Genomic DNA, 144,179 nt, shown 5'->3' with positions numbered 1-144,179 from the left:
CTCTCTTTCAGAGTTGCTTCACAAATCATTTGGGTAGGTTTAAAGTACAGCAGGACAAAGTTTGGAAAAGCTTTGTTGCAAGGGAATGAAAAGTTGAGGGGTTTTTCTCCACTTAATAGGAGATATAAATCTCCCAAAAGGAGAATAAACCTGGACAAACCGTGTAGATATTCCAGAGGTTATGTCCAACTGGTTTTGATGCCACAAATAGAAATCCAGGAAACATTTCAAACTCTTGCCAGACAAACAAAAATATTCTGAAACTAAGCTTTGAGTTTCATTGATATTCCTTGGAACTGCATTGACCAAGTCCATGGCATAGCAGCTGCCACTGCTTTGTAAATCAGTAAGAACTTTATTTACCCATTGATTTCAAGCATATAAGAAATTTCCTTTCTGGATCAGTGGAAAACATGTTCATGGGCTTATGTCTGTCCTCCTATAAATCTATCTCTAATATGCCAGCACTACCCTATGCTTTGCAGACATGCTTAGTTTTTTTCACATATCACCTTCTCTGCTGTCTCCCTTTGCTGTGTTAGACTTTAATTCCAAGTCTGAGGATTTACTAAGCAGTTTTATTTTATGCTTGGTGTTAACACAACTTTTCTACCCCTGCTGATGATGAATCTGCAACTGAGCTCAGAGTTGCTGGCACTTTACACAAGTGTATCAAAGGACCATTTCCTCACAAAAATAGATTTACCACCAGAATTTCTGGGGAACTGAATGCTAAACTGCCACCACAATAAATGCTTTAAGAGAAAGGAAAATAATAGGAGACTTTTAGTTCATCTTTCCATCTGGTTGTGCTTGTGGCCCTTTGAGTATGAAATAACACGTAGCGCTGTCATGATAATTTTCCATGACAAAACCTACTGGCAAAGCCTTGGTTTCTGCTTTTGGAAATTATTACCTATTTCTAACAAATAGGCCATTTCAGACAGATAAATTATTCCCATCATTGAAATATTTACTGCACTAAGAAATCATCTCTGGAGATGAAATGTAGGAGTTCAGTTTTGAGAAGTCTGTTCTATGGAGATCAGTAATTAATAGGACTTAGGTCTGTGTCAGGGCCAAATAATAAAATGAAGGCTTATGAATCATATCAACAAGTATTTTCTGAACAATGAATAATATTTTTTGAACTGATATATGCATTGTTGATTTCTCTGTCCGGCTAATTCACTGGAAATTATGGAGAGAAGATGAAGTTCTGTTATATGAAAAGGTAGAAATGCCCTGACTGTAGAAAGCTATCAAAATGTATATGTGCCTGTGTTGCACATTGGATTTGAGAGCCCTTACAGAAAGACAAAATACCTTACAGATTCCCTCAAAGCACATTTATGGTAACTGCTATTATAATAGGCAGAACTTCCTAATATCTGATGGCCACAGAAATGTAATCCAATTCTCAGAAATCTTTCCTTTTATATTTGTAAATCAAACCCATTTTTACCAACAATAGCTTCTAAGGAGTACCTCTGAAATATCTCTCCACCCTTAACTCATTTATCCTACATCAGAGGAACCACATAGATCTCCTAATACCCAGCTGACCAATTTTTAGTCTGAAGTCTCTTTCAAACTCTTTACAGGATTTGAATAAAGGACCTCAAATATGTATCTAATAAAAAATTCTATCATGGCCAAAGGAAATATCTTTTATCTGTGTTCAAATATTCTGTTCTGACCCACTTTCCTAGGCATCCATTAATTGCAGTATTTTTACAGGTGTTAAAGGGTATGACTTTATTTCAGTTTTTTGCAATCTCCAAACTGAAAACAAAGAAATCATCAACAGCCTGGTAATGAATGTGGAAATAGAAGTGGAACAGAACACTTAGGAATGTTTAATATGGTCAAAAATAATCAGGAGCTGAACTAGTCTGGCCTTCTCTTGAAATAGTCAATTTTCTGTTGTCCTTTGTAGCCCTTCTGAGAGCACATCAATGCCGGGTAGCTTTGTGCTTCCTTACAATTTATAACTACCCTTCAAGCTGGTGCTAAAGATGCTTGGATTAATGGAATTGTATTGTTCCCTCATAACATACATAACTCCTTAACAGTAGAGGATACTACATCTATGTAACAAGAAAAATACCATCTGTGGTAGATCACAGAGTAGAACACACATGGTTCAAATAAGGAAAAAAATCCATTGTTTACAAGAATTTTATAATCTGCAACAAATACCACATGAAACTTGGGTATTTTTTTTCAGGCTGCTGTGTCAAATGTCAGGGAGAAAAGCAGGAAGAATGCATGAATTGTGGCAGAAAATCTAGTGTTACATGTGTTGCCTCTTGAGATATGCCAGAAATGTGTTTGTTTTCAGAAAGGGCAGCTGTAAAGTGGGAAGGAAGGACAGAAATACTTCCTCTGACTGTCTAGGAAGGCAAGCTTAGGACAGCCCTAGGTATTCTGTGCATGTCACTATGTTCATATAGATGCAATAAAGCTTTCCAGGCATGGATACACTCCAGACTTTGATCCTGACCATGCAGTTTGGTACTCAGGGCACCTCCTGCACAGCAGATGAGTTTCCATTGCTATCAGCAATGTGGTGATATTACATGGCCACCATCACCCCAACCTATTTCATGGAACGTAACAAGAAAATAATTTCATGCTATTACATTTCCCAAACAACTTCAAGCAGCTGTGGGGAATTTTTAAAAATTTGATTATAAGTAGGAAAACCCCTTTTATTGTAAACATAAAGATGCTGTTAAAAAAAAAGATATTTTACATTGCCAGACATGCTGTGCGTTTGACTTTAGGGTGAGAAGCTTGCAAGGGCCGCAGATTTGGTTTTGTCTGGTAATTCTGTAGATTTACATGCACTTGTAACAAAGTACCCTTCAGCAGGTGTGCATTAGAGAAGGCATGGTCTGTCGAGAGAAGGTTTTGGAGGCACATATCTTCATTTTTAGGATTTGTTTTGGGTAAGTAGCCAAAAATTGCTGCTCTTACATGGTGGCTAAGTAAGGAATCAGCAGAGATCTAGGAAACAACGTTGAGAATCTAACTTCTAAGTAGTGGTGAGCCAGGTGGGTGATACAGGTAGGTAGAAGTGCAAGATAGGCAGCTTCTAAAGGCAGTGTGTGTGGTTGGAGTTTGGCTGTTCTTTATAATCCTCATGGTATCATGGGATGTTCCAGGCTCCCACACTTGGCTGAGGTTCCTGAGTGCCCAGAGCACAAACTGCAGGCAGAGTCATAACCTGGCTTGAGGCTTCTGTAAATGCATACAAGGTTGGTAAATGCATACAAGCAGACTCCAATCACTCCTTGGGGTCTGGGAGCTGCCTTTCTGTATGTACAGCTGGAGCTGTCTTGCTGTAAAACCCATCCAGAATGCTGAGAAATTACCATGTGTGTGTTTTCACACACATTAGTGTATGGAACAGTTGATACCAAGTGCTACATCTCAGCTGACTTAAAATCATATCCCAGTGAAAGCAATGGAAGACTAACAATTGCATTGTTTATATTGATACCATGCTTAACTGAAATTGGTAAAACTGCTTAAAAAATGAGCACAGTAGACTGAAGTTAGTCTCAGTAAGTCTATTATTTTTCCAAGAAACTTTTTAAGATACTACCCATGTATCTGGTTTAATAACCTCTTATTCAGAAGTCAGCTGTCTCACTGTAGAGACTGCAGAGGGAGCAGCAATCTCTTTCTTGCTTTCACAGTGCCTGTGAAAGGGTTCTGGTTGACAGAAGTGGAAACTCAAACTTTCCTTGGCCTTCATGCCAGTGACTGCTGGGAAGGGCAAACTTTTCTCTCTGGCATTGTTCCTTTGCCCGGGAACAAACCCCTCCTGAGGCCATGCCATGGCTGCCACCTTTCCTGGAGCTGCTGCTGAGGTGTTTGCGGCACCCGGGAGAGCCGCCAATGCAGGGCCATCACAGACTGCCAGCTTGGAGCTCCAAGCTGGGTGGGAAAGGTCACACAAAAGCAAACATTTTGTGTAAAATGCTGTTAGTAAGAGAACAGGCTCTTGTTTTGTAGCAGGCTAAGGAGATACAAGATGAGTGAACAAGTGTTTATTTTGGGGGTTGAATGTGTGTTACAGTTACTGTGATGAGAAGGGCTGGGAGCAGAAATAAGCTTGGACAGCTTCTTTTAATGGAAATTCTTCAAAGATAGGCACTTGCTGACATTGTACACAGGAATCAATTTAGAATTCATTAAATTCTTAGCTCTTGTTGTAGAAACCATTCTTTTTCTAGTTGGATTATTTGAAATCTGAAAACCATGTAGTATTGGGCTCTAATGGGCCCCAAAACTGAGGATGTTTTGGAAGTGCCTGTGGGACAATGCCAACCCCTCCCTAGTCCTTACAGTTGTTTTCCAGAGACCTGGGTTTATAAGAGCATGCCAGGAAATCCCTTGTCTTAACTATGGAAAGGGTGGGAAAAGGAGAAAGAGAAGGAGAATGACTGAGAGCTTAAAGAAGTCAGAAATAACTATGTTGAAGTTTTATAGTTAGACAGGGAACTATTTATTACAGAGAGGCTGTGCAAATCGAAAATTGCATAATGATGGGTCCTGTGTGTGTGAATTTTCACACACACTGGTAGAAGAAAAATATAAATGTTGTGTTGCAAGAATATGAAAACAAATGTGAATTTGTAGTTCATTGCATTATTATTGTCATGGAATAATGTCGAGTTGTGAAATTGTAGGGAGTCTTGGTTTCACTATGGCTGTAGGTTGTATCACAGGGAACCTGGTTTCTTCTTGGCCATACTTGGTAGGAGATGTAAAGATATAGATTAGCAGCTAGTAAAGGCATAATTCAAAAAGATGATCTTTCTTTTGACATTGAGTGTGCAACTGCAATATTCTGTAGTAATCCAACCTGTAAAGCAGCCACCCCAAACTGCTGTTGCTATTGGAGGCCAGTAAATAGGAAAAAAAAATCCATTCTGATTCAGTAAACTGTTAGTCTAATGATGAAAATCTGGAAGTGAGATAGAAAATAAACCAAAAAGGACAGTCTTTACTGCAATGTTAAATGATTTTAAATTATTAACTGCTGTGGGGACTTAGTTGCCATTGTTTCTTGCCCAGCTCTTTGCTACTGTGCTTTAATTCCCTTCCCCCAGTGAATTCCTTCTGTCTTATCTATTATCTAGAGAAGGAGAGTTTCACCTTGCTTTCCACATTCTTTGCTTTAAAGTTATTTTTCAAAAGTAATACACACTCCTAATGTAGGGCTTAGAGACTATCCATAATTTAAGTGCAATTCTTGTAGCAGCAAAAGCAGTCAGTAAAATAAGGTGCTATTAACTGTGTGCCTTTTATATTTGCTCATATTTCCTTAGAGCAGAAGCTGCTGCTTGTTAGGGGTTACAAGGCTGAAATATCCTGACTTCTCCTGCAAGCAGGAAATTCACAAATCTTGGCCATGCATCTGCTGAAGTAGCTGTGGTACTTAAATAAAGGTCTTGAATCCTTAATTAAGATGAAATGAAAACCAATCAGCAACACTTGGCACTGATCAGGCAAACCGTACTTTTTTTTATTTGTCATGCCATTGCACCTCCTTCCCTGCACAGGAACTCAAAACCCTGAATAGTGTTTTTCCCTATGAAATATGGTCCTCTATATGGCTCTGGGATTTCAGTATTTTTGACTGTCTCAATTATAAAATAAAAAAAAAAAAAGGAAAAAATAAAACAGAAGAAAAAACACAAGCATTACTCTGTGTTCCAAAACCTCAAGACTTCACAAAATGAGTGCTTTTCCATTCATGGAACTTGCAGAGTTTATTACTGTTTCCATGTTTTTTAAAGACATGGGGCTACAAAAGTTGTTCAAAGTTCCCTCTTTGGTTGGAGGCTTGGTGTGTTTCTCTCAATCAGGCTTTACTTGGGTAATCACAGATTTTTGAGGCAGTCTTAAATTGGAATTCTTAAGGTAACAGAAACCTCTTTGTCTCAAACCTTCAATTCTAGAAATAGCAAAGTGCAGTTTAGAGAAAAGAAATAAGAAACATCTGGTAAGTCAGGATGCTGTCTGCACTGGCACAAAGATGCAATAATAAAAAGCCATTTTTTTCCAAGTCTGTGCTTGCAAATAACATTATTACAAGAGTTTGTTGGCTGCAGTGTGCCTTATGGGAACAAGGACATGTTGCAAAGTATTTTGCTGTATGGAACAGCTACATTTTGGAAATAGTTCTCTGTTGGCTGCTTGCATGAGAGAATAGTGAGGCTGGCTTATATTTGGGGCAGCTTTGTGCATCTCACACAGATGTATTTGAGCTAGCAGCTGGTAGCAGAACTAAAGGCAGTGTAAAATCTTAGTTTCTTACTAGGTAAGAGAGTCATACTCCATAGTCATTGGTTCTTCATAGTCTTGAAAAGTCCTTTAAATACCATTGGGATCATCCTCTCTCTGTGTCAGCCTATCTTTGATATTTGTGGCAGTGAAAGGCTGAGGCCTACAGGGAAATGGACGTTATGTGTGCATGTAAAGATTGCACCCCAAACCCTACCTGTGCCAGACTCATTGATACAGATTGGGCTCAATGCTCCATTGCCAAAGACAGCTTGTTCTGGGCAAGTAGCCAAAGAGTGCTGGCACAGAGGAATTCTCCTGCCCACAAAATAGGGCATGTAGTGGTTGTAGCTGTTCAAGCAAGGTAAACTCATGGCAACCTTAATTTAAGCCCTTGCTTTCTGAATGAAACAACACTTGTGCTTTTCCTAGTGTGCAAGCTCTGCTCATCCTGACACAGATTATTTTAATAGTGTTCTCACAAAAATGGGGATCTCTGTTTTAGCAGCAGCTAAAATGATCTTGTGCTATGACAGCCAATAGCACTATTTTGGAAAAAGTGCATTACAGAAAAAATATTATTAATGTTCTCTCACGTTCTTCTCTTGGCTTTAGGTATGTCCCTGGCATTTTTTACTGTTTCCTTTCTTTTCCCAGTAGTCAGACTCTGCTGTGGTTTGGTGCTGAATGGGAGATGCTGATTTATTTTAGCATCAAACGAGCAACCGTTTAGTGAGGTGTCAAGTGAGACCTTTGTCCCCGTGTAAGATGGCTCTGCTGGCACCAGATGTCAGTGTTGGGCTGTGCTAACCGGGCACGTCTGTGTGTCCCCCTCTGCCCCAGGGGCTGCGAGTGCCCCAAGAGCCTGGGGGCTGAGAGCCTACCTATGAGGAGCCATCGCCTGCAACTGAATTAGCGAGGAGAGCTGCTTTCGGATTAGGGGTTCTTTAAAAAATAAAATCATTGCTGAAAAAAGTGATTTGATAAATTGTATCAACAGAACAACAGCCATTTTACTCAGTTAATATGAACTGTTGCTATATAGCCAGTTCTAGCTGTGTTTTACCTCCAGCTGCTGTAACTACACTGAAAGCACAGCCTGTGGAAATCTTCACAGATTTTGCATTTATGTTGTGCTAGTTGTTCACAAGCAAATTATTTTTACTAGACACTGGTTACAAAGAGCAGACTAACATAAAGGTATTAGCTTTACCAAGATGCCTCATAACTTAAAGAAATAAATGATTGTTATTGTAAGTGAATAATAGTCCATGATGTAATAAATGACATAAATTATGCTCATTAAACCCATTGAAGTGTGTCTATGTGGGAAAAGGAGTTTGGGTAAACTAGCAAGGCAGATGTTTTGAGGCCAGTGACAGAATCAGATTTCTGGGTCAGTTCTGTGTTTCACCTTTGGGAGGACTGTAGAGAATTCTTGGCTTGTTGTGATCAATGGACTAAAAGAGCTTTTGACATAACTTTGCCAGGGAAAAGTTACTCTGTGTAATGGAAGCAGGCTGACTTTGCTTTTAATGGCCACAGTGATGTGAAACCTTGTGCCAGTGTGTTTGGCCAGCACTGCTGGTAAAGGATGCCATTCCTACATAGTAGAGAGTCAGAGTTCAGGTTTAGGGATGCCATTTCTTGATTTACACCCTCCCTTTGACGGGAGTAAACAAATCTGTTTTGAAGTCATTTTAGTGAACCAAAGGAAATCCTATCTGGGAATTGGATTGCCTCTAGAGGTTCCTGTTCATCTCTGACCACTGAGGGGAATACAGCAACCAGTACCTTGGGTTAGATAGATCATCTAAGTGCTTAAGATTTAATGTGATTGATATCTTGTTGCTTAAGACATCTTGATAATTTTTCTATTTCTACTATTGTTACTATAAAATTGATATTTTCTACTATCAACTTATACAATTGCATTTTGCATTAGGTCCTCAGAGGAGGGAGGTGAAAAAAAGCAAACCAGTAACTTCAGCTTAATAGTACTGAAAAAAGAAATCTCTTTGCTAAGTGAGAATACTGACTGTGAGAGAATTGGAACATTTCTCTAATTGAAAGGAATGCTGAACTAATGTTTGTATTAGAATAAATTACTGGAAAAAAGCAAGAGCAAGTATGAAAACATATCTAGACCACAGAGTCAAAATAGATTAAACTTTAAGAGTACATAGGAATGAACTGGAAATTTCCTGTTATTCTCCTGAGTTAGATTTGTAATAGAAATAAGAAAGTGGTCTTAGCTAGAAATGTATTTCATTCTTGTCTCTCTTTTTTCATATTACCTTGAAAAAACAGGATAATGAGTATCAAAAATAAGAGCTCCATATGCCCTAGCATACATGCTTTGCTGATTTATATTTTTGTTGGAAAAATTGTAATTCGTATTTGTGATGTAAATTAGGGTATAAATGATATGGAAAAAAACCCCAACTTTTTCCCTAATTGAGAATAGAGGGTACTCCCTACCCTGCCATATCCCAGGATCTGAACACAGAGCAAAGGACATGAAGGAATGGGAACCCTTGAACTTTAGAAAATATTGAAGTATTATCAGGTGCTGTTTGATGCTGATATCCTCTAAAAGGAGATAGTGGCTAACTATATAATAGACTTTAACCTTTGATGTGAATTTATGCGAATATTTATACCAGGTCTTTTATTATTACTTTTTAGCAGTGAAAATTCCTACAAACTTGAGCTTTTTGGCAAACGCCAAGATTTCAGTATTTTTTGGGGGGAGGAGAGGGGAAGTCCTAGGGGAGACCAAGCTCAACAAACAAACAAACAGACAAGGCAGAATAAGTCTATATCAATTTATGGACATCATTGCATACCTTTTGCAAACTCCCCTCAATGACAGCTCAATTTGTCTTGCACCCAAAAGCCTGTTTTTCTTCAAGGAAAGTATGAAGTGTTTATCAGTTATAGAGGCTGCTTCTTGCATGCTTGCCTCCAAATTTATCCTACTCCATTTCACAGTACTAATTTATTTCCCTTCTAATCAGTTAAGGTGTTTTCTCTGACATTCCCTTTCCCAAATGAGTTTCTAGGTTGCAATACGCAGCTATGAGTGAGAAAGGATCTGGATACGTGTATTGTCCATTTAAAAGTTGTATTTCATATACTGTTTCATAAACTGCCCTGACAAGGAGAAACCCCTTATCCCTGCCCCAAAGCCCACCCCCTACCTGGGGCCATCTTTGTCATTCCTGTCAACCTGTAGGTACCTCAAATACCCAACAGTATTTAGCCAGGAGATTATTCCTAATTTTACATTGCTTAGTCATCCTATCTGCTTATTACTTTTTAGTTCTGCCTGTGATTTGCAGTCCCATCCCTTACACTCCTTTATCTCCTACTCTTTCCTGTTCTCACCATAATGCTGTTACAACATAAACTTTGCCTGGTTACTTCTAAGACCTTCCACAAAATAAAATTAAGTCATCAGTTGTTTGAGTATATTCTGACAGGAGTAATTTAAAATATGTTAAAGCTGCAATAACTTGGTTAATAAATGGAAATACTGGTCTGTTTTAGAAATATGTAGAAGCCAAAAAGTAGCCACAGCATATATTATAGCTTATAATTCTTGAAGAATTACAACCTGTCAGTGTATTTCTAGCTGCGTAGTAAGACTGTAATTTAAATACTCTATTTACTGAAATATTCCTGCTTGGTGGTAGTATGACCAACTGAAGTTATGGAAATGGTATGTTAATAATGTTTTGAGAGAAAAAGTAGTATTTTGAGTACCAAAAAGGATTGTCTTTCTTTAAGGATTTTTGTCTTGATCTACTGAAAAACTGAAGAGCTTTCATTTGTGTGGATTTTATGTGTTTTATCCAGGGGAAAAAAGTTGTCATCTTCTAGTTCAGTGACACAGATCCAAATCCTATTGAAGTTTAAGAACTTTCTATCTGTTTCTGTAGTTTTTTGCATCGAGTTAGAAAAGAATATCCTTTTGACTTTCATGCAAAGTGATCCACTTGTGTCTCAGATCATAAATCTAACGGGCAGTGGAAGTCAGACAGAAGAATGCCTCTTTGTAGGCACTGAGCCATTGTCTAGGATTTTTACACACACTCTTTCTCTTCTTGTGTGCAAGCAATGACTGAGCAGGACTCTGCTTTCCAGGGGGAAGGCTGACCAGTCTCTTCTTCCCCATTGTTTTCCTCAGGAAGCAGGCAGATCTCCTCCTTCCCCAAGCTTGCCCAGCATGGTGTCCTCCTAAGAAAGCAAGAATAAGAAGAATGTTTAGCACAATTCTTTCTCACATTTCTTCCTTTAATAAGTTCTATGCTTTATTTTGCTTGTACTGGATTTACTCCAAATTTTTCATCATGAGCTCAGTTTTACTTAAATCGTACATCTGTTAAATGAATCTATTTGTGTGTGGCAGACTGCTATAATGATTAATATTTCCCATCTTGGTGTAGACAGTTGATGCAAAGCACAGGATAATATATTTAAAACTGCACATTTCTAACTAGAATCCTATTAGTCATCTTTTCTAGACAAAAATGAAGGGTCATGTCTACACTCAAAGTGAGGTTAGTTTAAAAAGCAGACAGAAAATATCATGTAAAAGCTCACAGCATTTTCAGACCATGCATTGATATATGTAGCTTTAAAAAAATCCAGGGTGTGAGTTTTTTCATTTCTGGAAGAAAATACAGATTTTCAAACTCCAGCATTACCCACAGCACTAGTCATGCTTTCCAGGTTGGCTTCCTAGATGGACTGTGGCTTCCAGTCTTATATCTCTGAGATTCCTCTTCAACTACATCAACATCTGGCACAGTGATTTTATACAATTTTGTTATTTCTTTCCCCATTTAAAATGCATACACCATGAAACATATTACAGGATGGTGACATTTATTATCATACAAAGGAAAAAGGTTGTGCTGCAAAACATCACCTCTGCTTTAATGGTTAAACATGAAGATTTAAATCATGGGAGGATAGACACCCTGGTCATAACTTTGATTTAATTTTATTTTTCCTACCTCTGAATAAGAACTTTCATCAAACAATAATCAGGGATAACCTAGGGATCTGAGTCAAGCAGAGACAGCAGTCTGTGGAGCTGTGGAGACACCAAGGAAGTTTTCAATCACAGCTCAGTGACCTTTAGTGTGGCTGCTGGGGTCCAGCCCTCCCTTTAGCAGCGCTGGAAAATGCTACTGAGAAAAGAAGGCTTCAAAGAAGGGAAAGTCAATCATGGTTCTTGTTTATTCTACTTAAAGATGATAAAGCAGGTAAATAGCCCATGTGTTGAACAAAACTGAGTTTTGAGAATGAAAATAATGCCCAAGGTGAATTTGGGGCAGATGGGATTGTGACAAAATCGGCTGACAAAAGGTGACTTCATAGAATTACAGACTTGATAACTTTGGATCACTTCTATAAGTCTTTAGTTTGCAGCACCCAAATTGCAGGATTTTGTCTTCAGCCTTAAATCACTCATAAATCAAAAAAATGACATGCTGTATTTCCATTGCCTTTCTCAATTCCTCTTTTAAAACTATGGCTTTTATACATTTAATTTTATATGAGGCCTGTGCTTTATGATGTCATATAAGGTAATTTCTACGATTTCTGCCCAGTTTCTGTCAGAGTTTCCTTAACATGTAGCTCCATGTGCTGCAGATACAGTTAGAGCTGCCAGAGCTGTATCTGCCTGTTACTAAAGTGGCTGAGCTGCACTTAAAGTCATCTTGCTGGGGCTCAAAGACCAGGGGGTTTACAGGGCTTACTCAGAGTCAGCTTGAACTTGGTGACTTCCAGGGATACTGGTAAATAAAATGTCTCTGCCAGGCAGATTAAATATTTCTATTTTAGATTAAGGAAGAGGAAAGTAGTAGCTAGCCAAGGTTCTGTGTTTTAGTTGAATTACAATTTATGTAATTAAATTAAATCATCTAGTGCCTTAGAGGTAGATTTCAGAAATTGATTTAAAATTAATAATGAGAGAACTATTAATTCTTACATTTAACCAAGTTCAGACTGTTCTATAACCCAAAGCAAAAAGGATGGCTTGTATGAAATTTTATCTTCTAAATTTTTCATTTACCTAAGTAGTCCTACGTGTCTTTTTCTCTAGTCTGACAATGGTAATTGGAATTCACCACTTCTGTGGAATGAAGGAGGGGAGCTGAATTCTGAGTAGAGCCCTAAATGAACTATATATATTCCTTCATAACAAGGAGTACCTACTGCCCTGTGATTCAGAGAGGGGTGTCCAAAGCTGTCTATAAACACTTAGTCATAAAATAGGAGCCCCAAACACGAAACCTTGATGTTTTCTTTGATAAGAATGCATCTGAATTAATCAATTAATAAACGCATTTATTCCTCCCAAGCTCTCCTAGCAGTTATGCCATTGCAATGTCTTGCTTCCTGCTCTTCCTGCTTGCATTCTCAGAACTTTCAGAGTACAGTTTGACTTTCTACTGTAGTTTCTCAAGTTTGCCAGAATTTCTGAACTGTAGTCATCTTTGTAGCTGCAATCATGGCAAAGTCTCTTGTCTTGTGCTCCCCTGAGAGTGCCTCTTATTGGGATTCTTGGAAAATAAATCAGTGACTGTTTCAGCCCACGTTCTAGTGAGTGGCCGACCTCTGTCTCCCTTTGGATAGCTCTGGAGTGACTCACAAGTCTTGTCCAATCCTGGCTTTCCTAGCATTTTTCCATTCACTTCAGTTGCAGAACAGTGTTTTTTCCTGCACTTGGGCTCTGAGAACATAAGGGAATTCTATTTAGCATACATTCAATTAGCAGACTAAGTCTGTGCCCCTTGCTAGCTTCTTCACGTGGCACTTCATTTCATTTTCCATGAGCTTCTGAGGTCGAGTGCTGAGCAAGCCAGGCGGGCATCTCCTGGCTGGCCCTTGGCTCTGTGTGCCTGCAGTGTGACCTTCTCCTGGCACTCCACAGATTGCTGCCATGCTCAGCCTGATTTAATTTACCCCTTTGCACAGAATGTATTTTGGAAAAGAAATCTGGCCACGCTGGTATGTGGAACAATGTGTTGATAAAACCTCTATGCTTCACTCATCTGCTTGCAGAAATGGACAACCCAAGTAAAGTATGCAGCCAGGACATAAGATTTTTAAAGGTACAAAACCCTACCAGGAATATGGCAGACATTAGACTTAATTCTCTTACAGCATTTCCACTAATAACCCTTCATTGAAAACCAGAAACAGAAAATTATATTCCATTACATGTACTCCAGCAGCACAGATAATGAGACCTTGGGGGCTGTGGGTTCACCATGACCAGGTTTCTGTAACTAGGAAACCATGGCATCAGTATTGGCTCCCCACATTTTGGGGAGGTAATGGATTTCAGCAATCTGCTTCTGTAAGACAGCTTTGTCCAGTCCATCAACAGAGTTCTCTTCAGAGCTTCCATAAACTCTATCTCAGTTTACAATACCTTGTAATTTACTCTGTCAAACAGCATGATTTCTTGTAAGAAGTAAATCTGAATGTTGTAATATTTCATAAACTATGAAAATGTATAATTTTCTTTGTATTTTTCTACTTTTGGGAATTTATCATAAGTGTCATACTTTTTCAAACAAGCAACCTGAGATTCAGAATCATGGGATGACTAAACCCAGGTTATTGGAAGTATTTATTCATCTTAAGATTCACATCAGATGTCTAAGGGCAGATCTAAAAGACATTTAAACAGCCACCAAAATGTTGGTTTTGAATGCTTTTATTTCTGCTCCCTCCTCTGAAAGACTTTTATTATAAAGTAAGCAATGTCAAGTTTAGTTTTGAACACAGCATGAGTGTGGTTGCTGTACCAGTCCCTGCTCTTGACAGAACCTGCCTGGGTCTGTGTGGGTAGTCAGGCTGTGTCTGGGGTTCCACTAATGTCAGGTGTGGGCTTTAGTCCTTAACTGTTTCTGGCCATAGCCCAGACTCAGTTGCTGGGCTGTCCTGTCCATGTTGCAGACAAAATCCTGTCAAATGAAGCCAGATTTAAGATCGTACCACTTTCCATATAAAACACAACATCCATCTGCTGTGACAAAGTTTGGCAATCACAGTGATGGATTTATTGTGTGGTGTGAAAGGAGCAGATCTCCTGATCCGAGTCCTGAAAATCATCTTGTATGCATAAACATGTTTATGAAACAGCCATTACAGAGGGGAAGGCTCAGTTGTTTGAAAACAAAATGTAATTTTTTAAATACAATGTTGTAACTGGAAATTTTTATCAGCAGATTTGATCTACTTTACAAGAAAGATCTATATTGATGAAAAAGATTGGATCTGGGTGATGGAAACTTTATTCTGAAGGAGAGATTGTATGCAGTAAGTAGCAGAAATATTTTGTGATTCTTATTATAGTCTTCAAATGTTTAAGACTTCAGCATAGTGTGCAATAGAAATGATTTTATTGAGGCTGAGTTAATGATGCCTAATACTACTAACTTCTGGAATGGCTAGAGGTCAATTTCTGTAACGGGTTACCTGTTTTACATTGTTAATATTAATTTGGCTTCCCCCCTCCCCTTTTCCAGTTAAAATTACCTACTTTTACTCATTTAACAAAATCCTGTTCTATGGCTTCACAGAGCTGAATCCAAGGGCACTGATACCTTTCTATATTTACAGTACCTACTGCATTCTTCCAACTTTCACTTCCATGTAATGGGTGAAAGAGAAGACTCACTGATCTCAAGTAAAAACAGCTCTCAAAGGTGCTGAAAAATAAAGATCTGAATGTTAGATTAAAAATATAAAAGCTGCATTTCATTATAACAGCCAGCATTGCATTTCATGTGTTCCAGTATTAAATGGAGCTTTTTATGCTAAACCCCACCCTTTTAAAATTTGTCCTTTTTTGAACACTAGAGGTTACTTGAGAGATTTTTTTTTCAAATTGGGTAATGTCTTAGCAAACCTATGCCAGAAAGGTGTGTCTTTTTAAGAATAATTAACTGCTGAGAAAAGACAGCTTTGAAAAGGTAGAGCAACCAATAATTGCAAAATGTTAATTAAAAATCTGGCTTTACATCTGCAACTGATTGCATTTCTGTGATTATTTTTCACAGCAGCCAAGAAATAATGTGCTTACTTGTTAGCAAAAATAAATTTTAATGACAGCTCTGAATCATCCAGGTTGCTTAGAGGTTAATTCACAAACCAGGTGGTACTAGGTGGAGTTGAAAAAGTGTGCCATGCTCTGTAGGAGCTTTTCCACAAGCAGTCAGGAGAAGCCTTCTCCAGCAGCATGCAGCTGTGTCAGCTGGAGGGTAAAGGTAGGTGAATTGTAGCCTTCACAAAGAGCTTGGGCAAGGAACCCTTGGATGCACTGTCTTTGACCTGGACTTCTAAACGTGCCAAATGTTAAAGGAAAAACCAAAATGAATCAACTGCCAAGTGGAGGAGTTGATCTCTTCCTGTTCCTGAGAAGTGATTCAGGTGGCTTCATTTTTTTATGTATTTCACTTGCTTTGAAAAACAGCAACAACAAAAAACCCCAACAAACAAAAAAAAAAAAAAAAATCCACCACATCAAACCCTGCCCCCTCAAAATCCAAAAAAGACCCCACCTGAATATATATATATCTTTGAACCAGATTTTTGTGATGTGTGCCCTCACAGAACTTACTTGAGACAGAGTATCTGCTGTTTCAAATCTTGCCCTCATATATTTTTCAGAAAAAAAAATAAATTGATAGATATTAACTAGAGCAGTAATAGAAATTACAAAATAAATTACTTTTATCTTTTTGAAATTACCATAAAGAGCTTTCTCTGCAAAATTCTACTTTTTTTTTTTGGTGAGATTTCTACTTATGTGATAGGACTTGAGCACTTGGTAAAAATTACCAAAAAATTACCAAATCCTCTAGATTCCAGAAATCTAGAGGAATGTGAGTGGTGTTGCCACCAATTCCAATATCAGTTCTGACCTTTTCTATCTTTATTAGAACCAGCAGAATTCTTCAGAGATGCCAGTTTAGTGCTGTGATAAATCTTGAGGAGTGGAATTTTTATTGTTCTCTGTTAAAGATTTTAAGAACACAGTGTTGCAGGCCAGTTGCCGAAGTTTATGGATCAGAGATGTGACACAAAAAATCCCACAGGTAAACTCCCTGTGCCTCTGGGGCTGGTAAATCACCCAGTATGTAGAATGCTAAGGGATCAGTGGTAAAAACTGTAAAATCAGTAACTAGTTGAAATTTTTTTGTATGTGTCAGCATTTGTGTCGCAAAAAATGTGACCAGTTTTTGAAGGGTTATCTAAAATGCCTCTTTGAGTTTCTTTCTGCAGGCCTGTGTGGTGTCACTGAACTGCATTTACCCAAGAAAATTGATTTTACAGATTTTGGATCAAAATGACAATCCTGTTTATATAGAGTTTTGTAAATTATAAAGATATAATTGGGCATTTTATAGGAGCAGTATCTAAGAACGGTTGTGTTTTATTAATTTGGAAAGCTCTAAAGCTTGCACAAATTGTTTGCATTAGCCTTTCAAGTCTGTCTTAACATCTTGAATTCTGCTTTGGCTTCCTGGCTTTGGGACAGAGATGCTCTCTGGAATGATTAAAGAATGGTAGCAACTACACTTGATCCCAGCTGCTTCAGTGAATCCAGACTTTGGTACATGGTTCTTATGGCTTCCAGAAAAACTATCATTTAAAATTGGCCAGATGAGGAAGTCTCATTTGTAACATCAGTCATAGTAATGCACTCTTTGCAACTCCTGCCTGCTAGAAAACTTGCAGAGTTAAAATTGTATGAATTTGTTCTGTATTTCTACAAAGTGGAGCAAAATAATCTAAGCTTTATGCTCATAAAATTTGATATCATGTTTTTTTTGTTCCCTCTATCCTCTCATAGGAACTTAATAGGCACTTTAAGCATTACAGTAAGTCACTGCAGGTTTGATGCTTTCCATGCTGCACAGATGTGTGGGTTTTTTCTTAGCTGTGATTCTCATCGGGTAGTTTGGACTCTTTAAGTTATGTAGCAGAGGAGAAGAGAGAAGAGGTTTGTGAAAAGAGAGACATCAGATTTTAAGGCCAAATAATAAATGGGAAAGGAAAAGAGAAACTTTGTTATCTTCAAAGGAAAAAAAAAAAGGTGGGTTTTTTTCCTACATTTCCTCCATATTTGTTAGGCTATAGTTTGCATATTCTCTCACATAATGTTTTCTTGAAAAGTCATATAAAACATTTTTTTTTGTTTTGAGAAATTTTATTCTAAAAAAATTAAGGTTTTGCTGTTTTAACTGGATGATGTCTTTCTAAAGCACTTCTGAATTCTACTGGGTTTTGTGAGGAACACTTTCACAGCTGTGTGGTGAGGTATTCCCATTGAAATTCAGCTGTAGTTGAACACTAAACTCCTATTCTTTGAAAACTTCCCAGAGTACATTTGAGTATTGGGAAAGGGCTGCATGGCTCCCTGCAAGCTTGTGCAATGACTGGAACATTCAGAAAGCACCTTAATTTGTAGCTTCTAAAATCACTGTTTGTGAAAATGATTAATAAAATGTGGCAAAAAAAACCTATTTTAATAATTACACTGATGAAAAATTATGAGAGAACTTGTAAAGAGAGCAACAGCCAAAATAACCTAAGCAACAACAAAATTCCAAACCAGCTGAACTGCTGATATCAGTGTTCTGTAGTTTAAAAAAATAAATAAATGCACGCACCCCACACCCCGAAAAACCTAACCCAAAACCAACTCAAACCTGAGGTTCTGTAGTGTTGTAAACCCATGATATGCTATTTTTGATGTGAAAACTCAACGTGACTGAATCATGCATTCTCCCAGTTTAATAAGCATATAAGCAAACAGAATATACCTACTAAAACTCTGAGTAAAATTGCTCTTTTTTTGATTAGGCTGACAAACCAAAAATTTTGCCTGTTTATTAAGGGTTTTGTTTTCACAGTGGGTTAAATCATGAACAGACTATTTCCATGAGCATTCTTGGAAAAGTGAAATTTAATATATATTCTAGAGTGTATTTTTGGGGTGAAGAAGTTTTATAAATACTCCATACCTGTAGGACAAGAACACTGTAAAATTAGAAAGGTGGAGAGGGGAATGCAGCAGAGAACACAATGCCAAATCCCAAAGAAGCAGTGCTTCCCCACACCCCTTTTTGGCAGTGGTGTGGGAGCTGTTGTCACCTTGAGCTGCTAATCACTTCCTGGGTGACAATTGCTGACAACTTACTTTGCAGTCATCAGAGGAAAAAATTTTAAAAGGCACTTGTAAATTACTCTAGTTCCCTTCTTATACACTATGTATTAGTAATCTAACTCTCTGAGTTAACTGGGAATTAAGTGCCTTTGATGTAATGCTTTGAAAACCCATATGGGCAGTGATCTCAGGGATTTCTGATGCCTGGAGCTTTGCCCTGGCTCATGTTTCCACTGCTACTCTAGAGATGAGTAAAAGGACACTTTTCCTTCACTCTGTAAAAGGCTGATGGAGCATTGCTTTGGTATGAAAGACAAAGACCTGTCTATGAATTATGCAGTGGAAACTATATGGGAGAAATTAATACTGTAGGTATGGCTCTCCTTCTGCTGGGTGTTGGCAGCAGTTCCAGGTTATTCCTGTGCACAAGTGCTGTGTGTTACTGACAGAGGGGAAACTTCAAGGCCCCATGCAGGTCTGGAAAATTGCTTTAGGAAAATTCAGTCATGTCAGACCAAGTAAAACAGTAATGCAGAAACCATAACAGGAACAGCAAAAACATTTGCAGTGTCTGCCTGCCTGGTCCTCCCTTGCTACTCTTCCCTTTCACTCCTGAGCAGCTGATAGCTGTCAGAACTTCTTGGTTTTTTTTGTGCAACTGCTGCTCATGTTCTGATTGACTTATGAGAAAAAAAATGAAAACCAAAAACCTTCAGAAACTAAGATGAACAGTTCCCACAGAAAGTAAGAGTGGAGTTTAAACGTGAGGACTGGAGAGGACTTTGACAATTCCTGTCCTGACCTCCTTAATGCTTTATCTGAACTTCTATCTGAGATTTTGTTCAGCAGTTTGGGCAAAGATTGATTTATGACACATGCAGTTTTCATCTAAAGCTGCACTCAAGTCATGAATGGATAGGATAGGATTTACTTTTGTGATGGCATCATAAAAATAGCACTGTCTGGAAGCAATTTGAAGAGTCCCTGCAACATGAACAGCACACTATAAAGGCTTTCTGGCTTATAAAATATTTTCTATGCCATCAGACTTAACTCTTCAGTGACTCTAGATTTGTAGCAGTTGACAAAATACTTACAGTGATGTGATCTAGCAGGAGACATGCCATAAAGGACATAAAATATTATAAAGTCAGAGGTATGAGTATTTCAAGGATGTGAGGATAAATTATTCATCTAAGCAGCATACTGCAGATTAAATGTCCTAAATACTTGTGGGTCTTTACTAATTATTATATAAATATCATATTTACATAGATGCATAGACTTGAAATACATATGTGTTTCATGCTTTAAATATGTTTTTCATTAATATTAACTAGGTTTGCAGTCCAGAAAATATTTGGACTTAAACTGTTTACAAATACTGTTAAGGGGACACTTTCTTTAGAGAGAGCTTTTATGTAGGTTGGAAATACTTTCCTGTTTATGCATAAGTGCATGCACAATATGGACATTACAGGTGGGTGTGTAAAACAGCATCTGCAAGTGGTTTATGGCCAGCTCGAACTGCAAACTTCCATCTGTGCCCAGGGATGTCACTTCTTGTAACAACACTGAAAAGCGTTTAGTTTGCTCTAAAACTTTGGTTTCTCAATTGCATTTTTAGTATAAATAAAATATGTGTCTTCTCTGGAAGTAGCTGATAAGACTATTATTCTTAGCTTCGTGTTGTCTGAGCTGCTCCTGAATTGAATTAAAGTCCACTGCAATTTCTCTTGTAGCTCTTAAAGAAAAGTGAACTGTTGGTTTGTGTTTCCTTAAAATTCTGTGTGAACTGTGCCAGCTGAGGAGATGATTACTGAATATTCCAGTTGCCCCAGGCAGCTGAGGCCACTGTCTCAGCAGTTTTCCCAAGCCAAGTCATTTGTCTCTATGGTCAGTGAGCTATGGCTTATTTCTCTTTTCCAGTGTATTTTGGACTTTAATGTACAGCTTTTTCTATTCCTTTTTCCTTAAAGAATCATGAATTGCAGTGTTACTGTGCTGAGAAAAAGAATGGCTGGTGTCCCAATAAAGGCCTGGTGGCTGAAGCAGGCAGGGCCAGTGTGAGGAAGAGGAGCTGCTGCAATGCAAGTGCTCCAGACAGCGAAGCACAGAGAGGGCTTGGATGGAGAGAAGTTTACTGCATGTCTGCATAACCTACATTGAGGAGAACTTTCTCCATTGAGATGTTGCTTTTCTGTGTGATTGGATAGATTATCTTCTCTGGCTGAAAAGCAGAAGGCAGAGAAATGCAGTATATTAGAGCAGGCCAGAGGTTTCAGGTTCTATGAGCAGGGAAACACATTTCTGGAGGAGCATATCTTATTGCATAACCTCTGCTTAGCAGCTAAAGGACAAAGCAAGCACTTTCTCCAGGCTAACAGCCACTCAGGACATGCTTTTTGCTCCAATCTGAGAAGCTCACAAAATAACCATTTACTTTGTACAAGTTTTCCATGTGAGCTGAAAGAATAGCTAGGCTTTATGATTGCAGCTATTACTTTCATCCAGTGTCAAAGCTGTGTTCCAAAAGGTCTGTGTTTAGTCTCCAACGAATGAAAAAAAGTTCCCTGCTCCTACTGAAAACTCTCTCATCTTTTCCAAATAGTTTCTGTGTGAAACAGAGGCTGTGTCTGAGCAGTAGAGGTGGCAGCAGTTATGCTGTGCTTTGGCTACAAGGGGAACTTGCAGAGTTCTCTCTGTCTGAAATCCAGGCTGAGCAACCCTTCACTTGACATGGCCATGAGAAAGCAGGATAACAGAAGGAAACCATGTCCCCTGTGTCTGTGCTCCCGGCTTAGGGATGCACATGAGCAAAGCCCTAAAGGAACAAAGCCTGAGTGAATTGCAAAGTGCTTTCCTTTTATGAAATGTTTCCTGCTTTACATATTAGCTGTTCATCTTTATTTATTTATCACTAAATCACTTGGTGGAGGATAATGATTTGGGAAAAAAATTAGGAACCTCCCCCCCCAGTTTTGGTTTTTATTATAAATTAGTTTCTATGATTAGAAGTGCAGGCATTTTATAATAATGATTCTTTAGAGTTTTAAAGAAATATTAATTCAGTGGGATTTTTTTTTTATTTGAAATATTGAGACCTACCACATGGTTGTGAAAAGATTTTTAGGTTACTCCAATCTAAAAACCAGAATCAAAACTGCATTGTGTCCTTACTGTTCTTCATACTTGTACAGAAGCAGTTTATGAAGATGTTGTCTTAGAGAGGTGGGAGTTTTACACAGACCTCCATCAGGCAGAAATAGGTCTGCAAAGAACAAAGCAGAGGGAATCAGTCTGGTGGCTCAGTGCTCTTTAACAGCTTTAGCATCTGACATGCAAGTTCTCCATCTGCCTTTCAGAACAGAGGGGCTGCTTACAGCAGTGCCCTGGCCAGATTCCAGCAGGGAACTCCAGAGCTCCATCTGCCAACTCCCTCCCGCAGTTACAGATGGGTAACTCTTGCCTGAATAAAGCATCCACCCACTGCAGGCTCGCTCCTGTGCACAAGTACATGCAGTATGCACAGTTTAAGTGTCTTCATGCCTATGCCTAAATAATCTTCCTATTGTGATAACACAGCAGCTTCTCATTGTTTTGTGTTGCATGGCATGGATGTTTAACCCCCACCAAATTTTCTGAAATTGCAAATTATTTTCTTTTTTTCCCCTCATTTTTGAGCATGATTTTGGCCTTAGAGAATTCTTTTCTCTCTCTATGAAGTTAAATACTGAAGAGAAAATTGGCGGAAAATTCTTTCGTAATAATGTCTAGAAGTATCAAGTGTAAAATGAAGTACTATTATATAGGAGCTGGCAATCTCTGTGAGGGAAAGCAGAGAAGGCCTGGCATCTCTCAGCCTGAGGATACTGCAAGGAGAGAAACTTCTCTCTCCATCCAAAAGTAGGATTTAGGTTTTGCAGCAGACTCTAACTTTTGAAGACAGGCTTCAAAGAAGCAGTCATTGTAGTTTTACCTGAAGGAAATCTACATTGCTTGTCATGGACAAACTAAGGTGTGTCCACATCTTTAGCAGGATGTGACTGACCGTCTTTTCCAGCCCTGCATTTTGTCTTTGCTTATTCCAAACTGGCTCCTTTGAATGAGACAATAAAAAACTATACAATAGCCTCTCAGGAAGGAAAATATTTGTTTTAGTGAAAAGAGAAAAAGACATGCAATTCAACAGAGAGTCCTGATTTGAAGGACATTTGCAGACAGTGGCACAAGGCAGTGTCAGTCTGACACAATGCATGTCCTGGGCCACCAGTTTCATTGCCTTTTCATTTTTGATGTCTGCAAACCACAGAAGTTAAGTCAATTTACCCTGAGCATTAATGTTATGTGTATGTAATATGCAGGTGTTTTCTGACTCCAAAATAAGTAACAAACATCTTTATTTGATGCTGAAACTATATTTAATATTAATGTTTGAATGTGTGTTTCTACTGTTACAGAAAAATAACAATTGTAGAACCATTGCCATGCTGCTGCTTCTACATTATTTTTAGTTGGATGTGAGGGAAATTGAAGTTCCTTATCTCTAGTTTTCAATAGATTTCGTTTTCCCATTTCCCCAAGGTTTAAGAAAGCAATTGCTCTTTGGCAGTCAAATTTACAAACAGATTTCTTTGGCATATGTGCTTCTGGCATGGTTTTATGTTGATAATCAATTTTACAACAGAATGAAAATAAGAAATAGATGATGGTAATTGAATATTTCCTTGATAATAGAAGGGTTATTCAGTATGTATTTTTGTACCCTAGCCCCAGACTTATGTTAATTGTTGCTAGATGCCTGCAGAATTCAATTATTTATAAACTCTTGTCATTGTCAGAGAAATGGACAGTGGTTAAAAGTCTGGGCATATCAGATGCAAGTAAGACTTTCACAGTGATAGGATTTCACCCTTGGATTATGCTGAGAGTTCTCACTCAAGAGATGCCTGAAAGCTTAAGCAATTTCTTTTTTTTCTTTCTACTGGGAAAGAAGTTGTTTCAGACTTATGTCAGAATTCATCCGAGTGGGTATGGAAGCAGGCAAGTTCCAAAATCACTTTAAATTAAAAATCAGGCCAATGATAGTTTCCATTCCCTGCAAGCAAAAATTTCTCAGTATCCAAATATAGCTTTAAAATACATGGCCCCAAGGAAGGATTAGTACCATCTTATGATAAATATGATTAAATAGAAGAGTCTATTTGAAGTTCCTCTGGAATTTGCCACTCCTATATTTGCACACCTTTAGCTACTCCTGGAGGAAAGTGAGTGAAAGGAATTTTCCTGGGATTTGTATTTGAAAACTTCTAAGAGCCAAGGAGTCTTAAATTACTCTAAAATTTATTTGGAATATGACAATGTGAGTCTATTCTGTTTTTTGTATTTTATCACATTGCTGATAAACAAAATATTGTGATTTTCAACAACAAACCAGAAAAGCTGTCAGTCTTGTAATGCAGAAGGTTTGGGGAAGTATTGCGTGAATGGTTTCTATTCTGAATGTCTAGTAAAATGAGTGTGAAGAATACACAGATTGAATTTACATTCTGAAACAGAATTTTGTGGTGAAGGAAAGGAAAAAACATACAAGGGCTATCCTCTAACCATCACAGAGGAAAAGTAAAAAAAAAAAAAAAGAATTATAAAATGTATCAGTTTAATCTCCAGGTTTTGTGAGATGTAGCAGGCTGTGGATCAGGGTCTTGACAGGAAATTAATGCATTCAAAACTTAATGTGAAAATACAGGAGGGCATGATACAGGCAATGAATGTTCAGGGAGTTGTGTACTGTGGTGGTTTGGTAGATGATGGCACTGTGGGGCTCAATGAATCTTCTCCCTCCTTCATTTGGATGATTCCTCAGATCCCCAGGACTTTTGTCTGAACAATTATTGCCATGGAGATCACCAGGTGAGCAGTTCTCTAAATGATTGGTACCACTGGGATGGTCTTTGGTACAGGGGTGGAATTTTTGTGGCTGCTAAAGCTGTTTAGCCATAGGCACTCTTAAGGGACCAGGAGTAAGTGTTTCCCTGTTAGATGCTGCCCTCATACTTCTGTTTGTATGGATTCTATGTGTGTATAAATGTGTGCATGTAGAGTGTATATATTCATGTAGGGTGAGTGAATTTCGTGAATGGAAAATTCTAATTTGGCAGCATTATTAGGCAAAATGGTTGGGAATTAAGGAGATTCTGTCAGGACAGTAAGGCCTCGGATTTTTTTTTTTAATTTAACCAGACATAATACTTGTGAGATATGTCATGTTGATAATACTAAAAAATAAAATTTATCTTTTATGAGAACAGACCCAGTTTGAACAGGTATAGATCAAGCTGTGAATTTACTTACCCTAATTCAGAGAGACAACTTTAAAGCATGTTTCAGCCTCCAGGGCATCTTTTGATGGATAGTTATGACAGTTTATGTACTAATAACACTTGTTCACAAGAAAATAATTTTGAAACCATAGATTGCCTATGTAGTAATCCCACAATTTAACTATCCATCATTGTTGGAGTCAACTTGACTGGTAGGCATTTGAGTCACAAGCCTACCAGTCAAAATTTTTATGTTTCTTTATGAACCTTCTAGTCCCCTTTTCTCTCCAGAATTTTTTAGGCACCTAAATAAGTTCACATTTATTTTAACACAATTAGGGTAAATAATATTGGTAACTTAGAAAATCAAAGTATAGTAATCTTGGACAGGGTTATGAGAGATGAAAGGTCAAGCTGGTGCGTACGAGGTGGGTGGCTTTTACAAAATAGAGCAAATTCATTTAATAGTATAGCTTTAAAAATTCATGATCTTAAAAATTCATTCAGATTGCTGGTGTTTCCTTTGCAGTGCAGGTAAATAGGCTGCCTTTGACAGCTTCAGACACCATGATAGCATACAGACCTCATGTTTACTGTGAAAAGATTGAATAAAATGTACAATTCTTTGACATTTCTGCTACTCTTAACACTAGCATAAGTGCTTCTTCCTTCTTGACTGGCTAGTATGTTCATTTTTTACAGTGGAAAAACATGGCTGATGGTGAATCATCAGACCAGCAACTACTGGCCTTGTCTGTAATGATGTAAGGGGTAGTCAGATGCATGTGAAAGGTACTCATTATCTTAAGCAATGCTAAAATTACAATATTCTAGGCAAAAAGAAAAATAAAACCCAGCTGCCACAGTAAAAAGGTAGCATTTTGAGCAGGATACTTAGGTTACTCAGGATACTCTGAAAATTATTGTAGAGTGATGGGTCATTTATTGTTTGAAGCAGACAGGGTTGTTCATATGAAAGTCTCCTGAGGAACTTCTGAGGCACTTTAGACATGATGTGTCATATTTGCCCTATAATTTTACTATCATGTGCTATATTGCTGTGCAGCTGACTTTTAAGTTGCAGTTTTAGATGTGTCCCTGATGTGTTAAGTTTAGAGTGATCTATATTTAGCAAGTGCAGTGGTTTTCAGGATAGCATTGCTCAAATGTTTTTTGGCATATTCTGTCAAAATGCAAGGCTTGAAACAGGTTTGTGCAGAATTCAGAATTCAGTACATGGTGAATGGAAGTTCATTCTTAATACCTTGAAATGGCAGCAGTCCATGAGCACTGAAGATTCACAGCCTATATATGTTTAAACAATGGAGAACACTTTAAATGGACCACATTTAAAGATTGTACTGTCAGGGAGGTACTATTAATACTTTAATTAAGTTCTGTTCTTAGTCTGCTCCTCAAATGCCTTTTAGATTCAAACTAGAAATGCAAAGCGCTTCAGTGCGCTGTTAAATGACTTGTGCTTTGAGTCACATCCTGCCCCTTTCTTGAAGGAAATGAACACTGGAGACATTTTATGCCAGCAATGTTTAATGTGAAACACTTGGCCCTAACAGACCTCATTTTCTTGCTTATGCTGATTTTGCAGATTGATAACTGCACTTATTTCAGTGGTGCTAGTGAGATTTCATCTTGGAGAGCAAAGCTGTGTTCTCAAAGGGTAAAATGCAATCTTCAAAATGCATTAACAATGGCTTTGGGAAAAGCAAGAGTTTTTTATTTCCTACTCTACATGAAGATATCCATAATTTCTACACTAAGCTCCTTATGCTGGCTGGGAAAGGCAGTATGAATTCATTACTGCCTGGATAGAGAAGGTTGTTCTCAAAAGAGAGCTTGAAACAAATAATTGTAATGTAATTTTACTTTATTGGCATTGGTAATTGGGCGCAACAGTTGCTCTGAAGTTCTGTAGGTGTTTTAGAGACAGAAATAAAATTAAATTATATATTTTCTGTGTCTCTGCAAATCATTCTGCGGAGATCTGGTTTTTAATGAGACAGAGCTAACAATTTTTCTATCATTAACCACACCAAAATGTCACTTTGTAAGATGACTTTAGTTAAACTCTGGAATAGTTTCATGACTGCCTTGATATTGCAATTAACTTTTTGTTACATGGAGTACAATGTTATTAATAGCCAAGAGAACGGTGAGCTAACATTGTAACGCAAATGTCTTGCTCAAATGGAGAATTAAAAATGGGAAATGTTAATGCTGCAGTGGTCTGTGAAGTGAGTTGTTTATGGTTGATCTGTGCTGATAAAAGGTAGTTATCAAAAAAAAAAAAAAGATGGTGGGAGAGGTGCAGTTTTAGGGAATTTGATGACAGGTGCCTTGAAGGTGGAGAGATGCTCCCTTAGTCTGGAGAAATTGTTGTAAGCACCCAGAAAAGTCTGTCCAAAAGCAGCATAGGAGAAACAATCATCAGAGTGTGTCCAGTTCGTGGCAGCTGACAGGCAGGAGGTGACTCTGCTTTGCTTCCTTGCAGCAGGACAAGGCTCTCCAGCTCCTCCAGAGGAAGGGGCTGTGCCCAGAAATTTTTTCCAAACTTTTCATTCTGCTCATAGTGCAGTGTTTCCCTTTAGGTTCAGGTTTCAAACTTTTGAATGAATTTTTTAGCAGTATTGAGAGTTTGAACACATAATTTAGAGTTTATACCAATTTACGTTTTAAAGATGTGTATGAGGTTGAGTTCTTGCCCACGTTTTCTCAGCAAAAGTATTTTATTAATTAGGCAATGAAATATGTCTGCCACACCTAGTTTAAAATGTTGTAGGTATTTTAAAGTCAAGAGGTGTGCAAGATAGAACCTACTCCAATTTCTCTTTTCGCAGAATCATAGAATGGTTTGGGTTAGAAGAGACCTTAAATGTTACCTTGTTCCAACTCCTCTGCCCTGTGCAGGGACACCTTCCACTATCCCAGGCTGCTCCAAGCTCCATCCAACCTGGCCTTGAACACTTTCAGGGATGGGGAATCCACAGCTTCTCTGGGCAATCTGTGCCAGGGCCTCACACAGTAAAGAATTTCTTCCTAATACCTAAGCTGAACCTGCCCTCTTTCTGTTTGATTCCATCTCCCATTGTCCAGAACTAAATGCCCTGGTTTTTTTCCTATACAAAGATGTAAACTGTATCTATAAATCTTAGAAATTTACATTTCTAAACCAGCAGATTTCAAAAGGGTACAATCTCCGCTGTTTCTTAAAAACATATTAAAAAGCTAGGACAAGTTAACTGTTCTTTACAGAAAAAAGGATATTTTAGAATGTCTGGGGCTGCACGAATATAAAATAAGGTTGTTCTTTTCTCATCTTTTTCATTTTCTTCACTTGAACATAGTTGTGGAGAAGCTTAACCACGCTGGAATACCAGACTACTTTGGTAGGAGCCTAAATGATGACAGATGCAGCTATTTTAGGGACTGAAAGCTGCTAATCCATGTAATTGTAAAAACACATGAAACTCCATAACAGCTTTTTTGTACATTGAAATGAAGATGCCCACTTGCACTTCTCTTTGAGCTTAATATTAAGAACTCTTAAGGGCAGTCAGACTTCCCAAGAAATGGGGGTACCTCAAAAATAGAGTCAAAATTTTGGCAACCCAGCAGTAAGTGGAATAGGCAGTTTGTGCTTTCCCTGCAGTGAAAATCCAGCTATGATCCTTGAGGATGTCAGTAGGCAGCTTTGCATTGCCCCAAGCTCGGTCTCACATGACATCGTTTAAGATCCACTGCATCACTGCAGTCAGAGGATCCCCTACTACTGCCTGCTCTGAAATGCCAATGTTTGATCATTCAGAGTCTCCTGTTGGAGGGCACACAGCTGTTTCCTTTTATTATGCGTGGCTGCACATGTGAAAGGCATCTCTTCTATAAGCATGGGTTGGAAAAATTCCATCAGAGAATCAAACTTGTCCAACCTGTGTAACTTGGACAAAATTTTGCTTGGAAGCATAGATTTTTGACATAATCTGTCAGTGATGGGTACAAATCAAAATCATTTGAAGATCAGAACTGTAGAAAAGCCAGTTGACTTCCAGGTTAAAAATAAGGTGGATTGAAATCTATTTAACAACAATTAATAATAACTGGGGAACAAGATTATCTACCAAAACTATCTGTAACAATACAAATAATATAAAGGTGTAAATATAAGTATTATATATTTGAAATCCATTACATAGGTTTTCAAGAAAGAGAAATGACATTTGTTTTTACAGAATGTAAAAACATTTGCTATTTCATGTAGCAAACAGGACACAAATTCAGTGAAACGTCAGTTTAGAAAATGGCGTTGCACAATTGCTACATTTTTTATTTACATGACAGGCAGATAGATTTCTCTGTCTGGAAATGCCCTTCATAATTGCTGTCCCTGTTTGTGCCACTCAGGTGACACATCTAGCAAAGGGACAAACATAAAAAAGAAGTGTCCATAGGGAAATTCTGCACAGAAGTTGGAGGTGCAACACCCTATTATACGATGGTGGCAGGGCTGGATTGCTCATCACTGGTTTTAAAGGACAAGAGTATCATCAAATTGCATTTCTTTTTTCACACTAGGATACCATGAGGTAAAACTGAGGCCTGCCTGAAAGAGTTTTGTTCACTATCAATTAGACTTGCAATGACTGAAAATTATTGAAATAGTAAGCAACTGTGTGGAAAGACTTCCAAAGTAAAATGTCAGTTGCTTGTTTTATGCAGTTTCTCAACCTGTGTGTTCCCTGTTCACTTGAGAGCATCCACAGATGCTTGGCAGTGCAGGAAATGATGCATAAATCATTACTTCAAGGTCAGTAAATTCACTACTGGAAGTTAAAAGTTACTTGTGGTCAGAGAGAAGCAGTAAAACCTTTTAAATAGAGGCTGAAGAATTGAAATAAAATTTGAACAGACGAATATTCTAATATTATATATGTGTTTCCGCTTTTCTTTAATAGTGGCTAATTTTAATTTTTGCATTTAAGGGAAATTGTGTCTTTGGCTTTTGGATCTTTTCTGAAAATGAGAAATATCACCATTAATGTGGAAACCACTTCTTTGTGTTTTATGGGAAACTTTTACTCTCTGTGTTTCTACAGAGTGATACTTGAGGGAAAGCTATGGCATTAAGAAGAAATTATGAATTTGCTTTTTGCTTCAGCCTTCTGGTGTAGGATGATTACAAATTGCAGCCTCCAGAAAGGGCACATCACAGCACTGCTCCCCTGCACTCTGATGCACTCTGAGATCAACAATCTGGTCATTCCTTCCAGCTCTAGGAATATGACATGGACACATGGATGCTTTCAGGCACAGAAATGAATTTCATCATTTTCTTGTCTCTCTTCCTTGTAGTTATTTTGTCCTTTTCTGCTTATTCTTTTACTTAACATTTTGTCTCAGATGTCTTCCTTACTGCCTATGGCCTTCATCTGATTGCCAAGGAATGGGGTTTGGGTGCTGAATCTTCTGGCTCCAAGTCTTCTTCCATCCCTAGCTCAAATAAAAGTGAATTGCTTCTACAAAAGTAAATGCAATAGAGCACTGAACAGTATTGAGGACAGGAGTAATTTTTCATAAGGAATATTATGTGGCCAGGGGTTTTTTTCCCTCTTTCAGGACATGTAATCAATACTGCTAGTTATCCCAAAATATTGTTTTTACATTTTGAGCTTGCCCATTCAGGAATGATAGTGTACCTAATGTAACAAATGGTCCTAGCTCTAATTTTTCCTACTGTTGGCCTCTTCTTTTAACTTTGCCTTGATGGGTAATTTTTTGTGTAATGGTCTGTATTCGCTTCTGGACCATCATCTTCATTTATCAGGCAAATTCATTATTTCAAGTTTTCCACATTGGCAAACTGATAAAACTCTCATCTCATCTGTTGACTTTGGCAAGCTTCAGTCAAGGCATTGCTGATATAGCATCTGGATCTGCACCTTGTGATCTGTCATGACATCTCGTAATGTGGATTTTCCAAAGGTTTCCAACATGCCATCTGCAACTTTTAATATGCAGCTGTTATTGCTGTCTTTCCCTTTGCTAATTTGTTAATTTCAGGTTTTTTTGGGTTTTTTTGGTAATTTCAGATTTTTAGAAAAAATTATTTTAGGAGCTGTCTCTGCATGGTAACTAAATGAATTTTAAAAGCCTGAGGATTGTTATGAACACTGACTCCATCCAAGTCAAACTTTATTGTGGCTATCGATATATGGATATTGGTATTTTCAGCTGTGGGCAGAAAACCAAAAATCCATGCCCATTTGTCTGTCTCATTTACTTATTGACTTATGTGTGCATGTATGTGTGTGTGTGAAGTTGAAATATTTTATCCTGGACCCAAGGCACAGGTACTGAAGCATAAGAATAAAAGATGAAAACAATTAGGGAATAAACACGATTGCAACGAAAAATACCATTGCACAGTATTACAAAGCAAGTTATGGAATTGGCCCAAGTATGCAAATATTTTCTAATCTAATTTTGAGTAGGGTGTACTTGAAGAGAAATAGGGCCTCCATAACATCTATTTTTAAGGAGGGCAGCCTAGCATGAGTGTCCACATAGAACACATTATGTTGTCTCTCACCTTAGGCAGCTGTGTGTAACCTTGTATTTAAGCAACGCAATCTTTATGCCAAGTCACTTTGGTTTAATGCTTGAAGTGCCCATGGGAATCTCCCAGTTCAGCAACAGCCTCTGTGTCAAAGTCTTTGAGGTGACATGATGCATCTCAGAGTGACATGTTCATCTGGGTGCACTTTTAAAGAATTTTTAAATGAGATATCATCTTCCTCTACAAAAGTAAAAGGCAACAGGTTTGTAATTGCTTCAGTTGCTTTCAAAAAGTATTATTTTTCTTATCTTTTGCATGTCATCCAAAGATTAATAAGCTTTAAAGTCTCATTTTTTAGCCCTTATTAACACCTTGCATTTTAAACCATGTTGCTTTACTGTGGAACCATCTCTTCACTGGATGTTAATAAAAAGCAATTGCAAAAATGGAAAGCAGGATGTATGTAGCTCTCTCTCTCTCCTGTTTAGTTTAATTCTGTTTCACACTTTTTCTTTTCATGTAATGTATGTCTGCCAGGTTAATTTAAAATAGGGTTTCCTTTTCTAGGCAAGTAGCAGACCATGTGTTACTTTTGAGAAATATTTTGGGCATCCTATCACAAGACTTATTATTTCTGTACATTAAAAAGGTAACTTCAGAGCTTTCCTGGAGTCAGGAATACCTTAGCCATTGAGTCAGAACCTCTTCATTTTGCCTTTTAATAACTTCCCAGTTGCAATAATTGTCTGTGTTGTTTTTTCTAAACCCCCCATATGTAAAAAAAAAAAAAAAAAAAAAAAAAAAAATTCTAATTAAGTGAAAACAGACTGAAATGTGACTCATCCTTTTTCTCAGGGATTGGTTTGCAGCTGTAATTTTACTTTCTATAGCCAAAACCTGAGAATAGTTATAACTAGTCTAACATGGTATTATGTTTCTGCTCAACTAAATTAAATCTCAATACTTGTAAAAAAAGTTTCAATAAGAATTATTTTCTTTCAGCTCTCCATTATTAAGTAAATTTGAGCACTCCCCAAATCAGTCCTGCACTCTTGCATGTCTCACTAGAACTTAAAAATCCAGCAGGGAATTTTTGAATAAAAGAGCAGCTTTTATGTTCCAGTAAGAGAGATTCCTGGTTGATGACTGCACAGCTGTTGTAACCTCATTGTTCAGGGGAAAATGAGGTATTCCTTAGCATAATACTGAATTTCCAATCTCTCTCTGTATTTTCTGGGGAACTTTGCTCTGAGACAAAAAAACCACTTTAAACGTTGCATTGCTACAGAAATGCACAGGAAGTTACTTTTTGATACATTATAAATTCTTTGGTTCCAAAATGCTTTGGCTCACAATCTCTTTGCTTGCTTTATTATTTTATTAGCCTGGCTGGGAAAAAAAGACTTTAAAGTTCTTATGTGGGAGGAGGAGGGAGGAGCAAATAGATTAACATCTGAGAGAGAATTACAAAGCTGGGAAATAAAAATAGCTTTTGGGAGAGCACTGTGAAGTGAGTCAGACTTTTGGTCAGGGACTCAGATGAAGCAGGGCTGTGTAAAGGAGAGAGCCAGCTGCTGAGGGATGGCCTGGTGGGAGGATGCTTGGCCATCTGATGGAAAGGGCAAATCTCAGGCATGTCTGTTGCTTGAAGAAGATGGGATTTTAAAGTCGAGATGATTTACTTCATGTTTCTCAGCTCTCTTAATCTAGCCAGAATTGTGTTTCTTGGAATTTGCAGACCTTTGAATGTCCTCAGTTGAGCACTTGCATGAAGCTCGCACAGAACTCTTTGAAGCGGTTTTTGGCTTTTGAGCTGATTTGAAACAGTTTTGGTTCTCTGCTTGGCTCTGCCCTAGCTTTTAAAGCCCTAGCAGCTTTCATAGCAATTTAAAGGGATGTATTTGGAGCCCTAGTGAGAGGTGGAAATGGGTCCTGAGGAAACAGGACCCTGCCAAACAAGGAATCAATTGTGTCCAATCCCCAGAGCTTCTGCGTGAGCCCTTCTGGAATTTCATCACTGGGAGCAGACACCAGCAGCTCTCCTCATGGCCAGGTTTCTTTCTGAGGAGTGGCAAAGTTCAGAGACCAAGAGGCTGAGTCTCATGGATGAGCCCTCCTTTGAACTGGCACGTGTTGGGCTGCCAGGCTGAGTCCCTTGCTGTCCCCTGGCAGTGTGGGGACAATGGGAGGAGCTGTGCTGCTGTGAGCCACAGATGTTGGCAGCTCCAGATCCAGCACCCAGAGCTAAGACTAAGCTAACACAAAGCCAAAAAAGTTGATTAATCTGTTGAAACATACTATGGGTTTTGCAATTTTAAATTATAATCTGGCCTACAGTCATAAAAAGCCATGAAAATGAGCAGTCATTCAAAAGATCTGCAGCTGTAGGAGAGTGTTTTGCTCTCAACAAATGTATAAAATGTCAGTTAAGTTTAATGAGACTTACACAGGTGCACGATAACCTTGGGATTTCAAAGTATTTCATTTTTTGTTTGAGTACTAGTGATTGAATTTTCCTGCCTGGCACACAGCTGTCTTTCTTACAAAGATATTTATCTCCAGTTAGCCACTTAAACTCTTCCCCATTTCCACAATGGGAACAGAGGATTGCACAGATTAGGGACTGTGCTAATTTCACCTGATTTCCCCAAACAAATTCTGTTATTACTCATTAAGTTTGAGTATACACATGATTATAAAACTGAATGGGACATTACACCTTAGTGGAGGGGGGGGGGTCATTCCACAGAAATTCTGCATTCATCAGTTCAAATGTGAAAAAGTAATATTTACATGAGTTGTTTGCTAGCTCTTTATTCTAGAAGTACATTTGCTTTTAAAGGGATACCATGTCAGTCTTAAAGGATATGGAAAAAGTATTCACTGGGAACATTTTCCTAGATTGTTAAATCACAAACCACTCAAGTGCCTTAGTCATAAATCTTCTTTCAGACATGGAGGAAATAGGTGAATTTATAGAATTCCAGGACCAACAGAGATAACTTGGAGAAGGACTAAGTTCCATAGGTCTGGTGTAGATCAGGAATGTTTGCTAAAGAAGCAGACCAAACTTCTGTTATGTCTGTCCTCAAAAATATGGATAGATTCACTTTTGAATAAAAACAGGAAAAAAACAATTAGAGCATGCTTGTCAGGATAAGTATTGGGCATATATATGTTTAGAGGGGAGTATTGTAGACAAGCCAAGCTATAGGCTTAAAGCCTTCCTGTAGCATCTATGTAAATCTGAGTGAACAAAAGACAGAACTCCTTTTGGTATATCCATCTTATTGACAATGGAGAATGATTTCCATGAAGGCTGGTAAATATCACAGAGTTTAGTTTCAATAGCGCTTACAATAATTGTTTCTGGAGTTTGACTAATTTCTCACCATCATTAGAAAAACAGCATTTGACTTTGAGTTTTCTGACATTGGCTGACCTCTGCGTTAAGGGCATTTAGAGCTGACTTGAATCTGACTGTGTAAATGTGACACTAAATAAAGCTTGAAAATAAACAACTGCAAGCAGCCTTTAGATGAATTGAAGGACTTACTGAAGCATCCACTGTTGTAGAAACTAATGGTTCTTTGGCTACAACATACAGAGTTTTAAAATCTTACAATAGCACTGAAGGGCTATGCTGCTGAAAGGGATCCCGCTTCATGAAAATAAAGGAATCATTCTATAATTATATAGCTGTTCTTTTCTTTCCTATATAACTTTGGGTAGTGACTTTTTTTTTAATACTTTAGTTCAAAAGTTTGAATACTTTAGTTCCTGCAAAAAGTGCATGATTTGACCATGTTCCTGTTTACAGAGACCTGTTCTCTGCCAAAGAAAATATTTGTCCGTGTACCACTCTAACTAAGTACTTCCTCTAGTCTGTGTGTGTGTTAGGTTCAGCTTGGCCTTCTGATGGAGCCCATATATATAAGATCGTGGGCTTTTAAAATTCCTTGTTATAGGTCTAGCAGCAAATATTCAAATAGCCACTGCAAGATTGCTCTAACAACATTGTATTGAGGTTTGATATCCACAGAGAGTGTAAAAGGCTCCATCTACCTTGTTGGTTTTTTCTACCACAATCTGTATTTTGTTATTTTGCCGGTGGCAGGCAAGTTGCTTTCCTTTGCCATGGGGGAAATCCTATTCCAGGACATGCTTTAGCAGGTCAGTGGGCTGAGTTTCTTCTGTACTGATCCTGAAGCTGTAGTGCAATGAGCTCTGTGTGGTCTATTGGTCCCCCCACCATTGGAAATGGCTGTATTCTACAATTTGAGTGATTTTTCAGGGGCCTAAAAATTCTCCTTCATGGGTATAAATAGTATTTTTAAATATTATTTATCTGTGGCACTGAGGAGAGTTTAGGAGTAACTTTTCCCCCACTCCCTTCTCTTTCTATTTTCTACACATAGAGAAACCTCACAAGATTGTTCAGAAAGGCTGGTGTACAAGCCTCAGTCTAAGATTTAAAAAAGACTAAAAGAAAGAAAAAGAGAAGATATATTAAATAAACTGGGTCCTGAAGACTGTTTAAGCCGTAGGTATATTTAACTAAATGCTGATGACTTTTAATTTAAGAGTTTGCTATATCCTTGAATTAACATCTGCATGGAGCCCTGTGGCTTCAGTGGGGCTTGTGAGATTTTTGACAATTCCTAAGGGAGTCTTGCAGGTAAGACTGGGTCTTTGTCAAGTTCCTGACAGGACTTTACCTCTGACATGTGTTTGCTTTCTCTTCAGAGGGACATTGTCACAGGCTTCCTGAATGCAAATAAATTAGGTCAAGACTTTAAATTAAAACTTTTCTGTATTCTTAGAAGAGTAGGGCTAGAATTTCACATAAGTCTCTTATTCTTAGGTGTAATTCTAGAAAGAGTTCCAAGACACGGATGGAAAAAATCTGAAAATTCTTCCAGCTTCATTAAAATTGTATATGAATTGACATTTTCTATTGCAACCTTTCTTAGTAATAATGAAAAATATGATATGAATTTATAATAGCAGATAGTTAAAACTTGCATTCTAGCTGCAAAGGATAAGGTTTTTTAACATTAAGCAAAACCAAATACTTTGTCCCGCTTGAAATTATCCTTCATGCAATTTAAACTTTGCTCTTCATAGAAGAATTAGTGCATTGCTAAATGTTGGAAATATAGAGAAGAAATTGAATGAGCATTTTCATCTATGTTTTCTACCCACTGTATAAGATATTTAAGTATAGGGATAAAAATAGCCAATTACAATGAAACATTTAATTCCCAGTATCATAAAATCTATGGAACATCAAGTACTTGCTGTTCAGGCCTGTCTTCTTCCTGAAGATGTGATTGGGAGTATTTAAGAGACAATATAATGGTCACATTAAACAAACAAAGCCAAACAATCCTTCTGAAAGTACCCTGAAAGATTGCTAAGAATATCATGATCAAAATGATAATACAATACGAAATATCAATAAACCAGCCTGGTCTCAAGAAATACAAGTAACTCATACCTATACTTGGTTTTGTGCTTGGATTAAGTAAAAAAAAGGTTAGTCAAATAAATTTTGAATATATGTGTGAATTAGAAATATAAAATGGTGAACATGGAATGAAGTGGACAGAGACTATTAAAAATCTGTCTTCCTACTGCCCATGTGCAGAGTGCCCTGCAGTGGGGGCTGCATTGCATAGGTAATTTCCCACAGGATTGGGTTTGGTTAGGGGACCCACATAGAAATCTTCTTAGCTGATGGAAATCAGCATGGTGAGAGAGATCTCTGGGGTTTGCCACATTTTGTGCAGGGCTTTTTCCCGCATGGCTCAGTTTGTGTGGGCTTTGCTCTGTGTAGCAGTGGTCAGATTTGATTTGCCTGCTGAGGTTATGTGGGTGTAATTTAATGTCCCAGCAGATTTGAGGAAGAGTATATGTGACACGCTCTGGTACTTTTAAAGTACCTGAATATGAATAATTTATGCAAACCCTTGCTGTCTAACAAGAACTCTCAATCTTTTCCAGGTAGCAAACAGCCATTAACTGAGGGGAAAACGAGCAGTCCAGTTACCTGCTGTGGCTGTCACTTATCTCTGGGTACATTTCAAACCCCCCATCACTGGATCCAGGTTACAAGGTGAGGTTGTGTCCATGTGCTGCAGGGCCACCAGATTTGAACATTTCAGCTGCTGCCAGAAATGACATAACAAGAGGTATAAGAAGATTTTGTATAGAAGTTTTTGCCTGCCATGAGGATCTTAAGGTAGGGGGATTTTTGAGAAGCAAATAAGTTATGCTATTGTGGAAATGTACAACCATCTTTAAGATTTAATAGCTATTTTCTAAAAGGACTGAGGCTCATCTAAGCTATCAATCTTTAAAAAGGGTAAGAGGCTGATTTCCTGAACTACATCATGAAAGCAATCAGTTGAGGCAAAATAAAGCATATCAATAAGTAGAGTAGATATTTTCTTCCACAATCTGCTTCAGCCCATTAACCAGATGAAAATCCACTTGGTGATGGGTTGCAACTTTGAAAATAAGCCTACCTCATAAAGAATTCTGCATTGAAATAAAAATTTCCAAAAGTTTTCTAAAAGGGCTCAGTTTGCACATTTTTTCACAGCAAAAATTAAATGTAAACTTGATGAATTGTTTCTGAGTAAACTATGTTTTCAATTAGCACTTAATGTTTAAAGGCAGTCCAAAATGTGCTCCACACATGCATTCACAGAATCTTAGTGCAATAAGGCTCATAAAAGCTATAAAATATTGGAAAGAAGACAGCATGGAAAGGAAATAGAAAAGTAAAGCAGGCAGAATTAGAGAAACTCTTTTGCATTCTCTATTTGAACCTACACAGCTGTACTGACATTTATTTAATGTCCTGGGCTTATAGTTCTAGTAGTGACACCAACACCCCCAGAGCTAGAATTCTAACTCTGTTACAGAAATTTTTCTTTCTTTTAGCTTTGTGTGAATGTGATGCATAAATTCAAGTCTTAAATCCCTGACCCACGCAAATTCTGATTCCTTTTTTCCTCCTTTTTCTCTATTACATCCTTCTGCTGCTGTTGCTATTCCTCTTTCTTTTATTAATTATCCATAATTTTGTCCATGTTTGCACAATTTTTCCTTGGCTGCTTAAAAGAAAGAAATAGGGAATGTCCATGTCAACATGGAAAGTACTAAAAATATGACAAGTTTTCCTTTTTCATGATTTAAAATTGCATTTAAATTGGATTTTATGAATGCCCTAGTTTTCCATTTATCAGATCTTACTACCTGATAGAGGTAGATCCTATTTTATAGATAAGGACTCACTTTTAAGAAAGAAGATAGCCTTTATATAAATTACATTCTCTTGCTAGAAGAAAAATTGTGTTCAAAAGAATCTAAAAGGGTCATCCTAACTATTCCAATCCTTTAAGCAGATGAAAGTTTATGTATTAACAGAGTAATGAAAGGATGGGTAAAAAAGGGGTGGAAGCTTCCATGGCAAGAGAATACATTAAATCAGCAGCTAAAATGTTGCTGCTAACCTCAGCAGGGGCAATCTTTCACCCGTGTGTCTATTGCTTTGACTTGGTGTCAAAAATGCCTGCCCCAAAATTATTAAATCTGTTTTTTCTTACTAATTAAAGATATTAAATAATGTATCTTAAGAAGGTTGCCTTATAGAAATCTAAGCAATTCCAGTAAGATGCTGAGCAAGCTAAGTTCCTTTTGTCAATGGAGCTGAGGCCTTTCCCAATTTTAAATGGTAAGTAAGTGGAATCAAAGGCACTTCACCTATCCAGATCAAAAAACAACATGTTTAAAATTGTGTTTTTTTCTGGAAAATGTATATTAAATATAGGACATTATATCACAGAATATGTTGAGTTGGAAGGGACCCATCATAATCATCCAACTCATGGCCAAGCACAGCACACCCCAAGAATCCTACCGTGTGCCTGAACATGTTGTCCAAATGTGTCTATAGATATTGAACATTCACTAAACATCTGCTAAGGTTTTCTTAACATGGAAAACAATATCCTGTGTAAATGGATCCCTTCAGTCCTACTTTATAAAATGTGTAAAGTCACAGGCACTTTGTTTCATATGGATGTAGTAATAAATGTGGGATTTTTAGGGGGGAAAAATATATTCCTTATTTTAGTGACCCTTTCCCTGTGAGAGAAGACACTCCCTGGACCTGTCTCCACTTTTGGCTTGCACAGTGCCCCATCTGCTCAGGACACTCCCTTCTGCAGGCCACCCAGGGTGGTTCCCCCATGGCTCCCTGCGGGCAGCAGGCTCAGGCCCAGAGCAACTGCTGACAAAGTCTGAGTTTGAGCTCACACACATTCCAGTGCATATGGTCACCTGGGGGTTTATCCTACTTGGAAACTTAGTCTGTAGAGCTTGATCAGTAACTAACTTTCCTTGGAGCATTATGTATGTACTTTTCTCTAAGATTAATTTAGCATATGTGTTCTGTGACTGGCTTGGTGATTCCAAAGTCCCTCCTGGAGCTGCTTTAGCCATTCTCCAGTCACATCTGTAGGCCAGCTCTGTTAATTGGCATGTAGTGTGTACAGGCTTCTCAGCATTTTTATTTTGCTAGGAAATCAGATGTAACTTGGGAGCAATGGGGCTTGTAGGACTGCATTCTGAACTTCTTTCTCATGTTATGGTTGGTAAGAATGTTGCTACAAACTTAAATGTTTTATTGGCCAGGGTTCAAGTAGATGACTCCATCAGCTTTGGATGTTCTGCAAATTCAATTATAAGGCTGAAGATCAATGCTTTAAAATAAGTGTAATGATAGGGAAAACAATTGGCTGGGATATTTACTATACTTTGGTCACAGCCTGATATTTTGGTCTCATGGAGTCACATCCCATTTGGCCAATGGGATGTTACTCCATGAGACCAAAATGGAAATCATGGGCTCTTTTCTTACCCAAGCTGAAACAATTATAAGTAGAGGAGAGGCAACATGCTGTGCTAATATGTCTATTTTGCTTCTGGCAGTTGAGGACACACACTCTTAGGTCCGTACCTTAATAATTAATCAATACAGGTGACTACAGGGCTCCATCTGCATGGGATTTTAGATAGGAACATGGGCAATGAATTTAATTGAGCTCCTGTTCTTTCAGTGGGGTCATTGATGCTTCTTACATTGTGAGAATAAATTCTGTAATATTTCTGAATATGTGAAACCTGCAGCAATTTAAATTTTAAATTAGAATTCTCATCTCTTTAAGTATACAGCAACAGATACAAAACTTAAACGACCATGTATGGAATCAATACATAAGATTTTAATAATGTCCTTAGTTTTCACAATTTAAACTCTCAAAGACAGATACAGTGGGTTTTTTTTCTTGAAGACAAGTTGTGTTATACTGGGACATGATGACAAGTTACCAAATGGCTCATTTTGTGCTTGGGGCTGCACTGAGCATATTAAAGCATAGTTCAGTGGTCTGAAATGTTAAGACAAAGTAGTTCTTTATAGTCTTGGACATGAATTTTAAAATAGAAGAATGAAAATGAAATAATACTATTTAAAACTGTGGATAAAGTTTAGTGGTGGTGATTAAGTAATCCTGAGCCTCAACATCTTATAACAAGCCTATGCCCACAAGAGAATAAGGTTAAAAATAAATTTTCGGCCAAATTCTTTCTGTACAGTCCCATTGGTTAAAGTGATTTGCTAGGTCAGAAAAAATATTTGCCTTATGAATATGCTTGTTGGATAGGTCTTTAACTCCTTTTGCAGGGACTTTCAGTCAGTGAAACGGAACAAAGTAAGCTACCTTAAGGTCCTCAGGTAAATTAATTAAATATTAGGAAAAACAGTGAAGACCATTGGCTGGGACCCATTTGAGTTACAGATTAGCATTTGCCCTTGCCACTTAAGTGGGTAGCTTGCTGTGATCCTTTTATGTTCTCACTTAATCAGTTTAAGTTCTTAGGCAGACAGAAGCCAGCTTGACTATCAATTTGTAATAAAGAATAAAGTAATGATGCTGTTTTTCCTGTTCTAGGTAAAGAATAAGTATAGTTTTCAGAGGACTTCATGCAAGACTTTCCCTAATTATTTTCCTAATTAATTCCTTGACTTTTTTTGCTTAGACTAATGTTGAGTTTAATTAAATTGAGACATTCTAAAGAAAAGGCTGCCAGTGCCAATAACTTAACTGGGTTTGGAGTTCCTCATAGCAAAAGCCTATTTATGGTGACTGACATAATGCAAGACTCCTCACTAGCAGCTTTAAAGCAAAGTATCATCCTGTGTCCCAAAATTAAAAATAAACTGAAACAACATTACAAAGGTTGAATGCAACAAGAAAGATATCTTTCAAGTCCTATCTTTAGGACTTGAATTCATTTATTAAACCTTCCTGTACAAGGGTTGATGGGAATATTCTACAACTGGGCAGCAGTGTTATGGTGTAGCATTGTTTAAATCTCTACCTATACTAGGTTTTTTTTGTGTGGATTCCTCTGTGGGAAGATTATGATTTGGAGGCTGTGCAGTTTGGAATCTAGTCCATTTAAAATATGATTGAAAAGTAGTATAATATTCCTCTGTTTTCATTCTTGCCCTTTTCTGTAGTTTCCTATTACATTTTCTCATTTTAAATAGCAGAATTTTCTTTCCTTTTACTATGTGAAAGACCTGTATAAAATGGAGAAACTGATTCCTCATGCAGTAATGATCTTAAAAGTGCAAAGTGAACACACTTCAAAGGTAGAACTATTTTCCCCTCATATATTATTTCAGTCATGTTCATTTTAATGGTTAATTCCAAGAAAGGGCAAGCATTTTATGTGGACTATATTTTTGCAAGTTAAATATATGGTGTGGAAATTTCCTGCCTTTTTTTTTAAGCTAAGTGTGTGATCGAAGAAGTTATACAAGGTGGAAATTTCAAACAGCACTTACTGTGGATTTAACTGCCTACATAAAACTTGATGGCAACTCTCACATTGGTGTGAGCTCCCTTTGGTGAAACCACACTGTTTTGAAAATCTTGCTTGCCTTTGAACAGATACCCTTTGAATTCAGCTAGAGTTTATTTCCAGTTTCCATGAATCCGCTGATTTCATATTGGTCTAAAACACTGATGCGGGTTCTCGTATGTAGCAGATGGCTCACACATTTATGAGAAGATACTTTCTATCAGATTAGTTTAGAACAGGAGCACTGTCACAGTGTATGTAAAAGTGTGAAAGGTGAGAGAGGCTCTTAAACTCCATTGGAGAGACCCTCGTGGAGATTGGATTTTAATTGTGCATATGTATGCATGCTCAGATGCATCTGAAGCTGCTAATTGGGTTTTTCTGGCCTGACTTTGAGATTTTGAAACATTTAAGTGTGTGAATTATATTTTAATATATTTCTGTGTCCTCACAATTACATAAGAGTATTCCCTAGCCACATCTATCACTCACAATGTGCTTTGACTTTTGAGTAATTTTGAATTTTACATATGACTTTTAGGTCAGATAACTTACAGTACTGACTTACTGGCTAAAAGTAGGTAATAGCAGCAAACAGGATATTAGGGAGTACTTAGTTATATATTTTTTCAGAGTATTGTATCTTGACATTTCTAGGAGTGTCCTAGCTTTGGGGAACTCTCATTTCACTGAGACTTTTTAGAGCTTATCACTGAGCAGACACTGCTTCTGTGTGAAGATTTTGCTGTTGCGATTTGTCGTTTCCCTACCTGTTGTATAAAGATTCTTAAAACATGAAGATTGCTCTAATGTGAAGCGTGAAACACCTCCCCTGTGAAGACAGGCTGGAGTAGTTGGGGTTGTTCAGCCTGGAGAGGGCTCTGGGGAGACTTTATAGCATCCTGCCAGTACTCAAAGGGGGTCTGTCGGAAAGGTGGGGACACATATTTTGGCAGGGTCTGTTGCAATTGGACAAGGGGTAATGTTTTTAAACCAAAAGAATGTCGGTTTAGACTAGGTATAAAGAAGAATTTTATGATCAGAGTGATGAAATACGGAAAAGGAGTCCCAGAGAGGTGGTGGATGCCCCATGTCTGGAAACCTTCAATGTCAGGCTGGACAGAGCTCTGAGAAGCTTCATCTATTTGAAGATGTCCCTTCTTGTTGCAGGGGGCTTGGACTAGATGATTATAAAGGTCCTTCACAACCTTAACTATTCTGTGATTCTATTAGAAAGTGATTTTTTAATTATGTCATATCCCTTTTTCATTTCTTGTGAGTAATCAGCCACAAATTGGTAGCTGAGGCAATCCTGAATTCAAAGTGTCTCCTGCAGGTGGAAGGAGCCTGGGTTTATTTCCTGCTTTTCCACATTTATTCCTCTACTGAGATGGAATAGACAAAGAGGATTCAGTCCTATGAGTTCTGCAGTCTCTATGTCTACTAAATTAGGTGTGGTTTTATACTGTAAGCTGGACGTGTAACAATGAAGGTGGTTTGGAGAAGAATCTGCTCCAGGAACTGGGGCCCAGGATTCTCCTCCCAAGGAATTTTCTTCTTGTGTAAGTTTTCCTTGGCACAGAAGAAAAATGAGCTCCAAAAAAGGCTTTACTAGTGAATCCATGACCTTGGGCTAATTTGCAAAATTCCACATTCCTCTGTTCTTACAGAATCCTAAAATCTATGGAAAAAAGTGAAAAAAAAAAACCTGGAGAGAAGTTGCTGCATAAATATACAACATTATTCTATGCAACGTTGGCTTCTCCCCTATTGAGAGGAAGAAGGGAGAAGTGACTCTGAGCATACTTGGAATTATTTATCTGCCCACTCTTAATTATCTGGTCTGACTCTATTCACAGTAGTGGTACCTGAAGATTTTCTCTCACTCAAATCCAGTGGAATGCAATCAAAAAGCTTGGACCTGGAAGTGAATCTGTTTAAATGAAAAATGATAGACTTAATGATTCCATATGATGCTTGTAATGAATCTGAAACCATCTCTAAGTGCAGAGCCATGATAAAAGGATGTATTTATAAGGGAGTGTAAGGGCATGGATTCAGTTTGTATCCTTTGCTATCCTATTGTTCATCTGTTTCAGTTACGTGCATAACTTGGTGGTGGGACCAAAGTAGAATTAGATATGAAGGACAACTTTTAGATATCACTCTAGGAATCACTCCTAGGAGTGAAATCACAGAATGTATCTTTGAATACCTCAGGGAAAAGAAAGTGTCAAGACAGCTTGGTGCAGGAGAGTAGGGAACTTTGATGTTGTTGTCTTTCAGTGTATTTTTACAGTCATCTCTGGTTTTGCTATTCGAGTAGGTTTGATGTAGCATTGCAGGACTGTAACCCATTTTCTGGGTTACCTTTCTTCTTCTGGGCACTCTGGTCCTTTGAAGAGACAGAAGAAAACTTCACAGGCTTTAGGATTCTGCATCACTGAGGGTGCTAAATCAACCTGTGATTAGCCAGGGAATTTCCAATCTATGAATCCAGGTGAAGATGTTTACTTCAAATAGGGTTGTTCTCAAGCTGAAATAGCTGAACACAGAAAACCTTCCAGCAGATGAATCTGTATTTCCCTGCAGCAGGTATAGATGACCCCATTCTTAGCTAATGAGGGGATTAGTGACTGAGCTTCCTTTCAGCAGACCATAAACACTGTGGGAAGAAAGAAATTTAACATTCTACTCCCAGTTGCAAGTGATCCACAAAAGAGAGATTTGCTTAGTGCTCACGCTAGAATGCTAATTAAGGCACATTGTTAAGGGCTAAATACTAGGCTGGGGCTTAGGTAGATTTGTCAGGGAACAGGGGTAGAGAAGAAAAGCAGGTATTTGGATAGTTTGAACAGGCATACTGGTATTAAAAATGTAGAGCATCTTCCAGTGATTTCCAACAGTCTTCCCAACTGGTAGGACAGTAAATATAAACCACGTAGGCATTCGAGGAAAGATTATTCAGCAAAAGAATTCATTTGAGTGAAGGGGGCTTATTTCCAAGTTGCTGAAGCAAGCTGCCTTATTTTAGCTCCGTGAGCCCCTCTCAAGGGACTGGAGTCCCGATTGATAGCACAGCGAGGCAGGGGGCAGTTATCGGGAGAGGAGGAAATCCTCTGGCATGCTGGAAACGATCAGTTCCTAATAAGGGAATCGGCTCCAAATGGGGCTATATCCTCCATTTCCAGCAAGCGTGCGCTGGGTGTGGTAAAAGCAGAGCTTTCTCTTCCTGACAGCTTCTTAAAACTCTGCCTTTGCTCGCTTAATAAATGGTCCTGAAAAAGCACATGCACGGCACAGCAGCAGGAAAGTATCCCGCAAGTGTGCTCGTAAAGAGAAAAGTTCAAGGAAGAGTGAAGCCAGCTCTGATTCGGTTATTTACCATCAATCAGACTGTTGCTTGGCAGGGAGTGGATGGTTAGGAGCCTGAACGAGCTGAAAAGGGGCAGGAAGAAAGTGGAGGCAGCATTCTTCCTATTTAAAGCTGCATCCCCTGAAAGGAGTGTTTGCAGACTGCGCTGGAGCTGGTGCTGAAAGGAGGGCTCGCAGACTTTGTCCTGGAACTGATGCGGAAAGGCAGAACGACTCCTCAGCTGGCTTCATGGTGCTAAAATAACCTTACGATTCTGCACTTTTTGCTGCCCAGGGAGGATACATGTCTAATATCTAGGCATGATGGCAGTCTTGGTACAAACGAGAACTTTTTTCATCCTCGCTGCTTTATTAGGCCGATTTGTAACCATAAAAGCGCAAGAAGTGGAAGAGTATGAAGGTGGTGAGTTTCTCCCTACCTCTAAAACAATTATCATAATCCCCTCTCTTTGCATGCGGTGTGTTTATTGTGTGATTTGGCTAATAAGTGGAGCGGAAAACCTGTGGGATAGGAGAGTAAGACTTTTGCTTTCACATATTGCGAAGGGGGCAGAGAGGGGTTTGCGCTTTGGCTTTTTGAGCGGAAGACCGAGGTTTGCGGCGCTCGCTGCGGGCGCAGAGCGGGAGGGGCGGTCAAAGGCCAAGTGCTGCCGCGGGGCGCTCGGGCTGAGCCCCCGTCCCGGCGGGGCTGCGGCCGCTCCGAAGTTCCCAACAAAAGAAAGGGCTTGGGACGCGGCTGGAGGACAGCTGGGCAAGCGAGCTGGGAGAGTAAACAGCGAAGCCTCGCAGGGTGGAGTCGTTTGCGCTGAACTACATCTGCTTTCTCACATTCTTTGTTTTAGAGAAATGCAGAAACGTGGATTCTCCCTTTTTTCACCCCTCCCCCCTCCTCCTTTCCTTTTCATTTTCCTTTCTTTCCTTCTCGGGCTCGTTTTCCCCCAGGCTCCTGCGGAGGGGCAGCCTGACGCCGCGGATGGCACAGAGCCTCCCCTCCGCCCGGGGCTGGCGGAGCGGGGCGAGCTCCGTGCGGGCAGGAGCGCTGGGCTGCGAGCCTCACCCGCCCCACTGCCCTGACTGGGGCTGCTTGGTAGCCCTTGGTGTTTAGTGCCACTTAGTGCCTGCGAGGGAGACACTGATGGGCAGAAGAAGGCGTAGTGACTGCACTCTTTCATCAGTCGGGATGGATGTCGTGATCTGTGTTGATTTCCTGAAATGTGAGCAGGCTGGTGGTGGGACACTCTGCAGCTATTGTACTCCGGAGCGTACTTCCTAGCCTTCTTATATGTAACACTGGCTTCTTTTCCAAATTGTGCCCTACAAAGTCCCTTTGTAGGGCATTCCAGCACATTGTAGGATGTACCCTACAATGCAGTTTGCACTTATTTTATCGTGTGTTTTTAAGAGTCTAATTTTTCTTGTAACTGAACCTCTCTGGTAAAACGCTCGATTGCGTAAGTGAGGAGGAGTCAAAGTCTGATGAATAAACCAGTGCAATATTTCTGAAACTTTTGTTCTACAAAGCAAAATGAGACTGTCCTGCCCGTGCACAGCTGTGTGAGAAGTCCCATAGAGGGGGCGCTTTATATAAACTTCTGAGTGTAATTCATATACTTGCCATAAAGGGAGGCGTATATTATGCATTTTTCAATTATATGTAATACCAAACAAAACACTTTGAAAATACTGACTTCATTTTTGGTATCAATTTAATAAAAATTATAGCTTTTTGCCTATTTTTAAAAAAATGCAAAAATTATATGAGTTTTCTGCGGGGTTATTACATTTACTAGATTTTTGGAATTGTGGAAATGATGGGATAAGCCAGTAATGTAGCAACACGTTCTGGGATGTATTTCCAATGTGCTGATGGCTGAGGCCACTGAGAGGTATGTGGTAAGTCAGATAGCAAAATATGTTGTAATAAATTAGTGACATCTGTTTACACTTACATCACTTACTCATCTTCCTGTTTGAGAATTAATAGCTTTTGTCTACCATGCAGACCCTTTTCCAACTTTCATTATATTAAAAGAAAACCAAACCCAGACCTATTTTAATGTGGTGTGAGTTTTGGTGCAGTGAAGATAGAAGTAGGGTGTATTCTACACATTGGTCTGGTTTAATTGCATAAGAAAGGGATTTCACCTTTCATTTACTTCCTGATTGAAGCCTACAAATGCTGAAGAGTGGGCAGGTTTTACCCTTATCTTGTCTTGGGTTTGGTATTTGTGTAGAGGTCCAACATCAGCCAACATTGTATTTTACTGCAGGTGACTTTGTCTGTAGAGCTGCTTTATTTCTCATTCACTTATGTACTACTTGAATATAGGTACTACCAGATAAACGAATATTAGAGATATCCGGGAAAGGAAGAAGGACACTTCAGGAAGTGTAGATTAGAAAAATCTATCCACCTTTCAGAAAGGATGTAAACTAGTGTTGTACCAGTCATTTTTCATGACAATCCTAGAAAAAACAAGGATTGAATGCTGCTTGTCAACTTTAGTCGCAGTGGCATGAAGAAATAGCTTTTGTGGTAGTATGTCACAGAATTTATCATAAGGGGGATCGATATTGAATATAACAAAGCAGATAATATGGTTAAAACACCTTAATGAAAGAACTGTAACGCTTCAAACCAAACATATTGCTTACCTTTTTGTCAATTACCATTCCTTTACCTATTACCATTCCCGTGCTTTTAAATTATGCCAGTTTCTTTATTATTTTTTTTCCTCTTGAAACCCTTGCAGATTGATCTGTTCTGCTCAAGAGCACTTGGCTGTTAGTGCTACATGGTGCACATGCTTAAAATGCATGTAAAAATGTGAAAACCAGACACTTCCAAACCTATTACAGCAAAATTGGTCATTTTGCGACTGTTTAAATGTGCTTTTTTAAAAGTTATTTATCAATAAGGTCAGTGCTGCAAAATCCTAGAAGGACTGAAAGATCCTGGTTTTAATTTCTTTGTAGAGACCTGGTCTTGTTCAGAAATGCAACAGGATCAGAAAGTGCCCAGGAGGTGACTGAAATTTTGTGCTGTTTAAGTGCCAAATACCTGAAAGCTCTGAACCTTTCATACAGGGTTTTCCACACAACTCTACAATCCTTCCTCTTTCCCTAGGGCTGGGCATATAGGGAACTACTTGCAGAAGCAGGATGTGCTTCTGGGACCCTTTCCCATCCATTCCACTTGGGAACACTCCATTTGGGAGTGTAAAAGTTTTTAAAAAATAAATTAGAAACACACCTTTAGTAGAAAATCAGTACGCTTGGATCGGATTTAAACTTGTGGGAATCACCTTGTTCAAAAAGAATTGTCTGTACAAACTGCCTGTGGATGTGGCAGTGGTGGTTTATTGCCACCATTTCCTATATTTCTCTTCAATCCTATACTTACCTTTGGTTCTCATCAGTTTTTGCAATGTGCCATTGTCTGAGTTATATTTTCCTGTCCACTCTTGTGGTGTCAACCCTCCTTCAGCTGAGATCAGTGTGAGCCCTGGTGTTGATTTAAAAATATCTAATTTGTTAGATAGTGTGAACAAGGAAGAAAAGAAGGTAATTTTTCTGTTTAGATTAATGATCCTCTTTGCCTTTTTTGGATTCTCAAGGTCTTTCATTTTGTCTGAAAACCATGCAAGGGAGACAGGAGATTGGACTCACTTTGGAGACACAGGAAGCTCAGCTGCTGGAATGGGGGCTGTTAACTGTGTCCATTATCTTCTCACTGATATCTTTAGGGAGATAAGACCTTGTTACATTGCACAGTCCCAATAATGGGACAAGTGTTGGGAATAAGATGACAAGTGAAAGTCCTCTGTAGCTATAAGAAAGTAACAAAATTGAGTATTTGTGCCAAATGCTTCTTTAGATTTTATGGATCTTTCATCTATGTCCAGCTTCTAAGGAGAATGATATTGTATGATTCTATATGAAAGAGGAGACGCACCCCTGTTTTTACAATTGTCACAATTTTAGTGAGGATCTGATAATACTTAGAGTTACAGAATCATTTTTAGGTTGGAAAAGACCCTTAAGATCATTGAACCCAACTGTTTGCACAGCACTGCTTCAGCAGACTGATACCAGCTCAGCTTGGTGCTGGCTGTGAGCTTGCTGTGATCCCCTCATGCAGATCATTGGCAAAGTTGTTGAACAGAACTGGGCCCAATACTGAGCCCTGGGGAGCACCACTGGTGACCAGATACCAACTGGATTTGACTCCATTCACCACCAGTCTTAGGACCTGGCCATCCAGGCAGTTCTGTACCCATTAGACAGTGCACCCATCCAAGCCGTGAGCAGCCAATTTCTCCAGGAGCATGCCATGGAAAACAGTGACCAAAGCTTTACTAAGTTCCAAGCAGACAACACCCCAGCCTTCTCCTCATCCCATAAGTGGGTCACAATAAAAGAAGATAAGGCTGGTCAAGCAAGACCTGCTTTTCATAAACCCATGCTGGCTGGACCTGGTTATGTATGTAAATGCAAATGATAATCCCCTGGTTATGCTGTATTAATTCTTTTTTCCCCCCAAAGTTCAAAATCCCCAGATTATGTCTGTACTTCTGCTTTCTTAGTGAGAAAACCTGCATATGTGTGCATGTAGGTATATGTGTTTGGGGGTTTAAGCATACTAAATAATTCAAAAATAGGAATTAATATAACTGTAAACAAGCAGCAAATAGGAATCTAGTATCTATTAGACAAAGTTGTAGTTCTGTGGGGACTAACTCATTGAATTAGAAAATTTGGGGTTGACTTTCCTGACTGTAAAAGTGTGGGAAGGATACTCTACACAGAAATTTCTACAAGAAGACTCCTTGAGAGGATTCCTTCTGTTCAGCCTGAGCAAAACTTTGCTCAGAATTATGGAATACATAAAATTGAGGGTCATGCTGAACTATTTGCATTAACTTGTAGTTTTTTGGAAAATTCATTGTGATTGAAGAATAATTGCATGCTGTGTTTGTTAGTGCAGGCATTTTTTCTCCCTGATGTTTACAAATATGGATTATTGCCATAGAAACTGAATGGCTATTTCATGACTCATGTTTTAACATGCTCAGTCTTCATTTCTTGGTGAGGTCTTTTCATCCTTGCAATTTGTTTCAGTGTGATAATATTCTATCAGCTTGATTTGCTCATGCAATACATGTAGGATTGGTCCTGTTAATAGTTAAATGCAAGTTGGTTAAAAATACATATTTTTAAACTTTGCAATGCTTTAGAAGTTTTCAGAAAAAAAGAAATATCTATCAAATCCCTTGACTGGTGATAAATGCTCCTAGGAAACCCTGCTTAGGAACAACTTCTGGGTTGAAGTTGTGTTTACTATCTAGGTAAACTGTAAGTTATGATTTTTCTGTGGTTAGAAGTAAAAGCGGCCAACTGGACACAACTTGGTTTTTGGTGTTTTTTCAGAAAAGAAACACAGATTCTTGTGTGTATATGCAGGGAAGCAGGAACTTCAAGGGCAGATCTTGATGCAACAATATAATCCTTTAAGAAAACTGAGCAGATGTTCATGGCCTGTATACAACTATTTTTCCATATACAGATGAAGGCAACAAACTCAGTGCCAAGAAATAACAAAGTAATAAAAAATACTCGAAATTCCAGCTGGAGGCATGTGATCTATCCTTATATGTGCACTGTTTCACTTATGTTTGTCATTGTGACCCTGCACATTTTTGTGTGTAAAGTCCTGATGATATAATTTTCTCAGAAATTCTTAGAAAGAATAAATCAAAGTGTTGTTCCAGTGGATTTCTCAGTTGGGTCAGGGAAGAGACACTGGACTTGCAATTCAGTTTATTGTGTAGAAAAACCCCCCATTCTTTATACAACCAACAAGGCAAACCCAAGTGTCCTTTAATGTAAAATGAATAAATTAATCAGATTAACTTGGAATTTCAGTTTTTGACAAAGGCTTCTTGGAGTTTGAACTTTCAGAGCACGAGGAAGGATTGTTGCACTGCCTGAAATCTCAAGCTGCAACAGACCCACCTTGTTCAACCGTCCTTGAATGCCCTGGTGAGGCTGTCATGTGCAGAGGGTCAGGTATGATTTGAGCTGGAAAGTAGGATGCATTAATTCCAAGTTTAATGAAGAAAATGTATTTCTTTCCATGGTATAAAATGAGAAACCAGGTGCTTTCAAGCTGGATAAAAATAGCTCTTTACTATGGCAGTCATGTAATGCTTAGAGGAACAGAGTTACCCCAGGGGGTGGCATCATGTATTATTTATGTCTTTTATGTAATCATTGCATTGTGTATGTACAAATAATACCATTTCTCTAGATACTTTTTTTTTGGTCATGGATTGTTCTGTGATTCTGTGCTTTTCCTAGCTTAAATTTAGAGAAATTTGAAGAGTTAGTGCTCTTCCTGAACTACAAAAAAGGATAAACCAGGGGTACTGACTATAGGAAGTAACATAATTATTTTAATATAAGTGGTTATTTTATAATTTGATTTATAATTATGAAAACAGTAATGTGCTGGAAGCTTTGAATGATGATAAAGCCTTGATTCTGTGGTAATTAAAATATCCAAACCGTTGCTTACAATTATCTCTCCTTAGTAAGCAACATACATTTTTCATAGCCTGCTGTGCTGCCTTTTATTCTGCAGTGAGAAACAATTCCATTATTCCACCATCCCACCCGCATTTGCTGCAGAAAGGTCATGTGTTATATAAGCACCAAGACTAAGAATGATTGTCAGAGGGCCAGTGGTGGGATGCTCCCTGTTCAGGGAACTTCTATTCATGCAGACCCTCGGGATTCTGTTTGTATCTGCTGCTGAAGATAGGTCTTGTCTTTGGAGAGCTGTCCTAAGGTTGTTCCTTGGCCACGTTGCTACCAGCTGAAACTTGTTTGGAATTTTGGAGAATTTGCATTTTTCTGCAGCTTTGTGTGAGCAGTATAGCTGAGAGAGTGATATAATGAAGTTGTTTTCATACTGAAAAGCTTTCATGGTGGTTTGTGTCTTCACTACTTTTCATTTATAGCCTTTGGACTATGCAGCAGTAGCATGGGAGGACTAAAGAATTAATTTGAATCTTTGTGCCCTTGTTCTTTGGATAATGTGGCTGAGTAGAAACACAAACAACGACTCTGATACTGCTGGCAGGAATTCAGAGCTTTGGACATGAACTCATTTACAGTAAGAACAGAAGAGTAAACTGTGTCCCTGAGGTCTGCTCCCTGCTGAGCAGGAGATGTCTGGCAGAGAAGGTCCATACAGTATCTTCTCCAAGTATTCTTTGGTCATTAAGTGCTTGCCAGCCCCCTTCAGCAAGCTGACCACCTGAAGTGCAGGATTATGGGCACAATGGCAGTGTAGTGTAGGAAGAGATTGAGGGAGAAAAAGGAAGAATCATCAACAGAACTGTTCGGGCTGGGAGGGGCCTTGAAGCCCATCCTGTTTCACCCCCTGCCACGGGCAGGGACACTTTCCACTACACCAGCTTGCTCCAAGCCCCATCCAGCCTGGCCTTGGGCACTTCCACGGATGGGGCAGCCACAGCTCCTCTTAGCAACCTGTTCCAGTGCTTCATCCAACACACAAGAGAGAATTTCTTTCTAGTATCTAATCTAAACCTGCCTTCTGCCAATTTGTGAGTTTGTCCTGGCCCAGTTGCTCCAAGATTATTGCTTCACATTAAAATGATAGTGAAAATTCAGCTAAAAGTCAGAAGGAAACTGTTCCTCATTTGAGGAGAACTGTCTCGGGCCAGCTGTATCATTGTAGATACTCAGAGGTTATGTTGAGGGAGCATTTTGTTTACAGCGGTTCTCTCTCAAGAAATCATAGACAAGCTTGATTGATATTAAATCACTTTCTAGTCTGAAATCTTGTCTCCTGTCCCAGTAGATCAAGAAAAATATTTAAGGAAAAATTTAAAGCAGAAGCAGCAAACAGAAGCTGGTTTACACTCAGCTTTTCACAAATACTTTCTTTACAGTGTTCTATCAAATCTTCAGATCTAATAAAAATGTGCTGAATTGCCATAGTGATTGCTATCCTATGACAGTTATTTATGACTTATTTTCTGTCTACTTTAAAGTAGGAGTTTTTTCCTTCAGCTGGAGTGTCTCATTTTCTAAATACTGAGGATGATTTAGTCATTTTTAAGCCATCTATGCTATTTCAGAAAAATCAAGTTACCCTGAATTTAGTTCATCCGGATTATGAATTTTAATTATTGTTGACAAGTGATATAATCAATAAACCAATAAAGTTCTGGGTTTTTTATACTTGGTTTAAAAAATCTCACTCCTCAAAGGCTCCTGAAGGCTTCCTAAAGTTCTTCTGAATAATCCTCAGTGTGTCCAAAGCTCTGAGAATAGAAGAGGAAGGGAAACAAGAGGCAGGAACTTCCAGAGGGGGCTGGGAGTGTGATGGGGCTTGGACCTCTCGAGGAGCCCTCAGCTCCATACAACCGAGGGGTCATTGTCCTGTTGTGACTTTGGGCTGTGGAAAAGGCCTGCATTTTCTACTCCTTCATAGTGGAAAAAGTGCAAAGGAAAGAAATGTTATCTCTTTTCCTCTGTATTAATTTTCTATTGGAGTGACTTCTTTTACCCTTAAACTTCCCACACCAGCATGCATTGAAAACCTGTGGGTTTCTAATACTAAAAAAGATTTCACCTGCGAGGAAGGAGAACACAATCCTTAGAGTAAATAGCTGTACTTTAGAACTCTCTGGAATCAGGAGTGTTGTGGTCTGTAAAGATCCCCAGTGTATATACTTACATCTTTAAAGAAAATAGCATGTTTGTAACTTACTGCAGGGTAAAGATTAAAGTGGTTTTATATATGGTGTGTTAGATTTTTGTAGGGCATTTTACAGATGTATGTGAGTGTGGTGTCTTTTCACTGTATGGGAACTACAGTGCAAGGCAGATGCACCTCGCTGGAGAAAGTAATGGAGGATGATTTCCAGATGTTTAGTGCTTGCTTTGGCAAGAGGCAGAAAGGACTGGAACATGCATTGGCAGCAACAAAAGCAGGGAAGAACCTGATGTCAAAGGCATTGAGCCTGGTGACAAGCAGAGCAGAACATGGAAAATGGAGCCATGTGGGGAAGGAAGAGCCAACATGACAGTATGGCTGCTGTCACCACACTGAATCTTGGAATTATAGTGGTGCCTGGCAGACTGCTGGGAGCCTACTTCAAAAATTAGGACTGAGGTTAGACAAGTTATTTTATCCTTTTTTTTTTTTTAATGATAGAAAATTCCATCTAAACCTGGACACTGAGCTTGAATAACTTTGGCATACTTTGATTTTATATTTTCTCTGTAAAGTGCAGGGCCTTCCTATGAATTTGTGCAGTGCAGAGCACAAAGCATCCTTGATATCAAATGTAGCCTTAGGGTACTACTGTAATATACATACTGAGTCATTGTGCTAATAATACTTCTCTGGAATGGCATGGATTTTCATGTTGAATAGCTGGCTGGTTTCAGAAGTAGAATCTGGCTCCTCAGCAAAGAAATCTCTGGCTAGTGAATCACCTGCTTGCTGTAAGATTTCAGTAGGCACCTCTCTGGGGCTGGCTGTCCTTTTTAGTGTACATGCCAACACTGCAGCCTTACCACATTTTAGCAAAAACACTCTCAGTTCTTGGTTTGGTTTGTTGTTGTTCTTTGGAGAGGAGAGCAAGGTGAGATCATAGGGGGAGAAGAGCTAAATCTTGATCTCTTTGGGCTGTGGATGTTTGCCCTTATGAAGAGTGCCAGGGCCAACCAGGGTAAAAGGCACTGCTATAATGTTAGTGATATTATCCTCGTGGTTTTTAAAATGAGGGTATGGAGCACATAGTTCTTGGGGTTGGATTTTTTTTTCCCCTCCAGCTGTTCTCTGTTTCTTTGAGCCTTTCCTGGTTTCCTAGGAAACCTCTGCAGTATGGAATTTATCTATTTTACAGACAGTTTATTTTTTTGTGTTTGAATGTAATGAAAATTGAAAGTAAATATTTGGTAATTTAAATCTCCCTTTCAGGAGAGTAGTTTAGAACCTAACTTGAGGCACATGAATAGTCTTATTTATTGTAATGAGACAACTTATACTTTTTTTTTTCTCTCCTTAATGAATGAAAAATCTAATTGTTTCAGTTTTTCTTTTAAAAGAGGGCAACAAGCTTCAGGATCTGTTAAGCTGAAGTAAGATTTGATTAGGTGAAATGATGCAGCAGTGAGTTATCTCAAATAAAATAGCTATCTTAAATAACTTTTATCAGTTATACTGACATTTTTGCACAAACTCACGTGATTTGGCTTCCTGTCATCAGTAAACATCAGTACAGAAACACAGCCCAATTTCTGGTTTCACTGGAAACCAAGGGAATTTCGGTGGTTTTGGTTTGAGTTTGCTTTATGCTCAAATCTGACATATTAAAGGTTCTTGCATCATCTCAGATATACATTTATAGAAGAACATGGAAGTCAAGGCTTTTGGGGTTCTCAAGATAATTTGTGTGCCTAATAATGCTTAATGTAATAGATGAACTTCTGGTAAATTTGACATGAAGCTACATAATTCAGTAAAGGCTTAAGATTTGGACAGACTTCAGCATGCCTTAGTCTGGAGAGTGACTTGGCATTTGGTGCTTCTAACATCCTGATCTGTAGCTCGGTCTGGAAGAATGCTTTGGGACCCCTAGGCTGGAGTGATGATAGCAGAAGGGAATGTGACTGCTGGAAAGGAGATTCTCCTATGGTCCTGTTTTCTAACAGGATACAGCTGTGGCCTAGTCTGAGTCCTATAAATGCGTGTGAGTGTTGACTCAATGACATTAGAGGAAACTTTCTGGTGTGACGGTAACCTGCCTTCCTTTTACTGAGGCTGGAATCACACCTGAGCAATTCCTAACATGCAATTTCAAAATGCCAGGGAAGAGAGCACAACTCTGCTGCTGCTCTTCATGGCTGCATCCACATCCCCGCATTCAAAGCCCAAGTTACGTCATTGGTACTACCTGCCAATTACAGGTCTCTTGAGAAAAGGAGTAAAGCATTCTGCCTGGGCTGCTTTTTTTTTTTTTTTTTTAAGTCTACTTACCCTATTGGTTAAATGTTTAAACTCCTGTAAAGGAGTCTGCAAATATAGCTGAAATACAGCACTGCTTTTGAGCTAAAGCTGGTCTGTGGGCTGAAATATGAGTTGGAGTGAAAGCACTCTTAAATAGTATTGTTACCCAGACTTAGTATTCACTAATAGTCACATTAGCTGGTGTGGTCTAAGGATGCAGGAGTATAGGTCCTGGAAATGTGTAGCTTCATCAAATGATGCCCTCTGGGCTTTGCTCTTGGGCACAGCCGGGAGACGCTGTGCAGCACTTATTGTAGGGTATTACAGTAGGTGTATGGGCTGTGCTGAGCCCGTATTTAAAGACCTTTACCCAGTTTGTCCTTTGGTTTCCAACCTCACACAAGAAAAAAAGGTCTGGCTTTAATGGATGCCTGTTATCTCCCAGCATAATCATATAAATCTGAGTCTGGCTAGGATTAATGGAGTGGTTCATCTTCTGACTTTCAGCTGTTTACTTTGAAAGCACAGATCTGGAGCTGCTTTAGCGAAAGGATATGCTTCTACTAAAGTTAGGTTTTAGTTTGTCACAACTGCCACCTTGTGCTTCCAGTCACCAAAACCAAAAAAAATCACAATTTTTTTTTTACCCCAAAGTAGATTTTATTTCCTCATGAGATGGCTATTCTTGTGTGCATGTACTTTCTCTCTCTCTCTTTCTTTTATTTTCCCCCTTAAATCTCCTCCCTTCCGGAGGCTGAGAGACTGAAATTCCTCCTTGAAGTTTGCATGACTTAGAAAATTCTAAGTAACTTGTTTATACAATGGAATGCAGCTCACAATGAGATGTAAATACCAGCGCACTGATCCTCTGGCTTTTGCTTTTGTCTTGAATTGTAACTATTTATTGAAATGGCAGAGTGAGCTTTAGGACATTTTGTCAGAATCAGGCAAGACAAATAGCTAATTATTATGAGCCCTTTTGATATCTAACAAACTGTGAAGTTTGAAGCTAGATCTTGCTTTGACCTGGTTCTTTTGTGCTTGTCTCAGGAGGCACAAGGCAAGATTTTTTCACAGGGTGATATAAGTTTGTTAGATTTTTTTGGGGGGATGGGCATAGGGTTTTTTTCCCTCCTTCCTCCTGGAGTTATTTGCCATAAGGAGGATGAAGATTTACAAGGGATTTCAGAACTAATGCAGAAGAAGCTTCTCTTTCCCTTTCTGTGTCCTGTTAAAACAATGCTTCTTGTACTGCTTGCCTTGCTCTGAGAAGACATCAACAAATGGTATAGGACAAGCCTGGTTGAGGCAAGTTTAATAAAAAAAAAATTGCAGGTGGTTCTGGCTGACATTAGCCTCTGTTGCACTGAAAAGCTTATCTTCAGTTTGATTAGGAATAGAATAGAATGTTTCAGGAATACAGATATGAAAAAGAAAAATCATCTGCTGTGTCACTTACAGGTTATTACAGCAATTATATTTTTGTGCAATGCAGCGCAGTATCTTCAGGCATCTAAAATGTTTCTTTCAAGTCTTAATGAACTAAGCATAGCCCCTGACCCTGAGGGTGATGTAGGCATGTGCCATTCTCTGCTATACATTTTTGTAGCCCAGTAGGAGATTTGAGGCTGTAAGAAATTGCAGATCTAAATAATATCCCTAATGATAGATGTACTACTAAAGAACACAATGTATTTCTTCAAAATACCATTTTTGCTGTTCTAGCTTACACTACTTTTGTTGTTGGTTGTTGTCTTTTTTTTTTTTTTTTTTAATTCCCATCCTGTGGGAAACTTGTAGGAGGCTGCAACCAGACTGATCTGGTTTTGGAAATGAGATTGTCTTCATGCAAAGTGCCTGAAGGGTAATGTTCTCCTTTTAGTCCAACTAAATGCATAATGAGTTTTCCAGTACCTGTGTTAGCACACTCAGAGCTATACAAGGAAGAGTTTGACATGCTTGCAAAATGCAGGTTTTTGTAGCCTGTGAAATTTCTGGCACGTCGTATGTGACTAAAGCTCATGGCATGTGTTGCACCAGGGCTTTAGACTGTGTTTACTCAGAGAAACTTTCTGCAGAAAGAAATGGAATTAGTATGGACTCTAATGTGGACTGTTTTGTCAGAGCATGAATATTCCTTTTCTAATAAAAAGGAAAAATTTGATGATGTCTTGAACAGGCTGGTCTATATGTTATGCAGTCTGCATAAGAGTATGAAAGCAGAACAGAGAGCAGAAAAAACTGAAACGTATTGCAGCTCTTTTTGATCCAAAACCGACTTTGCAATTCTGCCTAATTCATTGGGCATTTAAATTCTCTATTTTCCTAACATGTGAATAGTTCAGCAATTACCTGAAATTAATCAGTTGTTGTGTAGGAAAGTTTCCCACTCAGCTTAAGGTGGTACCTATTTTCATTAGAAGTTAACATTAGGGAAGATGGTACCAGGGCATCAGGTGCTTTTGAGGCCTGATTGAAAGGGAGTACATTTGTAACGCCAGTTCTGGAGCCTGTGTGAGGCATAGCCTGGTTCCTGTGTAGTGCATTTCTGAGGCAGTAGTATAAGCTTTCCTGGTCTCTTCGGTTTGACACTAAAATGGCAGCAATACTCAATTGTGCAGCTCAGTTGCAGGAGGATGTTTTGCAAAAGACTGTTAGACATTTTTCTGTTCTGTCCTGTTTGAAAGAAGATGCTCCTGCAGTCAGGTGGATGATTGACATCAGTGCTATTCTGTGCTTTCAGTGTTTATTTCCATGTGTGCATCTGGGATTTAATTTATTGCCCTTGAGGGATTCTCAAGGGTATTTATGTTCTGAATAAAGCAGTCACCAGCACCTTACCAATTGGCTCTTCTGTCTCTGTGCCTTTAGCACTGGGCTCCTCTGAGTGTATTCTTTTCAGAGACAGCTTGCCAACGATGAGGCCTTTTCCCAAATTGACCTGAAACTGTTCTCAATTACATAAATCCAGGCAGCCACAGCAATGAGGTGTGCACAGAAAATTTACTTCATGGAGGGACTTTATAGCGCTTACAGTGCAGTTAAGTTGAAATTACATAGCATTTATGGGAAATGCATGGTTAGTTATGCCTCCCTCATGCTGTGCCTTCCCTCAATTCTGCGCCATGACAGAAACACATATTATTCACTCCAGGTTTGTTTTTGTTGTAGATTAATTACTTTGAGGTTAAAAAGGGAGAACTACTTTCTTTAATATGTATCAATTCCCATTTGTGAAACAAACAGAAAACCAGTGCTTGACTGCTGATCCTAATTATAATTCCAAGTTGATTCCTACATTGGGAAAAACGAAATAAACATGTACACTTTCGTTGTTTGCCTTTATAGATCAGCATGAAGGTAAGAAAAGTGATTAATTTCAAGTTAATATTTTGAACAGTGAAGTTTTATTTTCACAGCCAAGAAGATTGTGAAGTGGAAATTTGATTCTGATATGCTTGGCACTGAACGACTAACCTTAGATATTTTTCATGTAATGAAAATACTATTCACTGAAATAGTTTGAAGGAGAGCCACCTGTGAAGATTTTGTGTATAACTGAGATGATAAACACTTTATTTGAATCTGATATTTATAGGTTTATTTGTACAAGAAAAATTTTGGCTGAGAAAATGATGAGGGAAACTCTTTTTTATTTTTATCATGCAGCTCCCAGGTTTTATTTGTTCACATGGTTTTTATTGTTTCACATGTTTTATTTGTTTTTCCTCTGGTCTGCAGTATGTAGTGTAAATTCAGAGTTTGATAAACAATGGTCTTTGGAAAATTGCTTAGAAATTTCTCCCTTTCACCAGAAGAGGTTGGGCCTGATGTCAGTGCTGAGATCCCAGGAGCTGATCCTGAGGTGACATCCAGGCTGCCGCTGTGTGTGATGAGCCTGCTCCCTTCTTTTAGGCTGGTACCTTTAAATGCCAAACCGATCTTTGTAATTCCGGAATTTGACACAGAACCAGTAAAATAAGGGCAAGCCACCATTTGTTTACTTCAGCTTTCATGAAGGAGGCCTATCCCAGGCTCTAGGCAACCTGCCATCAATTATTCATACAATTCATTACAAAAAAGGCAGAAAAGCCGTAAACCATACCCATGTTTGCCAACTGCCTTAGCTTAGGGGTAATGAAATCATCCAACGCCTTGCATTCCCTTAGCCCTCTAACTCTGCTCCTATCAAGCATTTGTTCCAGAGACAAGCTATGTCTCTGTTGGAGTTAAAAATGTACATTTTAATATATTCCAACAGATCATGAAATTTCCTAGTTTAGAAAGCTGGCTGTGCCAAGCTCCTCTTCTATAGACTATAATTTCCTTTCTGAAGAGAGAAGGAGCATCTGGACCTACTCAGTCCCCAGCACAGAGCTTGTCCACGTCAGCAAACTGGAGCTCCAGTGTGGCTGCCCAGGGTCAGCTGTGGGCTGCCTGGAATCTCCTTATTAAACAAGCCCAGAGTTTTGGACCTGGACCAAGCCCCTAGAACTGATCATGCTGGGACATTTGAAAAGTCCTGTTTCAATACCAGAACTCAGTTGCAAAAGGTCATTGATGCATGCTGCAGACATTTCCCTGTGTGCTCCAAGTCTCAGATTTCGAGTGCAAAATCTTATCCGAGCATAACTATGATTAAAAACCCAATTAATGGCTGGGTCTGCTTTCATTCATTTCTCCAATGGACAAGGGAATAGATTGTGTTTAACTTTTAGGATCTTAAACTGTTAGTGTAAGATTGTCTTGGTTTCTTTAGAAATATTTGTTTAGAACTTATATTCTTAGCCACTGACACTTGATAGAAATTTCCCAGCAATTAAACTTCTGTCAAAGGCCATACTTGAGTTGTGGTAACGTAAAGTTATAATTTGGCATTAATGGTAGATTATTAATTTTCAGGAGAGACTGGTGTGATATCAAATTTCAGTCCTCGTTCTGTCTCCATGGTTCTTTCTAGATGGCTGTTCTGACTTCACTAACAGAATATACACTAACATTATTTTTGGCACTAAACCCAAGGATTGTTGGCTACTGCCATGCTTGGGTAGATGGAGATATACAAATGGGATCCTCAGTACGCATTAGTCAGGGAGATTGGAACAAGATGCTTCCATGGGATAGCAGTTGTCTCTGGATCTGATTGCTTCAAAAAACCCCAACCCCAAACCCCACACTAAAAACCCAACCCCCTTATCCCCCAAAGAAAACTCAGCACCAGTCTGCGTTTTCTGGGTTTCAAGGTGCTGTGTTGGCAGCCAAGTCCCACCCAGGATGTCTCTGAAAGCCTTTTTAGAGCAGTGCTGAACCAAGGTCACATCTGCAGTGGATTCTCTAGGGTTGGTTTTCAACACCAAATAATTTTGCAGTATGTTTTTCCCTTAATGGCAATTTCATACTTAGGTTACTAATGCATGAAAAAAATGTACTGTCAAGTCAGATAATTTGACTTACTCTCCTGACATTTCTGTTTGGAAGAGGCAGATCTTGGAATAGGTCTTCATCTGGTGTGAATTACAGGGCTACTGTTACTTCAGTGGAACAATTTACTCAAGCTAAAGGTCTGTAAGATAATCCAGAAACCAGGTGTGCCCCATGTTCTGTGTTTGACCACATTGTCTGTAAAATATAATGTATTAATGACTGATGAGATCCTATTGTGGTATTTCTTGTGGTGTGTATAGCTAATGCTGATCGTCATTAGCAGTCATACAATGAAATTCTTATCCTTACTAAGCTTAACTTGCATGTAAAGGACATGCATGAATTTGGAAATATTTCCTAACCTCCAGGCTATAATTTGGGGTTAGGAGAAACTCCCACAATGCACACACACTTCTAAACTGGAAAAAAACCTGAAAATGTAAGAAGCTGTTGGCTACTTTTTGGGTTTTCATTCAACACAGCCCCAAAAAGCTTGAATTAAGGTTTGGATTAGGGCCTCATTCAGTTATTGTGATGTTACTGTAAGAGTTCTTTTTCCAAATTGGAGAACATGAAAAATAGCTTTTCTTCCCTCCTGGGTGAGAAGCTGGGCCCTGGTATGGCCTTGTATTGAGTGATCAGTTCATGCCATTTCAGGTACCATGTGATGTTGCACAGGAAGGAAGCGAACACGTTTCAGTGTGTTCATTCCCACTCAGAAGTATTTAACTTAGTATTTTCACTGATACCATTGTAAATGTCTTAAGAGAGGAGCAGATCTTTTTGCCTGGTCCCTCAGGAGTTGGGCAAGTCCTTGTTAGTACTGCAAGTGTTGCCTTAGATTCTGTGATATCAGTAAAACTATTAATAGTACTACCTAAACATAACTGTAGGAGGCTTGTCTCCTCCTGACTGAAATGTTTTGTTATTTAAATAAAGCATTGGGATATCATCAACCTTGTGGTCCACTGAAATGAATAAAATTAGGCAAATTATGTCCTTATTGTTCTTTTCTGTATGTTAAGTCAGGAAGAAAACAACTGGTAAGATTAATATCCAGATAAGTGAACATTTGAAGTTCTTGAGATCATGTAATTTCCTGGAAATATAGAAATGTCCTGATTGCTACAGAGCTCTTCTTAATAGACTGGGGCAAATGCTGAAGTGTGTGTGAACAAGTCTGTGTATGCATATGTGGGGCACAAGTAAGAAAAGCATTGACTATGTTGATGAACGAATATTAGAGTGTATCACTTAAAAAGAAAAGTGAGGCTTTGTGAATGTTGGCATAGTGAGATATTACTTATTTTTTTCCCCCCAATTTTTATGGAAATGTCTAGGAATAACTTATGCTTTAAAATTTCTTTATTTTCTGGTCAGACTGTATTCTCAAAAAAGAGGCAGAAAATAGCATAAAACAGATTTAACTTGTTATTAAAAATTAAGCTTTTTATGTCAGCAAATTTAATTGCTAGACAAAAATGTGCTTAGAAATCAGACTTTTTACCATAGGAGAATTTCATAACTGGTGTCCATGTGTAAGAAGTCCTTAATACAGTAAGATAAGCACTCCCCATCTCTTTCACAATATCTGTAACTGTTGTCCCCTAGAGCCAGGAAGATCCCTGTCCTTGCTAGAGCACTACCATGGATGTTTCCAGTATGCTGAATTGATTCAAAAATCATGTAAACAAGAAAAATGAACATGGAGCCAGAGAATTCACAAGCTGTAAAACTCAGGTGGGGGAAGAGTTGAGCCCCATGTTGAGAGGAGACATTTGTTTTTTCACTGGTTCCTTTCTTTGCAGCATCACACAGCAGCACTGGATTGTTGGGGACAACTGGGAGGAAAAAAAGGGGGAAAAGGAAAGCATACCTTTCTTTCATCCTTGTGCTAAATCAGCACAGATTTCAATTAAAACTTAGAGGTTTTCTGTTTTTTGAAGACCTTCAGTTTCTGTGCTATTTAGTGTTCTCTGGAACTGTCCCAGAACTTGGTAAGCAATGTGGTTGAATTTAAGTCATTGTTTAATATTGTGTATTGGTTAATAATATGCCTGGTGTTCCAGAATGAAAATAATCAAGAAAACATACAAAAGAAAAAAGTAATGGCTTGTCATGCTTTTGTATTTAATGACTAATTATAATGGGATGAGATATGTTTCTCTAAATAACTCTCTTCCCTCCTTTTTCCCCCCAGTTGATAAGCACAGTTTGGGAAAATGGAAGTATGAAATATGACACTGACATCGGATTTCTAAAATTCCATTCTGACAAGCATTTTCTATACTTCCATTAGATTCTGACAGAAGTGCAATCAAAATATTTTGTAGCCAGTGCAGAAAGGCAGGAAATACTGTTAATCTTTGTGGGCTGGGGTGTTTATTTTTATAGCTCTGGATTAAAGCTGTCTCCTATAGTTGGCAGGAGAACTTACTTGATAATGCTTAGTAACTTGGCATCATATTGGTTTCCATCATTGCCTTTCCATGTATTACACTGCAGCTGCTTTTTTAGCAGTGATCCAGGTATTGCACTCTGAGGTACATGAGATGAAATCCTTCTCCTGTGTTAACGAGTATGTCTTCATACACTATGGGTGTAATGGTGGCAAGGCTCTTTAAAAAAGACTTTCTGCATGTTTATAAATGAGTTAGAAGTGTAGCTCTGCATTTGGAAACATTTCTGACTGTAGGTATGTTTGTCACTCCAGTGTATCGAATAAACACTGCAGGTCCTGGTTTGTATTTCTGGAGGGTCAACATAAATGCTTAATTAAAACAACAACAACAAAATTTGTGTTATCCCATTGTAAGGGCTCTTTGGTTATGATGAAAGTAGTGCAAGTAACTGTGTGTAGCAGTTGATCCTCTTTTCATGTAACAAATGTTTCATGTGGAGAAATTATATTTTTCTTACTTTTAGAGGGGACTAATGACAAAGTTTGTAGAGTAGAAAAAATAAGCAGAAGTTACTATGTAGTGTTTGAGAGTAAAATCTGTTCAAAAAATGCACCTAGAAAGTTAAAAAATCCTCCTGGGGAGTGTCTGTGCATGAAAATGGGGGTTTCCACCTACAGTCAGCTTCAGCACCTTTGAGGCAACCAGAAGCCATTTTTTCATTTGAAACATTTGGAATGTCCTTGCAAAAGTATTCCTGTGAGGAAAGGTACCCGAACTGTGGCAGCTGGACAGCTTTGATTGTGTTTGATAATCGCTCGGGAGATGAAATCAGACTGGGCAGTACCTTTGCTTGGCTGTTGTCTTCTGTCAGACCAAAAGGTAGTTTGTTCAGGGTGACAAAATAGGACATGCAGTATATTACAGAGACTTTTGGCTGTGAAGAGCAGGGTTAATCACTTTCTAGTAAAACTGAAACTTCCCCCTCAGATATTTGTGGAGCAGCTCAGAAAAAAACCCAGATTTTTTTTTTTTTCCAGTGGATGCAAGGTAGATGATTGAATGTGTTCTTTCAATACCAGTGTCATTAATGTTGCATGTGATGTAGCTGTATTTCTAAGTAAAAGATACCTCATTAAAAAAAATAAATCTAAAATTCTTAAAAAAATTAGCAAAATATACTCAGCAAATTTAACTTCTTGTCCTTCAAAATCAGGTGAAATTAAGTGCAGCCCTCTTGAATACTTTTAAGACATGACCAGAGAGGCAGATAAAATACGGATTGCTTCTGTAAAATTCTGGGAACAAATTTCTTTCCAAGAAACAGAACTAAATGACTTCTCATAATGTGTGATTAGGCAAGCAAGGGTGAAATTATTACAGAATGTTACATAGAATATCTTGTGTTAGACAGGACCTTCCAGGACAGTGGAGTCCAACTCCCATCATAACGTTAACACCAAAATCATCATCCTTATTATTATGGAGAAGCAAGTAAACTGAGCAATAGTTTTCAGTCTGATGTTGAAAATGCTTTCAAATTTTATAAAAGCTATTATTTTAGATAAATCAGGTGTTAAATAGACTCTAGCTAAAAAGAAATTGAATTTATCTGTCTAGCTTAGTGCAGACTAAGGTCAAATTTCTGCAAAGTGACCTCTAGTTGGCCTGCCAAAAAAAAAAAAAGAGGAAGGAATGTACTTGATGAGTAGCTGTCCTCACAGTATCTCAGGGTGAATGGGCCTACTATTTTGGAGAGGTAAAGATTTCAGTGTTCTAAATTGGGAGACATGTAGGCCTGAATTTTTGAAAGAAGCAATTTATTTGCCCTTTTTACTTCAGGTCGAGTGGTGGTTGTGCATCATTTCATTAGAAAACAACAATAAAAGAAGTCTTTCCAGCTGAACAACCACAAACAAGAGACAAATACTTTCAAATACTACACATTCCTCAACTATAATATAGGAACAAAGTAATATTATATAACCTAAGGGGTTTTTTTTGAAACTTCAAAGTATTTAATATCCTTTGATAGAAATAATTACATTTAAAAACATTTTATGTAAACTAAATGTCATCTTCAAATTGCTATTTCATGGTATGACGGAAAAAGATCCCTTTATGTTATAAATTTATTAAATAATTTTCTTTAATATTAATCATAACTAAAAAGGTAGCATGCTCAAATCACGTCTGTACATTTGAAATACTTTAGACTGTATACATAATAGATGCATGGTACAGAATTTTTTCAGTACAAGTACAGGATCCTGATCTTTGGAGGAGATTGTACAGGACACTTCATGAAGTCTGTCTTTTCTGAATTCATTCAATGAACAGAAAAACAAATCACCAGGAAAAAATAAATTTTAAAAGAGTTATCTGAGAAAAATTAGCATTAGTAGTTTTTGGACAGGATGTGTGCAAATTGATTCCATTATTTGTCATGCTACATCAAATGTTTTAAGGACTTCAGAATTAGTCAAGATAATCTCCCTTTTCTCTGGAAGCCATGACATACCAGCGAAATATTTCCAACTTCTTTAAAATTTACAGCAAATGGTTCATGTTAATTATGCAAAATAATATCTGGTAAATTATTTTCATGATCATAATACAAGTAAAAACAAATTATGGTTTATGGCTCTAAATAATTTTGCAACTGGAGGATTACCTAATGTTTGTATTTGAATTCAAATATCAGGTTTTTGCAAAGCCAGACATGTGCAAGCTGAAACTGGAATGGAGTCAAACCAAAACACAGGTTATTCTACAAGTATTAAAAATCCCCCAGCCCTGTGTGTAGGTTATTCAAAAGTAGCATGAAGCTTGCAGACCAGTGCCAGCTACAATCCTGAACATCCCAGCATGACCCAACCTGCTGGTGAAGCAATGTGACGGCCTGCTGGATGCACACACACTTTGAAAAGTAATATTTGTCATCTTCTAGGCCTTCTTAGAGGATGTTCACACCTTGGTATCCAAAATATCACTAGAGGACCCATATTTAAGCAACTGAATCAAGCCAAATATATTGATGAATGCGTTTAAATAGGCACTGTTTAAATGGGTATTTGTGCCTACTTTGCACTTGAAGTAATATTCAGACATTTATTTTTGTCTAGTGCGAACCTGCAGTTGTTTTTTGGAGGGTAATTCATAGCCATGTTTAAATTACTAATTCATGTAATGTAGTATTTTGAATCCTATAAAATGACAAGAATTTTTTGAGTGAATAATTTTTTACCTGTACTTTTGATTTGTGTGTGAAATTAACTGCTAATGATGATGCGATTACAGAGTAAAACCAGCACACACGTTAAGAGTCACCTGTGCTAAGTCTTTATTGAGAGGGTGACAGTGAACCAGTTGGAAGTTGCATAGCAGGTCATGGGAATTGCAGCCCACAGCAAGGTTCTCAGTGACATCCAGGCATCGAGGGAAGTCAGGGATGCATCAGGAGAACTAGGGAAGGGAATCCAGTGCAGGAGCAGGAATAAGGGCTCAGGAATCCTGAGCTCAGCTGTGTGAGGATGTATGTCAAGCAGAAAGTAAACCAAATAGCTTTCCCTTATATAAATAGCATAAATAAATATCTGATATGTCAGGATTTCAGTTTGAGGGAGATTGATTGTGATAGTGCAGACCTGCCAGAACCTGACACTAAACATGCGAAAGGCAGCAGGCCAGGACTCATCATTAAGCTTTTTCTGTTCTCATGACCTGGAAAGGATTTTACAGCAAAATACCTGAGCTCCATTTCATTTATAATTGAGTTGTTTTCTACAGGGTGGGAAGGTAAACTAGGTTCAAACTGCTTGATAATGCAGAAAACCAGTGTCCCCTTCAGTGTTTTTGGATCAAGGCATATGATGAATGCCTGATGCTCTGATGCTGACTAAATGGGCATTTCTTAGCTGTGGTTTGCTTTACATTGTTTTGTGTGACCCTGCAGATGGTTTGTGGGAGGAGGACGTAGAAGCAAAGGTAGAGGTTGGAAAATTATTAGATGCAGCTGATATGTAAATTGCTGATGTTAGGCTTTTCTTGAAAACTGGGGAAATGCATGTGCAGTTAATTAAAACTTGGTTACTAATAAAGTGTTTTGAAATGGAAAACTAGAACTGAACGAAAAGAAAGAACATTCTGATGCTGATAATAGTAGATGAGGTAAATGTCATTAAACTAAAATACAGATTACAGTGTCGCTCATTAAGATTTTTAATTCTATGAAAAGTTAGCTGCTAAAAGTCTAAACCATGACTGAATAGTACATTTGGTGCCAGAGATGACATTGTTAAGCTTGTTTTTTTGTTTGTTTGTTTAAAAGACTGCAACTTCACAGAAACAATAGGTTAAATGCAGCCAAAATGGGAGGATGTTTTCTGATTATGTGCAGGGGTGATGAGCAGACAGACATGTGCAGTTCTTGCAGTGACTGCTCTGTATGAAATCTGTGTTTGTGTGGCAGCAGCAGAGCAGGCCAGTGTGTCTGGTGTCCCCTGAGGCTTGTTCACACGTGCAGTCAGGTAACTGCAGTGTCCTGTGCAAGGGCTGGGTGCTGGGTGTCTCCTACCACCATCATCAGGTGTGGAATGCTTTGGTTACTGTTTGCTTCATGCATTATTTTCTTGTACAAAATGTATCAGTGGGTTGGGCTGCTGCTGTGGGAACATAGCAGAGGTCTCTTTTTTAGAAGGTCAAGACAAATAAACCAAGGAAGAGCCTTCTTGAGTGTTAGGAATTACAGAATTAAGGGTACAGCTTTGACAAGGGACAACTTATAATTCAGAAATGTCTTAATGTCACCTTAGCAGAGCCTGTCTGTAATTTTGCCTGACATTTGTAAAATTGAAATGATCTTTTTCTAGAAATCAGCTGTGGGTGGGACCCCACTGGGTTTAAAGTAAAAGGTGCAAACATAAGCTTATCTGGGAAGAGTTACAGAGTTCTATTTTTCCTTAATTTACTGATTTGTACATTGATATTCTTCTTTGATTCTGTGTGTCTAAAACAGAAAAATCAGGAATAAACCTGTGTGGTAGTGAGGCTGATTTTATAGATGTCTTCTGTCCATTTAGCCTTAGCTGCCTAAAACTGCAGTGCTTTTATTGTTAGCAGGTACATTGATAATTAAATAATTAAACATCACGTATATTGATAAACAACACCAAAGGTGCTTCTGGCTTCATATCAGCCACCAAAATGAGAGTTTGTGCATTCTAAATGAATCTGTGAACTGTTTCAATACTATCAGATGAAATATATTTGAAAACTGATTTTGTGCCAAAGTGAACAAAAAGATAGCTTTGTCCTCAGTGCCAAGAAGATGTGTTTTCACCACCAGATAATTAATGTGCATTTACTCATGCCAATGTGGAAAATCAGCCTGGATTTTGCTGTAAGGTAACTGTGTGAGATAGTGTTACTCCAGTGGTGGTTGACCTTGTCTCCATTGGGATTTTAGTGTGCACTTTCTAATGCTAGTTCCTCCACGGTGAAAATAAAGTACAACAAAGGAAAACTACAACAGCTGTTTTGCTCTCATTCTAAGAAACCAAATTTATATTTATAAAGATTTTTTCATAGTAATAGTTATCTTAGTCTATATTTATTCTTTTCCAAGCAACTGCAGTCATACTAGGCAAGAACATGAATAGGGCAGGACTGGTCTGAAACCTGGAAGCCCAGATAGGGAGGGAGAGAGTGCCAGGTGTTTCTTTCCTTTCTGGAAGGACAATAGAGAACTTTGGGGGATGGTGAAGGAATGTTTTAGGGAATGAATGGAACTGAAATTCAAGGAACAGAACATGCTGTGATTTGGTAAGAAAGGGGATGCAGTCCTGACTACACACTTCTAAAGGAATTGCTGGAACAGAAATTTCCAATGCAAAACCTTCTGAAATCATGAGTCATAGAAAAAAAATTAAAGTAAGATTAGCTTTTAGTTGTCTTCACCAGTGATTTAGGGTTTTAGTTGTCCCTCCTTGGTTTTTTTTTTCTTTTTTTTAAGTTATTTTGTATTTTAAAGATTTCCTTTGCATGCTTGGGGCTAAGATTCTCTTTCTTTTCATGAAAGATTAAATCCTCATAAATAATATGACTCAGAACCTAGAGTTTTAAGAAAAGCACTGTGTATCTTCAGTCTCATCATCAAATCATGAGAGGAGATAAAGTAATGTATCCACTATATCTTACTCCTTGGTACTGACAGATGTGATTATGTTTGGATGATATACAAGGTGGAAATGGGTAGAATTCACATTAAAAAGCAATTTAATAATGGAATAGTTTATAACAGTCTTTATTATTGTCATTATTATAAATATGTTCTATTGATGACCAGAGAAATCGAGGCCTTCCTGTGTCATGGTGAAAACCATGTATGTTAGACTAGTCAGTGCTTATAATTTATTGTCTCTCTGTAAATAAAAATTTATTTAAAATTAAGATTTAAAAACTTTTGCCTTTTATTTTTAATTTACACTTTATTTGTCATTTTGAATTATGCAGAGATATATATTTACTCAAAATAGGAAGGAATTAGAACATATAATGCAAGTATTTTATATACCTGGAAATATCTAACCAAACTAAAACTTGGTGTTACACCATACAACATGGTGTAAAGCTTCTAAATGCTTTTTCGTACCCTTGCTTTTAGAAATTTCCGAAGCTCGAAGCTGTTCACTGTCTGTAGGAAAAGATGATACTGATCTGAGATCAGAGGTAAATGACAGCTAAGAAATAAGGTTCAAGAGTTTCAAAATAACCAGTCTGAAACACTCTCCAAAAAAGCTGGTTTTGGACTGCACCATACCTTAATTTTTGTGTATGTGAGAAAGAAAGAGATGCGCTAATGGATTTTTGTCTAATTGAACTCTAGGAAATTATTCTCAGGTGTGAGGCTCCTGTAAGTAAGCACTGGAACAATGATTTCTGAGAGTAATTGATAAAACCTGCTATCCTTTATGTAACAATTAAATCCACACATAAGTAGGGGTTTGATACTGATTTCCTCAAAGGGCTTGGAAGTTTTCAGCTGAAGGGTTGAATGCTGTGCTTGGTGGTTTTGGGCTTCTTGAATGCTCTTCTGGTTCTGGTTATGTGAAATAATGTGTTATCAGAGAGGAAACTGTGTAGTGGTCTCTAAACCAGTATAAAGAGACACAGTTATTAGAACTGTGTGCATCCATCCCCTTTCATTATCATTGCTACCAATATATATTGATTTGTGCCTTAGTGCAAGCTATGTATAAATTCTACATTGATTTTTAATAGACATATACATATATACACATCTTTTTGTTATAAGCCAAAAAATGAGAGGGAGCTGATGTGATCTTCTGTTGTGCTATTTCATCATCTCTAGGGGTAAGAATTGCTTGTATAGGAAAGTGCTCTTCATACAGACCTAGTGTGTTAGCAAAGGACCTTTTGTGGGAATTTTGCCACCATGGACCCATTGTTGTAAGTAAGCTCTGTGGCTAGTAACATGTATGATTGTGTCAGTGAGTGCCACTTTTCAGAAACTAGCCATTTTACATATGGAGAACATTTTTAGAAATGAAAACCTGAAGCAGTAGAAATTTAACAGGCAGGAAACCAGAGGGCTTTGCTTTACTGAAAGGAAAATGCTCCACGAATACCTGCTCTGCATTTCCCAGGCACACTGTGTGGTAAACATTCACTCACCACCCTGAGCAAACCCCGAGTGTACTTCATGAAAGGCTTATTGGAGCTGCTGGGGTGTTCATACTCCAGCATTCCTACAGATCTCTGGAATTTTTGTGCATTTACTATGATGTCCCATTTGCTTTATGAAGTAGATGTTGGTTAATGCCATGCCATGAAAATGGTGTCCTCTCACCACCCAGCTGGTACTGCCTGCTGGCCATGAATACATTCCCCATAAACTCCTCTTTGGTGATGTGTTTTAGACTAAAAAAAAATCATTGCCAACCAAGCAGCTGACTTAGGGCTCAGCCCAGTGGTGCTTCTCTGCTGGGTTATGATTTTCTCTTGCCATGAATGGCACCATTTCAGGTGCTGCTGGCTAGACCAGCCTTTTCCTTTATTTTGAGTAAGCCAGGGTGATAGCATGAAATAGAGAGGAAAAAATGCACGAGCAGTGATTTGTTGAGTGTAAATGGGAAGGGAAATAAACCCTGGCCAAGGGCTGAAAATGAATCTCGTCAAGCTAACCTGGGCCTTCAGACTGATTTGTATTCCATATTTTCTGGATTTAATCTGCCTTGGGATTTAGGAGATATTTTTAAAAAATGGAATAGTTTTCTGAACTCTGGAAGACTGAAGCTATTTCCGTTTGAAATGGTCTTCCTGGCTATATCTCAGTTTCCCATATGTACTAAAATACTGGAAAATGTTCTTTAGTTCTTTTGTAGTATGGTGGGATGTAATCAGTCATAAAGACACATGAAATGTAGATATCTTTTTTTCCCCATGCTTGAGTTAGTAATTATCACTGCCAGGAATTTCCCCTTATCACTCTTTCATATTTATTTAGCTCTCCAAGTACAAAATATATGGGAACTGCAGGGGGCAGGGGTGCAGTGACTGCAGGAAAGAAAACCCACAGATATTTGCTATGAGCAACTGATCCCTGGGATAATGGCTTTTCAGCAGTTTTTAATATGTAGGCCCTGAAGAATGTTGGAAGTGTACTGTAGTGTACTGCAGAGCATTTTAAATCTGCAAACAACACATTGCTTTTTCCTCTGGCTTTCTTTAAAGTGAGGGGCTGAGGAATATCTCCTGCGTACATCTCAGTTCTGTGTTGGAAAAAGGAGAAATTTCCACAATCCTGGCTGGTTTCTTTGCTTTTATGCCCTGAGTATTTTTGGGAAGAAGTGTCAGGGGCTGACTTAGAAGGGAGCTCTGATGTCATCTGGTCAGGGCCCAGGTTTGGGATGTCAGGACACCTGGCTTCAGCCAGGACACACAGCTGCATTTACATTTTATGCACTTCATACACAGCTGTAGTTATCTTAGGGGACATCTGTACATTAATAATGGATACATGAAATCCATTTCGAAATATATTTAAGGAACTATTTAAATAATTTGGGTTTAAATGTATTTTTCCTGTTTCATATGTATATTTAATATGCTCTGGGTTTGATAAGGAAACAGTTGTATTTGCTTGTAGCTCACAGAGCTATATGAATGATTTTGTAAATTTAAGTTTGGTAGACACATTTATGACTGTAAAAGTTGCAATGGAAAAGTGATTGGAAAGACATTTGCTTGATTATATTAAGAAATGTATTTGGATTGAGTATTGCTAGAAATTGGTGGCCATGATAGCAGCACCATCCAAGCACAGGGAAAAAGAAATCTTTTCCAGGAATCCCCCCCAATCCACTTTTGTTGTCTTTCCTGTCAGGAAGTTTTCTGTCTTTGATGCCTCATTGTATTGCTACACTTGGATAAATACAAAATAGTTAGGATAAAAGAATTATTTACGATAATATAATATATTCCTAATACAAATATATTGATGCCTTCTCTCAAATTAGTTTGAATTTTTTAAAGATACAGCCCTACCATCCTGATTTGGTCCTGGCCTCCTATATTATTATGGTGTCACTTTTTTAAACTGGTCAGAACATGAACAAAATGTCTGTTAAATACAGTAAGTTGAATCTGGTACATTTCCAGACTGGCCTCTTTGAAAGACAGAAGGAAATATAATGCATATAAATTCATAAAAAATTCAGAATGAATGAAATCCCAGAGTGATCGTGTCTGTTTTCCATTTATTATATATGCTATCCTGCACAGAGCAGGATATTATAAAATAATGTAATGCATAAGTCATAGAGAAAAATTTTTTGAGGTGTTTTAATTCATGGAAAGAAAAAGAAAAACACTGGCTCACATTCCTTGAAATCACAAACTCCTGAACAGAACCTTCACCAGCAATGTACATTGTAACCTTGTTGCATGGTGGTACTTCAAGTGAAAAAGTTTGTAGAAGAGATTCTGCACATCCTGCTGTGTATGTATCTTTTGGTAAACAGTTAAATAATCCACTGTGTCAGTAATTTAGATTTTGTCTTGCCTACAGAAATTATTATTTTGGGTTGTTAAAAAATTCTGGTTTAGACTCAAATCCATATTTTAAGAATTTCTTTGTAAATGTGAGATAATTCTTGGTTTTGCTTAAAATAGGAAGAGAAGAAGAAATCTTGTGTTACTTTATGCTGTTTACCATTATTGGCAGATGTATGAAAGTACTTTTTAAAAACAGTTGAGGCCACTTCCTAACAAATAAAATAGATCTTGAGCAATGTGCTTGTTAAGTGCAGGAACGTATCTAATACAGCTGCTTCAGGTATCCAGACCATCCAGCAATGGAAAGGGGTGCAATAGGTTTGATTCTCCTGTTCTCTGAGGTAGGATTGACTGGAGTCCTAGGGATGAAATACCAGAATCACAGCCTGGCTGTGATTAGCAGCCAGTGCCAGAAGATAAGTAAATAGCAGCAGGACGTATTTCTCCTCACCATATGAGACAGAGCACTTAAAAGGCAGAGCTGCTAGAAAGCTCTAAAGAAAAGTCTAAAGAAGAGTCTGAAAAATAAATTCCTGCAGCATCGTTTTGATTTTCACTACATGTCTCAGAGCTTTGAAGTTGTTCTGGCAAGTGATTGGTTTGTTGTTGTTGGATATCTCAGCATGTATTCATTATGCTTACAACAGACATGAAGATTGCAAATAAATTGAGTAAATCATTTAAAATATGCTATGTGCTGTAGACAGAGAAAATTTGAGGAATGCATTTAAATTTTAAGTCCTCACCACCTAATTCCAGTACAAAAAAAAGCTGATATGTGCTGCCTCCTTTTTGACCCTAAGTTATGGGTAACTTCTGTGGAGGGATCCCTATAACATAAAAGTTGCTTATGCCATGGGGTAAGTGTTTTTCAAAGTGTTATTTCAAGCTCCTTCACACACACTCACACACACAAGAAAAGGGTAGTTTTTATTTGATGTAGTCAACTTCTTAAATTTTATTCTAAATAATTTGTTAATGGTAGTAGAACTTTTCTAGATATATTTATTACACTTAATGATGGGGCAACTGAAGCAATCTAAATTTACAGAGATCAAGGAAAACGGACTAAAAATTGAAAATCAAAGACTGAGCATCAGTAATGGTCTGTAGAGGGAAATTTTCATGTGTGTTAGGGTGAAGAGCTGATGCAGAAGATTGATGTGTACTGGAACTTCAGGTTGCAAAACTTTGATCAATATTTTTTTTAGATCAAGTTCTTTGATCTGTTTTAAACCAGAGTTCCTCCTCTGGGTATTTTGAAGTGTTCACCATGAGAAGCTACAGAATGAGTGGGTGGATCTGGCAGGAAACTACCACTTTCAGCCTAGAAAAATGATCTCCTGTGGCATAAAAATAGATATAAAATGTTGCACAGAAGCTCTTTTGTCTCTTGTGTTTGGCAAGCTTTCTGTGAGGATGGAAATTTATGTGAAAGTGCTTATTGAAAGTATTGATCAGAGGTTTACCAGTCATCCACTGAAGGAAAATGAAAGAATTGCTGTACAGGTGGTTTTGAACCACTTGGGATCTGAGAGCCAAGAAATACATCTGCAATAATTGAATAGAAGTCTGAAGGTGTTGAGTTAATCTTACCTTAAACAAACACAATTATGGTAGTTTAAACTAGTTTAAGTCTAGTTGCTTTTCAGAAATGCTTTGTTAGAAGAATCAGTTCTAAAGCTTTTAGAACATATTTTCATGAAGAATGAGAATCATTGAAGGATGATTAAGGCAGATTTTAGGGTTTGATTTAGAAAGGGACTTGTCCGTTATTGCAGCGCAGGCAATGGTGCATCAATTTCAGAGCACAATATGCTTTGCTTGGTATAATGAAGAAGTCATTGGTTACCTCTTATTCTTGTTAAGTTGTTTTTGGACCCTTTTGTGAGATCTGACATTCCCAGTGGGTCTTCATAGCCACAGGTCAATGTCTTGGTTTCTGCATTTTATGGAAGTAGATGTCAGTATTTCAGTTTTATTGACTCATACTGTTGAGATGAAAGCATCCTGCAGAGCATATGCTGACAATCTAAAAAATGTCAATTTTGTTGAAAATACCCAGTTTACATGTATGAAAGCTTTTACATACCAAAGTGGCAATAAGCATCACTGGTAGGGAAAAAAGTAGCCAGTCCGATTTGGTGATTAGAGACTAATTATTTCATAAAGCTTAGTATGCTGGCTCTCCAAGCTGTTCCATTGGCCTGGGTATCCAGGCAGCTCTCAGAGGAGCTGTTGGCTTGCTGCAGTTTGGGGCTCAGCATCCTGCTGGCTCTGTGCCATTCCAGCCTTGCTTTGGGATTTGTGCTGGAACTGTTCCAGGCTTGAGCTCACCCTGCAAGCAGAGTGCAGGTGTGTTTGGAGATGTCCATGGAGAAACTGCATCTGCCTGGGCAGGTAAGATCTCCTCCACAGATCTTAAATATCCTCCTGCTGCTCTCTAATTGACTCAGCAGGAGATGGAATTTATCACTTAGGGCTGCTTTGTTAGGCACTGCAAATTAGGCTCAGGTTGGGTATCCCATGTTGCCCTGTGTGCTAAGAAATTTGTAGAAATCACTGGTTATGAAAATGCTCAGGAATGACTCTTTTCAACATCCACAAACCTTAACCTGGATTTCAAATCCTGGACCATGTATTCTCACAGATCATTGTGAGTAAGTGAGGAAATCTGGCTTCCCTCTTTTATTATCTGAGGTGGCATCTTTGGCATTGGGCTAAAATGATTTCTTATTTGTGGAGATGGGAAAGTTTGTACCTGTTGAAAGGAGCCTTATAAGACAGATGTGTTAAGGCTGAACCTTGCGCTGTTTGAATAACTTCTTAGTGTCTCTGCTATGTATGACTTCAGGTTGGAACTGGAGTTTTAAAAGGCAAACATGGAACAAACATTGCTCAGTTCTATAGATGGTAATATAGATAAAAATATATGTATACACATAGAGAGTGAAGACAAAAGGTTGAGGGTCCTTGTTTATTACTGGTCATAAGTGGTCAGTCAGTGCTGAAGAGGGAATTTCACCACTATGAAGTGATGTTCACTATATGAACATCATATCACAGTATGATGTTCATCTGTAGGCCATGGGATTCATCCCAGAACTTTTCTCCAGTATTTAAAGAATAATTCTTCCTGAGTATTTGAGTGAATTACTTATTCCATAGCAATAAAGGATCCTATAAAATTATACAGTTTGGAGTAAAAATAAATCATGTTGTCCAAATATAAATACAGAAATTTCGGTAGCACTTTGTTAAATTTCTGAAAGATTATTCACTGGGTTCTTGCATTTGGCGGTGAAAGTAATTGTTAGACCATTCATTGTCTGACCCTTTTATCTCATACTTCATTCCCTCTCACTACTTTACCTTCAAGCTCATTATTCTTTGTTTTTATTGATTACATCACTATTGAAAAATGTAGTGTGCCTCATTATCCTAGTTCTTCCAGAACTGTTAAAGGTACCTTTTATTTTTTTGGTGGCTCCTCGCCTATCTAGCTGGAGAATGTGGTCTCTCAGGGAGGTTCTTGTGGACACTTGGTTCCCATTTGTGCTCCTGGATAATGTCAGTGGGGTCTAGTATGTCTGGTGTGATCCAATGTCATGTCTGGAAGTCTTTGGGTCTCAGAGATGCAGACTGAAGAGTCTTGTCTGGTATCCCCACTCTCATTTCCTAACAAGACAAAATCTTTATTATTCTTTAGTGCTTCAGTGCTAAAGCTCAGCAGTGATTTCTGTTACTTAGAATTTGAAATTTTTACATGAAATAAATATTCACATTGAGTTGAAATTTTGTCCTATGATTGTTTGGGAGTTTTTCAAAGGCTGACTACAATTTTGTTATTCTCTAATAGTGGCCAGGGATCCTGGGTGCCATTATAACTTGGGAGGTTGCACTGCCTCTTATAGTGAGATTCAGTGCTTGGGCTTCAGTGATATTTACCTGGATCTGTGGAAAGGCCTCAGAGATCAGCTCCAGTACAAATAACTTCCTTTCCAGTTATAGGAGTCCTGGAAGAGCTGCTAAACCAAGTGTGATGAGGCACAATTCAAGTAAATTGCATTATGGATAATAAGAAAACACACTAAGAAATTATGCAGAATTTAAATTATTTTTGAGAGAAACAATTAAATATGTTCAAAATCCAATTGGTGGGCTGAGCTCTAATTGCATACCTAATATTATTTCTTTAAAAATGAGCAGTGACTGGCCTACTAACATAATAGTTAAGAGAATATTAGATTAGCAGCATAAATTGAAATATTGTTTGAATCAGATCTTGAAATGTAAAAATGTAATTACTAGGTGCTGTGTAGTCATTATGGAGAATGTGCCTTCTGCAGATGTACCTGAGAGCATACAGAGGTGATCTATACCAAACCAAAGCTTTCAATTAATTTGACAGGTTATATAATAAACTCAATAAATGGTGGTGTCTAAGAATTATTTTTATTGTGTAATAATTTCAGTTTGATTATTTGTAAGCATTATTATCAAATGATATCTTGTTTTATATATAGAGATTGTGTATTTTCTGGTGATGGAATAGAAACTAACAAGTGCAGGTATTTCTGGGTTTTGTATTCAAACCTAAAGGATACTAAGACTTTTATCCTGTTTCAATGGCCAGGCTCAGCAGCTAGCCAAGGTTATTTCTTAGAATGGACATTTCTTATTTATGATTAGTCCTTTATTAATGCCACAACTGTATCTCACTCAGCAGTCACCTTTCTGATTCGTTGGCAAGATTTTATGAAGTGCAACAAGCAGCCTGTGAGCTACATGCTTTTGTAAGTTGTTATATTTGATTTGTAGACTGTATGGAGCGTCAACTGCACTGCTCTGCTTAATATCGAGAGTACAAGGGGCCCTGAAACAACAAGGCTGTTTATATTCTTCAAGTGTTGATATCCAAGGAGTGCCTCAGAGTGAGGTTTGCTTCGAGCACAATGTATTTGTAACTTTGTTAAAGTGCTGCAGCCAAACGTGGAATTTGGCAGTATTTAAAGTGCATTGTTCTTCTAGTACACTGAAAGGATATTTTGCATCCCAGAATCTTTTTGATGCATTTCTGTCAAGTAATAATCTTCTAACATATGACTGGATAATTTACAAAAATGAAGGTATACTTCATAGTACCAAAAGAAGTTTATGGTTTTGGCATAATATAAATTACTGGATTTTTAAATTTATTTCTAATTTGATTTCTAAAACCTAATCAGAGTGATTTCTATGCAATATCAAGTTTATCAGGTGTGCACAGTGGGGTGTTTCTGATCTTGAAAGTAAGCTTCTCCCTGTTTGTTCTACAGTACCTCCACAGGGAAGATTCTCCACGCACCCGGAACCAACCACAAATTTATATCAATTTCTTGTGTTTTTGTTCATGGATTCAGAACTGCAGAGGAGGCTACACCCCTGCTGAGATGTCACAGAGATCAATACTCAGCTACATCAGTCATTCACTCAAATTTTTTTTCAAAAAAGACCCCAGCCAACCCCAAAAAACAACAGTCTTCAATTTTCTGAAAATTGCCTCTTGGGGAAATTTCTCTATCAAAACTCCCATGCATGTAATTTGCATAATATGTAATTCAATATTTATATATCTATATAAAGTTAATACCTAGCTTTAGGTGGGTGCAACCTTTGTTGCACTTTGTACATTTTCATGGTTTACATATGAGAATAACTGCAATAGTTCATGGCATCTGATACAAATTTAATCTGTCATGTTGACAGTGTTTATTATTCATTTCCAGTGCCTTCTACAATAGTAAGAAAACCAAAACAGCTCGCCAACCGCAAATAAACCCTGTCAAAAATTTCCCTGTCAAGCAGTGAGGATATTCCTTGTCAAGAAAGGGTTTGTGATCCAAATATAGGAGGAAATTCAAATGCTCCAAAGCTTCTAGCAGAAGAGCAGAGAGCTAGTCAATGTGAATTGTAAAAGTACAAAGAGGAGCCTGATCCAAATTTATTGAAGCTAAAAAGAATTTTTGTAATCATTAAATTAAGGGGGTATAAACTATAACATTAAATTCTGGGTTGGATCTAGAACACAGTAAGAGGCACATTGTTAGATATATTTTTTCTTATGTCTTCAAAATCATTGATTTTCAATAGATAAAGTTAGTGAAAATACATTACATTATCCTGGGTAATCATCAGTTCTAGATCAAAGCAGTCAATGCTTTTGGGAAGGACAAAGCTGAACTAATATTTTACAAAATGTATCTGAGTGTGACTTGTTAACTTGGGTTTTGTTTCAGCAGTAATGAAATCTGTGCTGGCTCATCCATTAGACAGAGATTTTTACTGGATTTTTTTTTTAGGACTAACCCAAATAGCGGTCTTATCTGTGTTATTTTTGGTTTCTAACAGGTCTTATCCTTGGTTGTGGACTATTCTTAAAATATATATATATAGTATGTGCATCTCTGGGCACAGATAGCGTAGTGTGCAGTGCATCTTGGACAGGACAGGGATGCTGTGGGTTGGGGCTCTGTGTCAGTGAGGTCACTGCAGCAGTGCCTGAGCAGCCACCCAAGCTGGTTGAGGTACAGCCCTGCACAGCCACTCCTTTCTGTCAGAAAACTGCTGGGATACCCTCACACCCTCTCCCAGGCTGCCCCCAAAACACCTCCCCTCTCTCTTTTCCAATACTAGCTCAAGGGTTACTCTTCCCCTGGTTTTTCCAGGTTATTCCTGTGATTTTATCTTGCTTGTTGAGGTAGAAATGTTGCCTGCCAGCTGGAAACTGCTGGAAACAGGGAGGCCTTTTATGGAAATGCTGACACAACTTTATCTATAGCATAGCAATGCAAACCATCTGTTTCCAATAAGGTGCTTATTATCTTTTCTTGTCAAACTTATCACTACAAAAATATTTTCTCCCTTTAATATAAAGGGGTGCAGTTATGGACATGATAAGGATGAGCTTTATGAAGGATGGTTTTCCCTTTTGATACTGATTTATGTGTGTTTATTTTATTGCCAGAGACAAAAAGCCGTATTCCTTTCATATTCTCCCAGTTCATCTGTTTTGGTAGTTCTTCAGGGATACAGCACAGAGGACCACACTTAGTCACGTGTCTTATTCTGTGCCTTTTAAAATTGCTGCAATTTATTGTTTAAAAACTGGTGCACAGGTGACTGTGCTGAAGGGCAGTGGTAAGCAGAGTGTCAGTAAGAATGTTGATCCATTAACCTCAGTGCAACTCTAGCTCTTCACACAAATTCTGTGTATTTAGTCTGTGAGAATTTGTCTGGTCTTCTGTTTTGCTCACTTAATGCAATTCTGTCTGTTGTTTTACCATGTGTAAAAGTAAGGTTCATGACAACAGGTAGAGGTTAGGAGAGCACAGGCTGTGAAGGATTTTACTTTAAACATTGAATAAGACCCTGGTGAATAGAAGTAGAGAAGAATTAATTCATATGATGTTACCCGCTCAGTGCTGAAGGCCTGCTGCTTGTGGGTGGTCTGTGAGTATCAATTTGCTTTGTTACATTCATCTCCTATGTGTTGCAACATTCCTGAAAGCCTGAACTCTCACATGAAGTTTTGAAAGGAGCCAGGCAGAAAGCCCTCTCCCAAGGAGATGTTCTTTGGTGTGTCAGCACGTCGCATTTCCATCGCTGCTCTCCTTCAGGCAGAAGTTACCTTGCACCTCAGGGCTGGTGAAAGCTGTTTTGGAGTACTGGCTGTTCATTGAATGTTTGGGAGGTCTGGGTGCAGCACACAGGTGAGGCAGTTCTGCGATGAGATGCAAAGCTCCGTCTCACTGCACGTACGACACAGTCTGGCTCCTTGCTCATATCTTGCCTCAGTGTTGGTGCAGATCAGTTGTGTCTCTCTCATGTGTTGTGCCTCCACTGTGGTACACTCCTCCCTCAGAGTGATCTCTCTTGAGTGCTAGTGTGCATCTTTAGTGGGCTGAAATTGTCACTTCTTAAGCCCTGCAGTGCATTTTATTTGAGAAAACTTGACTATAGCAATCCTTTAATGAATTTGATTCCAACCTACCAACCTTGTAGGATTAGTGATAATATAAGATAGTGATGACATGTTTAGCCTGATTTGCAGAAAAGATTGTTGGCAGTGGCTGCATGAGGCTGTGTTAGCCCAGACCACCAGTGGAGAAGGAGTTAGTGAGGCAGGGCACTGGCAATATTGCATTTCTTCACTAACGTAAATAAATCTAGCAATAGGACATCGCATTCTGGAGATTGTCGCAATCCTCTTTATGGATAGATGCCAGCTATTTCTAATCCTTTGGGAATTGTCCAATAGGTAGGTATCTATGTGAAAAACAGCTCCTGAGCAAGGGAGTGAAAGTCAAAATCTTTAGCTGGCGTTAACTGGAGCAGCTACAGATTTCTCAAAGCTGGCTCTTCAAATTAGGTGTGAGTACAACATATTTCCAGCCTTTTTCTTTAAGAAAAATGAGTAGTTCTGGTGGTACCCTTGGTGATTATAAAGTTCTAAAGGAGCTAAAAGATCAGATTTGTTTCAAAAGCTCTGCTAAGGCTGAAGTAGAACATTTTTGACTGATTAATTGAATTGAAGTATCAGGTAGAAGAAAACACATTAATTTGCAGAGATGTTCCAGTCTTGCTTTACAATAAAATGCAAGTAGTGACCCAGGGAATAAAGCCACCACTTAAAGGGCTTGAACATACATATCTTACAGACTTTGAAGAACCAAGATAATGGTCTCACTTCTGTTCTTTGATGATAACATGCATTGGTCTTTACTGTTACCTCTGGGCTTTGCTGAACTGAATTAATATTTCTACATTCACAGTAAAAAGCAGTCAAATGATTGTCTATTTAAGGTGTTGTGGTTTACTTCTTGCTTCAGAATTATCAATACCTAAAAAGTCTTGTTTAGCAGCTCTTGAATGGGGAATTGTAATGTTAAAGTGCCTTCTTGGTGTAACACTCAGATGTGTGAGGTGCTGAAATAAGCCAAATATATGGGTTTTCCTTAGGGAAAAGTTTTCAAAGAAAGAATTTGAGGCTTGAATGGAAAAGTTGAAGTGGAAGGGTTTTGTGGTTCAGAAAATGAAAATATGTAGGAACCTAAAACTATAGGAAATGAGGGTACTTTTTGAGGAAAAATAAGACCTCTGAAGACTCTGATGAGCTTGTGATAAGCTAGAGTTTATCTGAACCAAGCAAAACGTTATTTGAGCTTCCCCAGGGAGTGATTTGAAAAATATTGCAGAGATTTGGTGAAGGGACTTGCATTATGTTTGTATGCCAAACTGCTGTTTCAATCACAGTATATTGTTTTAATGCAAAGCCAGCAATAATTCCTTGTGCAAAGAGAGCCCACAGGGCCTTAAAGAGGACCTTTATGTTGTTTATGAAAGTCCTGAAGTGTAAGGTTCAAACAAGTGATTGGGCTGTTGTTATTTGTTGTTTGTATTGCAGTCTTAAACGCTGTGTGAAAGATGCAATTTGAGATGCATTTCCTCTACCACAGATAATGACTTCTAATGGTCCCCTGCATTAGAGAGAAGAACAAAACAAACTATGCCAAAAGGTGTTTATGAGGAGTTGATGGATGCATCATGTGCCTCTAAATGTAACACAATGATGCTTTACATGGATTTAAAGCCCACTGACATTAATAAGTGTCTTTTGATGCCATTGGCTCTGTCCTCAAAGGTTTATCATTTAATAGCACTGAAGACTTAGGTAAAAAAAAAAAAAAAAACACCTGGTTTTCAGGTGGCCTTCTGCCAAATTCTTTCTTGAAACCTCTTCCCTAAGGAAAAAGAAAATATTTGCTTTACTTACTATCATGTAAGTTTGGAGATGGCTAAACTAAGACACTTCCACTGTTAGACAGAGTCAAAGGTGTTATGCAGGATTCCTGGCTTCCAGCTGGTGATTTCCACTTCAGAGCCCAATGTTTGGTCATGTTAGAGCCCAGCTTTATGTCAGGGTTCCCTGTGTGGATTATACTGGTTACTGAGTGCAGGGAAGGCCAAGTTTTGATACCAGCAATGGGGTATAGTCACATTAGAGTGCCCACATACCCTGGATTGTTCTCTAGAAGGTATCTTGAGCCTAATGCTGGAGTTGCATCCCTTAAACACAGATGCTTCTCTCAACCACACACAGGTTTCCATTCTTTTATAGAAATGCTTTGTTTTCTCTTTTGTATTTTATGCATTTACATCAACCTAATTTCAGGTCCTAGCTCTGCTTTAGGAGTTAAATAGTGCAACAAGATGTCAGAATTCAGAGTGCTTTGCTTTGGAAAAAAAATGTTATTGTAACTTGGATCCTGCCTCCTTGGGCTTTTAAAGGCTCATATCAAAGAAACAATAGTAGGGTAAAATTAAAAAGATCTGAAAAATGATGAAGTAGTTTTGAAAGGAGGAAGTAAGGGAAATATTAAATAGATTAAGTTCAAAGCAAACAGTAGCTGGAGGTGATGACGGCTGGTTTGTTTTAAACTAGGCATCCCTACTTGAATTTTAATTCATTCCAAACTTTTTAGTATGGATTATTTGCCTGACAAAGTTCATAATGCTTGCTCCCTGAAGTATGGAAGGATGTCCAATGGTTAGGAGCAGGAGAGCCTGCAGAAAAGCCTTTCATTTCCTCTGTCCCAGAAACCATAATCCTGCAGCAGAGCTAAGTAATGGCTGGTATGTATCCATTTATCACTGCTATGCATCTAAATGACAGGGTGGATAGTATGTCTTTTTGCTGACCTTTTTCCTTTTTTTTCTTTTCTTTTTTTTTTTCTTTTTTAAAACATTTGTATGGACTAAGAATTGGGACAGTACCAAAGATAAGTTAAAAATTAAATGGAAATAAAAATATGTAATATTATCCGGTGTGTCATACTGTAACATAGAGTCTTCTCTATGGTGGCAAAGATACCTGTAATTCTTCTTTCATGGGATTTTTCTTACAAAGTTAATGTTGTCATGTTCCACTGTTACATCAAGGCAAAAAAGAAATTGTATTTTGCTTTAAATTCTTTCTAAAATGTAATGAAGTTATGTAGCATTCTGAAAATGAAATGAGGACGTTCTTCACTGACCTAGCTCTGTTCTTCTTCCAGTGGGATTTAAAGTACGTTGGTGCAAATATGAGTCTACTTGAAGTCATCCTTGTTGCATTGTACAATCACCAGCCTGTGCTAGAGGGGAAGCTGCTCTTAAATAACTGAGTTTTCCCTTGCCAGCCTGGATGAGCTGGGGCAACCTTGAAAAGGTCTCATGACTCAGAAATGATGAAAAAGATGGAATTAGGTCAGGTCAGTGAAAACATTTTTCCGCAGCTTGTCTTAGATTTTTTTTTACAAGGCTTTTATTGGTGTGAGGTTCCCTCTAGTAAATCCCAGTGGGGTTTTTTTGACTGAAATAGGTGATTTCAAACATCCCTAGAATGAAAGAAAAGTTATGTAGCTAATAAAAGCACTGTCCTTGTTATTTCAGTAATGAAATGATCTCCAACAAAAAATACCCTCAAAAAACCCATAACCCACATTGTAGAAAAATTCTTGGGCAATGCTAATTGTTTTGCTTTTGTATTCAGTCTTAATTTTTTTTTTAATCCCAAACCTTTATTGAAATAAGCTGAGCCCAACTCACTTGTTACTAACATTGTTCCTTTTACACACTGTAAGGAGCAAACTGCTTATTGCTGCTATATCTGTAAGTAATAAATAAGTTTAACTCTCTCTTGGGCATGAGACACATCCAAATCCCTGTCTCTTCTCATGCACATGGGTGTGATTATCTTCAGGATTGCACTTGAAAACTAGGGTGCTCCTTTAGACCCTTCCTCCCTGATGCTGTGCAGAAAGCAGCCATGGTGCCCTGAGGGCTGCCAAAGTCTGTTCCATCTCAGCTTGGAGCCAGAAGTTGCTGACTGAAGTGGTAAAGGTGGCAGAAAAGAAACAAGAGGCTTTGTTCTTGAAATTTTTGCAGACTTTTTGCTTACTATTCTTCTTTTTTACTTTCTTAGGCCCAGAATTTCAGCAAATGAATGGCTTTGCTGTACAAACAGCATATTATGAGTACTGCTTTCCAGCAATACCTTCCTACTCCACCCAGACACTGGGTAGTTTTCACTCCAGTTTGAAATGCTGAGCCTTTTGGAATGCAAGGATTTTTAATTATGGAACTGAGTTTTCTTGCTAATTACAAATCTTTATTTTTAGTTGAAAAAGAGGGTGATATTAGCCAGCAAGGATGCATTTAGGGGATTACAGGAGACCATTTTGCAAACCACAATGTAGAATAGCTTTGTGGAAAAGGCAGGGTGTAATGATAGGTTGCTATTGAACTTTGATGTGTATGGCTTCAAAGAATGAGGGTGTTTGGGCAGCAGCAAGTGTTTCTCTTAGATATAATAAGAAAAGACATCCATATGCATTTTGTGTGACTTCAAAAGAGCTAAATCCTCCAAAACAAGGAAGGCAAACCTGTTATTTTGCAGTTCATTGCTCTTTTACCAGTTAGACTCTGAGTGTTAGAGCATATGTGAAACTGGAACAGGGGAACTTGTAAGATTTGGAGTAGATGGGTACAGAGAGGAGCAGACAGAGCTAGGCGCTGTTTATTTAATGCATTTTCCCCTTTCCATTGAATTGGTTAAATCTCATTGCCTTCTATGAGATGATTGGCTTGGCGCACAAGTGAAGCCACTGTTTACTTTCGGTTTAGCAACACTTCTGACACCATCTCCCATAGCATCCATAGAAAAATTGGAGAAGTACTCAGTATGGTACTGAACAAGTGGATAACAAGGTGAATGATAAACTGGTGGGACTTTTGAATTCACTGAGTAATGGATGGCAATTCTCAGTCCAGCTGGTGGCTGGATCATGGTGACATTCCACAGGGATCAGTGCTGGGAACACAAAGAGATGGTTGTTTCAGAACCTGGCTGACAGAGTGCAACCTTACCCTACATGGCTTGTTCCTCAGGTCATAGGTTTCTGGCTGACTGGACAGCCAGGATGACTTCTTGTGAATTATCCCTAGATTTACTAGATTCCAAATGGGCTGTGAATGGAAATTGTGTCTTACTGATAATGGCACAGGAAGTAGCTGAGAGAATTTTCTTCACAGCCAAAAGGCATTATTTTTACTAAATCACAGCAGTCCAAGTCTGGCTTTTGGAAAGATAAAAATCAAACATTTATGGATTCCAGAAAGGGAGCCAAAATAGACTGTAGAATAATATTACATTTTTACTGTAATCTTGCTATTTTAGACTTAAGTTTAGAAATATTATGTGCAGTTCATTATGTCCTGATCACATTTGTTTAAATTTCCAGAAGCAGCAAGTTGGGCAGGATTTCCACTGTTGGGGTGTGTTTGCTTTCAGAAGGTTTGAACCTCTTACATTTTGGGAAATGTGCTAATTTGCAGGTTTAGTTTTGTTTTAGTTTTAAAGACAATCCCTGCATTGCTGAACTTGTGCGTGTTCAGCAGTGCCAAGCCCAGGCCCTGCCTCCACTGCCCGAAACGTGTTTGCTGTGTGTTCTTTTTGTGAGCTCCCCACCAAAAGAATCTGATGTTCCTCTGGGACCGGCCTGTCTTCATGCAAATGAAGTGATTCCTCTTAAAAATGTCATCCCTTCGTCAAGAATGTGCTCCAACATTCTGCTTATAAAACGGAATGATCTCTGTTGCCTCAAGCCTCTTTTGAGATAATAAACAGAATAATTGCCCATGATAAGCACTTTGTTTAGGCTTTTTCCACACTGAGTCAGCAGTAGCTGAACTGACTTTAGCTACCTTGCATGACAAAGTCCAAGCAGGGTGTTTGTGGCAGTGTGGGCTCCAGCAGAGACCAAGGACCCTGCTACCAACTTTGCCTTTTGACTGATTTGCTCCAGCTGCTGAAATCTGCAGCAGTGTTTTCTCAGGCATGCCCTGAATGCCTCTCCATGACAGTGTCTGTGCAGCCTTGGACATTTGGAAGTAATTTTATTTCCCACTGTAAGCTGGAGGCTTGAATGTGGTCATCCAAGAGCATTTGTATAAGCACTGCTGGCATATCAGGCACTTCAGCTCCCTCCTTCACCCAATTCTCCTGCAGGCACCCAATGTGTCCAGCCAGCCTACTTGTGAACTGAAGTAAAAACAGAGAAAAACAAAGTTAAACATGTTTACATCTAACCTTGTTCATGGGATAACTAACGAGTTAGTTTAACTGAGCGCTTTTGAAATAGACACATCCAAGACAGGGATAACCAAAAGGAAAGGACCAGTCTGACTAAACTTTGAGCAAGTTGGCTTCTGCAAAGTTTCCTGGCTTGTCTAGAGTGTGTACAAGGGTTGAGTCTTGTTCAGCAGCTCAGGACTACTGAGGCTGAGATGCAGATATAACACCATGATTTGCTTTTAGGGAATAGAATAGTGTAATAAACATTGGATAGTCCTGTGGGACTGGTGAGAGGAAGTCTTTTCACTGGAAGGGATTCCAGTGTTTTCTGCCTTTGTATTCAGCATGTGTTGGATCTTGTAATAAAAACATTGTTTTCGATTGTTGTGTGTGGAAACAAAACTTATCCATAAAAAGGCAAGCAAAACTTCTCTGCCCTGATGGAGACATAAATTCATGAACCAGTGAGAAAAAGGGGAGATATGGACCACCAAACCAATTGTAGGGTAATATAGATTCCATTCAAGTAAGTGTAGAAGCAGTTGCATACTTCAGATATTGATTTACAATTAATTTGGAGTATTTAAACTGTATCCTAAGCATAGTTTTTCCTATTCAGTTTCCTCCATTCAGTCAAAATTGAAATCACAATGCTGAGTGGAAAACAGATTTATTTATTTAGGGGTAATTTTCTGGAAGAAACAAACCCCAGCTGCCAGGTCACACTAAGAGAGCCCTTTTCCTGAGACATTATTTCTTCTCCCAGGTCAGGGTGTATTGTTCTGCTTTTGCTTTCTGTTTGTGGACTGCTGTTTAGAGCTTGGAGGTTGGGTTTTCTTATTTGGTGAATATCTGAGGATGAACTACTTCCCAGGCAGAAGCAACTGGCCAGATGCAGTGTATGGCTTTAGGAAGGCTTTATTGATGGTCACAGCAATTTCAACAATTATCTTCTTGGGAGCTGACTTGCACCTTGATGCTTCACAGTATTTATTCATACTTAATGGTATTTGTGGCCTCCACAGAAAAAGCAGTTGAGCCTGTAATTTTCCAGCTGAAAATACATATTTTAAAATTATCTACATTATTTAAGAGAATACCCTGGAACTTTTCTCTTTCTAAAGTCTTGCAGCTCCTTGTCTAGAGAGCTGACCTCCTCAGTCACGTTCAAACTCACTTGGACTTTAAAGCATTCAACACCTTTTATTCTGTGGAATGCTGTTAAAAAGGCTTATTAATTGTCAGCTTTGCAAATTATCCCCTAGGATTTTTTTTTAAGCAGGAACATTGGGGGATGGATTAACCCTCTCCCACCTCTTTTTCTAAGAAAAAGTTCGGATGAAATCTGGTTTCCTACAGGTTTGTGTTTTAAACTTTGTACCTGTGTACATTCCCACAAGTATAATGCAAGGGATTTGTTCTTAGCCAGTTTTTTTACAAGAGAGGTGGGCAGTAATTTGGAACCCCTTTCTCTTCCTAAATGCTTATGTGCACAAAATTGGCAGAATTAGCATCAATTCAGTCTTTTATTAGTAAAGTATTCCAGGTTCATCCTCATGTATGTAACTGTAAAGTACTTATGTGAATTCTCTCTGTTAATCATTATTAACAAGAATTGCTTCTGTGCAACAAATGCAAAATAGATTTTGTATTTGTCAGCACTCCTGAAAGCTGTCTGATTTTCAGAATAATTGGTGTTTATATTATAATTTGCAAGTCACAGTAATTATATATATTAGTATTATGAATTATATATATTAGTCATATAAAAGATAATATGTGATTACTACTCAGAAAAAAATTCCCAAAAAAAAGGGAAAAAAAAAAAGTATGATTCTTATTGGAGTAAATGGTTTTCCCCATTGATTTAATGGGATCTGGATCAAGCCCTACGTTATTGTTGCAGCAGGCTGACAGTCAAGCATTATTAAGCCCAAGCTCCTCTTGTCCCTGTCCTGGCAGTCTGTACACGTGCACAGCAGTACATCTGCAGAATGGTTGCTAGCACGTATCATCTTTCATGTTGATTTACTTCTGCACCTCTGCTTTGTGAGTCAGCAGGATTAACTTTTGTAATTCATATCTCAAAACTCAGCTTTTCATTTTCTAGCTTTTTAAACTTTAAAACCACTGTATCTGTGTAATCTTATACTTTTCTATGCTTTTCACAAACCTAGCATGAGGATGACAGAGAGAGAATGAGAAGACCCCTGTGCAGTTTTATTTCCAACCCTTTTTCATTAAATAACTGTACCCCTTCTGTTCCAGTCTTTTTATGTTAAACAATGCAAAAGATTTGGACTTTGGTTACACTATGCATCAAGAAGCCCCTCCTGGCAGCCGAAAGCCTAAAACTGGCAGACTGCTTTCAGTACCAGTCATCATCTTTTTTGCTTTTGTTAGACTGTGTTCTCCACCACTGCAGGTCTGTCAGCCTCTAGATTCCTTTAATTAGCATATTTGGTAGGACCAGTAAAATGTGATGAAATGGAGCTGCTTTAATGCCAAATCCTTTTCTTTTTCCTGTCATTTCATCTATGACTCAATGCTGTTCATGTCTGCAGAAAACCCTCACATATGCAGGTTTTCCTCAGACCATTTATTTTCTTCAAGTAGGTCATTGAAAGGTGTATTCCTGTCCTTCATATACCTGCCATCACCTCAGCTGAGGTGGTGGTGGTTCACTGCTTCTACTTTTTATGGTGCACATTTTTGTGGTGTCATTTTCCCTCTTTATTTCTGTCTTTCTGTCTTTCTTTCTATTTGTTCTGCTTGGTTCCATGTCCAGGCCTTACTTTCCTTTTTCCATGTGCAAGATGGCAACCAGGCATCAGAGAAAGCAATATGGGCACAGCAATGTGAAGGAACTTTAAACAACAAATGAAGCAGCAGTAAATTTTCAGGTGTTACTTTCTAAATGAAGTGGTGAAAAATTGAAATTATTTCATATGCTGTCTTTTAGAATCCTTTTCCTGCTGTTAGCTTGAGAATTAACCTTGAGAGGGATGTACCTAAAATGAAGACAAGCAGCACAAGCAGCCCAAAGGAGGTTTTACACACCTGGTCTCTGCAGGACCTTTGACACTTACTCATGATGACTGATGGACATTGACAGCCATCTAGTGGCTGGGATGGCGTGTTGGGTCCCCTGTCCCCTTCCTCCTCTCCCGGTAATTAGTACAGCTTCAGTGGCGACACCAAACTGGGTATGGCAGTGCCTGATGGGATTTTACTTCCAAGCTGCTGATGCTGGATCTGGTAAATTAGCTGTAACTGACAGTTTGATTGCTGATAAATTAGATCTTTAAAGTTAAGCCATACTCCAACTCATACAGCAGAAAAAAATTGCATTTTACGTACTGTGCTTTGCATTGAAATCTTCTTTCTGAAGGTTGGTTGTTGTGTAAGCTCATGGATTAATGAGTCATTAAATGTATCAGGTATCTCTCCTACCTTGTTTTTTATATTTTTAGACTGCTTTGAGACTTGGTGGGTTTGAATCCTATCAGTTCTTTAGTCAGGTCCAATACCAACTAGAGATGTATTTTTTGTTGGTAAGAAAGGAATTGGTTAATGGCCTAGCAGACCCTTTTGCCTCATTAAAAATTTCCAAAGCTGCTTCTCAAGCCACTCAGCACCTAATGTTCCAGCTGTAGAGGTGGAAAGAACATGTGATATATAAAGAGTTTGTAACTTGGTCTCTGTGATTAAAACAAACCTGCAAATTTGCAAGGCAGAGAGGAAATGGTAGAATGGTTTCCTTTGCTGCCTTTGCTGCTCTGGGTGTAGCTGGATAACATGCCTGCAGTTCAGGCCTGGGAATAGAATGTCAAAATTTTCTTGTGAAAGGAGCTGGCTTTGAAACAGCTGCCCTTTCCAGATTACTCTTTCAGTGCAATGCAGTCACAGCAGAAAACAACCCCTTGGAGCGCCAGATGCAATCAAAAGATGTATCATTGTGGTTTTTGACACTATTACGAGGTGGTAGGTTTTTTTCTTTTGGTTTTGGCTTGTTTATTTGGATTTTTTTTTTAATTGCCATCATATCTACAATCTGATAGGGAAGCAGACTTAGTAGCTTTCAGAAGTTGGTATGTGCTTTTCTCCCTGCCTTTGTCTGCCTCTTTCCCAGCCACTGAGCAGGACCCAGGCAGAAGCTAGTCACCATCTGGCTCAGCTCTGATTTGCCAAAGCAGTTGCTATGTGGTTTATTTGAAGTTATGACAGAATGCTGACTTTGGGCTCAATAACTTAGAAATTTCATTTATGCAAACTGTTACTCTTTTGAACAGCACAACGAGTTCTGTGGGTGATATGTTAAAGAAGACATAGACCATATGCCAGACATCTGGGGGGAAAAGGCTAAATATGTCAGACAGTGCATTATGTCATGCTCACAAGGGAGAAATGAGAAGAGTGGTTTCCAAAATACGATCTGCAGTTTGGAAAATGATTCTCACAGTGTCATAAATGGACTGTGCAGCATACTTAGTTGATGTCTTTACTTCACACTGAAAACATTTCCTCCCGAGCTTCTGCAGCACCTCTTTGAGTCATTTAGTCTGTTGGTGTGATAAAGCAATTGAAGAGGAGCTGACCTGGTGAAAATTTCAATTTGAGTTTGTGTTAAAAAGCTGTTAGTGATGGCAGGCAACAGTTAATGACACATCTGCTCTCTTTCTTCAAGCTTGGACTTTGATGGAGTAACTGGGCTTGAGATGAGGCATGAAGCTGAAATTCCAAATCTGCTCCTATTTATTACTTTGTGATTTTCTGTTTACATTTGGTTTAAATTAGGACAGAAATATATAGAACAGTGAAATTGTCTTTGTGCTTAGAGCTGTTAATTTTTACACTACTAACAGGTTTGCTTAAACAAACAATGCTTATGATCTTTGATTAGGCAGATGTGTCCTGTGTATAAAATTGACTCTACTGCCAGTCTTGTATCAGTTAGAAATTAGATGTGTCTCAGAATTTTCAGTAGTGGTTTTAACTAGATTGTCCAATTTCAAAGATATTTTGGATAGGAGGAATTTCTGTGGTCAGATGGACCTCCCACCCACGTAAGATCAGTCTTCTCTGGAGCATCTCAGGGGTCAGGACAATAATTTTTGGACTGTGTGTGACAGCTTTGCTGTGTGTGACTCACACACTGTCTTGGCACTGGGATTCTTGGTTTGCAAGTTGTGACACATGGTTGGTGGACATCCTGGGGATGGTTCTTTGGTTTTGCAGCTGCTTGCTCCTTTAGGGGATGAAATATTTCATATTTGAGAAATTTCATTTCTCAAAATGAAAAAGTCCTTTCTTGCTGCTAGGGCATTCTGTGAAATGTTGGATACACCAGCAAAACTTTCTACTTTACTTGTTTTTTGAACTCTTTCTCAGACACATTTTAATTTTAGGAGAAGATACTGAGATATACCCACCTCATGATTAGAGGTGGGTACATACCCACTGGTACACACATACCCAGTGTGTTTGGCTACAAAGCAGCAAGAAAACAATGGCAAAGACTTATATATGGTAAAACAGTACCAATGTGAATGTGGCTGTTTGAATAAGTAAATAGAGTAGGCATATAATCAGTCCATACTGGTCCTGTATAAAAATAGTGACAAAGGATGGTCTTTCATATATGGTTATGGTCCTTCATATGGTTAAAATATCTAAGAGGTATTTGTATGTAGTTAAGATATATCCATGGCAGTATTGTGTGTGTGCTAGGTTAATCATGTGGGGCCATGGCCAGCTGGGTTATAAAAACAGAACATAAATCATGTGAGGAGCCTCTTGTTACTCAGCTGGAGACCCTGCTGCAAGTACCACTGCAGTGGGTGCTGCTGTTGCCTCTGGACAGAGGCTGGCTGTCCTGTTTGGAAGGTTTGATTCTCAGTTCTGGTATTCCCCCACACCAATAAATAAACCTCACTCAATAAATGGGATGATCCTTTTTCTTTCCCCCAGCTGCTGCTGGCTCTGCTGAGCCCTGTCCCATCTGGCTGTGTAGGCCAGCAGGGAGCAGGCAGCCTGTGCTGCTCCAGACAGAAGTCACAGGTTCTTGTCCCATGTCAGACCTCTGCAATGAGCTGTGCTCAGCACTTACACTGAGCAGGGAATTGGCAGGAGCTCCTCAGGGTGGAGGTGACACCCCACTGAGCAGAATGACATTCAAAGACTCATGAGGCAAAGTTCCTTTGATAGTGTGGGGAAATTGGGGACTCTATTTTACTTCCTTCTCATCAAGAAATAAGGTGGTAAAAGAAGAAAGACACATCTCTTAAAAGTCCTTAACATCAGCTTTATCTATGCTGGTCTGTTGTTTTCTCTGTAGGTAATGCTGCTTCTCATCTCCAGATGTGCTCCTTCCTTGTCCAGTCTCATTCCTTTGATTTTCATGCTTGGATTCATGCTGTGTATTCTCTCCTCTGTCCCAGGAGAAGATGGTGAAGAAATAGCCTGCACTCAGAATGGACAGATGTACCTGAACAGGGATATTTGGAAGCCCTCACCGTGCCAGATCTGTGTCTGTGACAATGGAGCTATTCTTTGCGATGAAATCCAGTGTCAGGACCTGCTGGAGTGTGAGAACCCCCAGGTGCCCCCGGGAGAGTGCTGTCCTGTGTGTCCCCACACACCACGGGACTTTGACCCCACCATAGGTAAGAGCCTTTTCTAGTTTGAGAGGAGAGGCAGCCCAAAGAACTAGGAACCTTGTGAAACTGAAGTTCCTAAAAAATTTAAGCCTGAAAATAGCATTTACTTGGCAGTTATCATCCCTCTTGGGCTGCCCCATAGCCAACCCAAAACAGTTTGCTTTGGACCATGAGTCTCATATAAGTCCAAATGGCTTTAGAGCTAAAAGGTTGATCTGAAATCTATCTTGATATTTTGAGGGGGTTGAATTCTGGCTTCTTTTTGTGGTTCATCTGAAACTGAAAGATAAGTATATATAATAAACATATTAAGATATATAAATATTGAATACATAACTATATATAATAAGTGCTTTCTTTCAATTTCTCAATTCAGGGACCCTCTAATAAATGTAAGCTGACTCAATGTAAAATGTTTCCCCAAAGTGAAAGCATCCTTTTGTGAGATATAAAAGAAGCATGAAGTATTATTAACTCCCTATTTGCATATTTTCTATTACATACCTTAAGGATTAAGTCTTTGCTTCCTGGAGAAGCTTAGATAAAGGAATCCCCCCTTAATTTTCCTAAAAGAAAATTTTTCACCTTGCAATTAAAGCTACAAAACACTATGTATTGAATTGTTAGAGCTACATTCAATGCATAATAATTAATTTCTTCAGGAGATATAATTGCTGTTGAACAGCTTAATATTGAACAAAGTAGAGATAAAGACAAAAGCAGGGACTTTTGTAATTGAGCAGTGGAGCAAGATGTGGTGAGCATTAATAAATAGATGGTGCATCCTGCGCTGTTTTGGGATGCATTGGGCCAACAGCAGCAGGGTACACCCAGCAAATATAAAAGCAGTATGGAACATTCCCAAATTCCTTACTGCTATTCGAGGCTTTTATAAAGTTTTCTTCTGAGGGATTTTTGTGGGCTCGAGTGTGGCTATATGGCTCTGAATGCATGCCCATGGTAGTGCAGGTGCTTTCCCCCCGCCCCAGAAAAAAAAGGCCAAAAATCCCTCTGTGAATGCTGTCTTCTGAAAAATACCATGTAATATGTTGTGGGTCCATCCATAGTTATTGTTGCAGTCAGAGCTTCCCTTGACTTCCTGTCAGTCATTAGGCCAGCATCTGACAATCCTCCACAAGATACTCTGCTTTCCCAAAGTGTTTTTTGTTACTCTGTGCAACGAGGAAAAAGGCTGAGAATTAGAGGACATTTTTGCACAGTGTTGTGATTCCTCACACCTGGACCAGGGAGTATGTGTGTCCCTGGGAACTCTCCCAGCTCCCTGTAGGTAATGCACCATCCCCTCTGCCTCCAGGATCAGGGATGGCTCCAGCTGCAATACCTTCACTCAATTCTTACTGTATTCTGTCTCTCAGAGTAAAATCACTAATTTCTTCTCTTTTCATCTTTTGTCCTTTCTCATAGGTAGAGGAAGAAAGGTAAGATTTCCTTTACATTTTTTGTAATGTATTACTACCATTAAAAGACTCCCATGCATCTCCTTGAAGCATATCACAAAAGATGCACATAATCTCTGTTAAAAACACAGAGTTCTTTCTCTTGGCCTTCCTTGGAGGCTAGGGAGATTGCAGTCCACATGAAAAAAACATTGGGATGCAAGCAAAAATCCTGATCTTAATATAGAGAATCCTCTGGCTGAAAATCCCTGCTGTCTACATCAAAGGCATTCCAGTTGGAGTGGTTTGGTTGTGTCACCTCTAGCAGTGCCACAGGCTGAGGGAAGGGACCATTGTGTCAGGAGATGCTGAACTGTTAAAGCTTGCACTGGTTTTTGTACTGAGGCTGAGCTGCCCAGTGGGCAGGAGGTGGCACTGGAGTCGTGTGTCCTTGCCCAGAGTCACGATTCTGTGGGCAGCTTCTCACATGTGTGCAGTTAAACAAAGGGAAGACCCGCTCTTACAGAAGAAAGGAAAAGGCATTCCCATAAATAGGCCTCTAAGATAGTAAGCAACTGCAAGAAATAATTGAAATAACTTTTAGATGATCCATAACTTTTAGTTTATGGAAATAAATGCACTGTACCCACCTTATATTTATTCCTTGATGAGCAAGGCAGGACATTTTTTATCTTGCCAAAGCCCCCTTTTTTTTCTTAAGAAACCAGTTACCACCAGTAGGTCTAAACCCAGTTATTTGATGTAATCATTGTCAACACATTCAGCTCAAAGAAAAGTCAATTGTCAATTGCTGTTGTCCTTCACTCTGAAGTTATGCAATATCATTGTATCATAACCTGTCCCTAGGCTGTAGATGGATTTCTATATCCATGAATTTGATGATACCTATTTAATTTAGTACCTTGAAGAAATGGAATCTAAAAGCTGCTCTAGGCTCTGTATTTCACATGAATCATCCAAACAACAGTGCTACTTTCTAGCACCTTCTAGCAGTTCTAACAGAAAAGTTTCATACTTTTTTAGTTTAATTCTTCTTTCAGACAGTATGTTATGCAGCTAGAGGATAATGTTAATTTATGGCCATCATTTAATCAGTGTCCATAGTCATTAAAATAATATGGATTATTTGTCACAGGTACTTTAATTGAGTCTTCTTGTATTTTTAAGAAAGCCTTACTCTTATCACAGTCACAGGGATGGTATTGCTGAAACTGGTACTGGTAATTGTACTTGCACTTTTTTTCAGGCATCTGATGTTTTGGTATCTTTTTCCTACAGGGACAAAAAGGAGAACCTGGAATAGTGCCACCTGTAAGTCAGTATTTTCTTCATCCATCAGCACATCCTAGAAGTGCACATATTAGTGCTTTAAAGCAGTATGCAGAATTGCAGTAATGAAGTAAATACAACAAAACCGTACAGCCTAGGAATGAAAGGAGTGGAATTAGTATGCTGTTTCACATATGTAAACTTAGAAATTCCTGTTATTTGTTAGTTCTTCTGCCATAATCTTTATTTTTATGGTTAGATTTTTGTAGAAGTGTAATGGTAAGTTAATATCTAGAAAGGGGTGAAATATAATTTCAGTACCTATTTATTCCTTTCTAGTGTGAAGGCAAACAGATTTAAATAATCAATAATTTGAACCTAAACACTTATTTATTTAATATTCTTTAGAGGAGAAGTGATACTTCTAAGATTTTGCTCACATTGCTAATAAAAAGACTCCAAACTGGAAAAAGATAACTAGTGCAAATTATATTTACTACATTTTTTTCTCCCTTTGCATAAAAAGCCTTTTAACTTGCTTGGTACTTTAATGTCCTGCCTTGCTATTTGCTTTTCAAGGACTGATTTTCTGTAGGGCAGTGAGGACAGATGCAGCCGTGACTTGTGGTGACTTTAATTTATGTTCCCTGCTCTAGGTTTCAGGCATACGAGGCCGCCCGGGACCAGCCGTGAGTACTTTTTGATCTTCTGCATCTCTGATGAGGCATCTGCCACTGCCTGCCATGCCTGCTTTGTGTTGGGAGGGTGATGTAAGGAGGATTCTGGATTCTTCCACGCCTCAGTGGGTGCTATCTGCAGAGCCACTGGCTCTGAGGAGGCAAGAAGATAATAGGATGTTTTTACCAGTGTCAGGTCAACCCATGCCCAGAGTAGAATGGGTGTGTGCTTGTAGCACATGGACATCTAAGGTCTTAGTACTGGGTGAATGCCTCTCCAGCCAGGGCCAGGCAGGAGCAGAAGGAGCTGCAGGATGGTCCATGCTGTGGCTGAGCATAGAGCAGTCCTGGACAAGCAGGAAGAGTGTCTCAAACCCAGCATTCAGAAGACCTTTGCTGGATTAACCTGTGCAGCACATGAGAAATGAAACCATTTTTTAGATCTCTGCATCATGGTTTACTCCCTTCAGGCAATGTCCACTTGAGAAGAAATATTGAATACTTGGTTATTATAGCTGTTGTCTTCATGATGATGTAGGAAAAGACTGACAAATTAATTTTCAAATAAGCATTGGATTTCATATTTGCAGAGCTTTTTAAATCATTAGGTAGTTTAAAAGAGACTTAATATTTCTGGTCTTTCTTTTAGGGACCTCCAGGCTCACAAGGTCCACGAGGAGAACGAGGACCAAAGGGAAGACCTGTAAGTTATTAAATATCTCAGAAATAAAGTACCTGAAGCAACTTCAAAAGATTAAATGGCTTTAAACTGTCTCTGTGTCTTCTAGAGTTACCAAAACTGTCCTCATATTTTCCAGGAATCAGGTAACAAAGAGGAAAACATTTGTACTTCATCATTGCTGGGGTAGATTGAAACCTGAATATTTTGAGAAATGGACAGAGATTTAGCAGTAATTCCACCACAGCCATACTTTCTCAAGAAACATTCTCAGACAGAGCTAGAACATCACATTCCCTTGATTAGAACTCGATGGCTGCTTGCTGGTGACTGCTGTGCAGCAGAAGCAGTGTGAGCTGTGTGGCTCAGAGCTCTGCAGGAAGCTCAGAAGTTAGCAGGAGTTAATACGTGACTACATTTGTTGGTATGCTGGTGAATAATGTAACCAGGATTGCTCAGTGGAAATAAAGACTTCATAAGGGAATTTCGGTGTCTACATGCGGAGAACCACAGAAAGGCCAAAAAGGAGTGCTTGAAAATACCCCAGATGACATGTTGCTTTTCAAAAAGCTAGGTTGAAGAACAGAAGCTACTAAAAGCAGATTTGAGAGTTGAATCATTGTAATTTCAATGTGGGTATTTTCCCACCCCTTAGGAGAGAGCAAGCCAATACTGAGATTAGGCATAGGCCTAACCCAGACTCCCTTGCCCTGTTTCCAGTGTATGCCTGTTGTCTGGAGGTGGTAATGACGTTGTTAAAGCAGTGCAGGAAATGTGCAGCCTCTCTGAGATGCTTGCCAAGCCACTGCTGCTCTTCAGATCTCCAGAAGACATTTGTCAGAAGTATGAGTATCAAAATGCTTAATAGAACTCTGGGAGTCCTTGTGCAGTCTTGGGGTGCACAGAGAAATCTTGACTTGTGTTCTCGGAATGGAGCTGTGTCTGAAGTGCTTTCCTTATGTGCAGTATTGCCAATGAGATTCTAAATAAATTCTGATTCCCTGCCATTCATCCCTTGTGTGTCTACAGAGTGGTTGGTGGCCACAAGCACCTAAAATCCCAAAAGGCTGTAAATGGCTTTGAGTCCTTTTGATACAGGTTATTATTCAGCTTTCAAGGAATAACACAGGACTGAGAAGCAGTCAGCTTCTTTGCAAAAGTTCCATCATAGGTTCTGATGAGCTGTGTGTATGCCAGAGTGTGGGTCTGAGACCAAGAGCACTGAGACAGACTGCTAGTGCAGGGGTTTATTTTCACTTGTGGAAAATAAATGTTAGCTCACACCTGCAGTTTTTATTATGAAAAAAACCCTCATGGAGCAGATAATCTTCTACAGACCACTCTTGTAAAATGAATCTGGTTAAATACATTACTGACTGGGGATGTTGCTAGTGCACTAAGCACATTTCCAAGCTGTTTATTTATTTCTTCAGATTGTTTTTTGTTGTTCTATAATGTCAGGCTCCTGCTGACTAGTGAGCAGAAAGAACTCAACATTGCTGTGGATCTCCACCTTTTACAAAAGCAGGACTCTTGGATGTAAAAGGATTCAGGAATATTAGCATACTTTTTACACCAGATTCTTTGTTAGTGTAACAGTGAGAGACAGCTAGGGAATAGTATGGCTGCATTTTCAGAATGCATCTAGGGAGGGGGAGTTTTGGAGCATGATGACATTTTAGTTGTTAACAAATGGTCTTTTGAGGACAGAAAATAAACTTGGACATCCTCAGACTCATTCATATGTTTCTCTTTCCATGTGGATTTGCACTCAATTTTACTTGCAGTAGCAGTTTAAGTAAATAGAAATTTGGGAGTGTCCTACCGTGAGCTTCTTTTTCCTTTTATTTTATTACAAGCAAAACCTTTAATTGTTTCCTGACCAGCAGCAATGGTGGAACAGAATGAGAAAATTGTGTTTAAAGGGTGCCACCTCGTGGCATTTGTGAGAATGTTTTTCCTTTTTCCTCTTCCATTTTTTTTTTTTTAAACCTCATTGACTTTCAACTGGTGAAAGAAAATGAGAGGGCTTTTTTGTATACCTATGAATATATAAATGGTGTAAAATAAAATTATAATCAATGTTTTATTAAAAACCCACCAAACTGGTTATATACCACTAGTTACTTACTTTTTGAGGTAAGTAGTTGCATTTTTGCTCTTGAACCAGCTTGAGTTTTGGTGACTAAAAAGTAGTTCCTTTTGTAAAAAGAATTTTAAAAAGGCTTTGTTATCTATTAGATTTTGTTAAGGAGTTTTATGTGGGTATTGAAAATCAGCAAAGACATAGACATGCCAAATTCTTTATAGCCAGCTGTGGTTTTGTAGGTTTTTTTTCTCTAATGCTTAGCTTTGTTTTCTTTTTGTTTTAGAACAAACAAATAAGGTATCTCATTCTTTTCCTCCTTGGGATAGTAAGGACTTTTAGGTTTGGCAGTGTGTACTTGTGTTTATAATGGATATATTTAAGAATGAAGTTTTGTGCTGAAACCTTCTCTTCCATCCAACATGCACAGACCTTCTCATTTGTTCAGAATACCATCTATTCACTGCTCCTTCTGTGAGCCATGCTGGTTCAAACTATACCACTTGAGACATAAATTCCACTGAAATGTGTTGCAGACACAGCCCTCACCTCATGGAAATTCTGGCAATCTGATTGTTAATTGTGTTTGAAAAGATGACTCAGTGAGCCAGGCTTCTAAAAGTCCATGTTAAGGAATCCTTAAAATGGAAGAGCTCATTCCATAGTCTAAAACTTTTTCTTTCCTTGGTCAAGAATGTTATTCTAATGAAGAAAAGTAGCATCAAGCACTTTAAAGTCTGTATTTATGATTGAAGCATGTCTGTATTGGTCCCATTACTACCCATTTTGTTGCACTAATGTTTTATTAGTTGCCTACATATTTAACTCAGTTCTTAGACAAGTTGAGTGCAGTTTAGGAATTAAAAGTGGGAGACACATTAAAATAAGAGCCACAGGATGGGCTCTAACCTATTCTGTAAATACTGGCTAGAGGTGGCTTCAACACCAGGTAACTTTCCCTGCATTTCTGGCATTACAACTGTGTTGAGAATTCAACAGTGCTATGAACTGGCTAAACCATTCATGATGTCAAGCAGGCTTTAAAAATCCAGCATAACTCTGGAGTTTCTTAAGCCTCTGTGTATATTTACACTTACCTGAGCTGTACTCATTTTAGAAGTGAATTAACTTCATTCTATACAGTGAGCAAAGCCAAAAGTTTTTCAGGAATAGTATACTCTAGTGTGGAATGATCGAAAGCCTGAGTTTCTAAAAAACCCTGTGATAGAAATTACTACAGTTTACTTCAGTGTTGGATTCATGATAAATTTCAGTCAGTGCTTCTGATCTGAAGGTGGGAACAGAGCTTAGGGATGTTGTTTTTTGAAGATCTTTCTGTAGAAATGCAGATTTATCCCAAAGAGGCAGGTGTTTGCCAGTTACAATGATTTCAGTGAATACCTTTGCACACTGCTAGCATTCCTGATTTTCTTTATAGGGTCCTCGTGGTCCTCAAGGGATTGATGGGGAACCTGGTATCCCTGGCCAGCCTGGTGACCCTGGTCCTCCAGGGCATCCCACTCACCCAGGACCAGATGGAATAAGCAGGGTAAGTTTACATTTGCTCTACCTCAAAGTGAAGTGTTAGACCAGATCCATGTGATATAAATGGTGACTTGCCTTTGGAACACTGTGCCCGCACTTCCTGTCTGCCAGTCATGAGGGGCACTAAATTCTGCCAAAAGCTGGGACAAGCTCAATGTGAGAAACCTGGGAAAGGATGCACCTTTCACAGCAGGTTTTAGCATCTAGAAAAGCCAAACTGCCCCAGTCTAGAACCACTACAAGGGTTCTTTTACTTCCACCATCCAAGGCATCTGAGCAATAGTACAGAGGAAATGAGTGCACCAAGTTAGGAACATAGAAAAGTGAAAATTAAGATAAATGAATTAGAAATAACTAGTGAGAGAAACTAAAATGTGATTGATAATATTTCTTGCTGGAAGTATTCAGACAAACACTGAGAAGACTGAGAAATTGTTTGTGAAAGCAGTGCTAACCAGCCTTATAGATACAGATAAGATGTTCTGCAAAACTTTTTTCTCCTCCTCCCTCTATTGGATACTAATTATGGTTGATAATTAAATACATATTTGAATTTGTCAAGTGTAATCAGTCACACATTTATTGCTGTTTTGATGCCTGTTATGATTCTCATTCCATTGTTCCTGAGATGTTACTGAAAACAATAGTTATAGTGACAAAAATCTGCAATATTCATGTTAGGCCAATAGCTTGCAACTTTGGGCAGCATTTCATGACCTAGACACATTTCCCAGCAGCTCTGAGTTCAGCAGACTCAGCCCAAGTAAATATCTTCAACACACAGGAATCTCTTAGAATCACAGAAGTACCATAATGGATGCAAGGCTGTTATCCTACATAGAATTCCACAGAAAATATGGAAGAAAGGTGTGGCTGGAAATCTAGGACCTTTTTTGTTTGTATACCTGTCTCTGACCTCAGGCAATCTCCAGCCTTTAGAAAATGTGTTTGGGGACCAATCTAATGAGGAACTAACTGTAAGTGTTGGGAGATTTGAATCTACATTTGAGCTGTTGCTAGTTCTCAGCCCCTGTAAGCTCTGGTCTGCTGTGAATGAGGCTCTGGCTCTGAATGAAGCAAAATAAAACTCTTGATTTCAACTATTTGCTTGCATAAGAAGGAGGACACTGAAGTTTCTCCCTTTAGCACATTGATCTCTGTTAATTGATAGGAACAGCAGTGGCTTTCAGCTTTGCTGGATAAGGGCATGATGTTAAAAAATTCTTATTTGTTGTCATGAAATCAGTTACATTTCCATTTATCTTAAGATATTGCTGAACTTGAAGCATGATAAGTAAAAAAAAAAAAAGCCTTAGAAGACATGAAGGAATATGGCAATTTTGGTCTAGATTTGTAAGTCATGAAAAAACGTAATTAATTTAGTGGGAGGCTTTCCTCTTTTTTGGTCATTTTATACTTGTTTAATATTAAAGTGGAAATAGAATAATCATCATAAATCTTTGAAGCTTTAAACACCTGAAATTTACAGGAGAGACAAATTTTAGTTTAGTGTTTAAAACAAGGATTGAGCTGTTTTCACTGCAAAAGCAAGGTAAATTATGAAGATGTGGCGGCATGGATTTTTGCCTTACAAACCATCACAATGACTTACAGCTAAAATCACCCATCTTATTTTTCCAGCCCTTTTCAGCTCAGATGGCAGGACTGGATGAGAAGTCTGGACTCGGTAGTCAGATGGGACTGATGCCTGGTGCAGTGGTAAGACCACATTAGCCCTGTACTGTAAGAGATACTGGAAGTGGAGTGCATGTCCAAAAACCCAAAAGGCAATTCATCCTCTACAGCTTCCTGAGCCTCTTGAACCTGGATGTACAATATATTCTAGTAGAGTTTTGCACAGTACCTGGGGAAAAAAAGTGTTTTTCTGTTAAATTTAGTAGCTACTAACAGTAAGGTACAGGAGAAAAAAACAGCTCAATGCAGAGTGACTTGAAGTTGTCAGGTATAACACAAAGCAGAATAAACAAATATGTATCTTCTTTTCACATGTGACATCAAATCAGGGTTTTTTTGGTAATAATTAAAAAAAAATTATGTTCAAAACCAACTCTTAACTCAAATCTATGCTTTGTTGTTTCAAGACAGACTTCCTGTCTCTCCAGTGGGCCCAGTTTTTGCACTGGCATCCCTCACTATTTAGATATGCTCTTCACTGTGGGTGCCCTGGGGACTTAATGGTGACACTGAAATTTTCTGTTGTCTGTGAGAGCTGTTTCACCACCCTAACTTATCTCTTCTGGAACTCTTGGGGTTGTTTCTTAATAATACCTCTCTTCACATTTGATATCTTGGAAGTACTGTTACCCTCTTTGCTGGTATTTTTAACATCCATTCTGAAGGAAACCATCCTTTAGTGATTGTACTGCCCATGAGTTTGCCCACCTGAATCTTATCCAAGCCCCTACTAGTAGCTCAAAGTCAGTTCCAATGCCATATGAAGGGTTCCAAAGATAATTTGATACTTTACCTTAGGACTAACTTTTGCAGTGATTTCTTCAAAGAACTTTATGGTGAATGTCTCTCTTCAGTGAATTTACTTTCTGAACATAAAATGATTTGTTCCACAAGTCCGCCCTGCTTTGTTGCTTTCATTGTTTTGCTTAATCCTTTCACTCAGCTTTTCTCAAGGTGTTGCATCTCTTGTACTGCCTCTTATCATTCTCAAATATGATTAAATTTAATGTTAATATATCTATGGCCTTACATATAGTCTGCTAAAGTCGGTTGGCACTCACTTGCTCTTTGGCATGTTATGCAACATTCTTTTTTCATTCCTTTGTAAACTGGGTAACTGACAGCTGAAAGAATGTTTTGTTTCTCATGTTCATTAGCTTTTTTTTTAATGGCCCATTGATAACTCTTCTACATTTGCTTTTTAAAAATTATTAAAAAAATATTGAATTTTAGAGGACATAGGTCTCAAATTTCTGTCAAAATGAGTGGTTGTCTGTTATAGATATTTTTGTATTCCTAGAACCAAGATAATTAATTTAAAAAGTAAGATAATATTTTTTTACAAGTTACAATTAGGTTTGAGATTGTTCCTAAAAGTACCATGGCATTTTCTAAGGGACAATCTGAGTTTTGTGTAACTAACCACAATGATTTAGAAAGCTCTTTTGGTGGTTTGTATGATACATTTAAACACATCCTTTCATTACCGCCTTTCATCTTGACTGAGAACAAGAAGATTAATTTATTTTGTCATTGATTCCATTATGAGATTCATCTGAGTAATAACATTCCCTTCAAGTGAAGACTATTCCCCTCAACTCTTATTTCGTTACTACATTTTTTTCATGGAGTTGGACAGACAGTTTGGTTATTGTGATTCCAGAGACTGTGAGGTTAGAGGAAGCAGCCAAGTCCATATTTTCAGCTGCTAATGAAATTACACTCCTGTGGCTTTTGGACTTTGAAGATTTCATTCAACATCTGTTTGTGTTTTATAACGCCAATTTTCTGAGTAGAAACCTTTCAGGCTGTAGAAATGCTGGTGGTGACTATCAGGCCATTTTTCCCTTTGTAGGGTGAATCTTGCTTGGGAAAGGTTGTTTTCCAGTGTGTAACAAGTTATGTGTTCAACAGGGTCCAGTGGGTCCAAGAGGTCCTCAGGGTCTCCAAGGAAAACAAGTGAGTGCTTCACCTGAGGGGATTACATTGGCCAGAGCTGAAGGCAGAGCTCGTGGTGAGGGGGGTTTGTGCATCTCTGGGGCAATGTCCATCCTCAGTGACTTGTGGCTGAGTGCTCCTTCATCCAGAAGGGAATTTAAACAGGGGCTCTCCTCCAGATGGACTCTCTACACAGGAATTGGCTCCAAAAGAACAGTTTATTAGATCTTTAACAGGGTTTAACCCAACTAGTTTTTTTAATGAGTGAGCAGCAATGAAAATGGAGACTGTTCTTGTTTCAGTATTGGCATGGTGTGAAGTTTCCAGTGGGGTTTGTATATGGCACAAGATTTATCTACAGCTTGAGGGGTTTTGGTATCCAACTTTCACTCCTATGGAAATGTGAACTGGTTCTGAATTAGAATCCAGACTCTCAGCCGTAGGCTGTGATTTTCCTGGTCATGGATTTTAAATTTGGCATTTGTAACTGTATTAATCTTTGGTTAATTTTAGGGTGGTGCTGGTCCCACAGGCCCACCTGGTGAACCTGGAGATCCAGGACCTATGGTAAGACCAATTAATGCAAACATTTCTACAACAGAATTGCAAATATGCTATACTTTTTAATTTCAGAACAGAATTCTTGTCATGTTGTTTCAGCTGTAACTATTAAGTAACTTCAGCAAAGAGTTGTGGTGTTCAAAGCATGTTGTCGTGGATCAGTGAATTTGAGTTGTTTTGAATGTGAATAGCAATGATTATATCAGAAACAATCATTCTCACTTTTCCAGCACAGGCCTGAGAATGGTTAGGCAGTGGTAAAACCAGACCTGATAGTGTAACTTACACAAAGGATGATGAAAATATTTTTTTGAGGCCATAAAATGATTCAAAAGTAAAAGCAAGAGCCAGAGATTTGAAGCAAACAGTAACTGTGTTTTTTAATGTTTTGGGGTTTTCTCCTAAAGAATCCATCCTGTATTTTCTTATAATACAATGCAGGTTTTCTAGGGTCAGGATGGTTAGAAAGAGCACCACAAAGCTGAGCAAATGTGCTTAGGCATAAAATCTTCCTTTTTCTACATATGTTTTTGTAAAACCAGACTTTAAAATGGAGTAAATAGATATTTAAATGATGGCTAAACTGACTTCTCAACAAGTACATTTATTTCCTAGGGGCCAGTTGGTTCTCGTGGACCAGAGGGACCTCCAGGCAAACCTGGTGAAGATGTAAGTTTGTTATTCTTTGTATCTTGTTTTATTTTTAATAAAACAAACATTGGCATCTGTGAGGCAGTGACTAACCAGCAGATGTGCCTGTTCTAACTACTATTGTCTGCTTTCCTTTGTAATTGTACTCCTCATTAAATCCAGCATCTCAGCTGTGAATCTTGGCAACCATTTCCCAACCCCTCCTTTCTTTTCCTTACGTGTCATCATCATACCTAAAGTCTAGCACCATCTCTATTTCTTGCCTCACTAAGTTCTTAACTGAGATAATCTGTCTTGAAATCAAACTTCAAAATCAATCACAGGGAGTCACTTGGAGGCATCTCCTTTTTTTTGGGATTGCATGTTGGGTTAGAAGAGCTGTAATGGCAGCACACATGTGTGTCTGGATAAGATTTTAGTATTTAATTTATTTTAAAAATGATAATTGATTATGTTCCTAACTGATTTTTTTCTTTATCCATGTATGCATGCATATATATGTAAAATGTATGTTTTATATATATTATATGGGTGTATATGTACAGTTCAACAGTAGCCCAAGTCCTTACTGGTGGGTGTATGTTAGCTGTTTGCAAATCACACAAAATCCATCTAACTGTAATTTATAGCTTGGAAATTAGTTAGAAAACTGTAGATGCCATTTTAGTATAGAAATTAATTGTGTAACAGCTACCTTCCCATTAAACTGTACAAGGTTAAGAATCCTTGGCAATAGTTAACTCTCAGCGTAGGGAAGTCAAATCTTGACACTGCTCTAAGAACTTCCCCCATTTCCTTTGTCACAAATGCAATGTCTTTAATTGCATTTGTGAAGCCCTTTGCCTTCTCTCTGGCCTGAAATTATTTTTCTGAAGCCTTTCATATTCCTGCATTCTGATGCCCTGGGTATATTTGAACTGATGCATGTAAAGGAATATTTGGCTGTGACTCTGGTGGGCTTTGATTCATCTTCAAAATATACTTGTTGGTTTCACCGTATTGTTTTTCCTATTGCAATACACAGAAAATAGTCACTGTCCTAGAATTTATACATATATTAAAACATAAGGAGAGTCACAAGCTACAATGCAGGTAGTTTTAAATTGCTGCTCCAGTGGGAAATAACAGCAATTTGATGTTCTGTGTGAAGATGACAGAAAGTTGACTCATTAATTCCCAGGAAAACCAGGTGGCAGCATCATCTCCTGATCATTGGGATGCATTGTGGGTTCAGCCTTCAGTTTTCCAGTTCTTGGTTAAAAACCCTTTGTGAGTTAATGTGCCTAATACTCATTTGCTAGGCACATATGCAGTTGGTTTATGTCACTGACATTGTTACAGCAAAGAGAGTGCATAATACTGATGTGAATGTAGCCTCATTTGTTTGAGTGGAAGAATGATGAACAAAGTCCATTTTCAAATCACTTGTTTTAATGTGTTCCTTTTCTCTTTCCTTAGGGTGAACCTGGTAGACCAGGACAAACCGGTGAGCCTGGATTTCCAGGATCTCCAGTAAGAGCATGATAATTGAAATTTTAGCAGAATAATCATATGTCATTATATGATACTGGTTCCTTATTGCTTCATCCTGATGTGACTCATGAGTATTGCTTTTAATTATGAGTGCAAAGTTCTGCCATTCAGTATCTGAAGTCCTTAGCTCACTCCTAGGCTCCAGGCTAGTGTTTGCTTTGTTGCTGAGTGGATAACTGTTGTTATCTGAGATTTCTGCTCTAAATTCATGTTGCCAATATTCTTACACAAGGCTCTTCTGTTAGCCTTTCCAGAGAAACTTGGTAGGAAGCTAATTGCAAGAGAGCTTTGGTTTAGTTGCTAAATATGTTTTGGTAGCAGTTGTTTATCATGTTTCTGGAATGACATAGTCTGAAAGAAAGAGCAGGTACAGTTTGCAGGTCTGAGTTTCTAGTTCGTTTTAAGTGTTTGCTCTGAGTTTTGATCTCAGCCTAATTAATTAATTAACTAATTAATGTTTGTCCATATTAACCCTCAAAACTTGACCTGCCACTCATCTTATTTCATTATTTTGGTGAAATTTGAACTTTGATCACACAACAATATAAATGATGAAGCTTTTAATATCAGTGAAAATGTGTATCATGCTGAGAATAACTTCAAGGCTGTATCATCTGTGAGCTGCTCAAATGCTGTTCCTCACTATGATGAAGGTGAAGGAGTGTTAACAATATTAGTATTGCTGCTGCCCTTATCCCTGTTAGTACCATGATTGCTGGGTTTATCTGCAGAATCAGGATTATATTTGTGTGTTTTTCTTTTTTTCCTACCTAGGGCCCTCGAGGCTTTCCTGGTGCTCCTGGTCTGCCAGGTCTCAAGGGTCACCGGGTAAGAGACAAGGTTTCCCTCTGATATAGGTGATATTTCCTGGCACTTTCAGAATGAAGATTTTTCTTTGTATCTGTGCAGAATTTGCCTACACTACAGACGAGGCAGCTGTAGCAGAAATACTGGCATTTGAGAGAAAGGGGACCTTGCAGAAAATCAGTACAATTCCCCTTTAAGCTGACCTTTGTATTACATGCTCCAGTGCTTTTTTACTCTATTTCAAATGTTCTGGGAATCTGGAAGGAGCTTGCATCAGCCCTGCCAAGCTTCAGGAGGCGCAAACCTGACAGTTCTCTCACTTTGTTGGCAAGTCTTACATTAGGGTGGAGAACTTGAGAGGTGGATATGTTTGCAACATGGAGTGATTACAAATTACCAAGTTTTCTGGCCAGAATTTTACTTCAGGGAGGAATAAATTGGTTTCCTATGGCTCAGAGCCTCCTCCTTGTTGTTTTAGGATTTTTTTTAAAACTTTTTTGTTTTAAAAAGGAAACCAAATCCAGGGAAATGTACCTTGTACAAATGGTTTCCATTTAGGAAATGTTTAAAAACTTTTATTCCATCTGTTTTTTTCTTCTTTGTTTTTTCTTTTCTTACTCTTACCACCTCAGATCCATTCTTGATACTTTAATACCAAGTTACTTTAACAATAATAGTGGGAGCGCTCTCTGTGTGTACATATATAAATAAAATTTCTTTATATTTTTATAACTCACAGGGATTGAAAGGCCTTGATGGTCCAAAAGGTGAAATTGGAGCAGCTGGAGCAAAGGTATGTTTATGGCCAAAACAAATAAATGATTAAGCATGTTTTGTGTAATACCAAAATCCTGAAAGGCAGGAGATCTTTTGAACACAGCTTTGTACCCTCTCTGACCTTTGTATGGGGGATAGAATTCAAAGGTGCCAGTCCCAGCTGCAGCTGGGGCTGCTTTAGGCCTGTGAGGGGTCACTGGGTGAGCTGAGTGCTCCATTTGTGACATGTGTGTGATACTGAACAGCAGAGTCTGTTAACAAAGGGCCCATGCACATCTTGCAGTTCTCCACTTGGACAGTTCATGGTTCTTGTTGGCTCTATGGGACCAAGTTGAACATTTTTAATATAATCAAATAAAGCAATGCATAACTAAAACCTGACTCTTCTCTTTTAAATTGTGATAGATTGGCTTAAAAGAAACAGGCATTGAAGAGGGGATGTATTGTAATCAAACAGACTGTTTTATTAGTTTATTTTCAGAATTTTTCATCTCCATTGGCACTGCACCACTCTTACAACTTCAGATCAAAGCAGTGGTAATGCAGGATAGCCAGCTGGAGTCAGTCCTTTCAAGATAGGTTAAAAGATGTTTTAAAGGAGAATAGAACACTTTTTTGAGGCTTTTCCACTTTCATCAGTTCTGATGCTGAAACATTTTTGCCCTGGCATAGTTGATAATTGAATATGGGAGAGAATTATTCCTTTAGATTAAAAAAGTAGTAAATGAAGTGAATCTTCCAAAATCTAAATTTAAGTGTGAGATTAGTAGTTAAGGAGAGTTTGTGTAAGAAAAGACTTCTTTCCTAAGATTGCCTACCACTTTCTGTGGAGGCAACAACAGCAGCAGTTTTGGCAGAGAACACATAAATACTGGGAACACATAAACATGGCATTTCCATCAGAGTGGGGAGCAGTGTCCTTTCCAGGTGTGATGCACACAGGTACCTGTGCAAAGCTGCCCCTGAGGTCCAACATAAGCACAGAGGACAGGGGTAGATGTGACTCCATTTTCCTTTCACCCACTTCTCTAATCATTTCATTTCTTTTTCTAGGGAGAGTCTGGACCAACGGGAGCCATGGGTCCAACAGGTCCTCTAGTGAGTGTCACATGCATTGGGTGTTGCAGAAGTGATTGTCAATACTACTGCCAGTGGGATTTGCAGGGCTTTGATATTTGTATTTGAGCTCGTGGAGCTGAACTTTCTCTTCATGAAGGTTGGTTTCTGTTGGTTTCTGTTACTCTGACAGTGAATTTGGTCCACTGTATGCTGTTCCTCCTCTCCATTCACAGACATAGGTAATAATGGTAAATCAGAAGGCTCAGCAGAGACTTGGCTGTAGGTGTGGTGATGGTTCCCAACTCATATAAGTGTAGGGTGATAGTGTTTTCTTTTGCATGTTGATGCCTCATATGGAGTGATTTCAACGTGAGAAATACTGGCTTGGGTTGCTCTGAGGTAGAACTGGAGTAATTTAGATCAGGAATGAACTGGCTAAGAAAACCATGGACAGAGGATTTTGGAGGTTATGGTGAGGATAAATATGCATGACCTGGAAGTGAAATGGAGAAACTTTTTTTTAGAATAATTTTCATTCAGATGTGGTTTTGGACAACTGAATGTGCGTGAGTAGTGTTACATTACAAAAATTGACTCTCAGCAGTGCTTCTGGAAGTAAAACCTCTTTCTGATATCCAATAATGGCATCTCCCTGTGAAGCACTATGCTGTATGTAGAATTTAATATCCCTGAAGTGGAATCTAATTTCTGAATGAGGTTTAGTGAAAGAAGTTGCATTATTGTCACTAGTAAATATATAAAGAATTTATTCTAATGTGTTTAAAACTGGATATACTGTTGGAAGGGAAAAACAGAAATTACAGTTTATTAAATTTCCACTGGGCAAGCCTGTGAAGCTGTAAGGATTTTTATGAGCTGCTACTTCTTTTCTGCTATAGGACAAGATAAGTTACTCCTGCAGGGGTGAAAAAAACAACCCTTTTTTATTTTGACATGGTGACCTCCTGAATAATGCACTTTTTGTTCTTTTTTCAAGGGACCTAGGGGAATACCAGGAGAAAGAGGACGAATTGGACCACAGGGTGCCCCTGTAAGTAGAATCTTCCCTCTCTCTTGTAATTCCTCTCTTGTTAACTTAAATTTAAATCTCTGAGCCTGAAAGTGTTAGTTCATGTGACTTGCCAGTCACTGATGTTGTGAGCTCTGCTATAGCTTAAACAAGTTAGGGCTGAGCAGGTTTGTGGGGTGAGATCTATACCATAAATTTAAAAGTTAAAAACAGTTTCAAAATGAGAGCGGTAACTATATGGTAACTTGTCATAGCAGAGCTGCCCATAAGTCCAGATACCCTCACAGCATGGATTTCTGGGATATAAAAATGTCTTCTATGTTTCTGTTGGATTTCTTGTGAGAGATTCTTTTCAGCAAAAATTACTGAACAGGAAATAATGTTTCAATTTTGTCTGGAAAAAGGTTTAAAATGAAAGTTAAGATTAAGTCTTTCAATTCAGATTTCAATTTAGATGAAATCTAAAAATTTAATTTCAGATAATAAGGCTATCTTCTTAAAAATATTTTGATTTTCAGCAAAAAGAGGGATTATCCTTGACATGAGATCATATTTGAATTAGAACTTTCATCTTGCTGCTTTTACATCCAGTGTCAAGTATTGTTTATCTGGCATTTCTCCCCATTACTTTTATATGATCCACTTGTGTCATGTGCCCCATACAATGACACTCTCAAAATATTGTCCTTTCTGAAAATAGAGAAATCCATTAACTCAAATGGGAGCATAATTTCTTCCAGAAGTTTTCCATGCCAGTGTTTGGAGGAATGTGCAATCCATCATTTCTTCAATCACCTTAGTATATATAGTTTTATCACAAATACTGACAATAAATAATTAAAAAGTAGGTAGAGTTCTTACAAATGCTCTGTGTTTTCTATTTTCCTGTCTAGGGTGGACGTGGCCAGCATGGCATGCCTGGGAAGCCAGGCCCAATGGTAAGTGATTGGTTCTCAATCAACCACTTTTTCACTCTGTATTTCCACTTGCCTTTTGACACTCCCAGGAAAAAAGAAAAAAGTTGGCAGTTGCTGGTATCAGTTAAGTGCATCTGGAATTAATTATCTGAGAATGATTCCTTGTTCTACTCAGTTTTAGTGCTGCCCTCTGCAAAATTTTCCTCTGTAGTTTACTTCATCTAAAGGTTTTAACTTGCAGAGGAGTTGGCCATAGCCTCTCCTGGGGAGGTGATGCTCTGCTGCTCTTATGGAGCCCATATGGTGGGGAGGAAATGCCCAAGTGCATGCACTGCACTCTAAGGCAGGTCATAATTGAATGTTATCTTCCTTCACTTGCAAAGCTGGCAAATGAGGCTTGTTGTCAGCAAGAAGAAAGGCACTCACTGATAGCACAACTTGCTCCCTGCAATTGTTCCATTACCAGATGTGTAAAAGGGCCTTTTAATTAAGGACAGTGACTGTTTGAACTGAAGGACAGAGGCCTGTGTCTGAATGTCTGCCAAGCTGAGAAAGCCTGGCTTGCAGGGCTGTTGAAGTTCTCCCACCATGGCAGCAGGGCTGCAGAGGAAGACATGGCTGTTTGCACTCACACTGTCAGTGCAGAAATGTTGGTTTTGATCCCACAGCCCAATCTCTCTGCATTTGCAGAATACATTTGTGTGAATTCACATGAGTGGGGGATGTTTCTAACACACAGTTAATTTTGCCTTGCTTTTGTATGGGAAAACTGGTGATGGTTTTGTACTATTTGTGCAAGGCCAACTTCCATTTTAAAAATGTGGTATTTATGTTTGCTATTTTTTCTGAAAGCATCACTTCTAGGTTATGGATTACAGCTTCTACCCATTGATATAGTCAGCCTTTACCATTTTGTGATGTTCAGCTTAGAAAAAACCAAAAACCAGCAACCAAACATCCCAAAAGCACTGCACAAAAAAAACCCCTCAAAACCCTAAACCACACCTGCTTGCAGTTAGAATTTCATTCTGTGCATACTCTTTATTTACTTGTGACAAAGTTCTGAGAAAACTTCATTTACCTGTGTCATCTTAATGAACAGACTGTTTTATTAAACACTTCATTAAGAAATAATTAACTGTAATAGAAGCTCAAATGATGAGTGTAGGTGCCTAAAAGCTACACAACTCAATTATTTAGTGTATCATGAAGGAAAAGTTAGTTGTTAGGAGAATCCTTTAAGACAAAGAAAATATTTTTTTTTTCAGTATTTAAAACAAACTATAAAGTTAAAAGAAGCTGGGTGGCAAGTTGTGAGGTTTTACATGAAGCTTGTAATTTTTCTTTGGCATAAAATGTGAGCTCAGCTTCACTAGACATGATAAGTTGTTGGCTAATATTTTTGGAAAATCCCATCAAGTGTCACAAGGGAGACACTTGTCCTTAATGCACATGTTTCTCTCTGGAGAAAGCCTTACTGAAATGTGTTGTTATTTGGGTCAGTGCAGTGGTACAGTTTAATCCTGGAACTCTTCCTGCAACAAGAGAGAGATTTGGCAGACTTTATTTGTGATCCAATAAACTGGGACATAGGTTTTCAAAAATATACTTGGTGAGCTGTTGCATCAGTTCTGTAGAAATCCAGTGCAAGGTCACGGCAGAAATGTTGTCTGTAATTAATGCTCAGTGGGACAGATTGTTCTGATTAAGTTTGTCAGGAGAGCTTTATTAGATAGAACATTTTTTCTCAGCATGAATCATATTTTACAAAAAGACAGAAAATCAGGAAAAGATAAAAAGGAATTATCTGGGACCAGTGTTGCAGTGAGTATTGATAACCACTGTGTGCCGCCCTCCCAAGCCTTTGCAATACAGTAGAAAGTTCTCTTGAATGTCTTGTACAGCACAAGAGACATTATGGAAATGGAAACATCTTTATCTCCCTAGCCCTGAAATTTTGATACAAGGTCTGTGTTTTACAGCTTTCAAATGAATTTGCCTGTGAATTTAGGAATCTTAATTCTATAGTTGTTCACTGTGAATTGTGTACATTGCAATTCAGGCATTAATAGGTGAATCAAGAGCTGTAGCTTTGCTGAAGTCAGCAAACACATTATTAAAGAACTGCACCATAATTCCATAAAATGTATATGCATCTCTTAAAAACCTGTTATTTACAGTTATTTTGGTTTTGTTATAAACAAATGTTTTATGACTAAAAAATACAGGTAATTCTAGAACCACATTTATCCAGTGATGAGATACTGATCTGTGTGATCTAAATCATTGAATAACAGTTTTGTGTCTGTCTTTTCTAGGGCCCACTTGGCATAACTGGATCTCCAGGTTTTCCTGGTATTCCTGGCATAAAGGTAAAAAAAAAAAAAAAAGAAACTGTGTTTTTTAAAATGTCTAACAACACATAACTAGAAATGTCTACTAGACTGCACAGAGCTCAGGCTGACATGTACAGATCCCCAGGAGCTGTTGCGAAATCAGTCTTAATTAAGACCTTCAGACAGAAGATAAAACCCAAAGCCAAATGAAGCAATTGCAATTCACCACTGTTAAGATACTTTAAGAAACTTTGCTTTCCCTTTTGCTCATGTCAGGGGGTGATTATAAGATGACTGCCAGGCTGTGCTTCAGGAATCTTGCCCAGAATATTCAAAGAATGGCAAGATACATTGCTAGAAGTGAGGCTGGGAGGGCAAGTCGAAGACAATATGGAAGCAGGACCTTCTAGTGCTGAAGCTTCTAGTTTTGGCCAAGAACACTTTTTGGGATGGTCTAGACTGGTAAGAGGAAAATGCCTGTACCCCAACAGAGATGTGCAGTTCATCATAACAGAGCCAATTACAGGTACTCAGGTACTACCTTTGTGGGTTGGACTGATTGGGCTGTGAAATGAAAAACTCTGTATGTGGCACTTCCCTCTCTTGCTTTGCAAGAAAGTCTTGCTTTTGGTTTGGTTTTTTTTTTTTTTTTTTTTTTTTCCTTCTTAGCTTCGAGTCAATGTCTTCAGAGATAGAAAAGACAACTCATACTGCTTCCTTATAGTTCTTATACATGTCCTGCATCCAGCTGCTCCTCTTTGTCCCTTTACACTCCTAAAACCCTAAAACATTATAAGAAAATGTTATACAAGAAGAAACTCTCAATTGGTCAGGTAGCCAAGATCAGCAGATGTTTTTGTGTTGTTGTGAAGCTGGCAAGATTCATGACACTGTTTGGGAACAAGTCTTAATAACAGTATCAACTTAATCATAGAGTCATAGAATAGCAGGTTGGAATAGGACCTCTAGAATCATCTGCTCCAACTGCTCCAGCCTTTCTTGGAAAAAGCACAGTCTAGACAAGAGGAGTGTGCAGTTATATGATAGCCCTTGTAGTGCATGTCTTAAAATGTTTTAGTATGGTTCAGCACGATTTTACCTAAGGAAATGTTTAAAAAAGCTGTCATGTGATAAATCATTTAAAGCTTTTGAAAAACAGAAGCTACCTTCAGTTTGATCATCAGATGATGTAAAACTGGAATAGTTGAACTCATAAAAGCTCAGCAGATTATACAACCAAGATGTAGATTTGTTTTATGAAGATGTGATATTAACAGCCATCAGTTCCAAAAGGCATATTTCCTATATAAAATTAAAATTCAACGAAGATGCTGGGAGGAATTTTTTATCATCCAGTCTAATCTTACAGGGATTTGATGTTTAATGTAGTTTCTCTAACAGTGAGTTCATCTGTGCTGTGCAAAAAACAAAACAAAACATCAAACCAAATCAACCAATCCCAGATGTGTTGCCATATCTAAATCTTAACAGCCTTGCTGTTAATGAAGGTAGAAAAAACTTATACAATTACAGATGCTTTGTGAGATTTTAGGGAAACAGGTCTGTTCTTGATACTATTTGGACTCCTGGATAGTGCTGCTTTTCTGCAAAGTTTCCTTGTCTTGTACATATTAAGAAAAAATCCTGTCTATACTTTTAATGTTGGCATTCACCTAGAAGTAATAGAAGCAAAATTAGGTAAGCAAAATTTCATTTTAAGGGTAATAAACTATTTGAAACATTAATTGTTTTCCTGTTATAAGCTCAGTATTCCTCTTGAATTACTTTATAGTGTTGCATTTTAGAACAAAATAATCTAAAGTTGTCTTCTCGTGTGGAATCCTAGGGTGAAGCAGGTCCAACAGGCCCTCGAGGTCCTGAAGGTCCTCAAGGACAAAGAGGTGAAACAGGTCCTCAGGGCCCAGCTGGGTCACAAGGTCTTCCTGTAAGTACATTGAATTGAGTTCCTCAGTGCTCAGCTTATGCATGTTCATCTGTTTATGGGGGTTTTTAGTGCCCCCTGTACCAGGTTTTTAGTACCTGACAACAGTGTTCTGATCAAATTACCTTCTTTTCCAAGGAAAAGAGGTCTCGTTCCTTTGTTTTGTGCTAATTTTATTGACAATAACTATTTGTTATTTTATTACAAGTTGAAAAACTGGAAGTTGCACAATCTCAATACACTCTCAATCCTCAAAGTACTTTAAAACATAAGTTTAAACATAAAATCTTTAGCATTAAAAATTACATTAACTTGCATGCTTTATTGCTCTTTTTAGCATTTGCATATGTTGCCACATTAATTTAACAGCCTTTATTTTCTGGTCTTGCAAAGTGGGTAAAATAACTATCTTCTGCTTTTGTGATTGATGCCCATCTCATTAAAATGATTTCTAATGATTGGTACCTTATCTTTAGGGTGCTGAAGGGACAGATGGTTCCCCTGGTGCAAAAGGCCCTACTGTAAGTAATCATATTTCCTGCTGAAGAAACTGTGTAGGTTAATTTCTTTTATTTCCTTGTTTTGATGGTGTTTCCTTACTGTGCTTGCTGTTTGTATTTGTAGGGATCCCCGGGCACTGGAGGCCCCCCTGGATTATCAGGCCCCCCTGGTTCCCCAGGACCACAGGGCAGCACCGGCCCCCCCGGGATTCGAGGCCAGCCGGTAACGGGGTCTTTGTCCCTTTGGGAATTGTAGTGCCTGGCACGTGTCACTCCATGGAACTGAAGCAGGGATTAGCAGTGGGCTTCCTTAAATACAGCAGTAGCATACTCAGATCCTCTGAATCTGCTGTGTATCCAAAATACCACTGCTTTGAAAAAGAAGTGTGTCTTTATAAACCTTGGAAAAGAGATTTATTTAAGTTGTTTATTGATAACATAATAATAAACAACCATAATGGTAAAGACAAACCATTATAAGCATCATATTATACTGCCTATAATTAGTCACTAAACTAGGAAATGTTTGTTTCATGGCATAATACAAAGTGATGAAGTGCTTTATGCAGACTTTTAACTTTACTGGTGCTATTCATGTGTTTGTTTTCAGGGAGACCCTGGTGTCCCAGGTTTCAAGGGAGAAGCAGGACCCAAAGGTGAACCTGTAAGTCTCCATATGCTTTTTAAGATGAAGAGGAAACACAGAGCTTTATAACTATGTAACTTTTGGGAGAAAACCAACTCTGCAAACTTTGAGTTGGTTTATCAACCAATCTTCAGCTTTTCTTCCTCAACAGTTAAATAATCATGTATTAACTGACAAAAATATAGAAGTGAAGTAATAGTTTCTTTACCTTTCTCCTTTGAAAATTTCTTTTAGTCTCACTGAATTTTGACTCCTTTGCAACTTGACAAAATACAAGTTATTGTGGGTGATTATAAGAAGCAGTGTCCAGCCCAAATGCAGAATTACAGTTTATTAGCTTATAAACATTGTAAAAGAGAAAAGCAGATGCTGAAAAGTTGTTATTTTTAACTGATCCAAGACCTAACTCTTTTCTTCTGCTTTATTTGGAAAAGTGTTTATAGTGTCCAGAAGACAGTCTGTTTCAATATGCCTGAGAAATGGTGAGCTTAACATTGTTTTTTAAAATAACATTTTATTCTCACTAGGGCCCACAAGGTCCCCAGGGTCCCATTGGCCCCATAGGTGAAGAAGGAAAAAGAGGTCCTCGAGGTGATCCAGGGTCAGTAGGTCCACCAGGTCCTGTTGGAGAGAGGGTAAGAAATCTACAGGAATAATATGTCTTAAGAGATGCACTGCTAAGCTGAAAAACCTTTTGACTTACCCATGGATGTTCTTACAGCTTGATAGTGGGTGAAGTCAAAGCTTATTTTCCTAGCAGTAGTTACTACTGTGTGTTATTTTTTCACACTGGATACTTTTTTGTGGAGATTCAGTGAAGAAGATAGTATGGTAGGAGAAAGGATGGAGATAGGACAAGTTCATTGCAGACTTTTTCCTACACCTGCACAACTGCCCATCTTGGCTTTCAGTGAGGCTGTTCACACAGAAGGAGCTGTCCAGCATGCATGAATGAGACACTGATATTTTTATCAGTCTTAAGTCATAACCCTACCTACCCTCCACTCCCCAAGTTAAAGTACTGAAGTAAGAAAATTGTAAGGAAATGAACTGAGTGTTCAATTCATAAACCTGGTCCTTTGTTTGTAATAAGCTATGTAAAAATTGATAATTGTCTCATACCTACTGCTTTTCCTAGGGTGCTCCTGGTAACCGTGGTTTCCCAGGTTCTGATGGGTTGCCTGGACCAAAGGTAAATTAAATTAAAGTGTCCATCTTTTACTGTGGAGTTTGTTAAATCTTCATACATATAGACATATAAGAGGGAAGTGTTCCATTAGAAACGTCTAACAGGCAGATCCAATTAACAAATGCTAAAAGGGGATCTGAATGTTTTGAGACAAAAATGTTTTGGGAAAAATCACTTTCAGTTCCCATGATGTTCAGCTGTGCTTGCTTGTCCCTGGCTTAAAGCTCTTTTGTTTTGAAATGCGCACAGTAAAGGATTGACCTGTTCTACTCCTATATTGCTTTATGAATTGCTGTGTAGGAGAGGGCTCTGTGAAAAATTGCCTATTCTCTGTGTGTGGTGTGATCTTCTTGACTTGTCCCTTAAAAAGATGGGTTTATCTGGCTTTCCTAACTGCTCTAACACTTCCAGGGAAGTGACTCATATAGGCATTTGTCTAGTGTTTCTGTAAATTCCTACCTTCTTGGTAAAGATACAGGGATTCAAAAATGCTTACATAAACTTGCTTTAAGGAAGAGAAACTTTTAAGTAATAATTTTGGGGACAAAGATAATAATTAGGAAACTAATAATGGTAAAAATATTAATGATTTGTAACTTTGTTTGCAAAAATAGGTCCTTAATAGAAGATAATGTTTTATTTCACCTGCTCCTCTGTCACTGTTCTAGATGTTGACTAGTAGCTCAATTGTGTCTTTCTAGGGAGCCCAAGGAGAGCGTGGTCCAGCAGGATCTTCTGGACCTAAAGGAGGTCAGGGAGATCCTGGACGTCCTGGTGAGCCTGGCCTTCCAGGTGCAAGGGTAAGGGACTTCTAGCAGTACCCTATAAACTGTGGTACCTGTCATTTTCCAAAGGCAGCAGTGAATTCTGGGGAATTCAGAAGCTGTTCTGCAAGGGCAGACTGGTTTCAGTGTGGCTAAAGGCCAAGAGACATGTTTTTATTTCCTGCTGGTGGTGGGAAGCACAAGTTTTGTCTTAGAAAAAAGGAGAAACAGCCCTGATTGAGAACTGCTGATGCAAAGGAAGGACACGTGTTTGTAAAGCACAGTTGCCACAGGTAACATGGATTGAAGGCCAACCTTCATTAAATTGTTGACTGATAACATAGAAGATTGAGTGGTGCATATCACCTAGAGATTTTTTGTCAGGAAAATTATTGAAGGATAATTCAAAATATAAGAAAAAGGGGATAAAGGGAGCAGTAAAATGTGATATAGATCATGGCAGAAATAAAGATGAGCCCGTGAGAAGCTCAAGAGGTGTAAAGCAAGAAAAAATAGGAAGAAAAATCAAAGACAGTGAGGGATGAAACTGTAAAGTGAATAAAAAATTAAGACCTTTAACATGTAGAAGTTTGTGCTATAGCAGTAATCAAGCATTTCTTTGGGATTTTTTAATATTTCTTGATTGTTATAGAATTATAGACCAAACCCTAACACCAATACTGTTCCTGCGTTTAGGGTTTGACAGGAAATCCAGGTGTTCAAGGCCCTGAAGGAAAACTTGGCCCCTTGGTAAGTGACAAAAATTAGTCTTTTCAGTTTCTGTCACAGTAATTCAAAGGTCCTACCTCACTGAAATTGCCTTTATTAACCTGAGTTTTCTTTATTTATTAAGGCTCATCTTCTCTTTTGATAGTTCACTTTACATTCCTAACTTCAAAATTAGTACCAATAACATTTGTTTAGTTTTGTCTGTATCACAGTGTCTCTTGCTTACCTGCTGCTCCATCATTGTTAAATGTTTGAACTAAATATTTTCCTAGTTGAGGCTTTGGACATATTTTCCTAGTTGATGCATGGACGCAATAAATTATCTTTTACATGATTCAGTTCTAGTAATTGCATAGCATTTGGTTAAATCCAGCAGTATGGCTATTGCTGTGTCTGCTGTAAAGACATTTTGACTGATAAGTGAAGCCCCAAGCCCGGTTAATGTTATTTTCTTTATATATACAAGCATTTTCTTGGTATTAATAAATTGATATGAATAAATATATTTAGAATTTAATGTGGAAAATGCTTTATCTCTTCAGGGTGCTCCTGGGGAGGATGGACGTCCAGGCCCAGCAGGTTCCATAGGAATCAGAGGCCAGCCAGGCAGCATGGGCCTTCCTGGGCCCAAGGGTGGTAGTGTGAGTATGGCAATCCCTTTTTGACTTGAACATTTCTGTATATTTTATGGGTGAAAAATATCTAAACCTGGTCATTTTTATTTCTGCAATTTAGGGTGATCCTGGAAAGCCTGGAGAAGCAGGCAATGCAGGAGTCCCAGGACAGAGAGTGAGTGTGGCTGTTATTTGCAGTGATTATGGAAAATGGTGCTTTTCTGTTATGTGTGTTCACTACACAAGATTTCTTCCCCTGTCATTTTAATGTAGGGAGCCCCTGGCAAAGATGGTGAAGTTGGCCCTTCTGGTCCTGTTGGCCCACCAGTAAGTCAGTTTTTACCTCTCTGCCTGCCTGCCTGCCTGGTACTCCATCTACTCACTCCTCTTTTGACTTCTATTCTTATCAATCTTCATGCCAGTTGCTGATTCCAAGCAAAAAAATCCAAGAACATTCAAAGAAAAGTTGTCTTAGAAAAATTGCCAGCTTTGTATTAAAATATATATATTAGTAGTCTAATTGCTTTTACTAACCTTTACAAAAATAGTGCAAGGAATAAAAAATTTTCATAGTTAATTTACACATCTTTCTTGGTTTTAATGGAACTGAATGTTTTCCTTTTACCAGAGAAGCTTAAGGGGAAGGGTTTGAAAGAAATTATACACAACTTATTACATCTTTTAGATGGGCTATCTTGTCCTGGGATAAGTAAAAATGTATAGTGAATAAATACTTAATTGAAAATATGCATATTCAGAGAAAAGAAAAAATTGTGGAGCCTGCCTATATTCCTTTTCTGTTTACTTATTACTTCCTTTTGTGTAGGGTCTGGCAGGAGAAAGAGGAGAACAAGGCCCTCCAGGTCCTACAGGGTTTCAGGTATGTGCATCCATTTATTATTTTTTTTTTTTAATTAAAAAAATAATCATCCATGTCTTTATCAGCTTCAATTGGAAAAATTCAATCAAATGATGCATAATATAACTTCAGAACTAAGGCAAGGATATTCAGAATAATTAATGATCCATAACTTTCATATCAGCTGTGCACTAAACCAAACTGGCAAAGGCTTAAACACCAGCTCTGTATCCCTTGAGAGGATCTTTGATGCCAATCAGTTTTAATTTGAAGATTTTCCAAAAAAGTTCCAAATATGTAGCAAAATAATTGTCTTGATAATGAAGTTTTAATTAAATCAATATCTGTTTATAGAGAACTTTACTTCTAGGTCTGAGATGTCCTGCAAATGTTAAGGAAGGGCTGGTATCTGCTTTAGAGAGGGGGAAACTTTTTGGTGCAAAATTCATGTAACTCTTTCCTTTGGGAATCTCTGAGAGTGTGCTCTTGTACTGAGTGTACTGCAACATTCATGATCTTGGTGTTCTAGTTAAGTCTGGATTTACATAACTTTCTATCATGTTAGTGACCATTTTATTTACTTTTTACAGGGCTTGCCTGGGCCACCAGGTCCTCCAGGTGAAGGAGGAAAACCAGGTGATCAGGTAATGTATGTGTAACATAACATTAAAAAAATACAATTTAGAAAGTAGTTTTATGTTTTCTTCTCTTTCTAATTGAATTTCCCATTCTGTTTCAAAATACTGATTGATGTAGTCTGCAAGCTGTCTAAGAACTGCTTTGCCATAAAATAATTATGAGAATCTGTGTTCTTGGACTGAGTTGGATTATCACCTCTTGTCATTGACAGATAGGATTTAGAACTGGCCATCTACATTCACAGTACTTTGCAAATAAATATGTTTGTCTCTAATATTCATAACTATAAAGTTATGAATAATGATTTCATTCTAATGCTGAGTTTTGTTCTTAGGGCGTGCCTGGAGATCCTGGAGCTGTTGGTCCATTGGGCCCTAGGGTAAGTGTTTTCTTTTACGGTTTAATATCCATAACAGTTCTCTGAGGTTGGAAGTTGATGCATGCCATAGACTTTAACAGCTAAAGTCAGTATTTGACCTTTTCCCCCACCAACAAAAAGAACAAAATGGTTTTAAATATGGATATGTTTTAAGATAGTTTATGTAAAATCTACCACCTTTAATGATTTTGTAGCTCCTGAAGTGGTGTTGAGTACTACCTGCTAGATGATTTGGTTTATGCTGTGAATTGAGAGTTTTTAGTTTGCTGAGCAACATATTTCCCCCACCTCTAACAGCAAAAGCATAAAGCTAGTTATTATTTAATCAGTTCTTCTAGAATTTTTTCACAGGCTCTGCTGCACTTATGGTGTATTTAGGATTTTGTCTACCAGAATTCTACCCTGCCTTGTAAATAAATTACAATCTTCTATTTTGTAGGGAGAACGTGGCAATCCAGGGGAAAGGGGAGAACCAGGTGCCTCAGGTCTCCAGGGTGAAAAGGGGATGGCTGGAGGCCATGGTCCTGATGGCCCAAAGGTAAACTGAGTAGAGATTTGCATTGCTGCAGTGATGTGATGTATAATTTTGATAATTTGCATGAACATAAGAGAGATTTGTAATTATAAATATGAAGGCATCTCCATTGTATAAGGAAGGACACACAATTCCAGTTATAACAATATTAAAGACTTGCAACATACTTAAGTGTTGAGAATTGAGTACTGTAGAACTGGGCAAAGCCATTTCTGGGCTGCAGAAAACCTTCTAGCAATGTTGTAAGAGCCATACCAGTTTACACAAAGACACTTGGCAGGGCTAAGCAGTTAAAAGGAAATGCTGAAAGCTTCATGCCTGCATGCGTGTACCTGCTGTGGATGTGACCAGGCCAGCAAAGTCAGGTCAAGCAGGGAGTGCTAGTTATGTGAGACCTGTAATAGACACGAGCATCTCTGCCCCTGGCAACTTCTGCCTGTACCTAGTTTCTATACTAAACCTATGTGACATCAAGGTCAAGGCAGAAAGATTCTCAAGCTTCTTTTTTTGTCTGTTTTCATCTCCAGTATCCACTGATTAAATATGAATGTATTTGGAAGAACTATGGTATTACAGTTGAACTTCCTGAGTAACACAATGGGAAAAGAAAAGTATTTGGATGTGAATAAAGTCCAAATTTCAGATAAAATTATTACTTAAAACTGTACCTCAGAGACTTCAACACAGGCACAACATGTTCTGCAGCCTGGAGACAAAGATGCTTCTCAGATGAATAGGCAACAACTTGTCTTTTGTTCCAGGGAAGCCCAGGCCCTAGTGGGACACCTGGAGATCCAGGACCACCAGGCCTTCAGGGCATGCCTGGAGAGAGAGGGATCGCTGGAACACCTGGCCCTAAGGGTGATAGAGTAAGTGTGTTTATTGCTGTCCTCCTGAGTAGCATCACCTGTCCCTTAACACTGCAGTTGTTCCAGGGAATGGCCTGCAGAGCATTCCATGCCATAACTGTGACTTTCTGGGTGTTTTCCATAGGGCGGTGTAGGTGAGAAAGGCGCTGAAGGTACAGCTGGCAACGATGGGGCAAGAGTAAGTAAATCTGTCCTTCTCTTTAGACCTGCTCTTCACACACTGTTTGTTTACTGTGCTAGGGGACTCAGCTTGTGGAGTTAAGCACTATGAAGTGTTGTCATGGTATATCATACACTTACAGTCATTACCTCACCCTCCAAATCTTCAGGTTTTTCAAAACTGCTGTGCAAAACGTTTTGGGGTGTCTGTGTTCCAAGCCCCTATTTGGTATCATCAGTAATGCAAGTTAAGAGCTCAATGGAAAGGATTCGCAGTTGATTTGGGATTTGTCTAAGTTGACTCTAGTAAAAAAAATGAACAAATGAGCAGACAGATCTTCCATATCTCAGTTTTGGACTAAGACTCCTCCTCCTTGTCTCCATTGAGTTGCCCTGAATTTCACAGGTGAAATCTATCCTGAATTTCACAGGTGAAAATTCTTGTCAATGTACTAAGCTTCGCAGAAGCAGTAAGTTGCTGGCACTTTTAGGAAGTTTTGAATCTCCATTGCATTAATAAAATCCTTAGTCTACTCAAGCTGTGTTCAAGACACATTGCACACACTCTGCTGCACAGACCAACTGTCAAATAATCTCACTTGCACTAGTTTTCTTTGTGTGCACTGATCATTTTTCCTTCCCAGAAGTTATTCAAGTTACTTTTTACATGAATTGAGAATATATCTGAGATTCTTGGGTTGTGCAAACCAGTTGGAGTACTAGCTGCTAAGCATTTGGAAATCTGAGGTACAGTCAAAATACAAGGATCCTGTCTAGACTACATTTATTGTTAAAGAGGAATTTTTTTTTTGAGAAACCCTATTATACAGAAGCTCTAATAAAGTTATCATGTGTGAGCTGGAATTGGTTATCTAAATCAAACATTATCCAAAGATACAGAGCAGTTCTTAGTCATTGTAAGGGATATTTAGAGCTTATGGTAGTTAATGAACAGGTGAAGTAATGGTGAGCTGTGGAGTTGGTGGGTTTGGAAGGAGAGTTTGCAACATATTTGCCTGCCTTATGAAGAGATAAAGGACATTTTTGCATCGTTTGTAAAATTGAAATGAATCTTCAGAAAAAATGATGGATACTTTTATTTAAGAAGTGAAATACTAACATAAAAGAAACAGAGCACTGTGCAGGTGGGAAAAAAAGACTTGATTCCTTTTTGAGAGAATAAAATAAAGCTGGGGATTTTGTTTATTTTTTTATATCATTTGCCTTATTCATGAATACTGCATAAAGCAGATTATGAACTTAGAGAAGAAAGAGGGAACGAAGGAAAGCAGATCTTTTGTGGGCAGTTTGGTCGTTGGGAGAGGAAATGCAAGTTAATTTTAGATAAAGAAGATTAAAGATGTTTCCAGAGATAAAGAAGAATTCAAAGGAATGAAAAAGGGAATGGTAATATATGAGGAGTTTTAAACTGTCTTTTCTGGAGCATCACTTTTCTAACTTACTTTCATCTTAATTTGTTCAAAAGGGTCTCCCTGGTCCAATAGGCCCAATGGGTCCAGCAGGTCCCACTGGTGAAAAGGTAAATTTTTATATAAAAGATTTTTATTCCTTTCTCTACTGAAGTTCCTTAATATTATCAGACTTCATTAGCATTTTAATGACCACACAAGTTGGTTACTTGGGAAATAAAATTCTTTCATTTTATTTTAAGGGTGAACCAGGTCCTCGAGGTCTAGTTGGTCCTCCTGGTTCCCGTGGAAACCCTGTGAGTAAACATAATTTTTTTTGGCTGGTATAAGTTAACAATACCTAATGCTGATCCAAACTCCAGGCATTTTTCTTATTTGCTGATATATTTTCCCCTTTTTCTTTCCCTTTCTCTGTAGCCAAGTGTGAAGTTCTGACTTGTTGCTGTGCACTTGCAAAAGTATTACCAGATTTTCTTCCTGTGACCTATACTTGTTTTAGGGCAAACTTTATAGAGTCACCCTCACTTACCTCACTCCTGAAACGATGCCACCACTTGTAATTGTGTCAATGTTTTTAAAAGCATGCCCCTAGCAGATACCACTGCACATAAACAAATATTTAATGGGCAAAGCACAGAGGTAATTCTTAGTTCATCCAGTTATGTAACTCTTGTCATCTTCCATCTATTAGTGATTTGAAGTATTTTAAGGGTTGACTTCAATTAGGGAATTAGAGGCAGGCTCAGCCCTTCTAGATCCTTCACACTGCTTGAAATTGATTATGTCCCTGTCATAAATCAGAACACTCTTATTTCCAGTATAACTTGGAGCAGCTTCCACCCTTTTAGGGAGTGCTGGAGTTGGCAGCCTCCAGCTACTTCTTTTCCAAGCAAATGTTAAGTGGAAAGCTCAGTCAAAGCCTGTTGTGACCTTATAGAAGAGTACATCTTTGAACTACTGTGTTTTTTCCCCAGTGTGACTGGAGTGGTAGGTTGAATGTAGTGTGTGCTCTTTGGCCATCTCTGAAAGGGGTGGGTTGTGACCAGAATTTCTCCCAATGCTGTTTTAATACTCACCTGTGCCTTCCATCTCTGAATTCTGAAAGCTCAATATAGTCTTGAACACATGGCAGCTTTTAACATCATAGCTAACATCCTTTATTTTATGATTAAAAGTTCATTTGATTCTGATTAATAGAACAAAAGTATAATGACACTTATGATGGTAAATAGTTAGCATCCTTTCTGGTATATTGAACTGTAACTGATACTATCTGTAGAAAGATGGTTTTTAAATACAGCTATTTCAATTTTTCTGCCCAGGGTTCCCGAGGAGAGAATGGCCCAACTGGTGCTGTTGGTTTTGCTGGCCCCCCGGTATGTGTTTTGAACGCTAATGAGTTTCCTTTCCTCATGCTTTGACACACTTAATTTCCTTTATTATGAATAATATTGTGGTGTTCTGGATCAGGAGTCTTATTTTTGCTGCAAAAAGAGCTGTTCTTTCTCCCATCAGTATATCAAGTGAAGGAAAGGGCCAATAAGCACCCTAGACAGCTAAAAAGTGGTTTTCTTGTTAGGATTATGTAATTGCTCAACAGATTTCATATTTTCATTAGCATGTTATGTTGTTCCTTTGAGATTAATATAAGGGAAGTTAAAATGTGTCTACTGAAGGTAGCAAAGCCATGAATAGTGAAGGCTGAAATAAGGTGATAGACCAGATGGACTGGAATACCCTAAGCTTTCCCACAGCCTAAGTATTGTGCTTCAGGATCCCTTTCACAGTCTTGCACCTGCTTCCCTTGATGGGAAAAAAAGACAATGTTTGTTTTGTAACTGCTGAGGAAAATAGAAAATCTAAAGAGAAGAAAAATGTGAGCTAGAGAGGTAAAATATTTAAAATGGAAATACTGGCTTCACAGAATGTTTAGAAAATGTAATATGTGGCTTTCTAATGACCATGCTGAATTGTTAAACAAATACAGTGTTTTCTGGACTGATTTTTACCCCCGGTATTTTTATTTTTACCCTTTAAAAAATTCTCTACAGAATTATTTTGTTAGGAAAGATTTGGTGTTGCCTGCCCTAATGTTTCTTCTAAATAATTTTTCTTATAGGGCCCTGATGGTCAGCCTGGTGTCAAAGGTGAACCTGGAGAACCTGGACAGAAAGGAGATGCTGGATCTCCAGGACCACAGGGTCTTGCTGGGTCTCATGGTCCCCCAGTAAGTACAAATAAAATCCTCTCAGAACCAGTGACATGGGCTGATCTTGTTAACTTAAAAAAATTCTGGGTGTTCACTATCATCCCTCTCTTTCTCCTTTCCTTTTAGGGCCCTCCAGGTGTTCCGGGTCTGAAAGGTGGTAGAGGAACTCAGGGTCCACCTGTAAGTAGACATTATGTTTGAGACTTGGCTGCAGATTATCTAATACTGAAATTTTATGTAATGTGTGTATTATTCCTTATCTCAGCTTGTTTTTTAAGTATGTAAATATAATTTGCTCAATAATTCAGCCAAGAACATTTGAGGTAACTAGTGCTGTGTTTCTTTTGATAAAGATGGCATTAAAAAGGGGCTTTTTTTTAGGGTGCTACTGGATTCCCAGGATCTGCTGGAAGAGTTGGGCCTCCAGGACCTACTGTAAGTTAATTATGATTTTCCTAGTAGGTATGTTTTATAAAATGGTCACCAAGAATCTGAAGGTTAAATAAAGCAAGAAAGGTGAGCCAGTGTTTATGGCTGATGCTATTGAAGAGAACAGTTTGTCAGCACTGACTGATTGTTTGTATCATTAAGTAAAGCTCATTAGTCTTCAGCTTGGTCCAATGCCTGATATTGGTCCAAGGCTTTCCATTGGGTTAAGTAGGCTTTCAAATTGCTGCTCAGATTGCTCCAATGACTTAATTGCTTAAAGGAATAAAAAACCCCAACTTATATTTTCCTCCATATTTTACCTTTTGTCCTTTTAGTGGTGAGTGAAATTATCACAGTTTTTGGAAAAGAAATAGTCTCTACTGGATTCTTTTATTTGGTGGAGTTACTCCTAAGTTCCATTAAAATAAACTCAAACCCACAAACACAAAATCTCTTCTGTTCAAACAGTTGCAGAAACACTATAAATAAATACTAGCTGTGGATCAAATTGAGGGTTGACCACACAGAGAACTGTGTCATGCTTCATATGCCTTTTAATGTTATGATGAAAAAAACCAACTTGCAGTCATTGTAAGGTTATCAAATGTGAAGTTTATGGAAAACTTAATGTGCACATGAAGTCTTATAAAAGTATTTGAGAAATGAACAAAGGTCTGTTGAAACACTAATTTGTGCCATGGAAATGAAAAGTTTGGATACAAACTTTAGCTTGATTATGGTAGAAAGAATGGGCAAGGGTAAGTATTCTAGTATTGAGGTGAAAGAAAAAAGCAAAAAAGAGAGAAACAAACAAAAGTGTCTTTTAAAGAAGCGAGTTGGGATTTGAAAATTGAGGGGGGACATGGGTGGAACTTGGACATAATTTGATATTTATTTAATTTCATTCATTTGATCATAAAAGAGATGATAATAGCTTTTAGCTCATTCTCATTTGTTAGCCTCAGAGCATGAATTTATAGCTAATTGAAACACAGTCCTTAGAATTTTATTGTCCTGGTCAGAAAAGGGCCCAATATGATGATGTGTTTTCATTTTTTCAGGGAGCCCCAGGGCCTGCTGGGCCTATTGGTGAGCCAGGAAAAGAAGGTCCCCCAGGTCTCCGTGGTGATCCTGGTTCTCATGGCCGTGTGGGAGATCGAGGGCCAACTGGGCCTCCTGGTGGCCCTGGGGACAAGGGTGACCCAGGGGACGACGGGCAGCCGGTAAGTCCCTTGACTGTCCCTCCACCAGCTCCAGGCTCACTCTCATTGCCCATTGCTGCTGACATGACAGTGACATTGCTTCCTCCTCTGGATTTCAGGGCCCAGATGGCCCCCCTGGCCCAGCAGGAACTACGGGTCAAAGAGGAATTGTTGGAATGCCAGGACAGCGAGGGGAGAGAGGCATGCCTGGGCTGCCAGGGCCTGCAGTAAGTGACCACCAAGCCATGTGCCATCAGCCTGCGATTTTCTGGGTGGGATTTGCTCCTTAGCATGAGGAGAAAGCTGGAAAACTCCAGTTGCAGGAGTGAATAGAGAGAGAATAATAAAGAACTTAATCTCGTTCAGATGCATGGGATGGAAGGTTTACTTCCTTTTAGTTTCTGCCATAATGGAAAGTCTGAACCTGAATTAAGAGTAAGTGAATAATAACATTAAGGCTCTTGTGTAAAATGTTTCTATTTGACTTAAAACTTGGTCCCTGAAAACAACAACCCCACACTCTCATTTAGGTACCCAAATGTCACTAGAATATGAGTAAATACTCTGCAAGCACTGTTTCATAAATTGTGAACTACAGCCTTCCAAATTGCCACTTGAGCTCTCTTTGCATTCATGTAGGATTTAGATATTTGTTGGATGGCATATTGAACCAGTAGATCAAGCCATTAAATAGTATTAAATCCATTAGTAAAAAGATTGATATGGAGGATCTGTCATTACCACTGGATCCATGAAGTCACTTTATAGCTAAAGTCGGCCAGAAATTTTACAAAGCTAACAAGATTTGTTGGTGTTGAGACAGAAAAAACATGTTATGTATTTCAAACTTCATTATTTTTATCTGAAATCTAAAACACCATACCTATTGCAGATAATGACATCAGACTTACTGATTTATCAGTAACTTCTTAAAAATACAAAGTATATTAAATATATTCAAATTATGTAAGAACCTTTTCTTTAAATATAAAGGTTTTTTTCCATCCACAAATGTAGATAGTATTTCAGTCTGGCAGTAGTAGTTTGGCAGGCAGCAGGTTTTTAGTGCTTTCTTTGTTTTGTGATTAAAATTTTAATATGATATTTGTCATCTTTTTTTAGGGTACTCCAGGAAAGCAGGGTCCCACAGGGCCACCTGGTGACAAAGGTCCCCCAGGACCTATTGGCCAGTCAGGTGCCACTGGGCCTGTAGGTGAAGCTGGTCCAGAAGTAAGTATTACAGCATTGTAGCATGCAAGAAAAGACATGGTCATTCTCCTTGACTTGAAGTTAGAAGTGGAGAACAACTTTCTAATTCTTCTAGAAATGCAGGATTACAGAGTTAATCAATAGCTCTATTTTATTCCATAACTCCAGGGACCTGCTGGTAATGATGGTACTCCTGGACGAGATGGAGCTGTTGGAGAACGTGTAAGAATATATTCTCTTCTTAATTTTCTTCTGCAAACCCTCATTTTATTCTTGACTTATTGTAGATTTTCTTTTCATTCAGTTAACCTGATGGAGAGCTTGTTCTGAAAGTGTATCCCAGCTTTGAATATAGTACCTCTCAAAGCTGAGGATGCCTGGCTAAGAGGCTAAGAACATCTGCTTCCACAAACTCAGACTTGAGTTCTTGCAGCAGGAATACCTTTGTAGGTTGCAATTGCTCGAAAGTAGACTGGCAGTGCTACAGTTTTATTGCATTGGTCCAGGCCAGTCCTCTTTAGATAAACAGTTGAAATTCTGCTTTGCAGGGTGATCGTGGTGAACCTGGCCCTGCAGGCTTACCAGGTTCTCCAGGAGGTCCAGGAACTCCGGGTCCTGTTGGCCCTCCAGGAGATGCAGGTCAAAGAGGTGAAACTGTAAGTGATGCTTTTTCAAAAAATATTTTGTTTATAAAAAACTATTGTGTATGGTTTTCATACATTGTCTCACATTCTTTCTGTATGCAATCTTTGTAGGGTTCTCGAGGTCCCATGGGTCCCCCAGGCCGTGCAGGAAAGAGAGGTTTGCCTGTAAGTTGCCCATGGTCACTAAGGTTTTGTGTGAGACACCACAAAGTGCGTGAGGAATTCAGCCCAAATGAGAATGCCAAGCAGGGCTTCACCTTGCGCTGTGGGTGCAGGTAGTTCTGAGCTGCAAAGCTGCACAGATTTGGATATTTGTGTTTGGATACTCCAGTAGTGCTTTGGAAGCCTCTTTATTTGGAGCATGTTAGTGTCTGGATAATGGTAGGACCTGAGTTAGCAAATGGCTGGAGTCTGGTCTAAATAAGGGTAAGGAAACGATTACTTAACAAAAAAGGATGTTTTTGGATAAAAATGGCAGAAATACAACAAAATCACCTGTTCCCATTAAAAAGCCTTAATTCAAGTCATGAACTTCCAACTTCAGTCTGAAAAGGAAAATAAACAAAACTCCTCTTTTTTATGTTACATAAGTCTTTTACAATCCAAGCCTAGAACAGAAAATTAATTGCAAACTTGGGAAATTCAAAACAATGTTATCCTGTCCTGTCCCTAAGCAGATGTCATTTGCGAGACAGTAAAGTTTATTGAGTAGTTAGTGATAATGATGCCATAGATAAACTATTTGGAATCTGGCATTGAGATATTTAGCATGTAATTTGGGCTGAGAAATATAGAATTGAAAACAGCAGCCACATTTTGCAATGATTCTTGAATTACTGTAAGAAGTTTGCAATTATCAAAGCTAACAAGGAAATTGTGACGGTAATAGGAACAAGGTATTTGTGCTGACTGGGTGTTGTCTGTAGTTAGGGAATGTAGCTTCACTTGTACTTTAATCATAGTGAAGGTGAAAGAAGCTGTGAGAAGTAAAGATGCAGCCTGGATGATTTAATACTAAAAATATGCTTTATCATAATGAGTCTGTGAGAAATCCTTAATATTTCAATCTCATTAACAAAAATCATCTGCCATATACTGTAAGGTGAAGAAATACATTGATATTTAAAAAATTGGTTTTCTAAATTACTTATTATCATCAGTACAGCTCCATGGATTTTTTACTGTATTATGTAGATAAGTAGAGTAAATTTGCTACAACTGTATGTAAGCACAGCACAGTTTTCTGTAATTATTTACTTATTCTTTGGTAAAAAATTAAGATTGTTGGAGCTGCCTCATCATCATCTTTTCCATCTTTAAAAGGGAAGGAGGTCTGAGTCTCCAGTGTGTAAAATCAAATGAGGGAGTTTTGAGGTTGGAGGGTTTTTTCCCTGTTTTTTTTTCCCCAAAATTTTACATTTCATCATTGATATTTACAGGGTCCCCAAGGACCTCGTGGTGACAAAGGTGACAATGGAGATCGAGGTGATAGGGGCCAGAAAGGACACAGGGGTTTCACTGGACTTCAAGGCCTTCCTGGCCCTCCTGTAAGTTGTTCTGTTTTTACTGTAATCTTATTTGCTTGGTACTAAAATGGTGTATCAGGAACATAGTTATTTAAAGTGGAAAATAAAGCAAACTAGTAATTTTTTCCCCACAAGGTGGTTGAATGGCCTGGTGTCTGTACTTGCTAATATTTTTTATGCAATTTTAAAATGCTGTTACATAAGGAGTTAAACCTGTTGTTGCAAGATGTGTGTTCTATTCTTGTTCCCTTTGCAAGGCCAATCCCTTACAGTTAATGACCTGTCAGCACAAGATGGTAAAAAAAGCTGGTAGTTTGAGATAAGCAATTTAGAGTGTGAAATGATTTTTGGCAGTGTTTGAATTCATTAGAGTCAAGGAACCCAGTCCAAAATCCCAAAAGGACTGTGAGAGCATTTCTTTCTAATATTTTCAAGAACTTTAGGATTTCATTGTCAATTTAACGGAAATATCATGGAAAACTTGCCTTTTTTTTAACATTTATACATTTATTCACTGGTGCTGTGAAAATGTTGGAAGTTTCAATGCACAGGAAAATCCTGACACCAAAATTATCTTTTCACTTGGTGATAGAGCTGTCATTTACTCTCTTGTGAGCCACTCTGATTATAAGTACGTTAAAACCTGGGCTTTTCTAGAGAAACAGCTTTACAGCCAAGCACCAGTAAATTTAATAAGGTTACTAAGGGATTAAGGTAAAGGTACCACCCATTGTTTATGTACCTTTTAATCCTATTCATACCAAATTGTGTGTATCACAAACTAATGCCTTAAAACTAAAGTAACATGCTGTAAATGGCACAATGACACAATAATTTCTTCTGTTTAGGGTCCAGTTGGTGAACAGGGCAGTCCTGGCATTCCAGGCCCATTTGGTCCTCGGGTGAGTACAACTTTTAAGGTTTTTCTTGCTTGGGGCTTGTTTTTTTTTTCTTGCTCAGTTGTCTATTTCTGCATCACTTGGATTTCAATGAATTTTATTGACTTTGATATCATATGGTCTAAAATCTTTTGCTGAGACATCACCTTGTTTAATATAGTAAAGCTTTGTCATGAGTGTAGATTTTTGTAGCTAAAAATGTTGGCTCAGGTTGACTAGAAGGCTGCAGTCTCTTACAGACACTTTTGCTGCAGCTCTGCCACTCATCCCCCATGCATGCCATTTACTCAGAAATAAAGGAGAAATACTGTCCCTTGGGAACATCCAAGGGAGGCATCTACATCTACCTCTGAGCCTGAGGGTGTACAGAAGCTACTCCTGTCTGCACAGCATCTGGAATATGAAACTTATCCCACTTGAATGGTTATAGAGAAAGATATACAGCTGAACTAAGTTGTATTATCTAAGGTGATTCAGTTGAGAAGAGCAGCTTTTAAACTCCCTTCTTACTTTTACAGAAGAAGAAAAAAGGTGATTTTTAAAAGCTTGGTAATAGGCAGACATAATCAGATGGTTCCTGACAAGGTACTGCATATAATGGGCTGCTTTGTTACTAAATGCTAAAATACATTCTATCTGTCTCCTATATTTTCTAGGGTCCCCCAGGTCCAGTTGGTCCTTCTGGAAAAGATGGAAGTCCTGGTCCACTTGGGCCAACTGGGCCTCCTGGTGTTAGAGGGACTGTGGGAGAGGCTGGACCTGAGGTAAATTGATGGGAATATGGGGGGAAAAGTTATCTTCAAATAATCAGATTCTTTTTTATAGTCCATCACATTATTTTCTTGAACATCTATGAGGTGAAGACAGATAAAATTTCACTCATACCATAAAATATGGTAATTTCTCCAACAGACATCCAGGGTAACTGTATTGAAAGGGTTAATTTCTTACTTATTTTCATCTTCTGAAGCTGGGATGATCCCAGTTTTATCTGAATGATCCTAGCCTCATCCACCTGTGCTCTTCTTAGGCTGAGCTGGATGTAGTTCTGTGGGTGGCTTACTGGATCCTGTTGGATGTATGGTCCAACATGACTGTTTGGCCACTTGGGTCCTAAACCCTCAGGCCCAAGCACAGGCCAGCAGTGGTTCAAAGCTGGCAGTCCCAGAGAGAGAGCACAGCCACCTGCCTGACTGCCAGCACCCTCCTCCACTGTGCCATGTGTTAGGGAGATCCTTCACTCCAAATGAGCAGCCCAAACTCTAACACTGAGCCCAGTGACCTTCATGCTGGGCTGAGGTTTACAGACACCAAACCATGAGCTGATTTAGGGTAACTAGCCCTGAAGTTTTGTGGAGTTGTTTTGGTGGCAGGCTTTGCTGTAATTTGGCATAGTAATTACTCTACTGGGCCTCTGTTGCCTTCTTGTTTTGAACCTTAGGGCCCACCAGGTGAGCCTGGTCCTCCTGGCCCTCCAGGGCCCCCAGGCCACCTCACCGCTGCCATCGGTGACATCATGGGACACTATGACGATGCCATGGCGGATCCACTCCCGGAGTTCACTGAAGATGAAGCAGCCCCCGATGACCACAACAAAACAGACCCAGGAGTCCACGCCACGCTGAAGTCTCTGAGCAGCCAGATCGAGACCATGCGCAGCCCCGATGGCTCCAGGAAGCACCCAGCGCGCACCTGTGACGACCTGAAGCTGTGCCACCCCTCCAAGAGGAGCGGTGCGTGGTCACACCTCTGCTCTGGGCCCTCTGAGCCTGCTTGTGCCCAGCATGGCCTTGGGCACTGCTTTGCACCGCTGCAACATCATTCTGCTTGTGTCTTCCCAGCTGTTTCAAAAATCTTTGTGATGTAACACAATCACGTTTTATGTTCTTTGCAGGTGAATATTGGATTGATCCTAACCAAGGATGTGTTGAAGATGCTATAAAAGTGTACTGCAACATGGAAACTGGGGAGACCTGCATTTCTGCCAACCCATCCAGTGTGCCCCGCAAAACGTGGTGGGCCAGCAGGTCCTCTGACTTAAAGCCTGTTTGGTATGGCCTTGATATGAACAGGGGATCACAGGTAAATAAATACAGTCACTCTTAAAATTGGCTCCTGTGAAGCTTGTTGCCTTGTGGTTTGGAACTTCTGCTGCTGCTCTGAGCAGGTTCTGCCACAGTCACAATATTATACCTGTTGATTGACTGGCTTATAATCAATTGATTGTTAGTATCATATAGTAAAGATAGGAAATAGCTGGGAAAAAACAATGCAAGTGCATCTAATGCAGGACTGGCTAAAGCAGACCACTGCTGGACAAAAACATCAGCTTCTCTATCAGTCTTTTACTAAATCTCTGTCTTGTCTTAAATGACTGTACTTCTACCCTGATACATAATCCAGATCCCTGCTGTTTTAATTGAATTCTAATCTTCCTTTCAGAAAACTCTATGCTGATAAAAGTTATGAAAATTACTTTATAAATTTGTTTAAAATGAAAGTATGATTGCTGTCATATGATCAGGTTGATCCATGATGAATCCATCAGTCTCTAGGCAGATAAAATTTAACTCACCTTTCTGCTGGGTTTTTCCTCTATGGTATCTAAGATTAGGCTTAATGATCATGACAAATAATAGAAGTTTACCCTAGGTGAAGTATATAATTTATTAACTAGTTTTTGCCATTTTTATTCCTAGTTTATCAAAAGCACAGAGAATATCTTCAAATGTTATTTCATACAGCATTATTATCTTTAAATTCAGTATTTGGTGTGTGAAAAATAATGATGTTATCCACTGGATTACTAAGAACAGTTCAGAATGTTAACAGTGAGAACAGCTAGTTTTTTTGTTTGCTTTTTTGAGATGCTTTTATTTATTACTAAATTCAGGATGTCTTGCCATGACCTAACACATCCCAGTTGATGTTGAGCTGCCTGCAGAGCTACACAGAGGAGGTTTGCAAGGCAGTTGTTCTTTGGAGGAACAAATTATCCTCAGGAACACTAAAAAAGAATATATCAGTATTTTTGAAACACTGTCAGATTTGGTAACTAATAGTATGAGCTGTGCAATAGTCAAACACACTCCTTATGGATTCTAAATAATAAATGTGTCCAAGATTACTAAACAGAGGTACCACTCTTTATACATTATGACAGTACCAGTGAATAAGATTTTCTCTTCACTGGTTTCAGTGAAATGTATAAACTTTTAATCATTCTTGACTGTTGTATTTTATGTTGCAATGATTCATAAAACATGAGTAAAATGGAACCTACATGAACAGGGTAAAAAAATCTCAGGAATTTTAGAATTTGTTGTACTTGTAGAAAAATTACTTGTTTTTCACAGAAACACTGACACTTCATGAAACATTTGTCAAACACGTGCCAATTGATTAGTATATGTAAATTTTGCTTATTTATAAGGCCCAAATAATCAAGCTTTGTTTGTTCTGCTTCTAGATTCAATACAAACCCTATGGAAGACAAGTTAATAAATTGGCAATATATCAGGTGCATTGTAAAAGAGGTTTCTGCACTTGATGTTTCTTACCTGCTTCGAGGTTACTCTAATTCATTATTCCATATGTAAGAATCCCTTTCATAAATGAGGCAGAATTCATTCCAAAGCTTGGCATTATCTGTGGAGGCCAAACTTCCTCCGACTTGTGCAGTTGCAGAGAATTATGATCAAAATTCTCCAAAATTCTCCTGTTACAGAACGTCTAAATTTCTTTGTCCTCAACTGGCACCAAATTACAAAAGAAACCACTCTTATATTTTATGTAATAAGGCTCCTACTGGTCATGTCTGAAAGATGACAATAATGGCAGATATCTCTAAATTCACCAACTCTTAATTTCAGTGTCCTGTTAATTGACCTATTTCTTTATCTCCACAGTTTGTGTACGGGGATACAGCTGTCACTCAGATGACATTCCTGCGCCTCCTGTCCAAGGAAGCCTCCCAGAACATCACCTACCTTTGCAAAAACAGTGTTGGGTACCTGGATGACCAGACAAAGAACCTGAAGAAAGCTGTGATTCTGAAAGGGGCCAATGACCTGGAGATCAAGGCAGAGGGAAACAGCCGCTTCAGATACACTGTTCTGCACGACAGCTGCTCTGTAAGTTTGGGGGCTTTGCCCAAAAGGACTTTTGTACATTTTCACTTCTCTCTTGAATTAGAGAAAACACCCACACAAGGAAGTAATTAAAATTCTGCAGGATTTTGTAATGAATTGTAGACATAACTGATCAAACAGGGATTTTGTTATAATTCTAGCTTCACATAATAAAAGTCTGCACTATTTAGTGGCTATTTGTAAATACCTTCTTAGTGAGCAATACTGAGATACACATCTTTGCATTTTGCATTTCCCAGTACTTGTTTAGCTCTGAGCTGAATGGAATCATACAAACTGGTCAGATAACCACAAACTTTTGTCTGCTAGATGGGCAAGATTATTGCAGCAGTACTGTGGAGGAAACTCACTGAGCTGGAAAGGAAAACTCTCCCTAAAATTTTGTGGTGAGCACAGAAAACAGGAAGTTGTAGATTTTTCAGAAACATGGCAGTTTCAGCCAAGACCGACATACTGGCAAATATTCCTAAATCTAGTCCTGCACCTGAAAAAAGTTAAGTGCTCTCTGTGCTTTAAAGTAACCCACAATTATGGGTGAAGGCACACATTATGAACAGTAGAGAAGAATTTCATAGCATAAGAGAAAAATCAGACCTGATGTGTCAGTCTGATAGATCTGCTCATTAGAGACATTTCAAAATAACCCAGGTGCAGTGCAGACAGCATTGCTCAGTGTTACTCAGCAAAGGTGCAGTGACACCCTCCTGAACAATCAGACAACTGACTCACCAGCTGCACTTCAGGCTGGTTTCAACAGAGCCCTGACCTAATTTTTAATTTTTTTGCCCCTTCTTTTCCCTCCAGAAACGTAATGGGAACGTGGGCAAGACAGTTTTTGAGTACAGAACACAGAACGTGGCGCGCTTACCCATCATCGATATTGCGCCGGTGGACATTGGCAGTACCGACCAGGAATTTGGAATTGAAATTGGGCCAGTTTGCTTTGTGTAAGAGCAAGGGGGGAATATAACACACTACCCAGCAACAGCAGCAGTTAAACATGAACTTAGACTGATTGAAGTTAATCCTGAGACTCTTGAAGTAATGGCTGATATTGGATCAGCATTGTATATACAGCTCTTTCTAAATGCCCGGCCTCCTTTTGAATATTTATTTTACTTACAAACCTTCTGTTTTCAATGATTGAAACCAACTGTTTAGTACAATTTTAAGAAGATTGATGAAAACCTAAAAGTAATATGAATCCTTTTCCTCGGTTTTGTTTCAAATTATTTTGATATTTCCAGGTATTCAAAATAGATAGAATTAATGTGGAACTACGTAAAAGCTCTAATGAATATTTCTTTTGCTTTGATGTATACTGAATAACAGAAAAGTAGAGCACTTTTGTGAACCGTTGGCTGTATTTCAGTCATGCCTGCTCCCTGTACCCCAGTTTGTGTTCCTGTGGTTGACATTCACAGAAAGCTGTGTCTTTTGTAAAAGAAAGTCTCTTCAGACAAGACCATCTTAATTTGGCATTGTTTTTCTTGCACTTTTCTATGTAAGTCTGCTCAGAAGAGTGATCCATAGCCATGGTTAATTTATGAAGTAAAAATATTACTGGGGTAAATATGAGTTTTCAGTAGGGGTGTCCCATATCTTAACTTTTAAGGCTAGATTTCACTTCTCACAATGTATCTGTGTAATTCCATTAAATTATCCTTAATCTTCAAAATATGACGTAAACCCAATACTTGTTGATTTTCCAATATTTGCCCATCTAAGAAGCCATTACATATCAAATTATTCAGATGTCTTATATATGGTGCCAATTTCTGTGTGTTGCAGACCATTCACATGTATACCAGACCAATTGCTAATAAAGAAAGTTTAGAAATTCCTTGGTTTTAGCTGACATCCAGACATGCATCACCAGTAATTTCACTTGCTGGCCTTGAGTTGTCAAGGCAGGAAAGTTCCATCATTTCTTAGCATGAGCTACCTCATCTCTGGAAGTTGGGATGCAATTAATATTCCTGGTTTTCTTTTAGGTATTAAAAGGTGCTATGCTTCTGTTGTTATTTCAAGATAGGAGATAGGCAGAGCAAAAAAAAAAAAAGGCAACAAAGTGATGGTGCTAAATGACTCTCTAGAAGGCTGATGAAATAAAGATGCCTGCTGTCAATGTCATGTTCAGAGCTTAGCTGTTAGGCTTGCAGTGTTTGAGAGAACAATGTTACAGTGCATTTAATTGTTGGTCATTCAGTATATAGAATGTTTTGTACTTCCAACATGCTTTATTTTGTAAAGTATGTGGGTACAAACTTACTTAGGTTTTTTTGTTTCTTTACTGCATCTGTGCTCTCCACGTTTTTCTGTTTGTTCCTTAAAAAAAAAAATAAACAGCTGGGGCTCTCCCTAAAGAAAGTCATGCACATAGCTTTATTCATGTATCTTTGCAAAGCATTTAATTAAATACATGCTTCTCGCTATGTAAGTGGTTTCCTTTTTGTAAAACTCCTTCCAGTGTGTTCATTCCATATCAGTTCGTCCCCAGAAAATTAAAAATAGAAGTACTTATTGTTGTTTGGTTGCTGTTTGCATAAATCATTTGCAAGGCATTGTGAAATATTTTGAAGACAGGAGTAAAGGAGTATTTGTGAAGTAACTTCTGTGTCAGCTTTTACAGATAGGTGTCTGTTGTATGAAGGAAATCAGCAGGCCTAGAAAATACACATAGATATTTTGTTTGAGACTCCAGAGAAAACTTTTATTCAAGAGTGAAATGTGATTTGGCCAATTCCTAGTGGCAATGGGAGTTAACACTAAGAGGAGACAGTTTCTGGACAAGACATAAAGTTACATTTGTAGTGAAGCAAGCAAGAACTTCCCTTTCCCCCTTCTGAAGGGGCAGGAGCTTTGCAGGTTTCCAGCTTGTCCAAACATGTTTCCCTGCAGGGGAGGTAAGGGCTGGGAAGTGGATAGGTTCATGCTGATGTTTTCTGTTTGCTTTTACTGCCCATGAAGGAACTCTATGATTTCTTTCTTACTGGTATGAAAGAATTTCTATAAATATGTGAACTATTTCTATAAATATGAACTATTTCTATAACAGGGGTTAATTTACCATACTTTCTCCTAGAGAACTTATAGATAATGCTAATTTCAAGCTGCAGTGTGAAGGCTTGCTGCAGTATGTTGGAGAAAAGGTGGTTGTGTTTTATATCTCTACAGCACATTTATCCACATGTCCAAAATAAATAACATTTGGATGACAGGTTTATGTTTGTAATTAGTTTTAATCTCTAATTTTAATCAAGTATAATAATCCACATTTAATATAAGCAGTTTATAAGGTTGTTGAAGGAGAAGATTATTCGATTATGAAAAATACCTTTTCTTTTCTTTTCAAGTGTCTCTTTGCCTCTCTATCTCCTTATGAAGTGTGCAGTATTTCCTCAGCCAGGTCCTTTGAGCACTGGTAAAGAGATGTAACTAGAGAGCCATCTGAGGTAATATTCTGTAAAAACCAGGGCTGGAGAATCACTAAAGGAAAGTCTGCTCTGAAGTGCAAGCTGTCAGGTAGTTAACTGAGGAGTCTCTAATGCAAGTGGTTGGACATACTTTTCTCTTCTCTTGACTCTGTTTAGAGCATGCATAGATATTGCACCTCTTTCCCTGGTTTTGCTTTCCTCAAAGCATTGTAGAATCATATTAGGAAGAAAAAAACAAAAAGGTGTGTGTGTGGGGGGGCATTTTCTTATCCAGGAAACATGGCATAGCCTCATGTAATACAGCTTTAATTTTGTGAATGAGCTAATAATTTGTAGTTTATGAAGTAGCATTAAGTAAATGTCAGCTATAACATTTAGTGAAGTTCTGCCTTAGTGACAAATAACTTCAAAAATGATAGGAAAATGGCACTTCAGAGTGATTAAAATAATATAGAGTGATTACAATAATACAATATCAGACACTGAATTTTAATTAAATTTGAGTAATGAGAGTTGGTTCTGTTTTCCTTAACTAAGCTGTCCTCAGGGAGAAACAAATCCCAGGACTGCCAGCATTGACAGAAATCTTCTCTTGGTTTCTCAAAAGCAGTAGTGCAATATTTGTTTGGCAACCATTCATTGAAAGCTCATCTAGAAATTAAATTCCCAAACTGCTTCCCTGCCTTCTGCTAGCTTCCTTGTGGCTATGACAAATAACCAGCTCAAAGTTTTCAGCACTAAAAAGGTTCTGGAGAGCAC

General features: G+C 38.5%; 1 protein-coding gene across 2 annotated transcripts; it reads left to right on the top strand.

Moving 5' to 3' along the window:
• The first annotated feature begins 45,534 nt into the window (after nt 1-45,534).
• COL5A2 (collagen type V alpha 2 chain) lies at nt 45,535-142,028 on the top strand. Of its 2 annotated transcripts, none has more exons than XM_064717872.1 (54): nt 45,535-46,118; nt 95,264-95,488; nt 96,908-96,921; nt 98,179-98,211; nt 98,826-98,858; nt 99,496-99,549; nt 103,050-103,160; nt 104,798-104,875; nt 106,766-106,810; nt 107,303-107,356; nt 107,966-108,019; nt 109,460-109,513; nt 110,309-110,362; nt 111,081-111,134; nt 112,172-112,216; nt 113,175-113,228; nt 114,101-114,145; nt 116,443-116,496; nt 118,307-118,405; nt 118,879-118,923; nt 119,027-119,125; nt 119,513-119,566; nt 120,076-120,183; nt 120,687-120,740; nt 121,439-121,537; nt 122,198-122,251; nt 122,773-122,871; nt 122,966-123,019; nt 123,118-123,171; nt 123,671-123,724; nt 124,294-124,347; nt 124,677-124,721; nt 125,161-125,259; nt 126,018-126,125; nt 126,250-126,303; nt 127,771-127,824; nt 127,957-128,010; nt 129,037-129,090; nt 129,834-129,941; nt 130,050-130,103; nt 130,305-130,358; nt 131,414-131,575; nt 131,674-131,781; nt 132,677-132,784; nt 132,932-132,985; nt 133,312-133,419; nt 133,519-133,572; nt 134,847-134,954; nt 135,782-135,835; nt 136,489-136,596; nt 137,274-137,565; nt 137,727-137,914; nt 139,741-139,965; nt 140,788-142,028. In XM_064717872.1, the coding sequence occupies exons 1-54, from the start codon at nt 46,019-46,021 to the stop codon at nt 140,932-140,934; spliced, it is 4,488 nt and encodes a 1,495-aa protein (XP_064573942.1). In that variant the 5' UTR covers nt 45,535-46,018; the 3' UTR covers nt 140,935-142,028. The 2 variants fall into 2 exon arrangements, with proteins under 2 accessions (XP_064573942.1, XP_064573940.1); XM_064717870.1 differs by having other exon boundaries at nt 45,537-46,121.
• Nucleotides 142,029-144,179: the final 2,151 nt, after the last annotated feature.

Source organism: Zonotrichia leucophrys, chromosome 7 (assembly GCF_028769735.1).
Source record: "Zonotrichia leucophrys gambelii isolate GWCS_2022_RI chromosome 7, RI_Zleu_2.0, whole genome shotgun sequence".
Taxonomy (NCBI): Eukaryota; Metazoa; Chordata; class Aves; order Passeriformes; family Passerellidae; genus Zonotrichia; species Zonotrichia leucophrys.
Note: the sequence above shows the minus strand (reverse complement) of the source record. Positions and strands in the feature narration are given on the sequence as shown.

What these genes read in the sequence shown, in the direction of transcription:
- COL5A2 (XM_064717870.1), top strand. Translation starts at nt 46,019, where the DNA reads ATGATGGCAGTCTTGGTACAAACGAGAACTTTTTTCATCCTCGCTGCT. An exon ending in GAGGACCAAAGGGAAGACCT is followed by an intron (nt 99,550 to 103,049) that starts GTAAGTTATTAA and finishes TTTTCTTTATAG; the next exon opens with GGTCCTCGTGGTCCTCAAGG. An exon ending in TTGGTTTTGCTGGCCCCCCG is followed by an intron (nt 129,091 to 129,833) that starts GTATGTGTTTTG and finishes TTTTTCTTATAG; the next exon opens with GGCCCTGATGGTCAGCCTGG.